Below are 144179 nucleotides of genomic sequence, written 5' to 3'. Positions count from 1 at the left end.
ACAACACTGCAAACTTGAGCATATACACACATCAAAAAAAGTGTTGCAGCACCCCAGTTCCCAGAACTTCTGAAGATAGACATTGACTGTGGATGTTGTATCACAGACACAGTCCCTTTGACTGTTCAGAGATGTTACTATACCCTCCAAAGGATGTAAACAAACATGCATGAGCAGCACCTATTTGACGGAGTGGGTCCGACAGCTGATCAATTCCAGTCATTCCACCAGGTAGGAGGTACGCGGGTTATGTTATTTATAGTACAACCAAACCTAGACGGCCAATACCGCGGTTCGATCGCATCCGCATTATTACTTTGTGCCAGGAAGGGCTCTCGACAAGGGAAGTGTCCAGGTATCTCAGAGTGAACCAAAGCGATATTGTTTGGACATGGAGACAGGAAATATCAATGACATGCGTCGCTCCGGCCGCCCAGAGGCTACTACTGCAGTGGACGACCGCTACCTACGATTTATGGCTCGGAGGAACCCTGAAAGTAACGCTACCATGTTGAATAATGCTTTTCTTGCAGCCACAGGACGTTGTGTTACCACTAAAACTATGCACAATAGGCTGCATGATGCGCAAATTCACTCCCGACATCCATGGCGAGGTCCATCTTTGGAACCACGACACCACGCAGTGTGGTACAAATGGGCCCAACATGCTGAATGGACCGTTCAGGATTGGCATCACGTTCTCTTCAGTGATGAGTGCCGCATATGTCTTCAACCAGACAATCGTCGGAGACATATTTGGAGCCAACCTGGTCAGTCTGAACGCCTTATACATACTGTCACAGCGAATGCAGCAAGATGGAAGTTCCCTGCTGTTTTAGGGTGGCATTATGTGGGGCCGAAGTACGCCGCTGGTGGTCATGGGAGCTGTACGTTGCGTGAATGCCATCTTCAGACAGATAGTGCAACTACATCGACAGCATACTAGTGTGAAATTCGTCTTCATGGACGACAATTCGCATCCCCATCGTGCACATGTTGTGAATGATTGGCTTTAGGGTAACGACATGGCTCGGCAAGAGTGGCCAGCATATTCTCCAGACATGAACCTTATTAAACATGCCTGGGATAAATTTAAAAGGGCTGTTTATGGACAACGTGACACACCAACCACTGTGAGGGATCTACGCTGAACTGCTGTTGAGGAGTGGGACAATCTGGGCCAACAGTGTACTGATGTGTACAGCAATCTGGATCACCACCTCTGAATGTCTCGCTGTATGGTGGTACAACATGCAATGTGTGGTTTTTATGGGCAATAGAAAGAGCGGAAATGATGTTTATGTTGATCTCTATTCCAATTTTCTGTATAGTTTCCGGAACTCTCGGATCCGAGGTGACGCAAAACGTTTTTTAATGTGTATACAATGAAGCGCCAAAGAAACTGGTATAGGCTTGCATATTCAAAAACAGAGATATGTAAACAGTGAGAATACGGCGCTGCGGTCAGCAACGCCTATATAAGACAATAAGTGTCTGCTCAGTTGCTGCTACAATGGCTGGTTATCAAGATTTAAGTGAGTTAGAATGTGGCGTTATAGTCGACGCACAAGCGATGGGGCACAGCATCTCCTAGGTAGCGATGAAGTGGGGAATTTCCCGTACGACCATTCCACGAGTGCACCGTAAATTCCAGGAATCCGATAATACATCAAATCTCTGAAATCGCCGTGGCCGGAAAAAGATTCTGCAAGAACGGGACTAAGAGAATAGTTCAACGTGACAAAAGTGCAATCCTTCCGCAAGTTGCTGCAGATTTTAATGCTGCGACATCAACAAGTGTCAGTGTGCGAACCATTCGATGGAACATAATCGATATGGGCTTTCGGAGCCGAAGACCCACTCGTGTACCCTTGTTGATTGCACGACACAGAACGTTATGCCTCGCCTGGGCCCGTCAAAACCGACATTGGACTGTTGATGATTGGAAAGTTTTTGCCTGGCCGACGAGCCTTGTTTCAAATTGTATGGAGCGGACGGATGTGTACTGTTATGGAGGCAACATCATGAATCCATGGATTCTGCATGTCAGCAGGGTGCTGTTCAAGGTGGTAGAGCCTCTATAACGGCTTGGGGCGAGTGCAGTTGGAGTAATACGATACTCCTGATACGTCTATACACGATTCTGCCAGGTGATATGTAAGTAAGCATCCTGACCACTGTAACGCACCGACCGACGGGACTCAAGATCTAAACCAAAACGACAAGGGATCGTACTTTACCAATGTCGCGATTCCGCTGATGTATGGTTTCCTGTCATGCGAAATTGCTTGAGCGAACCAATCGACCACCACAGCAAGAATTAGGTAGAGTTTTTGTATGTTATGACTGTGGATCAAAATGGTTCAAATGGCTCTGAGCACTATGGGACTTAACTTCTGAGGTCATCAGTCCCCTACAACTTAGAAGTTCTGAAGTAAATGCAAGAATCATATTCTGACTTCTTTAGGTTCATTTTATGTAATGTCACATCTAATTTCATATTCCAAACGCGTGACGCCTGTTTTAGACAATAAATTGCCTTCTTCAGCTTGCAAACCTTCATCTCTTGCCCCTTCTTCACGTAGCCTTCGGGTTGACAAATGTAAACTTCTTCATCAAGATCACCATATAGGAATACAGTTCGAAGATCCATATGTTCAAAGATAAGATCAAATTCAGCTGATAAAGCTAACAGGATGCGAAGTGAAGAATGACGAACAACAGGCGAGTACGTTTCATCAAAGTCTATTGGAAACAACCTTTCGCTACGAAACGAGCCTTATAACGTTCAATTTCACCATTTGATGTTTCTTTCACCTTGAACACCCATTTCGAATTAATTACCTTCCTGCCTGATGGTAAATCAGTTGAAATCCATGTTTCATTTTCAAGTAAAGATTTATATTCATTGCTTCTTCATACGAATTTGGTTCAGAAATAAAAGTAAGACAAGCAAAATCATCATTAAAATATTTAGAATTTGGTTTTCTTTCACGTGATGATTTTCTAATTTATGGTTTTATTTCTGGCTGCGCAACTTCCTTGTGACTATGTACGTCGCTATTTACTGTTTTCTCAGTGTCACTTTGAGCTAATTCAAGATGAACTGCATATTTTTCAACTTGAGCAGGTTGTGTCAGTTCAGTTGCCTCTTCAATGATGTTAGGTGCTGGCGCTAGTTGACGACTGTCTATACGATTATCGTCTATTGGGTTACTGTTTGGAATACTGTTTTCACAAGTGCACTTTGAGTTTTCGATGAATTGCACATCACGGGCTTTCCCAATTGTCTTTGGTGAATTTGGATCAATCAGACGATATGCTTTAGAATCTTCGCAATATCCAACAAAGATAAGTTCCTTAGATTTGTCTTCTAATTTCGTCCTTTTTTCTTTTGGTATATGTGCAAATGCTCAACATCCAAAGATTCGTAAATGACTCAGATTTATCCGACGACCACTCCATAATTCCTCAGGAGTGACATTCTTTTTGTTGGAGATCGATTCTTCAAATAAATTGCTGTGTTTACAGCTTCAGCCCAAAATTGTCTACTTAGATCTGCATCTGTTAACAGTGATCTTGCTTTTTTAATGATTGTCCGATTTAAGCGTTATGCAACAACATTCTGCTCTAGCGTGTAAGGAGTTGTTTTGTGTTGAATTCCATCCATCTTTAAAAATAACTTCATGCGCCGATTGACGAACTCTTTTCCATTGTCTGTTCGAAGTATTTTGATTTTTCGGCCAGCTTCATTTTCTACTCGTGCTTTGAATTTGATGAATGTGTCACAGACTTCTGTTGTTGATTTTAGCATACAACCAAAAGATTTTTTTGACAGATCATCTGTAAAGGTGAGAAGATATCGTGATCCACCCCACGAAGCCATGCTCATTGGTCCACAAATATCAGAATGCACAGTGTCAAGTAGATTTTTTGCTCTTCTACTTGATGTTTTAGGAAAAGGTTGTCGAGACTGTTTACCTTTTATGCATGGGAAAAACAGATCTAAATTAACGTTCGTCCAGTTCAGTCCAGTTCAGTCCATCAGCCATTTTTTTTAAAATAAATGCATGCTTGCATGATTCAAATGTCCCAATCTTCGATGCCACAATTCATAACTGTCAATTTCTACAACATTTGCGTAATGATGCACTTCATCTAATCGATACATACCGTTTATTTGAGTTGCAGTTGCTACTGGTGTTCCAGAAACAATTATATCACTTTTATAGTATACACCACACTCCACATTGTCAAACAATACACACAATCCGCATCTTGTCATCTGACTAACCGACAGTAGGTTGTAAACAAGGCTTGGAACATACGCAACATCATTAGCAGTTATCACTTTATTTTTGTCGTCACAAGTAACTCGAAGATGAACATCGCCTTCTCCAATAGCCTGAAGATTGCAGTTATCTGTTACTGTCACTTTAGCAGCTGCAGTCAATTGGCAACTGTTAAATGAGTCTCTTTAATTCGTCATGTGTCGTGAACACCTGGAATCCACATACCAGCCATCACTATGATGCCAAGATGCAGTTAGAGCCATTAACACAGTTTGGTTTTCAGTTCTCACTGCATTCTCAGAATTCGAAAATTTGTTTGGTTTCTTCTTTGTTGTACACTCATTCACCTTGTGACCAGGTTTGTGACATTTATAACGCTTAAAATGCTTGATATTTCGCACACCACGTTGGATATTCGACTTCTGGTGTTTACTGTCCTGCTTACTAGCTGCCAGCGCCGAATCTATGGTCTCATTTGAGGATGCAAACTGACGTTTTTTCGATTCTAGAATTAATAGCTGACTTACTAAATCACTAGTAATCTTAACACCCGAATTCTCAATTGCCATAATCAAGGGTTGGAAATCTGGTGGAAGTCCACTTAGCATAATTGCAGCTACGAAATCATCGTCCATTTTCTTACCTATGCTTAGAATTTGTTGAACAAGTGACATAATTTTCGGCAAATATGCCTCCATATTTTTCTCAGAAGCCAATTTTACATTCATTAAGCATTCTAACAGCCCAATATAACTATATAAACTCTTATCTTCAAATGCAGACTGTAAATTTTGCAATGCCTCTTTAGCAGCCGTTGCTCCACGAAGTTTTGGATACACTGATGAATTTACAGATAAACATAATTTCGATAATGCTTTCTGTACATTCTTCTCATCTTCGTCAGTGCCAGCAATTGCGTCCCATAGTCCCTCATGTTTCAGGTACATTTCCATCGTGAATTTCCAGTCGTTGTAGTTTGTCATACTAGTCAACTTTTCAAAATTAAACAGTGATTGTCTACCCAAAGCCATCTTGAATACGTTCATATAGTTAAACAAATAAATCTTGAAAATTTCTCTGCAAAATGAAATACGATTGCAACACGTTGAACACACGCGAAAATTATGTAAACTTGATTTATTAGTTTATTTCTTTGGTACGGAAATTTCACTAATATCTCCTGGGCCGATAACCTATTACATATTGACTCTAATTAGTCTTCTGTGAGATTACAAAGTTGACCTTTTAATCAAATACGCAATGCACCATATTGACAGGAACACATATTTTTAGAGACCATTTATTCAGCAATATACATAACGAAGATCAAGGAGAAAACATAAACTACCGTACATATAACACATGTAAAATATGAATGTTCCCTACAGAAACATTCAAGTGACAATGACAGTCATTATCAACCAGCAATGACGAGACTAGCAGAATACAACGACAACACACGTTATCTCCCTATCGCCCAAAACAAGACAAAAAATTATTACAATACGATACCTGTTTATATTATGTCAAGATAAAACGTCAATCCAGCTTGCAATTGTCCTCACATGCAACGAATTCCTTCCAATGCAGAACAATCTCTCTGGAACGGCCTAGTAATCTTTTAATAACTTTTAACATACATTTCAAATATGAAGTGAGTGCAAAGACCGATTCATATTATACTCGTATTTGGACAACATTTATACTGTGATAACGCTTCTTTTTGTGTAGTCTAATGTTTAACGTTGCTATGTAAATAATGATACTTAATGTATTCCACAGATGAACAACTACACCTTTGTGAGTATGACTGCTGACTTTTTCTTAACAACTTCAAATAACTTCAATTCTGATTTTCACTCACGTAGAACTTACATTACATAAATGTAATCTTGTTAGTTTTTATTAGTATCGGGCTCTTATGTAATTTTCTGTACCAAAGCTCTTACTTTAATTACACTGAAATGAAAACTACCTAATACCAACTTCGGATTATGTTATGCAAGAATCTTACATCTTTGCTTTCCTCATTTCTAGTGATTCAGCTTTACGTAACAATACTGTTTTCAGAGATTATTCATCACTCAATTTCGTCCAAAAAAGATTCCCTTGCACTTTGAAACGAAATATCCTTCAAACACGTCACTTTTAGGGTGACACATAAACTTGCAACTACAACACAATGAATTACACGCAACAACATGTAAAGGTTTCTTTTGATCCCAGAAAACTTGTCTTTATTTGGGAAAGGTATCTCAATACAAGTTCAAATCTTTTAAGTGATCAAGTGCCACCAAAAACTACACACACCCCACAGAAATAGAAATTCAAGAACAAACAAAAATATAAACTAAAAACCTATGCGCCATAATGATGATGTCGCAATGCAGGATAAATTATTAAACGAACCTAGTAAAGGCAAAAGTAACAATCTAGAACAGATACAGGCTGTAAAACGCAGATATTCCAGTCGACGCATACATTGATTGATAATGGCACGACCACTAGTGTTGTGAGTATGGAACTGTAGAAGGCACTATGTAAGACAAATAAAATACAAACTTGTCCAGTACAAAGCTGTCGCTTCTCTGAAGCTACTGGGGCACAGGCGCAAATAGTTAAATTCCAGGTACTGGTCGACCTTCAATTTAGGGAAGGAGCGATCAAGTGTACTTTCCTAGTAATAAAAGGTTTATCAGAAGCTTGTATCCTGGATTGTTGTGATTTCCTGAGGAGCAGGAAGGCAAATATAGACCTTTCCACGGGGGCAATTAGTTTAATGTATGGTGGAAGGAGAATTTTACTGGAGCTGGCCACAATGAACGAAATACATAGCAAGTACTGCCAGAACATTCAAATCGAATGCCTTAGATTAAAGATTTTACAAGTTCACTGTGAAGGAATACTATTATCCTGAAAAGGGAATAGAGAACACTATGGAAATGCAGGAAATGGCTTACAACAAGGTTAAGGAATCGAGTTATCTGAACAATAGACAGAAACATGAGCTTACTCGTATGCTGTCAAATCATTTGAATGTTTTCTCTGATAAAGATGGAGTTATAAAGGGTTATGAATATAACATAGAGATGTTGCCCCATGAAACTTCTGACACGCCACATATTCTGTACTGTTGTATAGACGTCAAACTGTATATAAAATGATTCATAATGACAATGTAGATATAACATTTTCTTTCAGTTTTCGATGTATTTTTCATGTAAATAATAGTGTAGAAGTGTTATCCATGGTATATTTTTCTGTATTTAGGATGTAGAAAGTGGCATCCAGGTGAGTTTACTTGACTAAAGAACAAATATTACTTGCTTTCCTAAGATGCATAGGAAAGGCACTACACTGAACTGTGTATTGAAAGAACACAAGTTCATAAGTCTGAAGTAGAATAGCGACTATCAAGTGTTATCAGTTTTTAATGAGAACATTTGATTTAATTCCATACTGTAATCTAAAGGTAAGAATAATGTTTTATTGGAAATTTCAGCTTGTGAAATATTTATTAGACATGTAAGTTCAGTTTTCTTAAATATACAATATGCATTTATTTGGTAATATTTCAAACACTAGAGTAAAAAGAAAGATGACCATGAGTAAAACCCATGTTAGAGGGAAACACTATGGGTCAACAGCAAGGCAGATTTCGATGAAACAATTTTAGAATTAATCGAGCAGTGATAAGTCATGCCATTTTACCACATGACTTTGCTAGGTTTTTGGGTCCATAGCTAAACTTAGATTTGGCTTGAGAAACGTGTATTAGACACTGTGTAACACAGGAAAATGCATGCCAGTCCTGAAAAAATATACAAATATAGGCAATTTATTGAGTATAATATGGTAAAGCCATTATTATTGTAAAATCAGACCAGAGCCTGAGTAAAAGTCCTGATAATCTATTGGTCAGACAAACGTGACATGGGTGATGGAACATAAGCAATGAATTGTGTAAGTCACAAATTGTAACACCAGCCTCTAAACGAAAAGACAGATAATGTAAGCAACTGAATCTGTGATTACCTTGTTCTGTGTAGAAAATTTGTGGAGTCACAGAGACAATAAAAATCGTGACTAGAACTATATGGAGCTGTGTTATTCGCAATCTATAGTATGAGAAAATGTTAAATGAGAGATCAATGTACCATGTACACACTTTGGCGGGCATCCTTAAAGACTCTCCCCCATGAACCATGGACCTTGCCATTGGTGGGGAGGCTTGAACCACAGTGGAGGGGAATCTGTTGACAAGCCATGTAATTAGTGAAGTGCAGTGGCAGGAGGAACAACACTTCTGCTCAGGTGAATACAGGGCTATAAATACAAAATCAAATCGGGGAAATGCAGGAGTAGGTTGAATAATGAATAAAAATGTAAGAGCACAGGTAAGCTACTTCGAACAGTATAGTGAACACATGATTGTGGCCAAGACAGACACAAAGCCCACACCTACCACAGTAGTGCAAGTCTGTATGGCAGCTATCAGCACAGGTGATGAAGAGATTGATAAAATGTATGATGAGATAAAAGAAATTATTCAGATAGTGAAGGGAAACGAAAATTGAATAGTCCTAGGGGACTGGAATGTAATAGTAGGGAAAGGAAGAGAAGGAAAATAAGAACGTGAATATGGACTGGGGGTAAGGAATGAGAGAGGAAACCGCCAGGTAGAATTTTGCACAGAGCACAACTTTATCACAGCTAACACTTGGTTTAAGAATCATAAAAGAATGTTGTATACACAGAACAGGCCTGGAGACACTGGAAGATTTCAGGTAGATTATATAATGGTAAGACAGAAATTTAGGAACCATGTTTTAAACTGTAGCACATTTCCAGAGGCATATGTAGACTCTGACCACAAATTATTGGTAATGAACTGTAGACTAAAACTGAAGAAACTGCAAAAAGATAGGAATTTAAGGAGATGGAACCTAGATAAACTGAAAGAACCAAAGGTTGTAGAGAGTTTCAGAGAGAGAATTAGGGAACGATTGACAAATACAGGGGAAAGAAATACAGTAGAAGAAGAATGGGTAGCTTTGAGAGATGAAATAGTGAAGGCTACAGAGGATCAAGTAGGTGAAAGGAGGTCTTGTAGAAATCCTTGGGTAGCAGAAGAGATATTAAATCTAACAGATGAAAGGAGAAAATATAAAAATGCAGTAAATGAAGCAGGAAAAAAGAAATACAAACGTCTTAAAAATGAGATTGACAGGAAGTGCAAAATGGCTAAGCAAGGATGGCTACAGGACAAATGTAAGGAGGTACAGGGAGATACCACCAGGGTTAAGATAGATGGCGCCTACAGAAAAATTAAAGAGACCTTTGGAGAAAAGAGAACTACCTGTTTAAATATCAAAAGCTCAGATGCAAAACCAGTCCGAAGTCGGGAAGAGAATTCAGAAGTGTGGTAGGAGTATGTAGAGAGTCTATCCTAGGGCGATGCACTTAAAGACAATATTATGGAAATGGAAGAGGACGTAGACGAAGATGAAATGGGAGATACGATTTTGTGTGATGAATTTGACAGAGCGCTGAAAGACGTCAGTAAAAAATAGGTCCTGGGAATAGACAACATTCCATTAGAGCTACCGATAGCCTTGAGAGAGCCAGCTATGATAAAATTCTACCATCTGGCGAGTAAGATGTATAAGACAGGCGAAATACCCTCAAACTTCTAGAAGAATATAATAATTCCAATCCCAAAGAAATCAGTTTCATAAGTCATGGCTGCAAAATACTAACATGCGTTCTATACAGGCGAATGAAAAAATTGGTAGAAGTCGATCTCGGGGAAGATCAGTTTGGATTCCATAGAAATGTTGGAACACACGATGCAATACTAACCCTACAACTTATCTTAGAAGATAGATTAAGGAAAGGCAAACCTACGTTTCTAGCATTTGTACACTTGGATGAAGTTTTTGACAATGTTAACTGGAATATTCTCTTTAAAATCCTGAAGGTGGCAGGGGGTAAAATACAGGGAGAAAAAGGCTATTTACAATTTTTTACAGAAACCAGATGGCAGTTATAAGAGTAGAAGGGCATGAAAGGGAAGTGGTGGTTGAGAAGGGAGTGAGACAGGATTGTAGCCTATCTCAGATGTTATTCAATCTGTATATTGAGTAAGCAGTAACGGAAACAAAAGTAAAATTTGGAGCAGGAATTAAAATCCATAGAGAAAAATAAATACTTTGATGCTTGCCAATGACATTTTACTTCTGTCAGAGGCAGCAAAGAACCTGGAAGAGCATCTGTATGGAATGGACAGTGTCTTGAAAGGAGGATATAAGATGAACATCAACAAAAGTAAAACGAGGATAATGGAATGTAGTCGAATTAAATCGGGTGATGCTGAGGGAATTAGATTAGGAAATGAGACACTTAAAATAGTAAAGGAGTTTTGCTATATGGGGAGCAAAATAACTGATGATGGTCGAAGTAGAGACGATATAAAATGGAGACTGGCAATGGCAAAGAAAGCGTTCCTGAAGAACAGAAATTTGTTAACATCGAGTATAGATTTAAGTGTCAGTAAGTCGTTTCTGAAAGTATTTGTATGGAGTGTAGCCATGTATGGAAGTGAAACATGGACAATAAATAGTTTAGAGAAGAAGATAATAGAAGCTTTCGAAATGTGGTGCTACAGAAGAATGTTGAAGATTAGGTGGGTAGATTACGTAACTAATGAGGAGGTATTAAATAGGATTGGGGAGAAGAGAAGTTTGTGGCACAACTTGACTAGAAGAAGGGATCGGTTGGTAGGACATGTCCTGAGGAATCAAGGGATCACAAATTTAGCATTGGAGGGCAGCGTGGAGGGTAAAAATCAAAGTCGAATGAAGTCAGGTGATGCTGAGGGGATTAGGTTAGGAAATGAGACACTTAAAGTAGTGGATGAGATTTGTTATTTAGGGAGAAAAATAACTAATGATGGTCGAAGGAGAGAGGATATAAAATGTAGACTGGCTATGGCAAGGAAAGCGTTTCTGAAGAAGAGAAATTTGTCAACATCGATGTATACATGTAAGTGTCTGTAAGTCTTTTCTGAAAATATTTCTATGGGGTTTAGCCATGTATGGAAGTGAAACATGGGTGATAATTAGTATATACAAGAAGAAATGTGGTGTTACAGAAGAATGCTCAAGATCAGATGCGTAGTTCACATGCATAATGAGGTACTGAATAAAATTGGAGAGAAGAGACAAATGTTGCACAACCTGACTAAAAGAACGGACCGGTCGATATGACACATTCTGTGGCATCAAGGGATCACCAATTTAGTATTGGAGGGTATCATGGAGGGTAAAAATAGTAGAGGTAGGCCAAGAGATGAGTACACTAAGCAGAATCAGAAGAATGTAGTTTGCAGTAGTTACTCAGAGATGAAGAACCTTGCACGGGATACAGTAGCATGGAGAGCTGCAGCAAACCAGCCTCAGGACTGAAGACCACAACAACAACAACTTATCGAACAGATGTTGTTAAGCGCACACATTTCGATGAATATGGGAAAACTGTGTAATTTCATCTCGTGTAAAATGTGCGAACAATATATTTAAAATAAACAGCGTCTCACGCGCGACAACAATGAACATTGCAGCAATCGGACACTTGGTCGACGAGTGACGTGCCGCGCTCGGAGTGATGTTCTTAGAACAGGTTATAAACAATGAATAGTAATCGTTCTAAGACACGACGAAGTGTAGAGCGTTTGACGACTTTAGGACGCATATATAGCGCGAAAAATTAAGAACATCATAAAAAGCGAGAAAAACAAGCATTTCTGCAGGACTGTGTGATTACCAGAATTACGCAGGTGGGGTGTAATGAACAGTTACAGAGCTGGCCCTGAAATATACAACAGCAGTGACTAATAATGTGTGCATATTTTCCCATTTCGAATTTCCATCTGTGTGTCATACAAATAATACTTCGTAATATAACTTGTTTCATGGTCACTCCTTGGCGTTGCGAGCGGTTTGGTGAGACGACAACGCAGGAAGCGACGCCGATGCAGCGATGGCGGCCGGTATCGCTTTTAAACGTCAACCAACGCCGTACCTGCAACGTCCCACGCACACGGGTGATGGTCAATGTCAACCCCTTCCAGCTGGCAACACCATCAACCAACAGCATCGTCAGTCAACCGCAGTCAAATGCAAACTTTTCAAATCAGGAATGCAATACCTGATAATATTTGGAACATGAATAAGAGACACAGATGAAAAATAGTCTGTTTCACTCCACCCAGGTTTTCTGCGGTTTCCCCCTGGGCCCACGTCCAAATGTAGAGCGATAAAAAGTAATTGTCCACAACTTCAATTAATAATAGACTATCCTTTCTAAAATAAAAATTGTTATATAAATATATGTACCAACGATGCTGAAATTTTGAAACCTTGTTGAACAATGTAAAGTGTATTGATGTGAACTCAATGCATCAGACAATCATAGAATTCTATGTTAAATATTGTGATGTGAACTGAAAACTTTAGTGAACGTGCTTCATCTGACGGAATGTGGAATGCCACTCCCAGACATTAGAACCTGTGACTATTGCATTCCAGGGAGCCTTTGATTAAGAGAACTATAAATTATTAAATATTTTTCCACAATATTAATCAATTATTTGTCAGATGTAAAAAAACTCTCCTGAAAGTCAAGGAATATTGCGATTATAAAGAAAACTATTATCTGTAACATAAGTATTATTATTATCTTTGTTCTTTTTGGTATCGGCGTGAAGCAAAAAGTGCCAGACTCTCTCTTGCTCTGTCTTATTCGGATTGGACTCCATTGTGCACAATCTCCACACTAAGGTGTGTACATGTTTTCTTATTTGACCAGTGAGCCACAATATATGTCTAAAGTATTGCTGTTGTTAATTTTAACTGTAACCTGCACCACATATTCCGTTTCCTTGTCCCATCATTTTTAAAAGAATTTCAGATGCGACGCGGGAAACAAGCTTAACATTGCTGGACGGAGACTATTTGCCGCCATTACGCAGCAATTTCAAATTATTGTAATTACTATACCGTTCTTTCCACAGGCGACGCTGGAGATCGGCGATATTACTACCTTCATTCATGATCTATAGGAAACTGACATTTTCAAAGCACTTAACGATTTATTCAGACGATTATTGTTAGGTGCAATAGGACTGAGACTTGGCCTGCACTAAGAAGAAATTAAATGACATTTAGATCCATACATATTGAAAATGGTCAAACACTTTTTTGTGTGTATGTAGCCTATAACGATTAACTGTTTTTGAGCTCGGTTTCATCTCAGTAACTTCAATAATTATACAGGATCCCACACTAAATTTTTGTGTCAGTGAAATCTAAGAATGATCCGTGCCTCCACATATCTTTGCAGTGAAACCAAACTCAAATTAAAGTAAATGAAATAATAAAACAACACATTCCAATCAGCAACACACTCATCAATAGGATATATATAAACATCAAAAAAAGTTTTGCGTCACCTCGGTTCCGAGAGTTCCGGAACTTGTACAGAAAATTGGAATAGAGAACAACATCAACATCATTTCCGCCCTTTTTATTGCTCATGAAAACCACACATTGCATGTTGTACCACCATACAGCGAGACCTTCAGAGGTGGTGGTCTAGACTGCTGTACACACCGGTACCTCTAATACCCACTAGCACGTCCTCTTGCATTGATGCATACCTGTATTCGTCTTGGCATACTATCCAGAAGTCCATCAAGGCACTGTTGGTCCAGAATGTCCCACTCCCCAACGGCGATTCGGGGGAGATCGTAGAGTGGTTGGTGGGTCACATCGTCCATAAACGGCCCTTTTAAATGTATCCCAGGCATGTTCGATAGGGTTCATGTCTGGAGAACTAGCTGGCCCCTCTAGTCGAGCGATGTCGTTACCCTGAAGGAAGTCAGTCACAAGATGTGCACGATGGAGGCGCGAATTTTCATCCACGAGGACGAACGCCTCGCCAATATGCTGCCAATATGATTGCACCATCGGTCAGAGGATGGCATTCACGTATAGTACAGCCGTTATGGCCCCTTCCATGACCATCAGCGGCGTACGTCGGCCCCATATAATGCCACCGCAAAACAGCAGGGAACCTCCTTCTTGCTGCACTTGCTGAACAGTGTGTTTAAGGCGTTCGGCCTTACCGGGTTGCCTCCAAACACGTCTCCCACGATTGTCTGGTTGAAGGTATATGCAACATTCATCAGTGAGGAGAACGTGATGCCAAACCTGAGTGGTCCATTCGACGCGCTGCATGGCGTCGTCGTTGCAAAGATGGACCTCGCCAAAGATGTCAGGAGTGAAGTTGCCCATCATGCAGCCTATTGCGTACAATTTGAGTCGTAACACGAGGTCCTGTGGCTGCACTAAAAGCACTATTCAACATGGTAGCTTTGCTGTCACGGTTCCTCCGAACCATAATCCTTAAGTAGCGGTCATCCACTGCAGTGTAGCCATTGGGCAAGCTGAACGAGGCATATTATCGACAGTTCCTCTCTCTATGTAGCTCTTCCGTGCCCAATCAACATGGCTCTGGTTCTATCGGAGACACCTGGACACATCCCATGTCGAGAACCCTTCCTGGCACCAAGTAACAATGCAGACGCAATAGAACAGCAGTATTGACTACTTAGGCTTGCTCGAACTGCAGAGAACACGAGCTGTGTACCTCCATCCTGGTGGAATGGCTGAAACTGATTGGCTGTCGGACCCCCTCCATCTAATAGTGCTTCTCATGCATGGTTGTTTACATCTGTGGTTGGATTTACTGACGTCTCGGAACAGTAAAATGGACTGTGTCTGTGATACAATGTCCACAGTCAACGTCTATCTTCAGGAGTTCTGGGAACCAGGGTGATGCAAAACTATTATATATATATATATATATATATATATATATATATATATATATATATATATATATACACACAGGGTGATTCAAAAATGCATGTAAATATTTTAAGGGTGTATTTGTGAGGTAAATATAAGACAAAAATGTCCTATACAATTTTTGCTGTACTTGGCTTATTACAGAGTTATGAACAAAACATGATAATACATTCAATACAACGAAAAGTATTTACTTCCCAGAGTTCACAGTTTAATTACAGTGCATTTGGACTAAAAACGCAAACTGGTAAATAAACGTGACGTAACAAACTGAAACAATTCCTCGCGAATACTATATTACTTTAGTTCCTGCTGATTGAACTAAATCGATGCAAAATAACTAAGGAAAATACGTGAAGAATTTACAGACTGTACTGTACTGTACTGTATTTGCACAAATCTTAATGCAAAGCATGTTCAAAATGCTGTCCCTGAACTTGCAGACAGACCCGTGCTCGTCGCCGCAATGATCTCTGCACATTACACAGTCCGTTCAACTCTCCACGAATAATTTCACAACCACCTTCAATTCTTTGTTGTAGCACTTCTGTGTTCGGTATTGCAGAAGAATGCACCAATGTCTTTAGTCGGCCCCATAAATAAAAGTCTAAAGGGTTCAGGTCAGGTGATCTGGCTGGCCAAGCAATTGGTCCTCCGCGACCTATCCATCGATGTGGATACGCATCATTGAGGTACGCCCTTACGTTGCGGCTGTAATGGGCAGGAGCACCATCGTGCATAAACCACAAGGTGGCTCGTGTTGCAAGAGGGACATCCTGTAACAATCCAGGCAATTCCCCCTCCAAAAATTCGCGGTAAGCGTGCCCAGTCAGCCTTGGAGGTAGAACACGAGGTCCGAGTAAGTCATTCCCCACAATACCACACCAAATGTTTATGGAGAATTGATGTTGATATCCACGCACAATCCTCGCGCCAGGATTCTCGACAGCCCACTGGTGCATATTATGCGAATTGATTAGACCCGCACGAGTAAACATGGCCTCATCTGTGAATAATATCCGCCGAATGAACATTGGATCATTCAAATGACGCTCTTGTAACCACTGGCAGAATTGCTGACGGCGAGGATAGTCTGCAGGTGTCAATTCGTGCACTTTGTGCAGGTGAAATGGATGCAACTGTTGTCTCCGAAGCAGCCGCCATACAGTAGATTGTGGAAGTCGTACAGCTGCACTAATTTGTCTCGTACTGATGGCTGGATCTTGGTCTACCAGGTCCAAAACATGTTCCTCGACGTTCATTGCATGTTCAAGTGGTCGACCTGAATGTGGCCCAGGACGAATGCCATACTCCCGCATACGTCTGTCCACAGATACAAACGTCTGATGACTTGGTAACCGTCGTCTTCGAAACAGCTCACTGTACCTTCGTCTTGCTGCAAGTGCGTTTCCATCTGCTGCACCATACACAAGGTGCATATCAGCATACTCACTGTTTGAGTACATCATGTGCACGAAACCTGTAGCCTTCCGACGATGAATGAACGACAGGAAGTACGTTTCCGTTACCAACAACATCAGCGCCATCTTCTGTACAGTAGGAGTAAACAGCAATTGCAAACACAAACAAACACTATTCATGCAGTTTCGAATCAACTGTTGGGAGATATGTATTACGTACCAGAATATGACATCCTGCTGCTTGCACTGACGCCGTTTTGATACGGACATGACTTTCGTATTTTAACGATAACTCTGGAATTAAACGTTTATGGAAAAACATTTATAGAACATTTTTGTCTTATATTTACCTCACAAATACACCCTTAAAATATTTACATGCATTTGTGAATCACCCTGTATATATATATATATATATATATATATATATATATATATATATATATATATATATATATAAGTAGCTATAAGTAGTAGTTATAAGTAGTTATATATATATAAGTAGTTAAATACACAGGCCTTTTCAACTTATCTCTCAGTTGACTGACTCTCCCCTCCTGCCCAACAAACATTCCTTTTGTATATAACATTGTTCACATTTTCACAGGAAAGGCCTCTGCTTGATACATTCTGTCAAAGAACATATGGCGCTGGGGACTCTCTGCTACAACTCTACTGACTTTAAAGCATCAATCACTGCATCTGAAACTCTGCACGAAGCCCAATGAGTACCTCAAACATAAATTACGAAATACAAGCAGAAAGTTAATCTAGTAATGCTGTTGTTGTTGTTGTCTTCAGTCCTGAGACTGGTTTGATGCAGCTCTCCATGCTACTCTATCCTGTGCAAGCTGCTTCATCTCCCAGTACCTACTGCAACCTACATCCTTTGAATCTGCTTAGTGTACTCATCTCTCGGTCTCCCTCTACGATTTTTACCCTCCACGCTGCCCTCCAATGCTAAATTTGTGATCCCTTGATGCCTCAAAACATGTCCTACCAACCGATCCCTTCTTCTAGTCAAGTTGTGCCACAAACTTCTCTTCTCCCCAATCCTATTCAATACCTCCTCATTAGTTACGTGCTCTATCCACCTTATCTTCAGTATTCTTCTGTAGCACCACATTTCGAAAGCTTCTATTCTCTTCTTGTCCAAACTAGTTATCGTCCATGTTTCACTTCCATATATGGCTACACTCCAAACAGATACTTTCAGAAACGACTTCCTGATACATAAATCTATATTCGATGTTAACAAATTTCTCTTCTTCAGAAACGCTTTCCTTGCCATTGCCAGTCTACATTTTATATCCTCTCTACTTCGACCATCATCAGTTATTTTACTTCCTAAATAGCAAAACTCCTTTACTACTTTAAGTGTCTCATTTCCTAATCTAATTCCCTCAGCATCACCCGACTTAATTTGACTACATTCCATTATCCTCGTTTTGCTTTTGTTAATGTTCATCTTATATCCTCCTTTCAAGACACTGTCCATTCCGTTCAACTGCTCTTCCAAGTCCTTTGCCGTCTCTGACAGAATTATAATGTCATCAGCGAATCTCAAAGTTTTTACTTCGTCTCCATGAATTTTAATACCTACTCCAAATTTTTCTTTTGTTTCCTTTACTGCTTGCTCAATATACAGATTGAATAACATTGGGGAGAGGCTACAACCCTGTCTCACTCCTTTCCCAACCACTGCTCCCCTTTCATGCCCCTCGACTCTTATGACTGCCATCTGGTTTCTGTACAAATTATAAATAGCCTTTCGCTCCCTGTATCTTACCCCTGCCACCTTTAGAATTTGAAAAAGAGTATTCCAGTCAACATTGTCAAAAGCTTTCTCTAAGTCTACAAATGCTAGAAACGTAGGTTTGCCTTTTCTTAATCTTTCTTCTAAGATAAGTCGTAAGGTCAGTATTGCCTCACGTGTTCCAACATTTCGACGGAATCCAAACTGATCCTCCCCGAGGTCTGTATCTACCAGTTTTTCCATTCGTCTGTAAAGAATTCGCGTAAGTATTTTGCAGCCGTGGCTTATTAAACTGATAGTTCGGTAATTTTCACATCTGTCAGCACCTGCTTTCTTTGGGATTGGAATTATTATATTCTTCTTGAAGTCTGAGGGTATTTCGCCTGTCTCATACATCTTGCTCACCAGCTGGTAGAGTTTTGTCAGGACTGGTTGTCCCAAGGCTGTCAGTAGTTCTAATGGAATGTTGTCTACTCCGGGGGCCTTGTTTCGACTCAGGTCTTTCAGTGCTCTGTCAAACTCTTCACGCAGTATCGTATCTCCCATTTCGTCTTCATCTACATCCTCTTCCATTTCCATAATATTGTCCTCAAGTACATCGCCCTTGTATAAACCTTCTACACTCCTGGAAATGGAAAAAAGAACACATTGACACCGGTGTGTCAGACACACCATACTTGCTCCGGACACTGCGAGAGGGCTGTACAAGCAATGATCACACGCACGGCACAACGGACACACCAGGAACCGCGGTGTTGGCCGTCGAATGGCGCTAGCTGCGCAGCATTTGTGCACCGCCGCCGTCAGTGTCAGCCAGTTTGCCGTGGCATACGGAGCTCCATCGCAGTCTTTAACACTGGTAGCATGCCGCGACAGCGTGGACGTGAACCGTATGTGCAGTTGACGGACTTTGAGCGAGGGCGTATAGTGGGCACGCGGGAGGCCGGGTGGACGTACCGCCGAATTGCTCAACACGTGGGGCGTGAGGTCTTCACAGTACATCGATGTTGTCGCCAGTGGTCGGCGGAAGGTGCACGTGCCCGTCGACCTGGGACCGGACCGCAGCGACGCACGGATGCACGCCAAGACCGTAGGATCCTACACAGTGCCGTAGGGGACCGCACCGCCACTTCCCAGCAAATTAGGGAGACTGTTGGTCCTGGGGTATCGGCGAGGACCATTCGCAACCGTCTCCCTGAAGCTGGGCTACGGTCCTGCACACCGTTAGGCCGTCTTCCGCTCACGCCCCAACATCGTGCAGCCCGCCTCCAGTGGTGTAGCGACAGGCGTGAATGGAGGGACGAATGGAGACGTGTCGTCTTCAGCGAAGAGAGTCGTTTCTGCCTTGGTGCCAATGATGGTCGTATGCGTGTTTGGCGCCGTGCAGGTGAGCGCCACAATTAGGACTGCATACAACCGAGGCACACAGGGCGAATACCCGGCATCATGGTGTGGGGAGCGATCTCCTACACTTGCCGTACACCTCTGGTGTTCGTCGAGGGGACACTGAATAGTGCACGGTACATCCAAACCGTCATCGAACCCATCGTTGTACCATTCCTAGACCGGCAAGGGAACTTGCTGTTCCAACAGGACAATGCACGTCCGCATGTATCCCGTGCCACCCAACGTGCTCTAGAAGGTGTAAGTCAACTACCCTGGCCAGCAAGATCTCCGGATCTGTCCCCCATTGAGCATGTTTGGGACTGGATGAAGCGTCGTCTCATGCGATCTGCACGTCCAGCACGAACGCTGGTCCAACTGAGGCGCCAGGTGGTAATGGCATGGCAAGCCGTTCCACAGGACTACATCCAGCATCTCTACGATCGTCTCCATGGGAAAATAGCAGTTTGCATTGCTGCGAAAGGTGGATACACACTGTACTAGTGCCGACATTGTGCATGCTCTGTTGCCTGTGTCTATGTGCCTGTGGTTCTGTCAGTGTGATCATGTGATGTATCTGACCCCAGGAATGTGTCAATAAAGTTTCCCCTTCCTGGGACAATGAATTCACGGTGTTCTTATTTCAATTTCCAGGAGTGTATATACTCCTTCCACCTTTCTGCCTTCCCTTCTTTGCTTAGAACTGGGCTGCCATCTGAGCTCTTGATATTCATACACGTGGTTCTCTTCTCTCCAAAGGTCTCTTTAATTTTCCTGTAGGCAGTATCTATCTTACCCCTAGTGAGATAAGCTTCTACATCCTTACATTTGTCCTCTAGCCATCCCTGTTTAGCCATTTTGCACTTCCTGTCGATCTCATTTTTGAGACGTTTGTATTCCTTTTTGCCTGCTTCATTTACTGCATTTTTATATTTTCTCCTTTCATCAATTTAATTCAATATTTCTTCTGTTACCCAAGGATTTCTAGCAGCCCTCGTCTTTGTACCTACTTTATCCTCTGCTGCCTTCACTACTACATCCCTCAGAGCTACCCATTCTTCTTCTACTGTATTTCTTTCCCCTATTCCTGTCAATTGTTCCCTTATGCTCTCCCTGAAACTCTGTACAACCTCTGGTTCTTTCAGTTTATCCAGGTCCCATCTCCTTAATTTCCCACATTTTTGCAGTTTCTTCAGTTTTAATCTACAGGTCATAACCAATAGATTGTGGTCAGAGTCCACATCTGCCCCTGGAAATGTCTTACAACTTAAAACCTGGTTCCTAAATCTCTGTCTTACCATTATATAATCTATCTGATACCTTTTAGTATCTCCAGGGTTCTTCCACGTATACAACCTTCTTTCATGATTCTTAAACCAAGTGTTAGCTATGATTAAGTTGTGCTCTGTGCAAAATTCTACTAGGCGGCTTCCTCTTTCATTTCTTAGCCCCAATCCATATTCACCTACTATGTTTCCTTCTCTCCCTTTTCCTACACTCGAATTCCAGTCACACATTACTATTAAATTTTCGTCTCCCTTCACTATCTGAATAATTTCTTTTATTTCATCGTACATTTCTTCAATTTCTTCATCATCTGCAGAGCTAGTTGGCATATAAACTTGTACTACTGTAGTAGGTGTGGGCTTCGTATCTATCTTGGCCACAATAATGCGTTCACTATGCTGTTTGTAGTAGCTTACCCGCATTCCTATTTTGCTATTCACTATTAAACCTACTCCTCCATTACCCCTATTTGATTTTGTGTTTATAACCCTGTAGTCACCTGACCAGAAGTCTTGTTCCTCCTGCCACCGAACTTCACTAATTCCCACTATATCTAACTTTAACCTATCCATTTCCCTTTTTAAATTTTCTAACCTACCTGCCCGATTAAGGGATCTGACATTCCACGCTCCGATCTGTAGAACGCCAGTTTTCTTTCTCCTGATAACGACATCCTCCTGAGTAGTCCCCGCCCGGAGATCCGAATGGGGGACTATTTTACCTCCGGAATATTTTACCCAAGAGGATGCCATCATCATTTAATCATACAGTAAAGCTGCATGTCCTCGGGAAAAATTACGGCTGTAGTTTCCCCTTGCTTTCAGCCGTTCGCAGTACCAGCACAGCAAGGCCGTTTTGGTTAATGTTGCAAGGCCAGATCAGTCAATCATCCAGACTGTTGCCCCTGCAACTAATGAAAGGGCTGCTGCCCCTCTTCAGGAACCACACGTTTGTCTGGCCTCTCAACAGATACCCCTCCGTTGTGGTTGCACCTACGGTACGGCCATCTGTATCGCTGAGGCACGCAAGCCTCCCCACCAACGGCAAGGTCCATGGTTCATGGGGGAGGCTAGTAATGCTACATAAATAAATAAAACTCTAAACCTTATTTAATGGTAATTTGTGTTACTTCAGACTTAGGATATAGAATGTTTGCTCATTCATATTTAATGCAAAGAGTACAAAAATTTTAAATTGGAGAAGACATTAATGGGAATCTTCCCATACTAAAACTCTGGAATTTCTGTACCCTCACACGATGTGACAGAAGCAGCTTGTGTGTAAGACCCATAAATCAAATTGTCTACCAGTGGCAAAAGGAGTGCCTCAGGCCACAGTACTCAGATCATTTTTATTTATTACATATGAATGATGTTCCCACATTGTCGCCTGGTGAGATAGTACTCTATGAACTGATACCATACTAATTACACACAGTAACAGCCTGAAGAAACTATAGTTCATGTAGCAATAGCATCAGACATAGGCACAGCATGGTTTAAGGGAAATGCACTCCAGATATATATTACAAAAACTAAAGACATATTTAAGAATTTTTAACATGTTGCAGCCCTGTCAGCAGCTGTGATAAATTAATACGTCAAAAATCCGCCTCAGCTGCGAAAAGTTACTGCTCTTTACCCAGATTTCAGCTAGCGTAATCCAGCCTTCTTCAGATGAATAAAATAAACTAATAAATGTCAGAATAAGGCACAGACAAACATAAAAAGCTGAAGTACCGTGGTACCACATCAAGCTACGTTACTTAACTTGACGTGGTACCACGGTACTTCAGCTTTTTATGTTTGACTGTGCTTTATTCTGGCGTGTATTAGTTTATTTTATGCATCTGAAGAAGGCTAGATTACTGTAGCTGAAACCTGGGTAAAGACCAGTAACTTTTCGCAACTGAAGCGGATCTTTTACGTATTAAAGACATATTGTTCAGTTTAAATATACTGCAACAGTACAATAAAACATTAACACTATTTGATTTTCGTAGCAACTGAAGAATTTCATGTACTTATACAGACAAACTATCCAACAGACTCTCTTATGTACTAACTTACTACATATACTGAGAGGCTGTTGCAGGAAAACGCTCTAATTATATGCATGCTTTGCCTTCTTCCATTCGAATTTCACTTACGGAATTCTGATGTGTTGAAATTACTGAGGGGCAAAAATAATATTTCAGTGGCAGAAAAAGATGTTTAGATGTGGGTGTGCACCACTAGAATCTTGTAGAAATTACTTTAAGGAACGAAATATTATGACAGTACCATATTTATGTATGTGTATTTTCCTTCTCTACACTACAGAAAATATAAGTCAGCATAACATCCGCATGATACAAGAAATGCACATGTAATTGGCATGCCATAATCAGAATAACAAAGATCCACCACTGTTATAAATATCTTGGCATCATATTTTTCAACCAGATCAAAAAAAAGTACCCATACAAGATGTGTGTTTATAAATTCAAAAATATGATGCACCTACACAGATGTGATCCTTTTGCGAAAATTTCCTGTCTACACGATATTACATTTCAACTAATTAGGCATTTGCCCACTAGCAAGTAACTTCTGCAAGCACTTGCTGGGGTTTTTACATTAAAAAGAAAACTTGAGCAAGTTTAATTTTACATGTCGCATTGTTATGTTAATTTCAGGGACTTGCTGCAGGTAGTTGCGGAAGTATTTCAACTAGAGTTCTGTGGTGAGATAATCAAGTGGATATTTATGGTGGTGTTGTTAAAAACAAAGCAACCACCATCAATGATCCATCATCATTATCGAAGAATACTTATTACAAAAAAATTAAAGAAACAAAGAAAAGTTTGGGTGTAGAAATTGGTATATAGGTGTACATATTTAAGTTATCAACACTCAGTAATGATTGAAATACGTCAGAGGACTTCACTCAGATTAAAAACTTTCTGACAATGTCATACATTAATTTCGTACATTTTTTGTCTATTGTACAATCAAATTTTCGAAAATAGTTCCCTGCCGCCGTTGGATAAGCAGCTGCTTCAGCAAGTCGTGTACTCCTAGCTCACTCATTTGTTACATAGTTTAATTCTTAATTTCTTTGCGTGTTTTTGGGTACTTGCATTGTTTAATTCATATATTTCGGGCGTATTATAGTATTTGAGAGTTGTAGCATCGCATATTAGTACCTGAATAGTGTAAATTCGCGTAGTCACCTGTCTTCTGTTTTTGTTTTGAATGGCCAGTGTCGGTTGGTCACAGCCAGTGTGTTCCCTGCCGCCGTTGGATAAGCAGCTGCAGCAGCAAGTCGTATACCCCTAGCTTACTTATTTGTTACATAGTTTAATTCTTAATTTCTTTGCGTGTTTTTGCGTACTTGCATTGTTTAATTCATATATTTCGGGCGTATTATAGTATTTGAGAGTAGTAGCATAGCGCTTTAGTGTTTACTTGGTAGATTCTTACTTAAATTGCGTGTGAGTTTCGTATAGGAGGTGTAATTTCGAGTTTTAGTTACTGTAATCGTAAATTCAGGCAGATTGTAGCGCAGTCGTTAGGCATTTGTACAGGTTAGTTGATACATTCTTTGCGTGTTTCACTTGCGTTTTCTAGACACGGACTCGTGTTTCAGTAACTGTTGTACAACATCGATTGGAATAGACAGGGACTGTGATTGTTGTGTTCAGATGAGGGCTGAGTTGGCATCCCTTCGCTCACAGCTGCAAGCGACACTGACTTCGGTCACACAGCTTGAGGCTGTTGCTAATGGGCACCACTGTGGGGAGCCGGACTCGGTTATCACGGGGATGTCAACCTCGTCCCGTCTGTCCCCAGATCGGTCTGCCGCTGTGGTTGCCCCGGTTGCTGCCCGCAGTGGGACTGAACCCTCGCCTGTGGTTGATTGGAAGGTCGTTCCAAGGCATGGCAGGCAGCGAAAGACGTCCCCGGAGGCTGATCAGAAAGCCTCCCCGGTGCGTCTGACAAAGAGGTTTCAGGCACTGTCTCTGGCTGAGCCAGATGCAGCTGCCTGCCCTGTTTCAGAGGATCATTCTCACCCTTCAAGGTCCGGGCAATCGCAGAGGGTGGGCTTATTGGTAGATGGGAGCTCCAATGTTAGGTGCGTAATGGGGCCCCTTAGGGATATGGAGGCTAAGGAGGGGAAGAAATCCAGTGTGCACTCCGTGTGCATTCCAGGAGGAGTCATTCCTGATGTGGAAAGGGTCCTTCTGGATGCCATGAAGAGCACAGGGTGCAGCCAGCTGCAGGTGGTGACACATGTCGGCACTAATGACTTGTGTCGCTTTGGATCTGAGGAAATTCTCTCTGGATTCCAGCGGCTATGTGATTTGGTGAAGGCTGCCGGTCTTGCTTACGAGATGAAGGCAGAGCTCACCATCTGCAGCATCGTCGACAGAACCGACTGCGGACCTTTGGTGCAGAGCCAGGTGGAGGGTCTGAATCAGAGGCTCAGACGGTTTTGCGACCGTGTTGGCTGCAGATTCCTTGACTTGCGCCATAGGGTGGTGGGGTTTCAGGTTCCGCTGAATAGGTCAGGAGTTCACTACACTCAGCTGGCGGCTACACGGGTAGAGGAGGCTGTGTGGCGTGGACTGGGAGGTTTTTTAGGTTAGAAGGCCTCGGGAAAGTATGGGGTGGGCTACAATGTCAAAGGGTGTATGGCATATACAGGACGTGCTTGGATCAAGGAACAGTCGGAATTATAGTTGTAAATTGTTGTAGTTGTGCTGGAAAAGTCCCTGAGCTTCAAGCGCTAATAGAAAGCACAGAAGCTGATATCGTTATAGGTACAGAAAGCTGGCTAAAGCCTGAAATAAGTTCTGCAGAAATTTTTACGAAGTCTCAGACGGTGTTCAGGAAAGATAGCTTAGGCAGAATTGGTGGTGGAGTGTTTGTGTCAGTCAGTAGTGGTTTATCTTGTAGTGAAGTCGAAGTAGATACTCCATGCGAATTGGTATGGGTGGAGGTTATACTTAACAGCCGAACTAACTTAATAATTGGCTCCTTCTACCGACCCCCAGACTCCAATGATACAATTGCGGAACAGTTCAGAGAAAGTTTGAGTCTCGTAGTAAATAAATACCCCATTCATACGGTTATAGTTGGTGGAGACTTCAACCATCCCTCTATATGTTGGCAAATATACTTGTTCAGAACCGGTGGTAGGCAGAAAACATCTTCCGAGATTGTCCTAAATGCTTTCTCCGAAAATTATTTCGAGCAGTTAGTCCACGAACCCACGCTAATTGTAAATGGTTGCGAAAACACACTTGACCTCTTAGCCACAAACAATCCAGAGCTGATAGAGAGCATCATGACTGATACAGGAATTAGTGATCACAAGGGCGTTGTAGCTAGGTTCAATACCGTTTCTTCCAAATCCATCAGAAACAAACGCAAAATAATTTTATTTAAAAAAGCGGATAAATTGTCACTAGAAGCCTTCCTAAAAGACAATCTCCATTCCTTCCGAACTGACTATGCAAATGTAGACGAGATGTGGCTCAAATTCAAAGATATAGTAGCAACAGCAATTGAGAGATTCATACCACATAAATTGGTAATAGATGGAACGGATCCCCCGTGGTACACAAAACAGGTCCGAACGCTGTTGCAGAGGCAACGGTAAAAGCATGCGAATTTCAGAAGAACGCGAAATCACGAAGATTGGCTAAAATTTACAGACGCGCGAAATTTGGCACGGACTTCGATGCGAAATGCCTTTAATAGGTTCCACAACGAAACATTGTCTCGAAATGTGGTAGAAAATCCGAAGAAATTCTGGTCGTATGTATAGTACACAAGCGGCAAGACGCAGTCAATACCTTCGCTGTGCAGTGCCGATGGTACTGTTACCGACGACTGCGCCGCTAAAGCGGAGTTATTGAATGCAGTTTTCAGAAATTCCTTCACCAGGGAAGACGAATGGAATATTCCAGAATTTGAAACACGAACATCTGCTAGCATGAGTTTCTTAGAAGTAGATACCTTAGGGGTTGCGAAGCAACTCAAATCTCTTGATATGGGCAAGTCTTCAGGTCCAGATTGTATACCGATTAGGTTCCTTTCAGATTACGCTGATACAATAGCTCCCTTCATAGCAATCATATACAACCGCTCGCTCACCGATAGATCTGTACCTACAGATTGGAAAATTGCGCAGGTCGCACCAGTGTTTAAGAAGAGTAGTAGGAGTAATCCATCTAAGTACAGACCTATATCATTGACGTCGGTTTGCAGTAGGATTTTGGAGCATATACTGTATTCAAACATTATGAATAAGCTCGAAGGGAACGATCTATTGATACGTAATCAGCATGGCTTCAGAAAACATCGCTCTTGTGCAACGCAGCTAGTTCTTTATTCGCACGAAATAATGGCATCTATCGACAGGGGATCTCAAGTTGATTCCATATTTCTAAATTTCCGGAAAGCTTTTGACACCGTTCCTCACAAGCGACTTCTAATCAAGCTGCGGGCCTATGGGGTATCGTCTCAGTTGTGCAAATGGATTCGTGATTTCCTGTCAGGAAGGTCGCAGTTCATAGTAATAGACGGCAAATAATCGAGTAAAACTGAAGTGATATCAGGTGTTCCCCAGGGAAGTGTCCTGGGACCTCTGCTGTTCCTGATCTATATAAATGACCTAGGTGACAATCTGAGCAGTTCTCTTAGGTTGTTCGCAGATGATGCTGTAACTTACCGCCTAGTAAGGTCATCCGAAGACCAGTGTCAGTTGCAAAGCGATTTAGAAAAGATTACTGTATGGTGTGGCAGGTGGCAGTTGACGCTAAATAACGAAAAGTGTGAGGTGATCCACATGAGTTCCAAAAGAAATCCGTTGGAATTCGATTACTCGATAAATAGTACAATTCTCAAGGCTGTCAATTCAACTAAGTACCTGGGTGTTAAAATTACATAGATAATATTGTGGAGAAGGCGAGCCAAAGGTTCAGAGCTCGAACAGAAAGTTTAGGTGTTCGTTTTTCCCGCGCGTTGTTAGGGACTGGAATAGTAGAGAGATAGTATGATTGTGGTTCGATGAACCCTCTGCCAAGCACTTAAATGTGAATTGCAGAGTAGTCATGTAGATGTAGATGTAGTATAGAAATGTGTGAGAAGTTAAACCATGAGGAGATGGGCTTTTAATTACTCTTGGATATTTGCAAACACCTATTCTTACTTTTATCACAAATGGAATTCCTTTGTTATTTATGCTGACATCGGCAAATATTTAGAGACATCATTACTCAATTCTACTCCCCCTTCCAGAGAAACAAAGTTATATGTAAATTAAGTTTGCTCTTAGAATGAGATTTTCACTCTGCAGTGGAGTGTGCACTGATATGGAACTTCTTAGCAGATTAAAACTGTGTGGCGGACCGAATCTCAAAATCGGGATCTTTGCCTTTCGTGGGCAAGTGCTTTACCAGCTAAGCTCCCCAAGCTTGGTGACCAGTTATATATGTTTAGCGGTCCCAGTGGTACATTTGTTTTGGCTCATCTGTCTTTTGGCCATTCTCCTTTTCGACACTGTCATTTTAGTATTGGTGCTGAACACATAAAACTGATAAGTCCGAACAAAAACTTCCGGCAACTGTCAAGTTCGGCAAGTACTTACAGCAAGATACATGGATCAGTTTCCATTATCTTTCGGGAGCTACTTCTATAAGTTGACGATACTTGCGGAAGTTCACTCCCTTCTATCCTTTGCACGTCGATACAATTTGCAGAAGTACCTTCATCAAGCGAAATGCAGAAGTTTATTTGCTTGTGGACATACGCCCTAAAGGCTAGTTTACACGGCGACGCTAGTTTACAGGCAACTGCGCAACCGGCCACTGCGCATGTGCACCGCACGTTTGCGCTACTCGTTGGTGAAACTATACACTTTCGGCGTGTTCCAACTTTGGCGACACTAGCTGCAATGTTGCATGAGTTTTGAGGTTATGTGTGTCGTGGACTGTAGACAAACTGAAATATGAAGTGGGGAACAGAGAATAATATTCGCTTTTTCGATATCTATGCTTTGCATAGGTGTTTGTGGGATTTCAGTGATGCTGATTACGAAAGTAAGCAACATATTGCTGCCGCTGAGACAGTCCTGTGCCATCATAACAGAGATGTGATTCTTGAGTTTCTCCCGGCGTATTTGATAGTCAAAATATCCACGGGTGTACTGCCGTACTAAGTGTCCAACGGGCACAATATTTCGCCGGTCATACATGTCGCCATCATCAGGTGAACTGACGGATTGAGTTCCTGTGAACGTGCCGGTACGGAGATCCGTACGCTATGGCTGCTCAGGGGGAACTGGGTTCGGTCGCGGTAGCGGCAGATTTAAATACCCTCCGCCCGCGGCGTACTCCCTCCGACGTCCGCGCCCCGCGCCACGGTCGCGCGGTGGAACAGATTGCGCCGGAATCTGAGATGACGTCGGTGTGATGGCTCTGTCCGCCGTGGTCACCACAACTATACGTTTGCTCGATTTACTCTTGATAAACCCAGTCGCTGGTTCCCAAGCCTTTATTGAGTTAGGAGCACATATACAACTGAATTAAGAAAAATACAAGCAAGTGTAATTCTAGCTGTGGCAATGCCCTCGGCTACGAGACTAAAATCCCATTGTTCGAGTTGGCCAACTCTTTGTTAAGGAATATTGTTGACAGGAGGGAAGGCTATACAAATCCAAGAAGCTGCATTCTTTATTCAGTATTCATCTATTTAAAATGTGCTCCCCATTAATATATGTTAGAATTTTGAAATATTGCCACTGCACACATCTGTCTTCAAGAGTGTAGTTTGCAAACCATTTTCTTCTTTATGCGGCCTCCTTCGAATAATTATTGTTGCTAATGTTAATAGTTATTATATTGGTGTTAACGAAATAGCGTCATCACCAACTAAAACCGTATCTTATAGCCTGCCAAGTGTTCTCGACTGTAATGCTCGTAATACGATTTATAATTTCAGTTCTAGTGACAGTGCGTCATGGATTACAGTACCTCTATTCCTTATCGCATAATTAACTCTATTTAGAAGAAACGCGTACAGTTCTCGTGACATTGTAAGATACTTAAAAGAACTTCTGGGATCTTCTGTTATAAATTATTTCAGCAAGGATGCTGAGCAACTGAACAGTCGTCTTTTCTTCATCCAGTCACGAATCGAAACACGTTTCTTATTTTTTTGTTATGCAACGATTCCAAGCAACAAACTGTAAGGTCATCACATCTCGTGCGACGTGCAGCTGCCAAAGCTTTCGTTTCAGACACGACCCAGGGACCCACAAAACGACGAAATGCAGTATACACCGGTTTCGCCGTGTCTACAGTCAAATATGAAACCATTTGCGTGGAACTCATTCGACGCAACGAGTCGCGCAACCCAATGTCGTCGTGTAAACTAGGCTACTTTATATACGTAGAGATTTGCGCAGCGATATCGTTGTGCATTAGTCTAGTCAGCGACTTCAACTGTTGATTGTACTGTTATAACTTTGTTCACCTGTTAAAGGTTACCAAAGATGTGTGTTAAGTAATGTTTATAGTAATTGTTTACAAGCACGGTAATTAATATTTGAACGCCTGTTGTAGTAGGTATGTATTAAGTAATGATTTTTTTTAAATATTTCAAAGCATCTAGTATTTTTTGTTTTCTTTAATATTACTGTTATGAAGGGCTGTATCGTTATTTGTTATGTTGACACTGATTTTTTTAATGCTTGTGTACAATATTTTAAGTTTGAGCGCGATTTCAGATTTTTATATGGCTAAGCGTAATATTGTCTTTCTCTAAAGAAACGAACAAAGTTACTTTGGGCTAATGCCACAAAAAAGGAAAATGTTACAATTAGCGGATCTAAAAGAAATTAAAAAATAGTGACCCTACGTTAAAAATAAATAAAGTGTGAGCACTTCATTTTGAACTGTTGTAATATGTGTACTTAGTGAGGAAAGGCGGTTTGTGTATGTGTCGCTATCTGCAATGTACAAGGATGGACATCATGTTTACTGTACATTGCTACTCATAGAAGTTATCTTGACACTTTCAAAACTAAAATCTAAAATGCTTTTGTATTAATAAAGGTACGAGATTAAAACAGTATTAAAACATTATATATATTTTGAATGCCCTCCGGTTATCTTCAGCTGTGCAGCATACACAATGTTTGTCAATCTTAACAATATATAAAACCTTCCGACTTCAGATCTCTTATTGTTCCATATCGTAGTGATGTGTGGTGTGTGGCATCACACAAGTGCAGACAGAAAGATAACATAACACCGACAGTATTTCTTTTTTGTCTATACCAAATTTTTTTAATGTGGCAAGCAGATCAGTAGCTTAGTTTGAGGTATAGGTTAGGTTTGATGGCAGCAGTTTGTTTTTGAATTGGTGTTGTCAACAAATATGAATAATGAATATTATATGTGCTAACGTATTGACCTGTAGTGTAGCTTGTGGTATAAGATTGGTTCAAAGGTGATTGTGAGTTGGTGAAGAGGTATCGAATTTTTCAGTTTAGTCCCTTTGAGTAGCTTGGTGGCCTAGTGCTTAAATGCCAGGCTACAGATACAAAGGTCTGGAATACGATCTCAGGTGAGTGAGCTGTTGCTTACCAATTCTTTCACCTTGGACAATATTTTTAACATGGAAAATGCCAAGCTGCTTTGTGGATCTGGGACCATGTTGAACTGCATGTCCCTCCTCTCAAGTCCCCCTACCAAGTTTTCTGAGGCAAAGGTCCATTATAGCCGTGGCACGTGACTCTATTACAATCATGAAAAAAAAGCTTATTTGGAGAAAGAGAATCTGCTGCACTGGTATTTGATTTTAGTAAGCTCCCTTTGACTGAATCATACATGAGGACCTTCTAATTAAATTAAAATCCCACAGAACTGGGAAACCTGTCCTGGCAACTCTCAAACTTATGTAGCCTAACACATCTCAAGTCATAGCCATACAAGGAGCACTCTAATGCGAAGAAAATTTGCAAGACGATGTGCCACAAGAATCCAGGAACTGAGTTCAAATAAATATATTCTACAGTTTGCAGAGAACACAATATTGTTCACGGGTGAGGAGAGTAATTTGTAGGCTGTGCTACCACCAGATGTTCTGCTCAGTGAGGCCAGTGGAAATAAGATGCAAAAATAAATGAAAATAGAATGCTGAAGACAATGTGGTATAATGATACTGGAGCACTGGGTAATGGTGGAGCTGTTAATCTTCCAGGCTCGTTCATCAACAGTAAATTAATCTGGAAATAATACACTATACTTAATGTTTGCAGAAAGCTTTCCAGCATCCTGTACCTTCTGAGGAAAGTGTGAATGTGTTGTTGTTACAGTAGAAAGGAATGGAGATCATTACTCATAGCAAAAACATGGTCCACTGTAAACCGGTACCCATTTGCTTAACTAAGAGATACGGCTCTACATACACCATCAGACATCAAATTCACTATCACAACACGCAGAGTAAGGATAGTCTAAACAGGACAAGATGTTGACTGACTAAGACAAAAGACAGTTTTCCAGTGGCAGGTGTGGAGCCCCTATGTTTGGAGCTCTGTTTAAAGCTAAAATGTTGAGTGACTGTAAAGAACATCCATTATACTCTATGGATAATTTCTTTTTTAGTTATAGAAAAATGGTTGCCCAGCTTGCAACTCAGTGCTACAAAACTAGCATCAACACTGGTTTGTACATTTGATATTATTATAGAGTTAATTTTATTGTTATGTTGTTATTGTAAACTAATGTACTCCAGCCACAGTCAGTCTTGTCCTGACTTACCAATGAGATATCATTGTTAATAAAGTTGTATTTATTTAAAAATGATAGTATTGGTTATTATGGCTTCAGTGACATGCAGTTACAGAATCCATTGGATCAAGGAAAACAAGCACTTCTGGCTTGATATACATGACTAGACAATAATTGAAATTATGTGATGACTTATATGTTTAGCTTCACAGTGTCTACATACCATTATTCATTCAATGACTAATGATGCAGTTCACTGAAATATACATTGTAAAACCTGTTTAATGCCCACTCTTAAAACTTCAAGTAATTTCAACATTTTTCTGAAAGCTTGTCAAGTGATAAAGTACAAATCCATTCTATACACGTAATTAACATCATCTCAAGTTTGTAGAAACACTTTGTGTGCTAAAAAAGGACAAATGTTAGTTCTTAGAAATAGAAAAGACATTCAAGAAAATAGTTAACTCTATGAAGGAGACTACCACCATGAAGCTGACTAACAGAATATTTGTCAATTCAATTATTGTAGTGATTAGTGCATAAAACATTCATGTTGTATCTGTTGTTGGCAAATCTTATTAAACTGGCAGCATGCAGAAATGTATGTGTAGTGGTGCAGTAGCCCAGGACTGCTGAGCAATGAATAAATGTTTTATGAGTCCACCTTTACACTGTTCTCTGCTGCTGCACTAGTTTGAGTGTGGGGAGCACAGTGATAAGTGCACAGTCTAGACAGTCTTTTTCCCATATGTGAAGCATTGTGGAGGTTTTTCAAACTGAAAGAAAAGGTAACTGGTAAGACAGCTTTAGGTGACACTGTTTGTTCTGTGGTGCAGGCATGCTTTCATACTGTGAGGAGGAGTAATCGTGTCACCACATAAGCAAATCACCTAAAGTAACACAACATGAATATAAAAGAGGAGGTTCGGTGCTGACACACACTGTACATAGCAGACAGGAGGATTTTTGATTTTCCGCTGTTCATATCAGATCAAGAAGTCCTGTGACCAGCATCTGTGGTGTATGTTGATTTTTCCCCATTGACTTGTGCATGTGTAAGTCTATGTATTTGTTCTCTGTCTTGAGTAATTATGTTTGAATCCAATATAACATTGTTTCTGTACTCAATCAGTTAGGCCGAGTAAAGTCAGCAGGTTTTGGTTTTGTGGTTAGCACTGCTGACTCTTAATAATGGGGCCCCAAGTTTCATTCCTGGCTGGACTGTGGATTTTCCCACTCCCCACTCAGGACTCTCTCTCTCTCTCTCTCTCTCTCTCTCTCTCTCTCTCTCTCTCTCTCTCTCTCTCTCTCTCTGTTTCCATATGTGGGTCGTCATGCTCATTTCATCCTCAGCCTCATACGTACATCATGATATAGGCATCTTAGTGTTCTATAGTTAAGGTTGCACTCCACTGTCACCCTTCCTGAGCATTTGCAGTGGTAGAAGCACACATTAGGCGCTGCCTGCTTCGTCATAAAATATGATTGTATTGACACTGAGAGTTGACTGGGTTGTCACACCTGTTGAGAGATAATTTAAGGTTTCCTTAGAACATGTGTGAGAACAGAAACCTAGTGTGGATAGCAGTGTGAAATTGACTTTGCCCTCATATTCAGTAAAAATGAGTATTCCAAGGCATGGTGTTTGGATAGCCTTTTCTGGGAGGGTTGTTAAGAGCTCTCAGAAAAGCTACAACAGTCGGAATTGGCTCATATTGATCAAATTTTCTTTGTGATATCACATTTTGACCCTTGACTGTCAGTTCTTTCTGTCATTGTGAAGCAGTATTGACCAAGCATTTGATTGTTTAACCATTGAGAGTAAGTGTAGTGGAATCAGGCAATTATTAGATAAGTTGTTTGTGCATATACTAAGCATACTGCCTAAAGGAAACAAAGTGACAATCCAGTAAACAAAATACTGATGACAGTGATGCTGTATTAATAATTCTACTCAGCATGCCAGGAACAGGAGCTTCTGACATGTAGTTCACACACTTCCAGGGCAGTTGTTATTTTATGCATTCAGCCTGCATGTGGCACCATACCATACTGGCCCATTTATTAGATCCAGTGGATATGCACAAAATGTTAATCGTAATATTTGGCACTGCACATCTTTTATGTAACATTTGAAACACAGATGCATAACCAGGCAGCCAACAGTCATTGCAAAAAGTGCAGTCCATTCATGATAAAGATAACTTACAAAAGCCTCATTCGGCCAATTCTTGGGTGTTGCTTTTCAGTCTTGCACCCTTTTCAGGTAGGACTGATAGAGTAAACAGAGAATATTCGAAGAAGAACAGTCACAAGTTAATTTAGTAAGGATGAGCGTATCACAGAAATGTACATCCAGAACCAGTTGCTGTGACTGAAAGAGAGGCATTGTACCTAACATTGTGCATTATTGTTAAAATTCCAAGAGTACATGTTTGTACAGGAGTCAGACAACATTCGGCGTCCTCGTGTATATATCTCACAAGATGAGCCTACAGGTAACATTAGGTTCAAGCTAATATGGATTGTTACCAATAGTCACTCGTCCTGTGCATCATTTATGACTGGAATACGAAAGGAGGGAAATGACTGTGGTAAACGAAGTACCATCCAACAAAAACTGTAATGTGGCTTGTGGAATATTGTTGTAGGTGTAAAACTTTTGTGGCTAAAATGTTTGATTTGCAGCATAAACACCTCATTATTGTGGTGCCAGCTCATAGTCCAGTCTTTACCACTGCTACTTAGTAATTTCATTAGGTCTGCTGAAGTTCTAACACTACTGTGCAGTGACTGGAGAGAGGAACCACCAGTGAATTTGGAATTTCAGTCAAAGTACACTCATCTCTGAGACAGCAAAACACAAAATTCTCTGTACATGTAAGGAATCACCCTGTGTAGGAAATTATCTGGATGATGAAAATGTTGATAGTTGCTCAAACTTTGATTATTTATTTGAAAATCGAGACTTGATTAATGAACATTTGGAAGTAAGTACTGAAGCGTCGTAGATAATGTTTGTGATTGAAGAAAGTTGCAGGGCATAGTGAGAGCATCAACACTCGAACTTGCTCATGAGGATTTAATGAGTAGTGTGGTTAAGATAAATAGCTGTGGGGGTATAGTGAAATAACAAGTTGTAGTGACCATATATTTTGCAAACACATGTCTGTACATCTTTGATTTTGATGAAGTACAGTTTGGAAAAACCAGGAATAGCAATAAGACAAAGTAAAGAAACTAGCGAAAACCTGAATGTTTCTACAAGTAGTAAGATATTATTGCCTCTCTTCCGCCACAATCCCCATCTTAATTGCCTGCTCCTTGCATAGGCTTTAATTTTTGGTTACACTTCCTTATTTCTTTATGCAGACTTCTTTTATAGTACCAGTACCCTCACTTCTTTCATTTCATTCATAACAACAGTAAGAGGGCTCATTGAAACTTTCTGTTAATCATCTCCAATGTATTCTGTTACAAATTAAGTTGTGGCCTACAGTAGTTTCATTTAAAAATATAATACACGTATAGATTTTTTTTTTTTTTATTTACTTGTACATATTGTGTTGTCTGTAGCTACCATGGGAAAACATAAAGACAGAAAAGATGAGAAGAGAAAAGAGAAGCATTCTTCAGACTATGATCGAGATAGGCATAGTCATCGCAAACACAAGAAAAAGAAATATAGTTCCAACTCAGACTCAGAAAGTGATGACATTGAGAAACAACGGCTAAAAGATATACGTGAAAGAGACGAATTTGCAGAACGTCTTAAGAAGAGAGACCAAGAGAAAACGCGCAATGTAGTACATAACACTGCAGCTGGTAAGTGGAAGAAATTATTTTAAATATATCTGTTTTGTCTTGCATGTTTTAATAATTAAAAAATTTTAAATTTTGTCTCCAAAAACAGAAAAGCGGGCTTATGAGGAGGCTGTGAAACGTTTAAAAATGGAAGCAGAAGACAAAGAGAGACTGATTCCCAAGCTGCGAGTGGAGTCAAGACGAAAATACTTAGAAAAACGAAAAGAAGACAAAGTAGCAGAGCTGGAAGCAGACATAATTGATGATGAATACCTTTTCCAGGAAGAAGAGTGTGTTTTATCTTTCTTTTTGCTTTTGCTATATCTTTAACAGTAGTTTGCCCTTACATTTAAACATATGGGAATGTAATTACATTAAATTTAACATGTAAGTAATATACCAACAAATTACTGTATTTGCTAATTGACAGAAGAAATCTTTATGGTGTGTACTACCTGTTTATTATTGTTATTCAACCTTTGTTTGGGACCGGCATATCGTCAAGGATCATACATTGGCACTAGTAGTATCCAAGTTGGCATCATTCCTGTTGCTTAACAATTACCTTGGCATATGGCCCGATAGGTGTCTTATCATATGCTGATGGTGTGGCCAAGGCATGTGTTTACTAGATATTGCAGAAGCTGCACAAGCATTCACTGTGAAGCAGTAGAACACTTCGATTCATTACAACTGGTCATCTGTTAAAGCTAGCATGAGCTGTTGCTTCTACTTTGCAACTCGTGGAACAGCAACAGCTGCTCCAGCAACAATAATTGCAGCAGCAGTTTGAACAACATACTGAATTGCTCCATCAGAAAATTTTGCTTTTCTCAAATTTCTTACATTTTCAGAGTTTACAACACGTACTCCTTTGAGATGAGACGTAGTGGTCCAGTTGACTCCAGATCTGGCGCTATGCCCTGCAGGCCTCAGTCTAAACAACCCTTCCTTGGACGATATTTTGAAAATTGTCCTTTCTTTTAAGACGATGCAGACAGTAAATCAACTCCTCATAGCTTGACCCCAAGTAGCAGCAGTCCAGCTGTGGCCTTAGGGGGTGGAATTCTCGTAAGCCTTTTTCCCGATAGTGGCATCATGATTCTTTGCTTTTGGATGTGTCAGTGGCCTTTGAATAGCTTGTCACACCACTTGGTGTAAGCAGAGGGATCTCCAGTTTTATCTGGCTGCTTTACATCATACCCACATGCAGACTGTCTGAATCACTGGGCACAGTGTAGAAAAATGAGGTTCAGGTCATCTCAGGCACGGTTCCTTTCCCGGAACTTGACGACATCTGTACTGCCTAAACGCCTCTTATTTGAACCAGACTGGATGTGCACAACAGATTTTCAGGTTCATATCTCCTTATGCCCCAGACACAGTGCCCCATTTCTGCCGGATGTGTCCTATTTCTGCTTCCTTATGGGTGGCAGTTAAGTGAGAACTCAATCACCACCACAAAGCCGGGCTAATTGAACCTGTTGAAACCGGCATGTGGGCCATAACCTTGGTGGCGGTCAAGAAACCCAGTGGCTCTCTCTGGCTGTGTGGAGATTTTAAACTAACAAACAAAGCCTAGGCACAGATAGAAACCTACCTCAAACCACGCACAGAGGACTTCCTTATAAATCTTGTTGGAGTGAATATTTTCTTTGGCTTATATAAATATGAGCTCTTGTGCTTTGGGATCTCTTCTGCTTTAGCAATTTTCCATTGATACCTCGAACAGTTAACCATGTTGATCCCCGCTTGTACTAACTGTCTCAGCAACTTAATTATCACAGGCACTAACCGTCAGGACCATCATTGCAACCTTCGTACCCTGTTTACTGTGTTGTGTGATGCAGGGCTCAAATGCTGCTTACACAAATGCCAGTTTTTTCATGGGCAAGTGGAATATCTTGGCCATTTACTCAACAAACAAGGTATTGAGCCCACTGACCACAATATTTCTGTCATGGATTCTGCCCCCAAAACTTGCAGGAGTTGCAGCTTTTTTGGAAAGATGAATTATTATGGCCAGTTCCTTCCACAAGTGGCTAAAATTATGCATCCAGTCTGTCATGGTCGCCATTTGTATTGTTGTGGGAAAAGGATCTGTAAATGATAAGGGAAATATTATTTAAACGGTTAAATGATTTTTTAAGGCTATTCTTGGATATATTATCAGATAAATGAGGGATTTTGGATTTCCAAACGGTCACTGTAGCTAATGAAGAAGACATTGAACAATAAGATTTCATTAAGAGTACATAGACATAAAAACTGAAAATGTTCTTATGTCCCATCTTCGAAAGATTTTTTATGCCTCTTCAGCTCTGCAGTAACATGTTGGTGTTTCCTTTCATTATTACTGATCCTCAGGATCTTCCAAACATTTATTATGATGTACTTTCATGGACTAATAAATAAATATTCAAACAATTTTTAAAAACTGTCCTAAATATATTTTCACACGCAAACTTTGCATAATACATTCACAAAGTGTGCGTACATCTTTTACACAAGCATTCATATACATCTTGTCTCTTTCAGATCTCAACACAGATGAGCAGATATTAATTAATTAGTGCATGCTGGATTGCTCATTAATAATCTTTTCTGGCCTTGACATTTTTTATCATTGTCACAGATGTTACCGTTATCTAGCGGCCAGAGAGCACATCTTTTAATCAACTTAAAAAATTACCTCCACACCTATAATACATTCTGGAATTCTGAAAGCAGTTGGGGTAAAATATAGGGAGCAAGAGGTCATATACAACTCATACAGAAGCCAGACTGCAGTTATAAGGGTTGAAGGACATGAAAGGGAAGCAGTAGTTGAGAAGGGAGTGAGACAATGTCATAACCTAGGCCTGATGTTATACAGTCTGTACATTGAGCTATCGGTAAAGGAAACCAAAGGAAAATTTGGAGAAGGAATTAAAGTTCAGGGGGAAAGGATGAAAATTTTAAGCTTTGTTGATGATATTGTAATTGTGTCAGACACAGCAAATTAATTGAAGGGTAGTTGAATGGGGGTTATAAGATGAGCATCACAAAAGTAAATCAAGGGTAGTGGAATGTAGTATAATTAAATCTGGCAATTCTGAGGAATTAGATTTGGAAATGAGACAATAAAAGTAGTAGATGAAGTTTGATACTGGGGGGAAGTGTTTGGGGTAAAAATTGTATAGGGAGATCAAGAGATGAATAGAATAAGCAGGTTCAAATGAATGAAGGCAGCAGAAGATATTCATAGGTGAAGAGGCTTGCACAGGATGGACTAAAGTGGAGAGCTGCAACAAACCAGCTGTTGGACTGAAGAAGAAGAAAACAACAACTACTACTACCATCACCACTACCACTAAACCACCACCACCATATTATTAGTAAATGCTGTTGAATACCCGAGAGGTGTATCAGGAAGTATGACATGCCTGCTTACTCACCCACACATACAGTGATTGAGGGTGTGAATTTTTTGTTTTGTTTTTGCGAGTAAAAATTCTAGTGAGAATTTTCTTAATTCCTGATTTTTCTTAGTTGCTATAGCAGCATTCATCCAATGACATTTTTGGACAAGCTCATACCAAAATGCGCCATGTTATCAACACCGATATTTTCTATTCACCTTGAAATTTTTCCTACTGTCGGGCATCTTTACTTACAAAAGAATTGACAAAAATTTTCCCTCTCATTAAACTCTTTACAAAAGAATTGCCAAAAATTTTCCCTCTCATTAAACTCTAAAGTTATCTTTTTTTCCATTTGGTCTTGTATTATGTAATAAACTTTTCTGTTGCACAGTGTGTTTATGTTATATTTGAACTGTAGTATTTTGCATACTTTCCATTGTGTGTCATAAGTAGTTATACTAGAAAGCTAATTGATAAGGAAAGAATTTGAACATTTCGTTTTTGGACTTAACATATACATTGCAGATGTTAATCTTTGTTTTTTGTGTATTCACTCAGGCTTACCGAAAGAGAAAGAAAGGAGAGAGATCATAAGAAAAAATTGCTTCAGCTTGCTAAAGAACATGAGAGAGCCAGAGAACTGGAAAAAGTTCAACGATATCACATGCCTGAGGACGCTCGAAAGGTAAATAAGATACAAGCTTGTTATCTAGAAATTTGTTAATTGCAGAGTTGTGATTTATCATAAATCAGTATTTATACACATGAAGATGGCACATTAACTCACTTATTGTATTTTCATCAGGACAGAAAGCCTTTAGGCATGTGAAATAAGTCAGGTGTAGAGATCATTTTGTATTATGTACTATGATGGCAGGTTCATCCTAAAGTACCAGGCTTACTTTGTTGCAATATATTCATTCACCCAACAAGCCATAGAGGACTGATTTTCTAGCAGTGAATGGCAGTTCCAACTTGGATGGATATTGAGAGGCCAGTTTTATCTGATTTATAGACATTTATTTGAAATTCACTAACACAGTTTGTCAGAAATTGAGTGCCAGGTCTGAAGAGCTCTTGTGAAGCTAAATTTGAGAACATCTGTTCATCACTTAGACATATTTGCAGGTATAGGCTGACTCCTTATTTCCTTCATACCTCTGTTAACAATGAAAAACAATTGAAATTGAGTTTTGTAGTGAGATGATCTACAAAGGATAATCATAATTTTTTAATTATCACATTGAAAAAATAAAGTTGTATAATTAATTCTTTAACAGTAGGGAAATTCCTGAATGGATCAATATATACAATAAGGGAAAGGCAACCACTCACCTATAGCAGATGAACATATGGAGCCCACTTCACACTAGCTTTCGAGCACCAGCACTTTTTCTAGCAAAAGTATGCACTTTCGCACACATACAGCCACACAGACACCCAACATACGCTATGGTGGCCACGGAAAGACTGATTATTGTTATTTCATTACTGAAAGTAGTTGGCTGAGCTGCTGAAGGTGGGGAGGGTAGGGGATAGAGAGAAAGAGGTATATCTTTGGACAGATGGCTCTTTGGCCGCACAAGAAGACAAAATGAGTACAGTGGGTGGAGGAAAAAGAGATGTAGTAGGAGGATGATGGAGGAAAAGAGAAAGAGGCAGAAAGGGAGTGGATAGAGAAGAGAGAGGAGTTGGAAAATTGGGGTGGTGGGGTGGGGAGTGTGTGTGTGTGTGTGTGTGTGTGTGTGTGTGTGTGTGTGAGAGAGAGAGAGAGAGAGAGAGAGAGAGAGAGAGAGAGAGAGAGAGAGAGACGGAATATGCCTTTTTGGAAAATGAGGTTAGGGGGAGGGAGTGGTGTTTGAAGACAGTACGCAATCCGAATGGAGGAGGAGTGATATGGACAGAACAGAGAAGGCATTGGGAATAGGTTAGCAGAGGTTTAGGCCAAGGAATTGTGAGAAAGCTGAAAGTGCAGGAGAGAGAATTCCCATTGCGTAGTTCAGAGAAACTTGTGCTGGAAGGGAGTATCCAGATGCCCCATGCAGCAAAGCAGCAGTGAAAGTCTTTTGTGTTGCATGTTCGGTTACTGGATGGTTGAGTTTGTGGTCTGTCACAGTTTGGCAGTGGCCATTCAAGTGAGTAGACAGTTGGTTACTAGTCATATGCACTTGGAATGCTGCACAGAAATTGCTGCACAGCTGATATATAACATGAGTGCCTTCACAGGTGACCCTTCTTTGTATTGGCTAGGAAATGCCTGTAGGTGGACTACCGTAATGGGTGGTGCATGTGGCGGATCTTGCATTTGGGACAACCACAAAAAAATGACCCATGCGGTGCAGGATTGGGAATAGTATTGGAATAGGGACAGACAGATATTCTGTAAGTTGTATGGGTGGCGGAACACTAATTTGGGGGACACACATAGGATTTTGGATAGGATATCCCTCATCTCAAGCACAATGAGTAGGATTCAAAACCCAGGTTGGTCACAGATAAATGTCTGCAGCCCTAGTGCACATTGCAATCCTCATGCCACATAATTATAGCACACTGTTAGAGATACCAAAGCAAAATAACATATATCATTGGTAAAATAAAGTATTTTGTGGTAATTCGTTTTTGAATGCAATCAAACTGTTGTAGCCATGTCAGACCATTTGCGATGACTTCTTTAGATGTCTGTATTTGCCTGAATGTAACACAACATTTTTGCTGCTACCGAAAACAAATTACCTCAAAATACTCCACTACATCAGTGGGTTGCACCATGTTGTTTTGGCTTCTCTAATGGCTTGCTGCTGCACTGTGGTGTGGAGAATTCAGTGAATACCAGGACAACAGACTTGTTCCTGCAACAAAAAAGTATTTATATAACATTGCGTTTTTGGCATTTTAATTGGAATTTTATGACTATCCATAATACCAACTCAGATAAAAGATTACTTGTTTCCATCACACTGTTGAGTGTTACTTCAGATCTTTTCCAAAACTGTAAAAAAGTTACTCGGCAATAACTTTGTCATATTCTCAAACTTTGAAGGATATTAGTTTTACAGAAAGATTTTGGATATTCAGCCATTTACTGGGCCAGTGTTATTTTTGTGATTAAAAAAATTATTGCACAGCCAGGTGATGCTGCTTGCTTATTTGCCACTGGCATTTACAGTATCAAGTGAAATGTCTTTATAGTGCTTTATGAAAGAGATACATTCTACTGTGTGGTTCCTACATGTTATTCCCATGTCCATTTTTAATGTTCCACCCATCCTATGGAAGTATTTCCACCGTCGTAGCCAGCTTTGCAGTTCACTAATGCTGTCAGTTATGGCTTGATTCATATACCACACTTCCTTTTCAGATCTTTCTATTGAATTATTTTCAGCGTGATATTTCATTCCATTCTGAATTAATCTGAACAATATTTCGTCTTTATAGCAGTCTGCTCAAAAAGTAATACTTATTCCAGTCAGAGACAGGCAGATATAGTACTCTCATGATTACATTCTGAATACAGCTTCTCATATGCTGCATTTGTCTTCATCTGGTGTCAATATGTCAAAGATGGGATGATTTGCACAGTATGTTAAACGCAGTAGCTTGTGTTTGCATAATATAATGAAACAAAATTTATGGCTGTTCACATATAAACGTGCTTGTGACAGTGGTACAAGTATTTTTACTATTTTTTGTGTAATGATGTGTGTTTTAAGGTGTTATTATATAACCCAGACGATTACTGAATCAAACCAATGGTTTCTGTAACTTCGTAAACTATCATTATATAAAACTTCTAAAACACACACAAACGTAACATCCATTTTTATATGTGTCTCATTGATTCTCATTTATTCTCCCATTTTCTTTTATTCTTTATCATTGGAATCTGTAGCATGTGTTTCTACTGTATGTAATGTGTTGTAATTAGGTATAAGTACAACGCAACCTGTAGACTAAACACAACTTTATTCCACGGAAGCATGAACTACTTGAACACAGTCTTTAAGTAACATCATTCATCAGGAACCAATTACATACACTAAGAGCTGTAGCAATACACATAGAGAACTGGCACTGACCATAGCTCAGCTAGTCGTAAATAGCATGGGGTCTGATCTCTCTCTCTCTCTCTCTCTCTCTCTCTCACACACACACACACACACACACACACACACACAGGGGTCTGATATCTCTCTCTCTCTCTCTCTCTCTCTCTCTCTCTCTCTCACACACACACACACACACACACACACACACACACACACACACACACGTCCTAGGTACCCTCTGCAGGCAACACAGTACTTCTCTCTCATACACACACACACACACACACACACACACACACACACACAGGGGTCTGATATCTCTCTCTCTCTCTCTCTCACACACACGTCTTAGGTACCCTCTGCAGGCAACACAGTACTACTGCAGGCATGGACTTTTGAAAGTACCTGCATGTGTCACTGCATTCCTCCTCTCTTGGGGAGATCGTGGATTCTTGGGACATCCTTATTGTCCTCCTCATCTGTTGGGCTCTGGTTAAAGTGGCGTGCTGCAATGGGAGTATACAGTCTGAAGTGCTGCAGACGTGTGCACATTCTGTACCCACCTTCCTGCGTCGGATGAATCATATGAAAACACGGGCAGTGCTGTTCCCATGTTGATTTTGGGCTTGGCTCTGGTGATATTGCTTGCAATGCTCGTGATACAGGTATCAGTGGTTGCTCAGGAATGGCTGATGGAATCCCTGATGGTGGTGTGAGAAGCAATAGATGAGCTGCTGGTTTGGCCACTGAGGCATAATAGAGAACTGACAGCAGCATGTGATGTGGATGTGCTTGGAGGCGATGGCATGGCAGGTGGTGCTCAGCCATCCATGAGAAGGCAAATCTTATCATTCTGCCTCGAGCAGAGGCTGTCGTCCATGTTGATGTCTCAGAGACACCACCCCTGGCGTTTGGAAAAGACAGCTGGAATGTGTTTAGGGTGCTGTCTGAAACAGCGGACCCAGACAGCTACACCCAGCTGGAAAGGATGCGGCGGCGGCTCCATGGGTTGATGTTCAGGTGGAGGATGGAGGAGGTGTAGCAGTGTCCTCGACTGGTGCTCGTGGAGTAGCTCTGCTGGGCTCTTCTAGCCGAACGCTGTGAAACGGAGAGCAATCAAACTGAGGCAGCATGCCTTTTCATCTGGGATTTGAACATTTGCACTAGGTGTTCTGCCTCACCACTAGATTGTGCATGGAACGGCGGGGCAAGGATGTGATGGGTACCATGGGAATCATAAAATGCCACTAACTTTTGTGATGAATATTGTGGCCTATTACCAGACACTAACATCATGGGCAAGCCCTACAGTGAAAGAATTTTGGATAAAAGCTGCGACGATGGCAGTTAGAAAAGGGGCAAGGAGATAATGACACATGTGATTGCATGCTGTGAACAGGAGGCAACCAGCTGGGTAACATCACCATCCAAGCCAGGCCAAAACACATGTTGACAGGCCAATGTTTTTGTGCGTGATATACCCAATGAGTTGCATGTAATAAACAGAATACCCCCAAACGAAGTATTGAGGGGATCAGTACCCCAGGGGTTGCGTGATCTACGTCTGAAAGCAGAACACCATCCACAACAGAAAATCTATGGTGAAAGAAGTAATAATTATGGAGGGGGTGATACACACTTGAAGGTTCTGAATCCGGCTAAGCATGTTGTACTAATTTTATGACCTGCAAAATGGGATTTCAAGCTACAGCCTTTGCGATCCGTGTGCTGGTTTCAGCGACTTGCAACTCCTCAAACGACTGTGCATTAGCTGAAACCTCAGAGAGGTATGGATTTTCACACTGGTGGGCATGCTCTCGCACCTCATTCATCCAGAGCTAAATAAATGATAGCTTCTCACACAATCTGATCAGCGTACAGCTCTTTATGCGCATCGGATACAGAATGACAATGATGACTTAACCCATGGATCAGGTGCCCGTGCTAGATAGGATTGATGTGGTTGCTTCCTACAATGGTAAAACTCAACCCGAGATGCAATAAGATGGGTGCGCGTACAGTAGTATTTTGAAAGAAATTCACACATTTGGTCAAATGTTAAAGAAGATGGATCCCGCAAAGGGATGAGTTGACATGGGATTTGATGCATTCTTGATGATACCTTTGAAAGGAACAAGGCAAAACATAAAATAGTGTCAGTAATCCCAAAAGCTTGAAAGTGTGGTTGCAGACATTTCCCGTATGCGTCCCATTCCTCAATGGATTCGTTGTCTGTAGAAAAGGGAGGTGGATAAAACATGGAGCTTGCGGAGGGCAACACAGCAGGTGACACAGACAGAGGAGCATGCTGAGTAGACCAAACAGAAGCCAATGATGAAGTACCTGAGTCTGATTGTTCAGTGCCTATAATTGGTGGTGCAATGCCGTGGCAAATGATTCTTGAGTCATGTTGTAATTAGGTATCAGTACAACACAACCAGTAGACTGAACACAACTTTATTCCACAGAAGCAGTAACAACTTGAAAACAGTCTTTAACCAACATTCAGCATGAACCAATCACATACATAAATATCTGTAATAGTACACATAGAGAGCTGAGGCTGAGCTACACACACACACACACACACACACACACACACAGGCATATGCGTGTGCACGCACATGCATATGTCTGAGGCGCTGACAGCAGACAGCATAGCAGTGTGCAGTCTTTTGAAGGTATGTGCATGTCACTGCATAAAGTAACTTCGTGTCTTTTATATTATTGCATGAAACTTGTGGAACTTTCCAATTGTCCCATTTCTTTCTCTTCTTTCACCTCCACTTCCTCCTTGTTTCCCAGTCTCTTGACTTTTTCATACAATTGTTTTGTGTTCCAGGTTGCTGCTACTTTGGCAAAATAGCTTTGCAAAATGTTATGCTTTATTGTTTAATGGAATGACTTGACAGATTTGAAAAGTTATCAATTAATTAGTTTTTTGTTGTTTTTTTCAATTACAGTGCATTTATGCACAGGATTCTGAAACATGTATTACATAATAGCAGATTTTATTTACTGCAGTCCATAATTATGAAGAAACTGTTAAATTTATATAGCAGTGAAATTTTTGTTTCAGGATAAAACCCATGAGAAATATGAAGAAATCGATGAGAGAGAAAAAGTCCCCCATTATGAGCAGCGAAAGTGGGAGGAGGAGCAGATGTCATCTGCAGTTTTTAAATTTGGAGCTAGAGATGCTAAAGAAAGAAAATATAAAGAAGAACTGAAAGAATATGATTTAGTTTTAGATGATCAGATTGAATTTATTCAGGCACTTCAAATGCCTGGTGACAGACAGGTAATTTTTTTTTTAATCAATGAACTTTTATAGCTCTTGTGTGCTTGTGGTATAGCTGTATTGTCATGATCTGAATATTTACTAGTGTAATAAAACACACATTAGATAACTTTTTAATGACTTTGTTTTCTGAGAAAACATAAACTTTGTAAAAAATGATGTTAAGGGCCTCAGAACTAAAGAAATGTATGGTCTAGGAACAATGCACAATACTACTCTGTGACATGAATGTATACAGTGTGAACCAGAGCTAAACTGACAAAATTTGAGAGATTATGCAGCATATTTCTATGTATTTTAGTATGAGAGGCCTGTACTCTGGTGGCTCATTACAGAGTAATTACATATAGTTTGATTTCTTATGTCCTTGTGTTGGCATCATACAAAAATGTCTCCACAACAGTGCAAATATAGACAGTATGTGCTCCTTGTCTCATTTGGAAACAAACTTGTTCCATTCACTTCTGGTACTTGCTGATGACAATAGTAGCCTTACTTACACTTTACTCTTGGCCCTTAAGCTTGCATTCAGTAGCATTTTGTCCTATCTCGTGTTTGTTTTTCTGGTGGAGCTGGTTGTACACTAACAGTGATATGCAGCATTGTGGGGATGGGTTTATTGATGAAGAATCAGCTGATACACATCTCATGTGTGGACTCACTGACTGCAGTGGAAAAGTAGCACAGTGATGCTATACTCAGATGTTTGCGCAGCGATGGAATCCGCATCGTTTTAGTTTTGTGTCTGTGCATAGGAACCCATGCATAACTGGATGCTTTTGTGTTACTACATTTTGGTGATTGTGTATTACACACCTTTTTACTGTTGTGAAAGTCTTTCACAAAAACAAAAACAAATCAAACATAATTACATTATTACTCTGTAAAGAGCCATTGGAGACCGCAAATCCCTTACACCAAACTACTTAGAAAATATCCCTGAATTACCTCCGAAATTTCATTGGTGGAGTTCTGGTTCACCTTTTTTAATAGGAAAATAGTAAATTCACTCAAAAGTAAAAACTCACATGGAACTGATGGCATGCCCAACATATTACTAAAAGCTTGTTCCCAACAAAAATAGAGTTCTCAGACACATATGTAGTAGCTCACTGAAACAGGGCATTTTTCCAGATAGACTGAAATACGCTATTGTTAAACCATTGCACAAAAAAAGGGATAGATCTGATGCTAACAACTACCTCCCAATCTCACTTCTGACAGCTTTATCCAAAATTCTTGAAAAAGTAGCATTCATATTTGTAAAAGTGAAGTACTAACAAAATGTCAGTTTGGTTTTCAGAAAGGATTTTCAGGACAAAATGCTGTATATGCTTTCACTGATCAAATATTAAATGTGTTGAATAACCAAACGTCACCCATTGGGATATTTTGTGATCTCTCGTGGGCTTTTGATTGTGTGAATCATGAAATTCTTCTAGATAAGCTTAAGTATTGTAGTATGAGTGGGACAGTGCACAAATGGTTTAATTCATACTTAACTGGAAGAATGCAGAAGGTTGAAATTAACTGTACAAATAGTCTGCAAAAACCAGCAGAGTCCTCTAACTGGGCAGGTATCGAGAATAGTGTCCCACAGGGTTCAGTCTTGGGTCCCTTATTGTTCTTAATATATATTAACAACTTGCCACCCTGTATTCCTGAAGATGCAAAGCTAGTTCTTTTTGTTGATGATACAAGTATAGTAATTACAGCCAACTAGCAAGAATCAGCTGAGGAAATTGCTAATAATGTCTTTCAGAAAATTATTAAGTGGTTCTCTGCAAATGGACTCTCACTAAATTTTGAGAAAACATAGTTTATATAATTCTGTACAGTAAATGGCACATCACCATTGTTAAATAGAGACAGAAGTCTGTTGCTAAGGCAGAATACTCAAAATTTCTGGGTGTGTGCATTGATGAGAAATTGAATTGGAAGAAACACATCGATGATCTGCTAAAATTGTTAGGTTCAGCTACTTAGGCGATTATGGTTATTGCAAATTTTGATGAAAAACATATATTGGTAAATTAGCCTACTATGCTTATTTTCATTCACTGCTTTCGTATGACATCATATTTTGGGTCAATTCACCATTAAGAGAGAAAGTATTCATTGCACAAAAGTGTGTAATCAGAATAATAGCTGGAGCCCACCCAAGATCACCTTGCAGATGTGTATTTAAGGAACTTGGGATACTCACAGTACCTTCACAATACATATATTCACTTATGAAATTTGTCATTAATAACCCACCCCAATTCAAAAATAACAGCAAAGTGCATAGCTACAACACTAGAAGAAAGGATGATCTTCACTTTGGCACAGAAAAGGGTGAATTATGCTGCCACAAAAATCTTTGGTCATTTGCCAAATAGTATGAAAAGTCTGACAGATAGCCAACCAACATTTAAAATCAAATTAAAAGAATTTCTGAATGACAACTCCTTCTACTCAGTAGATGAATTCTTAGATATGAAGTAGTACCTGTAAAAAAAATTATTTTGTGTGAAGAAAACTTAAGTTAAAGCGAGACATTTCACATCATTATGAAATGTCATATTCATGATCTATGGAACAAGGATTAGTGTATGTATCTATTATCATAAGACCCATCTTCTTACTTGCTTGACTTAAGCTTCTTTCAGTGTTGGTACTGTCTGCACTGTGATGTGTATGTCAACTGCATATGCTAAAATCTGCATTGACTTGTAGGCAATTGGGCCCCTGGTCTGTAGGCCTGCTTCCCTGATCACCTTCATGAGTGCTACAGTAAATAATAAACATGCCAGTGCATCTCCTTGATGTAGCCCATTTGTTATTTCCAGGGGGTCTGAGTAATTTCCTCGAACTCGAATGCAGCTTTCTATGTCAGACATCATAATTTTAACCATTCTCAGGAGCTTGCCATGTATCCCCATCTCCTGTAAGGCATGAAACAACTGGTTTTTATTGATGCTGTCATATGCAGCCTTAAAGTCAATAAAGAGTTGATGTCTTCCAATTCTGTATTCAACAGTTTTCTCCAAAATTTGGCGCAGGTTGAAAATCTGGTCTATTGTTGACCTTTCTCGTCGATATCCACTTTGGTACATACCAATTTCTTTATCCACCTGTGGGAGTTTATTAGAGAACGCCTTGTAACCCAGGTTCAGGAGGGTGATTTCACAGTGATTTCTACACTCCATTCAGTCGCCCTTTTTATGTATGGGATATAATATCCCTTCATTCCATTCATCTAGTATCCTTTCTTCTTCCCACATTAGAGTGATAAGTTCAAACAGGGACTGCTCTATTGTTTCATAATCCACATTTTAGCAATTGTACAGGAATTCTTTCAATGCCAGGGGCCGTGTTATTCGTCAATTTCCTTAAAGCTTTTTTAACATCCTCCAACCCCAGGCCATCCAGTGGCTGTTCGCCATCCAATCCTTGCTCACAATCATTAGAGATATCCTCTGTTTGCTCTATCTCTTGATTCAGCAGGTCATTAAAGCATCTTCGCCATCTATCCTGAGTCTGTTTACTGTCACTTATTATGTTTCCTTCATCTTCTCTAATCAAGCTTGTTGTTGGAGCAAATTGTCTTCTAGCATTGTTCACTTTTACAAATAACTTCCTTGTTTCATTCTTCTTCTTGGACAATTCCATACATTCTATTTCAGACTTAGTCCATTCCCTTTTCTTTTGGCGATGTGTCATCTTTTTGACCCTCCTTTTCTCATGATAATCCTCCAACAAGCTTCTTGTGCAATTTGCTGTAATGTCTTTTAGTATGCAGTGTTCTTTTCTTCAGTCACACTCTTACACTCTTCATCAAACCATATGGGCCTTATTGATTTTCTCTCCATTCTTAGGGTTTCCTTAGCTGAAATGTCTAAAGCTCTTTTTATAGTTAGCCATTTTTGTTCTGTCATTACTGTCTTGCATTGTTCCTTGTTCTTGTTCTAGGGCCTGAGAAACTTTCTGACAGCATGATCCACAAGTTTCTGTTAATTGCAGTGCCGCAGTGCTTTCAGAAGTACACATATAAAGACTTTGATGATGTAAGGCTATTAAGGTTTTTATTGAAGGAAAATACAAGAACCTAGGAAAACTTCACCTTCTGATTATGAGGAAAATACTTTATGACTCAGTCACCATTCATGGACAATATTATATAACAATTGTAATTCTGGAAGACACATGAGTTATTTAGCAGTGCCAGTGCTAACATATTAGTGACCACATGTATGTTGTTGTTGTGGTCTTCAGTCCTGAGGCTGGTTTGATGCAGCACTCCATGCTAATCTATCCTGTGCAAGCTCCTTCATCTCCCAGTACCTACTGCAACCTACATCCTTCTGAATCTGCTTAGTGTATTCATCTCTTGGTCTCCCTCTACGATTTTTACCCTCCACGCTGCCCTCCAATGCTAAATTTGTGATCCCTTGATTCCTCAGGACATGTCCTACCAACTGATCCCTTCTTCTAGTCAAGTTGTGCCACAAACTTCTCTTCTCCCCAATCCTATTTAATTCCTCCTCATTAGTTATGTGATCTACCCACCTAATCTTCAACATTCTTCTGTAGCACCACATTTTGAAAGCTTCTATTCTCTTCTTATCCAAACTATTTATTGTCCATGTTTCACTCCCATACATGGCTACACTCCATACAAATACTTTCAGAAACGACTTCCTGACACTTAAATCTATACTCGATGTTAACAAAATTCTCTTCTTCAGGAACGCTTTATTTGCCATTGCCAGTCTCCATTTTATATCCTCTCTACTTCGACCATCATCAGTTATTTTGATCCCCAAATAGCAAAACTCCTTTACTACTTTAAGTGTCTCATTTCATAATCTAATTCCCTCAGCATCACTCGATTTAATTCGACTACATTACATTATCCTCGTTTTACTTTTGTTGATGTTCATCTTATATCCTCCTTTCAAGACACTGTCCATTCCGTTCAACTGCTCTTCCAAGTCCTTTGCTGTCCCTGACAGAATTACAATGTCATCGGCAAACCTCAAAGTTTTTATTTCTTTTCCCTGGATTTTAATACCTACTCCAAATTTTACTTTTGTTTCCTTTACTGCTTGCTCAATATACAGATTGAATAACATCGGGGAGAGGCTACAACCCTGTCTCACTCCCTTCCCAACCACTGCTTCACTTTCATGACCCTCGACTCTTATAACTGCCATCTGGTTTCTGTACAAATTGTAAATAGCCTTTCGCTCCCTGTATTTTACCCCTGCCGCCTTTAGAATTTGAAAGAGAGTATTCCAGTCACCATTATCAAAAGCTTTCTCTAAGTCTACAAATGTAAGAAACATAGGTTTGCCTTTCCTTAATCTTTCTTCTAAGATAAGTCGTAAGGTCAGTATTGCCTCACGTATTCCAACATTTCTACGGAATCCAAACTGATCTTCCCCAAGGTCGACTTCTACCAGTTTTTCCATTCGTCTGTAAATAATTCGCGTTAGTATTTTGCAGCTGTGTCTTATTAAACTGATAGTTCGGTAATTTTCACATCTGTCAACACCTGCTTTGTTTGGGATTGGAATTATTATATTCTTCTTGAAGTCTGAGGGTATTTCGCCTGTCTCGTACATCTTGCTCACCAGATGGTATAGTTTTGTCAGGACTGGCTCTCCCAAGGCCGTCAGTAGTTCTAATGGGATGTTGTCTACTCCGGGGGCCTTGTTTCGACTCAGGTCTTTCAGTGCTCTGTCAGATTCTTCACACAGTATGGTATCTCCCATTTCATCTTCATCTATATCCTCTTCCATTTCCATAATATTGTCATCAAGTACATCGCCCTTGTATAGACCCTCTATATACTCCTTACACCTTTCTGCTTTCCCTTCTTTGCTTAGAACTGGGTTTCCATCTGAGCTCTTGATATTCATACAAGTGGCTCTCTTTTCTCCAAAGGTCTCTTTAATTTTCCTGTAGGCAGTATCTATCTTACCCCTAGTGAGATGAGCCTCTACATCCTTACATTTGTCCTCTAGCCATGCGTGCTTAGCCATTTTGCACTTCCTATCGATCTCATTTTTGAGACGTTTGTATTCCATTTTGCCTGCTTCATTTACTGCATTTTTATATTTTCTCCTTTCATTGATTAAATTCAATATTTCTTCTGTTACCCAAGGATTTCTACTAGCCCTCGTCTTTTTACCTACTTGATCCTCTGCTGCCTTCACTGCCACATCCCTCAGAACTACCCATTCGTCTTCTACTGTATTCCCCCCCCCCCCCCCCCCCCCTTCCTGTCAATTGTTCCCTTATGCTGTCCCTGAAACTCTGTACAACCTCTGGTTTAGTCAGTTTATCCAGGTCCCATCTCCTTAAATTCCCACCTTTTTGCAATTTCTTCAGTTTTAATCTACAGTTCATAACCAATAGATTGTGGTCAGAGTCCACATCTGCCCCTGGAAATGTCCTACAATTTAAAACCTGGTTCCTAAATCTCCGTCTTACCATTATATAATCTATCTGATACCTTTTAGTATCTCCAGGATTCTTCCATGTATACAACCTTCTTTTATGATTCTTGAACCAAGTATTAGCTATGACTAAGTTATGCTCTGTGCAAAATTCTACCAGTCGGCTGTCTCTTTCATTTCTTAGCCCCAATTCATATTCACTTACTATGTTTCCTTCTCTCCCTTTTCCTCCTGTCGAATTCCAGCCACCCATGACTATTAATTTTAATCTCCCTTCACTACCTAAATAATTTCTTTTATCTCATCATACATTTCTTCATCATCTGCAGAGCTAGTTGGCATATAAACTTGTACTACTGTAGTTGGCATGGGCTTCGTGTCTATCTTGGCCACTATAATACGTTCACTATGCTGTTTGTAGTAGCTTACCCGCACTCCTATTTTTTTATTCATTATTAAACCTACTCCTGCATTACCCCTATTTGATTTTGTATTTATAACTCTGTATTCACCTGACCAGAAGTCTCGTTCCTCGTGCCACCGAACTTCACTAATTCCCACTATATCTAACTTTAACCTATCCATTTCCCTTTTTAAATTTTCCAGCCTACCTGCCCGATTAAGGGATATGATATTCCACGCTCCGATCCGTAGAATGCTAGTTTTCTTCTATACCACATGTATATTGTAGCAAAAATATATAGAGGCCCATGATTCTACACATATGGCTCATAGTCAGGGAGTCATCAAAGGTGCCAACAAAAGCATAATTGTTGGTGGACTAAAATCTGTTGTATAATTAGGCATACCTATTATCAGCATCAAACAATTAATGGAGGAAATGGAATGAAATAACCAAAGGCATGTTTTTGAATTTCATACATGCTTTCTGTGCCTTGATTTCCAAGATTTGCAAACTGCTGTTTTTATTCATGAGATTAGTACCTAGTGGAGCTTCAGCTGCCTACACTTTGTATGTATCTGCAAACAGTACAAGAACCAAATCAGATGTTTAAATGTGGTGGTTCCCATTAATTTGAGACTTGTAGTGCTCCTTATTAAATATGCCAATTGCAGTGACAAAACATTTCTCCACAGACAGGTCATGCACATGGTGTCATTTATTTTCAAGCTTCGCTGATTGGTGTTTTTATTTATGATTAGTACCTGACTTTGCCATACCTCCACTCTAAGGCGGTGTGTATGTGCCACTTGCAGTGACAAACATTTCTATACAGACAGATCATACATACAGTATCATAGAAGGACCAGATCATACATACAGTATCGTAGAAGGAGAATGGCTCAGGAATTGATCATTATTCACAAAATCTCAATACAAGGAGATCAAGTCTTCAACAGATTCTTACTCATATACTATGGCAGTTAAAAGTGAAACATTATTTACATACAATGGTGGTAAGAGAACACACATATAAAGCTTAAATTTGCAAGCTTTTGCAGCCAACGGCTTCTTTTGCTGGCGGGAGGGTTGAAGGGGAAGGAATAGGGTTGAAGATAAAGGACTGGTGAGGTATAGGAAATGAGGAGAGTTCAGAAGTCACTCAGAACCCCAGGTTAGGGGAGACTTATCACATGGGATGCCAAGGAAAGACTGATTGCTGTCCAGTAAGCCTCCACTAACCCAGGGATCTTCACAAGTTTTCCTAAGCCTCACCATTCCTTTCCCTTCATGCTTTCTTACGCTTCAACCTTTTTGTCAGAAGGAGGAGCCGCTAGTTCTGAAAGCTTGCAAATGTAAAAATCTTTATATTTGTGTTCTCCAGTCACTGCTCGGCAAGTAGATTTGTTGTCTAGTGAGTTACATTATATTTTCAGTATTTTCAAGAACTGATTATTTTTGTTGATATATTATTTTCATACTGCCACTCATATAATTGTGTGTATTTTCAAGCCTATGAATGCTTAAAATCCTTGGATGGAATGCGCTATTATGGAGATCTTACAGAGGAAGTTTGCTCCATATTATGCATACTGTTCATCCATGGATTCAGGTGGTTGAGGAGACATGGTTCAAGACTTACTCACAGATCAAATATTCCAGATATTACTTAATTTGAGAAGACTGGATTGTTGGAAAGACTAGCATGCTAAAGGTTGTAGGTATACGTCTCAAAGGTAGTTCATTTGTAACCAAGTCACTTTACTGCTCACTAAGACGTAGACACCTACAGCTTGGGGTTGCGAGGCAACACATTAGAATGGTGTGGCTGATCTTTAACTGAGACCAAAACCTAGTATTGTTAAAATTACCTTTATCCAGGATGGTACCTTAACCTTATTGAAGAAGCTTATTTGTTGACATCTCTTATTGTTATCGATCTCTTTCTCTCTTAATGTGACTGATAAGTTTTCAAAGAGCCCACGGAACTGGATCGTTATGTCATCCTGATCAATCATCTACTTATCTGCTCCATATACCAGTGCCAGGCAAGTGAAACTGTAACAAAGCTCTTTGGGAAGGTTATTCGTCAAGGGGAATAGAAGAAATTTACAGTACCCATTTTGCTGTATGTATGGCATATGATTGGTTCATAGACGTTAGAATGGTCTCGTACCTGCATAACTTGTCAAGTCCTTGGAGTCTCACAGTTCCATGTTTTGGTGGAATAATGAAAACTATTTTCAGGAATCATGAAAATTACATAGGCTACTTTGATTTTACAGTTAAGTGGTTCTTTCCATATTTATTAGCACTCTGAGTGATGGAACAACCAGGTCTGGTTTCACATTCATGTGTCTTATGTATCAGTGAAAGAATCAACTACTGTACAAATCTAGATGTTAACTGGTAGCTATTTTGACACACATTTTTGAGGATAGGTATCATATAACTGTTACATGAGCAGACTTTACATATGTATTGCTCATTTGCGTGTTCAACAGGGATTTTCAGGCAGATGTTATGCAGTTCATTGTCAGTCACTGATTGAAAATTTTGGCTGACGTCAACCATTTAAAGGCTGGTGTACGAAAAAATTGTTATTTCAGAAACTAAATAAGCATTTGATAAACTGCTTGTTTAGATTTTGCTTCTCAGAATGGACTATAAGTATTAACCATAAATTTATTTGTGAGATACATTGTGGTCTAGGAATTTCGAAAAGTTTATGAAACCATTTTTTGCATCCACATAGGGAATAAACTGTTTACAAGTGTCATATGAAAATTATGGTAGATTGTGCAGAAATCATAGTTAATGGTTACTCGATTAATGAAGTACACCATCTTGCACATAAAATATCAGGTCAGCAAAAGTATAATGGAAAATAACAGAATCTAACAAGTACAGAGGCAAAATCTGCTTTGGAAAGTGTAACTGCTTCTGAACTTCACTGTTAATAAACTTGAAAAGTTTATTGTTGTTGTAGTGGTATTAAGGCCAAAGACTTGAATGGTGCAGTTTTCCATGCTACTGTATCCTCTGCAAACCTCTTCATATCTGAGTAACTATTGCCATCTACATCCTTCTGAGTCTGTTCAGTGTATTCATCTATTAGTCTCCCTCTATCATTTTTCCCTCCACACTTCCCTCCAGTGCTAAATTCATGATCCCTTGATGCCTCAGAATGTGTCCTACCAACTGATACCTTCTTCTAGTCAAGTTGTGCTACAAATTCCTCTTCTCCCCAATTCTTGGTCATTAATTACGTAATCTTTCCATCTAATCTTCAGCATTCTACCATAGCACCACATTTCAAAAGCCTATATTCTCTTCTTGTCTAAACTATTTTTCGTCCATGTTTCACTTCCATACATGGCTACACTCCATACAAATACTTTCAGAAACGGTTTCCTGATATTAAAATCTATACTCGATGTTAATAATTTCTCATCTTCAGAAACGCATTCCTTGCCATTGCCAGTCTACATTTTATATCCTGTCTATTTCGATCATCATCAGTTTTTTTGCTGCCCAAATAGCAAAACCCATCTACTACTTTAGGTGTCTTGTTTCCTGATCCAGTCCCCTCAGCATCAACTGATTTAATTCAGCTACGTTCCATTATCCTCACTTTGCTTTTGTTGATGTTCATCTCACATCCTCCTTTCAAGACACTGCTCTTCCAGAATCTCTGACAGATTTAGAATGTCATCAGCAAAACCTCAAAGTTTTAATTTCTTCTCCCTGGATTTTTCTTTTGTTTTTCTTACTGCATGCTCAATATACAGTTTTGATAACATCAGGGATAGGCTGCAACTCTGTCGTACTCCCTTCTCAACCACTGCTTCCCTTCCGTGGTTCTCAACTGGTACAGTTACCATCCAGTTTCTGTAAAAATTGTAAATAGCTTTTTGCTCCCTGTATTTTACCCCTCCACCTTTAGAATTTGGAAGAAAGTATTGCAGTCAGTGTCATTGAATGGTGTCCCTGAGTCCAAAAATGCTATAAACATCGGTTTGCCTTTCCTAAACCTGTCTTCTAAGACAAGTCGTAAGGTCATTATTGCCTTTGTGCTCCTACATTTCTTTGGAATCCAAACTGATCTTCACTGAGTTCGGCTTACCAGTTTTTCTGTTCATCTGTAAAGAAAGTGTGTCTGTATTTTGCAACAGTGACTTATTAAACTGACAGTTCAGTAATTTTCTCACCTGCTTTCTGTGGAATTGCAATTATATTCTTCTTGAAGTCTGAGGGTATTTCACCTGTCTCATACATCACCCATCTCATCTCCGTCTGTCTCTTCTTCCATTTCCATAATATTGCCCTCAAATACATCGCCTAATATAGACACTCTGTATACTCCTGCCACGCTTCTGTATTCTCTTCCTGGCTTAGGATTGGTTTTCCATCTGAGCTCTTGATATTCATAGAGGTGGTTCTCTTTTATCCAAAGGCCTCTTTAATTATCCTGTAGGTGGCATCTATGTTACCCCTAGTGATACAGTATATGAGTCTACGTCCTTAAATTTGTTCCCCAGCCATTCCTGCATAGCCATTTTGCAGTTACAGTCAGTCTCACTTTTGAGACATCTGTCTTTCTTTTTGCCTCCTTCATTTACTGCATTTTTATATTTAAATTCAGTATCTCTTATGTTACCCAAGGATTGCTACTAGCCCTCGTCTTTTTTTGCCAGTCATTCCCTAATGCTCCCTCTGAAGCTCTCTACAACCTCTAGTTCTTTCAGTTTATCCAGATTCGATCTCCTTAAATTCCTACCTTTTTACAGTTTCTAAAGTTTTAATCTACAGTTCATAATCAATAAATTGTGGTCAGAGTCCACATCTGCTCCTGGAAATGTCTTACAATTTAAAACCTGGTTGCTAAATCTATGTCTTACTATTATATAATCAACCTGAAACCCGCAGGTGTCTCCAGGTCCCTTCCACACATACAACCTTCTTTCATGATTCTTAAACCAAGTGTCAGCTATGATTTAGTTATGCTCTGTGCAAAATTCTATCAGGCAGCTTCCTCTTTCATTCATTACACCTTCTCTTCCTTATAGGAGTATTGAATTCCAGTCCCTCATGGTGATTAAATTTTTGTCTCCCTTAACTGTGAATAATTTCTTTTATCTGACCATACATCTTTCAATCTATTCCTCATCTGAAGAGTTAGTCGGCATATAAACGTGTACTACTGTGTAGGCGTGAGCTTTGTGTGTATCTTGGCTAGAATAATGCGGTCACTATGTTGTTTGTAGTAGCTTATCCTCATTCCTATTTTCTTATTCATTATTAAACCTACTCCTGAATTACCCCTGTTTGGTTTTATGTTTATAATCCTGTATTCACCTGACCAGAAGTCTTGTTTCTCTTGCCACCATACTTCACTAATTCTCACTATATCTAACTTTAACCTATCAATTTCCCTTTTTAAATTTTCTCACCTACCTGCCCGAGTAATGGATCTGACATTCCATGCTCTGATCCATACGACACTAGTTTTGTTTTTCCTCATAATCATGTCCTGTTTAGCCCCTCCCGAAGATCCGAATGGGGGACTATTTTACCTCTGGAATATTTTAGCCAAAAGGATGCCATCATCATTTAACACTATAGTAAAGATGCATGCCCTTGGGACAAAATTACGACTGTAGTTTCCCCTTTTTTATAAGTTTCACAGAATTTGAACTATGTTATTGAAAAATGAAAATATCAGATTTTATACCGAGTGGTGTCACTAAGCCCCCAAATACATATTAGCTCGTATTATGTTTGCAGAGTTGTATAGTAATGAAAAGCTGAATTACCCATTTCTTTTGTTTGGCAATATTTTCATGAAAACTACGTGCCTTGGAAGAATCAGCATGTTAAAAATAATAACCTGATCAGTGAATCTAAATGAAATTCAGCATATACGACATTTTCAAATAATGATACGTATGTGACATGTAAATTAAATAAGTAACTGTATGTAGGTAGTGTAAAGATAAGAGGAAAAACATTGTCTTTATCAGGAGTTGGCATCATAACAGATGAACCAATTCCAGCATGCTATGTTTCAATGTGTTGGGGAGCACAGCCTTCAGAAACATTCCAAGGAAATTTACTCACTGCTCCTGCGCCAAACAGCCTATGACATGGTAGAGCCTGCAGTCTTCTTAGGCTGTTCTTTAAGATCAGCATTAAGATAATTTAGACACCCATCCACCGAAGAAATGTACCTAAAATGAAAACCTATTGGATTCAAGTTGAAGCAGTTGTTTAATGAACGTAAAAGTGGCACTTTTAATTCTTTTTGAGCCTCTCTGTTGCACATACATATGATAGAAATTCAAGAAGTTTAGAAACCAAAAATATGCTCACAGTGTCATAGGTTCTGTCACAGGCTGAATAGAAGACTTCATAGACGCAGTTGCCCCACCACCTCCTAACCCCTAAGCAAGTTTGTTTCATAGCAAAGGACCAGTGTCATTACAATGTGAGAGTCTCAAATTGACAACAGTTTTTCCATCAGAAGCATTACAACACCTGCACAAAAATCATTGTGCCCTTACTGAAGCTAGGGAAATAACTCCATCACACAGAGTCTTGCAGTAGTGATGGGACAACTGACTGGTTTTAATAGATGATTGGCCATTCGATTGTTTTTTGGTTGTGTTGGTTTCTTCAGTTGAACGAAAAAATCAAATGAAACTTGTCTGTGTGGCACATTAGCTATCTGAATTTTTTGATGTCTCTGGTCTTCATTGCTTGCACTTAATGTGAGACAACCAACTGACTGGCTGATGAATCCAAGCCTTTGGGGTTACTTCGTCTCTCAGTTTGAGTGATTTCACTTCCATATATTGTCAGCCTTTCTATGCCCTAACATTAACAGCTGGAGGCTGACGAGGATCGCATGGGATGGCAAATGTTTCTTCCCACCATTTTCAGTAAAATGTAATGCAAGCTCGTCAAAATTTGCCAACATTACATTCCTTTTTACATACCCTCAAAACCACTTTAATGCTCAACTCTGCACTCCCAGTGAAACATCAGCTTCATTAGTTACATGTTAATTGCATCTGGATCATCTTAATGCACAACAATATATTAATCAGTTTTAAGTGATAAAAGAAGGATTAGTCTACTCAGTATAAAATTAAATGCAAATTTTAATGCTTACTTATTTTAACTTTGCCATACATCCTGTCATGTCTTCATGTACCTCTGGGTGTAGGGCTGCCCTCTAGGTGTATGTATACACGGTCGTGCACCACTGCTTCATTTCAACTAATGAAAGTATTGCATACAGTCTGGTTTCACACAGAAGAATGTATCAATAGCTCAGTCAACTAAAACGCTGAAGAGTGGTCTCAGTTGAAAGAACAAATAAATATGTGATTCAACCAACAGAAGAACTACATACTGGTTTCACTTGAAAATAAAGAATGAATAAAACTCTGTTGACTTTATCTTTCAGTTCCTCCCAGACACTGATTTCATTTAAAAGAAATGAATGAATAATAATCCATCCAATACATAAAACTATAACTGATTCAGTCATTCATTTTTATTTTTACTTGTTTGGTCAGATAATTCAGCCAATACGTAAAACTGTAACCGAGTGAGTCTATTGTTGTCCAACAACCAATTGAATTGGTTGTTTACATGTAGTTGTCACCATCACTATCTTGTTGGTCAAATGGGCCAAGTCCATGTGTCAGCAAAATTCTGGAATGGTTTGTCGGAATGGTATCTGGAAGACAATTACTCTCTGCAAAGCACTCAGAGTGGTTTCAGAATATTAAGAAAAACCTAAATATTTCATGTGCCTCTTAACATTCCTTATTGCTAACATAATTGAATTCAATGCTTTACAACACAAGAATCATACATTATGAAACCAGCAGTATCAATAACCAAGTCAATATTTAAGAACCAGTTAATGATGGATCCTTTCTTACATCGTTGAAAGTATTTTGTTTATAAAGTTTTTGTAACTCATTCCTGGATCTTCCACAGCGATATGATAACTGTGGCATGGGGTTGGGAGTGGGATTGGTATGGAGATGGACTTAGGATGTTGTGTAGGTTGAGTAGGTGGTGGAACATCAGTTTTGGAGGTGTGGGAAGTATCTTTGGGTAGGATGTCCCACATTTCAGGGCAGATAACCAACCAACTCCTTGCCACAGGGATCATATCCTTGTGGAAGACCCAGAGACAAGACCTGTCCAATTCACCCACCCAGCAGTTCCTACTCCAGTCCAGTCACAGCCTTATCCTACCCCACCTGTGAAAGCAGCCCTGTCATATACCAGCTTTGCTGCAAACACTTCAAAGCTTTGTATGTCTTTGTGGCTACCAACTAGCTGTCCACCAAGATGAATGGTCACTGCCAAACTCGTGCCAAGAATGAAGTTGTCCACTTGGTGGTACAACATGCAGCTGAATGTAACATGCTCACAATTCAGGCCATTTGGATCCTTCTTTTCCTAAAATTCTCCCAATAAACCAAAGTCAACCATTTGACTTCCACCATCCTCAAATGCTGTTTCATTTCATACCTCTTTGCAATGCTATGCCCAGATATTTAAACAATGTGACTGTTTCAAGCAGGACACTACTAATGCTGTATCCAGACATATATGGGTTTGTTTTTCCTACTCATTTGCATTAACTTACATTTTTCTACGTTAAGAGCTAGCTGCCATTCATCACACAAACTAGAAATTTTCTTTAGGTCATCTCGTATCAACCTACAGTCACTTATCTGTGACAGCTTCCTGTACACCACATCATCATCAGTGAACAACCACAGATTGCTGCCCGTCCTGTTTGACAAATCATTTATGTATAGCAGCAGTCCTATCGTGCTTCCCTGGTCCACTCCTGACGTTACCTATGTCTCCAATGAACACTTGCCATCAAGGACAACATACTGGGTTCTGTTACTTAAGAAGTCTTCGAGCCATTCACATATTTGGGGACCTACTATGTATGCATATACCTTCATTAACAGTCTGCAGTGGGGTACCATGTTGAATACTTTTCGGAAATCTAGAAGTATGTAATCAGCCTGTAGCCCTTCATCCATAGTTCACAGTATATTATGTTAGAAAAGTTCACAGTATATAATGTGAGAAAAGAGCAAGCTGGGTTTCTCACAAGCAACACTCTTTAAAGCTATGGACGCGAGCTTTTCAGTCTGTAGGAAATTTATTGTATTCAAACTCAGAACATGTTCATGAATTCTGTAGCAAACCAATTTTAAGGATATAGGTCTGTAATTTTGTGGGTTTGTTTCTTTACCCATCTTATATACAGGAGTCACTTGCGCGTTTTTCCGGACTCTTGACACTTTGTTATGGTCGAGAGATTCGCGATAAATGCAGACTAAGTAATGAGCCAGTGACAAACAGCACTCTTTGTAAAACCAAATTGGGGTTACACCTGGACCTGGCAACTTATTTGTTTTCAACTCTTTCAGTTGTTCTTTACGCCAGGAATGCTTATTACTATGTCGTCAATCAGGGGACTGTGCGATGGTCAACTGATGGTACATTCATACGATTCTCCTGTGAGACGATTTCTTAAACGTGGAATTAAAAACTGCAACCTTCCTTTTGCTTTCTTCTACTACACACTAAACTGGTCAACAAGTGACTGAATAGAGGCATTAAGCCCGCTTAGCAATTTTATATAGAATCTCACTCTCCAGTAACCTACTCTCGCCACAGTTTCCATCCAATAATTCGGGAGGATGATGGTTCAAATCCCTGTCCCACTATCCAGACTTCAGTTTCCTGTGATTTCCCTAAATTCCTTCAGACAAATACCGGGATGGTTCTTTTGAAAGGGCATGGTCAATTTCCTTTCCCATCCTTTACACAATTCGAGCTTGGGCTACACCTCTAATGACCTTGATTTTGACGGGACATTAAACCCGAGCTCCCTTCCTTTCTTTCCACCCAAAATTTTCCCCTTCCGCTACCCTATCACCGCGCTCCCAACTTTCATACCCACATCGCCTTCAGTGTGTGGCATTCCCCATCAGCTCCGACACCCAAGCATCTCATGCCAGGATGTGCAGCTGCCACCCCTCCCTCCCATATTCCTAGCAAACAAATTGGCTTCCTCCCTGGCCTCCCACCCCAACCCCTCTTCTGCCTCCCCAACTCACTCTCCCTCTACCAGCCCCACCTGACACAAACTCCACTCAACCCTAGCCCACCTGCAGCACTGGCATTGTACATCCAGCCAGCATCACATAGTGGCACAGGCATGCGCACATACGAGTGTGTGTGTGTGTGTGTGTGTGTGTGTGTGTGTGTGTGTGTGTGCGCGTGTGTGTTTGTATTTGTACTCTAGCTTGAAAAAAGATTCGTCAATAAGCTAGCAAGTTTTCTTTGTTTTTTTTTTTTTGTGTGTGACTGTCAAGTTTTCTTTGTTTTTTGTGTGTGACTGTCAACACTTATACTTTTTGGTCAGTGGTCATAGTTCAAAGAAGATATAAAATATATACGCAGTAGTATTTTATTTACTAATTGTTCTTTTCTTGCTGAAAGGTGTAGTGCGACATCATGAATGCAATAATTTCATTTTGTGTTTACATTTTAGCTAATAAGCAAGTGTTCTATCGGATAGTATCCAGAAGGTTTTTACTTAGGTTTTTCCTTCCCTCAGGATGATAAACCAAAGATCACAGAAGCAGAAAGGAAAAGATTAACCATTAAGGAGACAAAAGAAAGTTTACCAGTATATACTTACAGGGAACAGCTACTACAAGCAGTGAAGGACCACCAGGTAAGAGAGAATGAAATTATATTGGGGTTTTTAAAATAGTGATTTTAAAGTGTTGTTACAGATTTTTTCTTCACATGGTAATACTGATAATGTTTATTTTGTAAATTTCCTTGTAATTTCAACTGTGTATTTTTCTGAAACTGTTTGAATGCTGAACAATTTAAGGTGCTTTAAATCAAAGAATGTGGGCAGTTAAACTTCTGCTACTTGAGCCAGCATAGATGGAAAACTATTTATGACATGGATACCAAACGTTATATGAATGTAGGAATGATGCTCAGACTGTGCATTGCAGGATTTGCTTTATTAGAGTGTTAGTTTTGTGACTTTCAATTTACGTGCCTGTACTGGTATGGTGACATAGGGTTGAAACACAAGCATCACTGTGCATTACAGTTGCAAGTAATCAATGTGGGTCTGGACAAGGTGAACAGGGCTTGATTCCTAAAGCTGTTTTATCAAAACAACAATAGTACTGCTGCTCTTCACAAGTATTGATGCATTAAAGGAATATGGAGAGGACCTCTTTCCACACCGGATTTGAAGAACATGATTCAGAAGTTGGAATTGACTGACGCTTCAGAAATTACTCCTGGGGGTGGTTGATGGACAATTGTGTTACAAATTGTTGAAGAAGAATTTGCTGTTGCTGTGGCTGAGAGTGCTGGACACAATGTGCGATCTTCAAGCAGAGCACAAGCTGTGTCATAGTAGCTGACCATTCCTTGGTCCTCCGCTTGAAAAGTGCTGTGAACACTTGTGAAATGGAATATCTAGTGTGATTCCAGGCTGTCGTGGATGCAGATGGTCACCACACTGAGCAACGTTTGTAACCTGGAATGTGAACATGGTACACAATTAACAAATATTACCCCTTCATGTGAAAATTAAAATGTGTTTCTTTCAATGGTTTATTTGTTATTTCTCTTCTTTGTGCCCTTACAAATGTTTCCACAAAGTTTAATTTTCCTACAATCACTCGTCTTTTGTGGGGCCCCTCTGAAGTAGTCAACATTTAATTAAAATCACCCTGTATGTAAATTAATCCTTGGAATGTGTGTGATGCATGATAATTCAACTTTCAGCCATCTACATATGCGCTTACAGTGCATCATAAAGTGTTCTTTCTTTTTATATATATAATATTCAGGAGACAATATTTATTCTTAAAAACTTCCAAATAGGTGTTGCGAGAAAGACTTCTGTAGACCATAGTATATTGCTAAATACTTTTGAACATTATAGAGTTGCTGAAAAGACATATAGCTGTTTTCTGTGTGATACAAACAGTAGGAAGGTTTCTCGTCACTCTCACTCAACAGAAAATGAGATTAGGCTACTCCAATGTGGGTATTGCACAGGTTACTAGTTTCCTGTTGTACATTAAAAGTACTTCTGATCATAGTATGTGATACTGAGTTGCTTTGTTTATGGCCATTAAGTCAATTTAAGTGTGTTAGAGGATATTCTATCAAGAACTTGAAGTTCGTGTGAACGCTACGGTACCTTACTAGGCACAGTCGTGTTGTTGGTAGTATGCTGTTGTCTTCTTCTAGCCTTTAAACTGACTCACCCAGGCAGTTATAGAAGGACCTATATTTTAACGTAGAATTCGGACTATGGTGCATCACAGCTTTTTTTCTTATTAACAAACTCTGAAATAAGTGAAATAAATAATAAAATATAAGTAAATATTCTAGGACTGACTGGAGAAGTATGGGACTATAAGTAACTGAAATGAATGGAAAAGTAGACGTTAGTGTGCTGCATGTATGAAAACAATGGTTTGGAGAGATAATAATATGGAACAAGAGTAAAAGAATGAGTTTTTTCTTTCACTCACTTTAGATAAAAAGAATTTAAAATTATTGTCAAAAACAAGAAACAGTACAGTGACACATGAAGGTACAAGCATTCTTCTGAGAAGACTTTTTTTTGCTTATGGATGCAGAAATACTCAACCATTTGGTGTAATTGAATGTGGTATCGCAGTGGTTCGGCATTGGACTTGCTTTCGCGAGGACAGCAGTCCCAATATCTACCAGGCCATCCAGCTTTAGATTTTCTATAGTTCCCTAAATAATCTATGATGACCCGAGGCTGAAATGTATAGTAAATTATCATATTTTCTGTCAACAAAATTATGGTGTATGGGTGTGTGTTTCAGCATAGTGAATTAGTTTATATTTGTTCCTATAAGAAGAGTTTTCTTTAAGAATTTGTATTTGCAAAAAGTATCAATGATGAACCCTGTTTCTCTTAATTTGCATTTAATCATTTAAAAAATAAAATATGAATGGTTGTTGAAGAATGAGTGATCTGTTTTATGGAAAATAATAAACTTCAATATATCTTATTAATGAAAGACTTCCAAAAAAACAGATTCTGATCATACAAGGAGAAACTGGCTCTGGGAAAACCACTCAGATACCTCAGTACTTGCATGAAGCTGGCTACACAGCAGACAAAAAGAAGATTGGTTGCACTCAGCCAAGAAGAGTGGCAGCAATGAGTGTAGCAGCAAGAGTAGCTGAAGAAATGGGAGTGAAGTTGGGAAATGAGGTAAACATTTTCTCTCTCTCTCTCTCTCTCTCTTAAAGGTTAAGCAGTTTTATTTCTTGGAGCAGAATTATCTGATTTAAATTTAGCAAACAACATATAATTATTCTGTCCTATTATTTTAACATTCACTATTGTCTGTGACTTTGCTGTTCACCTACGTGTTTTAGATATTGTGTGTAAATCATTCTGCGACACTCTACTCGTATATTGATTTCCACTTCTTTCTCTCCATATATACAGAGCGTTACAGGTATAAGTGCAGATATTTTTATATATGATACCTTAATATGTACACACGTCAGTGTGCTCATTGTTTTTTCTCTTTGTCAAACTGTCTCCTCACAAACACATCACAAACTTTATGACCTGTTGTTTTCTATGTGGACATAACTGCGCCACTGAGTGGAGTATGTCTGCCAGTATAGACTAACCATTTAGCATCCACAGGTGCTGTTGTAATCCTATACAGTGAGCATGCATAATTAGACAGCATGTGCCCTCAGCGGCTGGCCTAAAGAGGCTGCCTCACATCGGACATGTGCAAAACAGTTGTATATGAGTGTACTGGTCCCTTGGCCACTCTAATGTTTAGTCCCTTGGCCACTCTAGTGTTAAAGGGGCTTATGGATTAATTCAATGTCAGATTGTGTTTCTGTCGTGTTTGTACTGTTTAGTACATCATTCAGTGTATCAGTAATTTTGTGTGTGGGAAAGTGAATTAAAAGTTGGTTGGTTGGAATTCTGTTGCAGTGGTTGTGCAAAATTACGACATGTCTATAATTCAGTACCCAACTTGCTGCCCAGGGGAACATTAGCATTAATGGCTTGTTCTTACTGCATGCACTTGGAGATACTAACAACCTAAAAAAAATACTGCTCCTAGTATCTATAATTATTAGTATGTGAATGATGTAAATATTGATGTAATATTGTTCAATACACCATCCTTGGTCAGCAATAGAAATATCTGCAATTGTACCTCTCTCTCTCTCTCTCTCTCTCTCTCTCTCTCTCTCTCTCTCTCTCTGTTTTTGTGCATGCATTAGTGTGTGTGTGTTCAGTCAGTTAAAGATATGAGAATGGATCATTTACCAATTGTTTATAGTAAAATATGTTTTTCTTTTGAAATGATAATTCTTCTTGTATTGATATGCTAGCAATAACATTTATTTTAATGAGTGATTGATGATTACTACCATTTATTTGTGTGGTGTTGACTGTGCTTTTTTAAATTACTACATGCTCACCTGTTGAAGTGTGTTATTTGTTTTGTATCTTGCTCATACGCTCAGTTTATATTTAAATCTACACAACTCTTTATGTTTGTTTGTGTGTTAGTCTTCGATCTTTACTTTTGCATGTATGCACTGTTGTCCAAGTTTGTATGTTGTTCGTGTTGTACTCATCAAATATGGGGAGTCGAGGAAACCTGCTTCTCGGATCGCTAGACAACAATTCAAGCAAACGATATTAATAAATTTTTATTGCAAAAGTAAATGATTCAGTAGTTAACTTTGTGTTAAACAGATGTGTCGCAAGCAAAGGGCGACAGACATAACAAATTTCTTCAGTGTAGACAATGCTACATAGTAGAAGCAAAATGACTAGTGTTGATGCTATTCTTGAATTCACTGCTGTAGAACATGTAGAACTGCGAGAACTGGGCCATGGCCAGGCAATGCGTGTAGAGGGCGCTGCCATCACTTTGTCATCCTGGAGAGGGTTTGATCGGCGTGCAATTGGCTGCCATCATCTCATAGCCCTCTCTGCTCTAACGTTCCCGCCTGGCATGCCAATGCTTGACTTTACACCGGAACAGTTTATTATTAAGATTGTCTGCATTGTGTAATCAGGTCTTACATTTGTAACTGAAACTGTCTGTTGTATATTGTAAGGTGTAATACACTTATTATACCTGGCCATTTGTTTGATTAATTCCATGTCCTCTCTATATAATTTCTGTTGTTGAGTGCCATCCTATTGCCTCTGACATAGTGTAGTGTGCCTTAGATCAGAAAAATTTTGTTTCTAATAATGTTCTGATGTGGATTTTAATATTTTTCTGTGATTTTTGTTTTCAGTACACATTGAAAGAAATATCTCATTTTTACTTTTTATTTTCTTTGTTTTATGATAGCTCCCTTTACCAGACACAGGATATTGCCTACATTAATATGCTATAATCTTTCCAGAATAATTTGAAATTTCCTGCGGATTAAAATTGTGTGGTACACTCGGGCTCAAAGCCAGAAACTTTGCAAAGGCTCTGGGTTTGAGTCCAGGTTCTGCACAAGGTTTTTATCTATAAGGAAGTTTCATGCCAGTACGTTGTTTTTTAACATCTTTTGTGGCTGTCTCTTTAAATATAAAATTTTGTGTGTGATTTTTGTAGGTGTTAGATATTGTTTCTCATGCTTAACGAATGAAACAAAATATTCATAGCAAAATACACTCCTGGAAATGGAAAAAAGAACACATTGACACCGGTGTGTCAGACCCACCATACTTGCTCCGGACACTGCGAGAGGGCTGTACAAGCAATGATCACACGCACGGCACAACGGACACACCAGGAACCGCGGTGTTGGCCGTCGAATGGTGCTAGCTGTGCAGCATTTGTGCACCGCCGCCGTCAGTGTCAGCCAGTTTGCCGTGGCATACGGAGCTCCATCGCAGTTTTTAACACTGGTAGCATGCCGCGACAGCGTGGACGTGAACCGTATGTGCAGTTGACGGACTTTGAGCGAGGGCGTATTGTGGGCATGCGGGAGGCCGGGTGGACGTACCGCCGAATTGCTCAACACGTGGGGCGTGAGGTCTCTACAGTACATCAATGTTGTCGCCAGTGGTCGGCGGAAGGTGCACGTGCCCGTCGACCTGGGACCGGACCGCAGCGACGCACGGATGCACGCCAAGACCGTAGGATCCTATGCAGTGCCGTAGGGGACCGCACCGCCACTTCCCAGCAAATTAGGGACACTGTTGCTCCTGGGGTATCGGCGAGGACCATTCTCAACCGTCTCCATGAAGCTGGGCTACGGTCCCGCACATCGTTAGGCCGTCTTCCGCTCACGCCCCAACATCGTGCAGCCCGCCTCCAGTGGTGTCGCGACAGGCGTGAATGGAGGGACGAATGGAGACGTGCCGTCTTCAGCGATGAGAGTCGCTTCTGCCTTGGTGCCAATGATGGTTGTATGCATGTTTGGCGCCGTGCAAATGAGCGCCACAATCAGGACTGCATACAACCGAGGCACACAGGGCCAACACCCGGCATCATGGTGTGGGGAGCGATCTCCTACACTGGCCGTACACCTCTGGTGATCGTCGAGGGGACACTGAATAGTGCACGGTACATCCAAACCGTCATCGAACCCATCGTTCTACCATTCCTAGACCGGCAAGGGAACTTGCTGTTCCAACAGGACAATGCACGTCCGCATGTATCCCATGCCACCCAACGTGCTCTAGAAGGTGTAAGTCAACTACCCTGGCCAGCACGATCTCCGGATCTGTCCCCCATTGAGCATGTTTGGGACTGGATGAAGCGTCGTCTCACGCGGTCTGCACGTCCAGCACGAACGCTGGTGCAAATGAGGCGCCAGGTGGAAATGGCATGGGAAGCTGTTCCACAGGACTACATCCAGCTTCTCTAAGATCGTCTCCCTCCCTCCCTCCCTCGCTCCCTCCCTCCCTCCCTCCCTCCCTCCCTCCCTCCCTCTCTCCCTCCCTCCCTCCTTCCCTCCCTCCCTCCCTCCCTCCCTCCCTCCTGGTGTGGCTAACACTCAGGTAGTGCATCACACTTTGATTAGCCTGCTCTGTCACCTAATGTTAATTCCACAGAAAATGTCTGAGACTACTTGAAACAGGTTATGATATTAATCAGTCAACAATCCAGTTATTTGGCAGCCTTTTGAGATGTAATCATAACAGAGTCACTTTAGCTGGATGTGGCGTAGCTGAAGAAACTTGTGGGTTCTCTCCAGTATTGAATTGAGGTGATTATCAACGATAGAGACAGTGTTACATGGTATTAGCAAGATGCCTCCTCAGCATAACTAAATTTTTATCAGTTATGCTCATAAATCTGTCCAGAAAATGTATCAGCTGTTAAACAGTGTGTTAGTTTCACAGGTGACGTTACTTTTAATGCTGTTTGTTTTGCCAGTGGTGGAGCTGGAGTAAGTGACAGTGACAGTGAATTAGTGTGTGTCCTTGTAGTTTACCCACATAAATAATTACACTTAAATTATTATAGCAAATATAAGGAAACTAATGTCAGATAGTTTTCATGTACATCTTAATATTCTCGTGGCACCCAATCACTGCTATACAACACCCACATCCCAAATAGTACAGAGCATTTGGAATGTCCTGGCATTTCAACTTGAGTCCCAACCTGCTCTTATGTGGCTTGGATGTCAAATTGGCAGCAACACTGTTGAATGCGGTGCAGGTGTGTCCATAAGTTATGAGACAGGGTTGGTCATGGTCTGGTAAGTACGATACAGTGGCTCTGGATCAGTTGTGATGCGACACACTGGCAAGGCATCTAGGACAGTCAAGGGTAAAATACTCCCTGTCTGCTCCCTGGTTTGACACTTCCAATGGATACTTTCAAATGTGAGCCATAGGGTATCTGTGGAGTGATCCCCTATACTCAGCAATGGGAAAAGTTTAGTGTATGGTGGCTATCTATAATGGCAATCTTACTGAGTCCGAAAGCAGCATCACATACAAATAGCTGTGTAAGTCTTTGTGCCCAAATGCCTAATGGTCATCATGTGAGAAGTGGGGTGACAGTGGATAATGGTTCAGTGGTGCTGTAACTCTGCACAAACTGAAAATTCTGCCATTTCAGCTGGTGGTGCTGACACTAAATAATCCACTGGAATGCATAGAGGCTCACCATGTACCATTACAGCCATGGATGCACTGATATCAAGTTTATACACTGGGGACCACAGAGGACAATGGGAAGTGCCTCTGTACACTTTTCTTGGTGGTGCATTAACATATTCTATCATACTATTACTAACAGGATGTTAGCTGGTTATGAGGTGTCACCAAAAGCTGTGCTGGTTCCTGGAACAGAATTTATTCAAACTAGTGGCTTAGACTGGTTGTAACATGGAGAAGGCAGCCAAAATGTGCAATCCATATACACATAAACATTTTTACCATATTTTTCTCTGAGATATCAGTGATTGGGAATGCCTTCAGCCTGCCACCTCTATCCGTGGCTGTGAACTTGTTCAACGAAGAAAGAAGGATGATGAGGTCAATGTGACCTGAACGAATATAGCCAGTGCACCTTGGAAGTTACTAATGTCAGCATGTAAGTGATGACTCACTTTACTCTGTTGGCAAAGGACCACAGGAATATGCCCACACACATGCATCTTTCATTACGGAAGGCAACACAAAGTGTTCTGTAAGCAATTTGACTGTAGCATTGGCCACTAGATGAGATAGCCTTTGACAGCATCCATGGCTTGTCATGTGGAACTTCTGTGAAATATATGGGCGTGGTTTGTTTCAAGGGACATCATACCACAGTTTCAGCTTAAGAGATGGCTCAGGAATCTGGTTGAGATGTGACCTTGTAGACAAATTGTTCAACAAATATTGTCACTGTGGACCTGTGGCCTATTGTACAGCAAGCTCTCTGTAGTCTACAGTCTCCATCACATCACAAATACAATAAAAATTGCCAACCACTAAATTTTCAGCACCTTTTATGTGTCAAATGTCTGTCATCAAATGGCTTGTGAACTCAGCATGTGTAAAAATGTCTAGGTGACCATTTGTTGCTAATATTCTTGAACACCAAAGTAATGTGACAAATAAATAAAAACACCTACAGCCATCCTTATGATTTTATTATATTTTGTCGCTACCAGTTTCAACACTTCAGTGCGTCATCATCAGGCTGTTTTTGATGTGATACAGGCTAATATGATCCCCAAGCATAACACATCAGTTGCTAGCATTACTGGATACTCAGATAAGTAATGCTGGCAACTGATGTGTTATGCATGGGGAACATATCAACCTGTTTCGCATCATAAACAGTCTGAAGAAGACGCACTGAAGCATTGAAACTGTAGCGACAAAATAAAATAAAATCATAAAGACAGCTGTAGGTGTTTTTATTTATTTGTCACAATAGTAAATAGCTGTCATCCCAGAGACCTCCTGCTTAAAAGGACAGACATACAAAACCGAAGTAATGGGTTTGTGATATGTAAATATAGTCAGTGGTGAAGCTTCTATTTGAGGTCAGAAGTATCTGAATGGTCTCGTAAATTGCTAACAGCTCTCTATCGTATGCAATCTGCTTCTGTTGGACTGGGTGCAACTTTTTAGAGAAAAACTTTAGTGGCTGCCAGTGTTGGTCTACTTGTTTATGGAGTACTGCTCTGACTGCCAACTGACTTGCATCAACCACTATAGCCAGGCATACGTGAGATACCACCTGGAGGTTGCGGAACGCCTTGTCCTTTTGGAATCTCCACTTAACATGTCTGCTTCCAGTGATGTCACTGCCCACAAGTGCATCCACAAGTGGTGTGTGTAAAGCCATCTTTGCTAGGAGATGACAGTGATAGAAATTTACCATACCCAACAGTCATCTCAATTGCTGGTAATCTACTTGCTTTGGCAAAGATTGTAGCTTTGTAATCTTCTGCACCAATGATCAAATGCTATCAGTCGAAAAACTATGATCCAGGAAGGTGACTTGAGTCTTCCCTGTAATGCTTTTGTTTTCTTTTAATACTGCTCCATGGTCAAACACCCATTGGTCTAAATTACACTAATGTTCATGCACTTGCACACCAGACGAGAACACCAAGATCTCATCCGCGTAAGTGAAACAAAATGAAAGTACCTCATCCACATGACACTGCCATGCCCTAACAGAGTTTTTGAGGCAAAAAGACATGAATAAAAATTCAGGTAAACCAAAAGATGTGATCACTAGTCTTCCCAAATGTCACTTGTCACTACTTGTATGTTGTTACTTGCTTTTGCACAGTTGAGATTACTAAAAAACTATGTGCCAGCTAGCGCATATGTGAAGTCCTTTTGTTGGGGACCAGACACCGGTCTGGTATTGTTCTTCCATTTAACACCCTGTAATCAACACATGGCCTCCATAAGCCATCTTTCTCCTGGACAAGATATAGGGGCAGAGACCATGGGCTGTCAGTCAGGTGAATGATTCCAGTGTGCAGTATTTCCTTGCTAAATTGCTTTTGGCTCTGTTAAGCATTCAGGTGCAGTTCTGTGTGTACATAGTGGGTTGGATTGTCTGAGTGTTGTATGGATATCATGCACAGTATTGCACTTAATGCTATTGCAGTGAACCTGTATCTGCAAATCACTTGGTTGATTGCTTGCACAGTCGCAAGTCTTCTATGTTGTAATGCTGCAGTGTTTATTAGTGGTGCATACATTTTGATTCTCTGTGTACCCTGTGGGAGCTCTTCTGTTGGTCCTGAATTCAACTATTAGTGTCTTGCCATTGCTGTTGTGTGGGCATCTGTTCTGCCAGTGCTTCCACTGTGGTTCTTAAGCTTTGGATTTCATCTGAAAGGCTCAGTGGTGGTCATATCTTTTGCACATGATACTGTTGGTGTCATGGAATTGTTGATAGCCATAGCAAAGTCCTCTAGTACATGAGTTCAAATTGTATAATTTTTGTAACTATGAATTATATACTGAAAAATTGAAATAATTGGGACCATGATATACAGCCCATTTTTTGTTTCAGGTTGGATATAGTATCAGATTTGAAGATTGTACTTCAGAACGAACAATTATCAAGTACATGACAGATGGAACTCTGCACAGAGAATTCTTGTCTGAACCTGATCTTTTAAGTTACAGGTAGGATATTCAGTGTAAATATGATTTAGTTTCCACATCTTGATGAAGTTCAGATATTGGATCCACAGTTGAAGAACCTTGAAAATGGAGAACATTCTTTCCAGCAGCAGCTTGATATACTCATTTCTTAGAGAAGATGGTTCGGAAATATGTAACTTAATTTTCAAATACACATCATCATATGAGACATTACGTATGGCTAGGGACAAGAAAACGTAGCATCTATTTTTGGCAAAGTTTGCATCTATTTTTTCAAAAGTCACATTATTTTTGTAAAAATTTGTGCCTTTTATTTATTTATTTATTTATTTATTTATTTGTGAATGATTAGGCACGCATATTTAAAAGAGAAGACAAACAAAGCCTTAGTTCTTTGAAATTGACTGTTAAAAAGAATTGCTGATTGGCAATTTTGTGACTGGAATATTTACCTGTGCAAAAACTTCAACACGTTTTTTTTCTGAAGTGGGCTTTGCTTTTTCTTTTGGCTGTTTTTGAGCTTTCAAAAATAATTTTTCTGTTGAAAAGTAAGAACATTTTACCACCAGTGAACTGCATTTCTGATTTTAGTTGTTTCTATGCATTATTTGTCTTTTCATGCTCAATTCAAGGATTAAAAAATATGAAGACTGTTAATTTCAATCATTTGTGGGCATTCATAGCCGTGCAACCCATTAAAGCTGCAAATAGAACTGGCAAGGCAGTTACCATAGAAGTAGAACTGAAAGTGCAGTAAATCTATAACATTAGGGGAAGAATCTTGGCACAGTTGAGAAATGTCACAGATCCCCCCCCCCCCCCCCCCCCCTCAGCCACTTTAGCACTGAGTGTGGGCACTATAGGCTATAATGGCAGATGACCACGAATTTTAACAAATTAGAATTTTGACTACAGGATGGGAGATGAGCGGCACTTGGAAACAAGCCCCACCTCCCTTTTGCAGGGCAGCAACCCTTTCCAAAACTGACAAATTGACACAGGGATTGCCAATCTCTTCTGTTCTTGTAAGGGTTGTAATTAAAATCCACAATGGACCAGGATTAGTCACTTCACTTGTTTCAAAATGAGAAAAGAAAACAACGAGCAGCCTAATAGTAGTAACTGTTGTGACATGAAAACTGTGTTTCAGACTGGCAGATATACAAGTAACTTCATCTTTTGTGGGCAATTTTTTTTTTTTTTTTTTTTTTTACCATTGTGCCATCCAAGCATACCTGTAAGGCCACTTCTAGCCTTTAGTCTCTCTTCTATTTCATGAATTCCATATACTATGTACCTTATGGGTTGAAGATCCCTAATTCTGTGTAAGAGTAACAGTGACATATTTGGGTAATGAAACTTTAAGTCAGGCCATGAGACATGGCTATGATAGTAAGAGCATTGCACACAGAAAGGGCCAGATATGGCTCGAAACCACAGACAGGTTTCATTCAAAATAATTTTCAACGTAGTTGTGATGATGTACTGGCAGTCAAATGTTGAAATTGAACTAACTCAGTTTTTTTGTAAGCAGTGGTAGTCATATGTAACAGATTGATAGATGAGAAATAGATTATAATGAAAACAGGGTACAGTAAGTGGATGGACTTTCCAAATGACGTTTTCCATCTTTTTTGTGCAAGTGTGTTAACAGGCATTATGCTTCTAATCTGTTTGCATTATTTTTAATTCCATGGGTTGCAGTTTGATACTGCCACTGTATTATGTGCTACGCAGTGAGATTAGACATGTATTGTAGAAAAAGATAAGTCTCCATAAACAACAAATATGTATTTAGGTATTATGCATTCAAAATATATAATAAATTTGTGACTTAGCTACTGATTTAATCATCATTAATATTTATCATACAATATTATCTTTCTGTCTGTTTCAGTGTAATGATTATCGATGAAGCTCATGAGCGCACACTACACACAGATATATTGTTCGGACTTGTAAAGGATATAGCAAGATTTAGATCAGACCTAAAACTGCTTATCTCTAGTGCTACACTGGATGCACAAAAGTTTTCTGAATTTTTTGATGACGCTCCCATATTTAAAATACCAGGTATGGTAAAACTAGAGATAAATGATCATTATAGAACCAGCTTACTTTTGTTTGTGTTTGTATAGGCTCTTCCTTATATGGTGCAAGCACTGTATCCAGCATTGTGCAGGGACCGTTACTTCTGTAAACAGGTTTTGATTGCTGCATATGCTTCAGCCCATTTCTTGGACAGTGCGGCAGATGGTGTACCAGTTTTTGCCAAGAATAAAGTAGACAAGCGATGAGTGGCCTTGGAAAGAAGTGCAAGAAAATCTTTGTACCATTTAGCTTATCAGACTAGTGCATCACTAGCATCTGAGCATCAAAAACACCTCATAATAATACTGTCATAGACATGTTGGTGATGTGTGTTGTTGCACTGTCTGTGTGATGTAATGGTAGAAGTTTTTGTAAGTCTCACAAAAAAAGGATGCAGTGTATTATTCACAAACCTATCAAAGCTATGATGGGGTGGAAAAAGATCGGTCCAATAATTTTTGTTGTTCTAATTGCATACCACACTCCTGTTTTCACACAATGATAAGGCTTTTGATGAGGATTTTCAGAATTCTATTGTTCTGGATTTTTGCATTCCCTGATAAATGCAGGTGTGCTTCATCGGAAATGAGGGCATCATCCACTGACTGTGATATCCAATTGCAGTACTGACGTTGAGCAGTAGTATGTTAATTGGTCAGTTGATGCACTGCTGTTACTTTGTAAGGTTTCAGTTTGGGTTTGTGCATGTATAGCCCAAAGAGCAGGCCTTTTTGGCACACCAGTGTGAAAGTGCTGAATGACACAGTGGTCATTTACATGTTTCCTTGGAACTAACTTAAAAAAAAAAAAAAAAAAAAAAAAAGCCAAGGGGGTTGCGCAACCTAGCTTTCATTGACTTTGAACATAATATCTTTGTATCCTAATTCTTATGGTTTCTTATATTATTGTTACCTTTTCTCTCTTACACATAATCTTTTGAACACCATCAGATTCAATACTTATGATGTACCAGATTAAACTCTTTTAATACTGGATTAAAGTCTTTAAATGCCAATGCCCAATTTAAATGGCTCAGCTTCAAATGAATACATATAACATCTTCTACTTCTACATCTACATCCATACTCCGCAAGCCACCTGACGGTGTGTGGCGGAGTGTACTTTGAGTACCTCTATTGGGTCTCCCTTCTATTCCAGTCTCATATTGTTCGTGGAAAGAAAGATTGTTGGTATGCCTATGTGTGGGCTCTAATCTCTCTGATTTTATCCTCAAGGTCTCTTCACGAGATATTCGTAGGAGGGAGCAATATACTGCTTGACTCCTCGGTGAAGGTATGTTCTCGAAATTTCAACAAAAGCCCGTACCGAGCTACTGAGCATCTCTGCTGAGAGTCTTCCACTGGAGTTTATCTATCATCTGCGTAACGCTTTCGCGATTGCTAAATGATCCTGTAACGAAGCGTGCTGCTCTCCGTTGGACTTCTCTATCTCTTCTATCAACCCTATCTGGTATGGATCCCACACTGATGAGCAATATTCAAGCAGTGGGTGAACAAGTGTACTGTAACCTACTTCCTTTGTTTTCGGATTGCATTTCCTTAGGATTCTTCCAATGAATCTCAGTCTGGCATCTGCTTTACCGACGATCAACTTTATATGATCATTCCATTTTAAATCACTCCTAATGCCTACTCCCAGGTAATTTATGGAATTAACTGCTTCCAGTTGCTGACCTGTTATATTGTAGCTAAATGATAAGGTATCTATCTTTCTATGTATTCGCAGCATATTACACTTGTCTACATTGAGATTCAGTTGCCATTCCCTGCATGATGCGTCAATTCGCTGCAGATCCTCCTGCATTTCAGTACAATTTTCCATTGTTACAACCTCTTGATATACTACAGCATCACCCACAAAAACCTTCAGTGAACTTCCATTGTTATCCACAAGATCATTTATGTATATCGTGAATAGCAACGGTCCTATGACACTCCCCTGCGGCACACCTGAAATTACTCTTACTTCGGAAGACTTATCTCCATTGAGAATGACATGCTGCATTCTGTTATCTGGGAACTCTTCAATCCAATCACACAATTGGTCTGATAGTCCATATGCTCTTACTTCGTTCATTAAACGAGCATGGGGAACTGTGTCAAACGCCTTGCGGAAGTCAAGAAACACGGCATCTACCTGTGAACCCGTTTGTATGGCCCTCTGAGTCTCGTGGACGAATAGCGCAAGCTGGGTTTCACATGACCGTCTTTTTTGAAACCCATGCTGATTCCTACAGAGTAGATTTCTAGTCTCCAGAAAAGTCATTATACTCGAATGTAATACGTATTCCAAAATTCTACAACTGATTGATGTTAGAGAAGTAGGTCTATAGTTCTGAACATCTGTTCGACATCCCTTCTTGAAAACGGGGATGACCTGTGCCCTTTTCCAATCCTTTGGAATGCTATGCTCTTCGAGAGACCTACGGTACACCGCTGCAAGAAGGGGGGCAAGTTCCTTCGTGTACTCTGTGTTAAATCAAACTGGTATCCCATCAGGTCCAGCGGCCTTTCCTCTTTTGAGTGATTTTAATTGATTTTCTATCCCTTTGTCATCTATTTCGATATCTACCATTTTGTCATCTGTGTGACAATATAGAGAAGGAACTACAGTGTAGGCTTCCTCTGTGAAACAGCTTTGGGAAAGAGACATTTAGTATTTCGGCCTTTAGCCTGTCATCCTCTGTTTCAGTACCATTTTGGTCACAGTGTGTCTGGACATTTTGTTTTGACATAAGACCACAATTTCTTAGGTTTTTCTGCCAAGTCAGTACATAGAACTTTACTTTCGAATTCATTGAACACCTCTCGCATAGCCCTCTTCACACTGCATTTGTACGATGGTTTTGAACTTTGTCCACTGATCCTCAACACTATCTGTTCTTGAGACAAAACTTTTGTGTTGAGCCGTCAAGTAGTCTGAAATCTGCTTTTTGTCACTTTTGCTAAACAGAAAAATCTTCCTACCTTTTTTAATATTTCTATTTACAGTTGAAATCATCAATGCAGTAACTGCTTTAGGATCACTGATTCCCTGTTCTGTGTTAACTGTTTCAAATAGTTCAGGTCTGTTTGTCACCAGAAGGTCTAATATGTTATTGCCATGAGTCAGTTCTCTGTTTAACTACTCAAGGTAGTTTTCAGATAATGCACTTAAAAAAATTTCACTGGATTCTTTGTCCCTGCCACCCATTATAAATATTTGAGTCTCCCAGACTATATCTGGCAAATTAAAATCTCCACCCAGAACTATAACATGGTCAGGAAATTTACTTATAATATTTTCCAAATATTCCTTCAGGTGCTCTGCCACAACAGCTGCTGAGCCAGGGGGCCTATAGAGATATCCAATTACCATGTTTGAGCCTGCTTTAACTGTGACCTTCACCCAAATTATTTTACATTTCGGGTCACCGTCAATTTCCTTAGATACTATTGCACTTTTTATTGCTATAAACACACCTCCCCCTTCACTGTCCAACCTGTCTCTGTGCTATACGTTCCAATCCATAAGCAGTGTATATTAAAATTTCTAAGTCTCTGTACGACAGTGTACATTAAATACATTGCCAGGGCATGCACAACTTTTGCAGTTATTGAGGATGATGTGGTGCTCTATTGTCCTCTTTGCTCTTACCTTATGCTGTCTTTGTTATCTAGTTGTTAAGTCCAATTTATGGATTACAGTAAATTTGATTCAAATCAATATCTAAAAAGCAAGCATCAAGAGGACACTATGACTGTAAAAATAATGTCAAAAGAGGGTAAGAGCAAGATAGAAGACTAATAAGAAGTGTTACCTGTGTGGTAGAGAATGATGGGTATGACTAAAATGCTATTTAGAGAAATTATGAAATTAAAAAAGTAAACATGCAGTGGCCTCCCAATTAGCATGCATAGATTCACAGATTGCTTAGGCTTGAACATACCAATGGGAGCAAAGTAGAATATTGTAACAATATGTCCAGGTGTGGTATCACTTAAGTTATGAAAATATGAAAAGGATAGAGTGCTACTCACAACATGGAGGAGGCATCGAGTAGCAGACAGGCATTTTGAAAAAAGACTGCTAAATATTGTTAGCTACAGGATTAAGTCAACATTGTCAGAAGCTTTCTCTAATATTCCCCAAAGGTCTCTTTAATTTTCCTGTAGGCGGTCTCTATCTTACCCCTAGTGAGATAAGCCTCTACATCCTTACATTTGCACTCTAGCCATGCGTGCTTAGCCATTTTGCACTTCCTGTCGATCTCATTTTTGAGACGTTTGTATTCCTTTTTGCCTGCTTCACTTACTGCATTTTTGTATTTTCTCCTTTCATCAATTAAATTCAATATTTCTTCAGTTACCCAAGGATTTCTACTAGTCCTCGTCTTTTTACCTACTTTAAGCTGCATGCCCTTGGGAAAAATTAGCAAGGCCGTGGTTATTGTTACAAGGCCAGAAATTCTAAAGGTGGCAGGGGTAAAATACAGGGAGCGAAAGGCTATTTACAAATTGTACAGAAACCAGATGGCAGTTATAAGAGTCGAGGGGCATGAAAGGGAAGCAGTGGTTGGGAAGGGAGTGAGCCAGGGTGGTAGCCTATCCCCAATGTTATCCAATCTGTATATTGAGCAAGCAGTAAAGGAAACAAAAGAAAAGCTTGGAGTAGGTATTAAAATCCAGGGAGAAGAAAGAAAAACTTTGAGGTTCGCAGATTACAGTGTAATTCTGTCAGAGACAGCAAAGGGCTTGGAAGAGCAGTTGAATGGAATGGACAGTGTCTTGAAAGGAGGATATAAGATGAACATCAACAAAAGCAAAACGAGGATAATGGAATGTAGTCGAATTAAGTCGGGTGTAGCTGAGGGAATTAGATTAGGAAATGAGACACTTAAAGTAGTAAAGGAGTTTTGCTATTTGGGGAGCAAAATAACTGATGATGGTCGAAGTAGAGAGGATATAAAATGTAGACGGGCAATGGCAAGGAAAGCGTTTCTGAAGAAGAGAAATTTGTTAACATCGAGCATAGATTTAAGTGTCAGGAAGTAGTTTCTGAAAGTATTTGTATGGAGTGTAGCCATGTATGGAAGTGAAACATGGACAATAAATAGTTTGGACAAGAAGAGAATAGAAGCTTTCGAAATGTGGTGCTACAGAAGAATACTGAAGATTAGTTCGGTAGATCACATAACTAATGAGGAAGTATTGAATAGGATTGGGGAGAAGAGAAGTTTGTGGCACAACTTGAGCAGAAGAAGGGATCGGTTGGTAGGACATGTTCTGAGACATCAAGGGATCACCAATTTCGTATTGGAGGGCAGCGTGGAGGGTAAAAATCGTAGAGGGAGACCAAGAGATGAATACACAGATTCAGAAGGATGTAGGTTGCAGTAGGTACTGGGAGATGAAGAAGCTTTCACAGGATAGAGTATTAGGGAGACCTGCATCAAACCAGTCTCAGGACTGAAGACCACAACAACAACAACAACAACAACAGGATTAAGTACTTTATCAGACAGAGGCAATACAAAACGTACACACATTCACACATGAATAACTCGCACCCATATAGCCACTGTCATTGCCAGGCACTAAGGTCCAACTGTAACTGTGTCTGAAGTGAGCAGCATTCTTTTCTGGGGTTGATTATAGGGATATGGAAGAAACATTGGGCAGGGAGGAGAAGAAATAGCAGGAAAGAGTGGGTGAAAATACTAATACAGCCTTTAGGAGTGTGTAACAAAGTGGTGGGAACAGGGTAGTGGGTTGCTAGGTGCAGTACCAGGAGGTTGTGCGAAGGGGACATTAGAGAAGTAGAGACCGGGAAGGAGATAGGCAAATGGAGGACAGGTGTCATGGGAACAGAGGATATGTTTGCAGAGAGGATTCCCACTTGCACAATTAAGTAAAGCCTGTGTTGGTGGGAAGAATCCAAATGACATAGGATGTGGAGCAGCCTTTGAAGTCAAGTACATCTTGTTGGGGATGGTCCAAATGTTTCTTGGGCACAGTTTAGCTGGGTGTATGCTCCCTGGAAAATCCAGGAAAAACCTGGGAATTTTTTAGAATCCTGTTTTTTTTATTGTATTAGTTTTCAGTTAACTTTTTTAAAAAATTTTGACTGTTAAGAACTGATACTCCAACAAAGAATTTTACTTCAGCCTGCTACTGCAGAATAATACTGCAGCAATATAAAACTTAAGTTGAAAGAAAATGCACAATTTACAACAACAAAACACAAAGCACACACAAGTGTCTGCTGGCAGCAAAATGTGTCAAAGGCTTTAGCATGAAGACTATGCAACACTTCATAACAAAAAGCTTTTGATGTTGTCAATGGGTTCATGCACATGTGCAGAGCTGAAAAGTTGCTTATGGACAACACTTTCTCCCACTTCTTGTTACAAACTGTGTGGCTGTTAGCTGTATAAACAGTTGCAGCAAGCAGCCAGGTGCTACCCACATTTTTTTTTTCTGGTGCAGCTAAGCTGCCTGATTTGTGGATGTACAGAGTAGTGAGTGTTGTAGTAGCGATTGGTTTCCATGTGACCTGTGTTTACAGTTCGTGATTTTGCTGTTCTCTCATCGTTTGCAGCTCCCACGTCAAATGAAAACGCCACAGATTTCTGTGGCTGGGACTGTCAAGTGAATTAAAATACATTCACATAATTACGAAAGGCTACAATTGGTTACTAGTTTCAGTTTTCTGATTTTATTTTGTTTCTATGTTATTGACAATCAAGCATTAATAATCTTGCAGAACAATGAAGTTATTTTTGTTGGTTTGCCACACAAATTCAACTTTTATTAACATTTCCTGCAGTAGCAGTCAATTTATTTGAAATGATGTGTTTCATTCCACACTGTTGGCTGGTTTCAACTATTCACTGGATTTTCTGTGCACGTTTTCACCTTATGGCACATATGGCATTATGCCATAGTAAGGAACCAAACATGAGATAAAATGATGCTGGTACTCCAAGAAAACTGGCTTTCCGAAAACTTTTTTGTTGTTGTTTGCATATTCATCCTGGATGGGCATTTGTGTGTACAGACAGCTTGTTAGTGCAGGGATCACCAACAGGTAGATCTGTGGTACATTACATGGTGGCATTGTATGCCAATTAAATCATGGGCCGTCCAGAGGAATCCTTCCTAATGACCCAGAATCCCAAAACTCTCACCTTGTTCAGGTTCACTGATGATGTCTTCATAAACTGGAGTGAGGGTGAGGACACCCAATTATCCAGACCTCAATACTTTCTCCCCCTTTCACTTAGCGTCTTACTCCTCAGCTCAACAAGTTACCTTCCTTGTGTTGACCCCCATCTCAAGGATGTTTTCATTAGTATTATTGTCTACATCAGACTTACCAGCCACCAACAGTACTTCCAATTCTAGAAACAGACCTCTTGTGCCTTGTCTCCCCAGTCACCTACCACCCCACATCACCCAGTGTCCAGCCCCCAAAAAAGCGACACTCTTTGAGGTTTGCCTCGTAACTGCAACTGTAATGGGGAATCAAGGCTGTAATACAACAGTATGCAAATGATAGATTGCTACTCACCACACAGAGAAAGCACTGAGTGGTAAACAGGCACTTAGAAGAAAGTGCTGCTAGATATTATTAGCTATCAAATTAATCTTTCATCAGATGCCCACGACAGAGCAACTGAATCCTATTCTCTTCCCCACTATTATCCCAACTCGTCCCACAGAAGTTTTCTGCTACCCAGCCGACTTATGCATTATCCTTGGCTGTCCCTGTTCCACCCATGGTCCCAGCCCCCTTGTCCTGTGACTCACACCTGATAGACCAGATGCTAGACCTGTCTTATACATCCTCCCAACAGCACCAACTGCAGTCCTGCCAGTGGCATCTCCTAACCCGTCAATCCATCTGTGACAGCAGCCATATGATCTACCACCTTACCTGCAACCACTACACTGCATTCAGTGTAATCATGGTTGCTAATAAGCAGTTTGTATACATGAATCTCAACCTCCAAACTGTGGTCCAGGGACAGATGGACCACCCAGTTGCTGAATGTGCTGCCAGCGTCATGTATTGGACTTAACAATTGCTTCACAGTGTGTACCACCTTGATTCTTTCCTCCAATACCAGCTTTTCGGAATTGCACAGGTGGAAACTTACCCTCCAGCGTATCCTTTGTTCCCTTAAGCTTCCGGGTGTCAGCTTTTACAAGTCCCCTTCCTTCTCCTTCCTATCCCCATCCATCCTCCCATTCCAATCCTACACACACCTTCTGTCCAGCCAGCATCCCTGCGTAGTTCCATATTCCTACCCTGCTATTTGTTTCGCTGCCTGCCCCACCTCGCTTCTGTTCATGTACTACCCAACACAGCAAAGAATGTTTCCGATCTCAGATGCAGTTACAGTTGCGCCTCACAACCATTATCTACACCACAGAATAATCTTGTGCTGATTGAAATCATAAGTCACAAATAATAAGTCACAAACCTTTTCATCTTTTTGTCGGGATTCATTCCCTTGGCATTCACTTGTAGTGTGGCAGCTGTGGATGTGAAGGTGTCTGAAACATTACTACGTCCCATTCATCAGTCAAAAATTCCATTAGCTTCATGATACAGCTTTCAGAAATCTTTTCTCTTCATGCGTAAATAGTCCATTGTCGAATTGTATCTCGTCAGGAAGCCCACATAGAATTTTTGGTGCCAGCACGTGGCTGTAATCATCCACATTTTCCCCTAAGGCTCATAAGGCTTATATGCATTTGTTACATGTGATATACACAGCAATCAAAATGTCTGTTGATGCATGTGACATTGTTTTCATAGCTTCAAGATAATCAAATTCAGTTATACGGTTTTGGCTCCATAGCATAAAACAAAGATTCGTTTCATTTCCTCATATGAATTGGCAGTGATTGGAATTTTTTCAGTGAGGTTCTTTGGCTCATCACCCAAGCACTTGTGGAGGAACACATTCTGTCCATAGCAGAAATTGAAGGACTGCTGTCTGTAGAAGACTAAACTGTTCTGAAAATTGAGACCACTTCTGTATTTCTCCTGAAAATAGCTCTAATATGATGGCTGGAATTTGACTGTGTGTTTCATGAGGCATAGGAGCTGTTGTTGTAGCTGAAGCATCCATAAGTCTCAGGTTTTCAACCAAACAAGGAAAAATGTAGGGTGGAATAACAACAGTATTATGAAAAAGATAGATTACTACTCACCACGTAGAGGAGGTTTTGAGTCTTTTAGACAGATACAATGAAAAGTCTGCTAAACATTTAAGCTCTTGGACAAAAAGTATTTATTTGGAACCAACAAACACACATACATTTACACAAGCACAATTCACATACATGCATGGCCACTGTCTCCGTGCATTATGGTACAACTGTGGTGGGGAGGGAGAGTGATAGTGGGGGTGGGGGAGAAGATGATGTGCTGTCTTGAGACTGTGCAGGGACTTGGTGGGGACAGGATAGGGCTGCTCAAATGGCCATTGTCTCTGCCCACTGTAGCATGACTGCATTGGTGAGGGAGAGCAGTAGTGGGAGGGGGAAGATGTTGTCCTGTCTTGATACTGTGCAGTGACTTCATGGCCACAGGATAGGGCTGCTAAGTGCAGAGTTGGGAGGCTTTGCTCGAGGGATGGAGGGGGGGGGGGGGGGGGTTGGCAGGTGGTGAAGGGAGAGGGAAGATTACAAGAGATACGGAAAGGGAAAGGACTGTAGATGCGTTGGCAGAATAGAAGGTATGCGTTCCGCTGGATTTGGGGAAGGGAAGGTGATAAGTAGGAGGAGGACAGGGACTAGTGAAGGTTGAGACCAGAGGGATTACAGCAATGAAGAATATGTTGTGGGGAGAGTTAGGAATGTTAGGAGTGGTGATTATTGCTGGAACTTTCGGTTTTCAGTTATATCAGTTTTTCTTTCAATGCCAGTTCAACCTGACTGGTAAAACCTCACAAAATAACCGGTTTCTTAAATAACCAATTTTTTGTTTTTCATTTCTAATATTTCCTGTAATAAATGTAGAACCTGAACAAAGACTGAAAAAATTGATTTCCACATTTTCAAGGTACACAGAACAAAAATATCAAATTAAATAGATAAGTAAAAGGAAACTTAGTGTGTCCATCATTCAGTGTTTTTCTCAAAAATGATAATTGGTTGAATTCTACAAGACGTCACTAGTATCTTCATATTGTGATAATTTTCTGAAAAACTACAAAAAAATGTTCTAATTGTAGATCATAGCTATTTGGGCACTACAAATAGTTGGTACTGAAGGGTGAAAACTGGTCTAGCGGTTCTAGGCGCGCAGTCCGAAACCCCGCGACTGCTACGGTCGCATGTGTGATGTCCTTAGGTTAGTTAGGTTTAAGTAGTTCTAAGTTCTAGGGGACTGATGACCACAGATGTTGAGTTCCATAGTGCTCAGAACCATTTGAACCATTTTGAGGTTAAAGAACACTACTTTCCATGTTAATTTGTCTGTTTTCAATTACTACAACCAGATAAAGGCATATTATAGAGATGGGCACCAGATCAGCTACTTTCCATTTTTATTGTAAACTATGAGTGAATTGTTAAGTTTTAAGTTTTCTCCTTATACGATGTCGCAAGCGTGTATATGGCTCCCCCAATTCTTATTAATTTAAAGCAAGTGGAACATTGTATTTCACTTTTACAGCATTTTATAAAGTACTTTCAGACTAAGACAGTGCCATTCAGTAATACAATCGATATAATAATAATAATAATAATAATAATAATTATTATTATTATTATTATTATTATTATTATAAGATTGGTGGCTTTCCTGATTGATTTTAAGTTATAGAAAAAATATGTGCATAAAAGAAAATACAGGAAGCTCTCGTTTATCCATTTTAATGTAAACTCGAGACTGTACAGATAAGCAAAGAACTTGGATAATACAAAATACAGTGTGTACATAAAGTCTGGGAACACTTTCAGTTATTTATTGCACAAGATCTAAACATTGTACAGATGTCATACATATTGCATTTTGAAGAGAAACTCTGAAAGATTTTTTTACAAACATTCAATATGCAAACCATGAGTAAACTGGCAGATGTCAGTATGGTAATTGAATTCTTGTCATACCTGTCCCAGCATGCCATCGTCAACTCTGTATTCTCTCCTGGAGCTCTGCTACATCACGTAGTAGAGGCAGTATATACACCAGATCTTAAATGTGTCCCCACAGAAAAAAGTCACACGGAGTGAGATCTGGTGATCAGGGAGCCCATTTCATGAAACAGCTGTCCCTTTCTGTAGCATGGCCGATCCATTGAAGCGGCAGCTCCGTGTTCAGGTACCCACGAACTTCACGATGAATATGGGGTGGAACCCCAACCTGCTGAAAAAAGATGAACGGAGAGTCCAATTGCATTTGAGGCATCAGCCATTGCTGCATCTTGTCCAATTAGGAATATCCAGTGACAGTGCTCTTGGCAAAGAAGAATGGCATGTACAGTTGTTGATGTGGGGAAAAAAAAAAAACCAACATTTACCTTTGGGGAATCATACTCAAATTCAATGCATTGTTGTGGATGCTTTGTACCTCAGATTCGACAAATATGCCTGTCCACTTTTTAGTCGAACTCCTACAGACAGAAAGCTCACTCTGCACCTGAACTCATCATGTATGCGACTAGCACTGACTATCGGCAAATTACCAAACTGTGCTGTGACAGTATACATGAAAAGTGACATATGTATGATATCTGTACAATGTTTGGTTCTTGTGAAATAAATAATTGAAAGTGTTCCTGAACTTTATGTACTGACTGTATAAATTTTTAAGCATAAACTGAAAATACACACACACACACACACACACACACACACACACAAGCTAAAGTCCCACCAGTGTGGGATCCGCACCAGATAGGGTTGAGAGAAGAGATAGAGAAGATCTAACGGAGAGCAGCGCACTTTGTTGCAGGATCATTTAGTAATCGCGAAAGCATTACGGAGATGATAGATAAACTCCAGTGGAAGACTCTGCAGGAGAGACGCTCAGTAGGATGGTATGGGCTTTTGTTGAAGTTTCAACAACATACCTTCACCGAAGAGTCGAGCAGTACATTGCTCCCTCCTACGTATATCTCGCGAAGAGACCATGAGGATAAAATTAGAGAGATTAGAGCCTGCACAGAGGCATACCGACAATCTTTCTTTCGGCGAATTATATGAGACTGGAATAGAAGAGAGAACCGATAGAGGTACTCAGAGTACCCTCCGTCACACACCCTCAGGTGGCTTGCGGAGTATGGATGTAGATGTAGAAAGCCGCTTTGTGTTACTTATGCATTACTCACCAGAAACTGACAATTTATTTAAGTAATCACATTTAAAAACACACTGTAATAGGCATCTCTTCATTTTTGGAATCTGTACACTGGTATAGTTCAAACAAGTTTTGCCCTGCACATTATAATAATAAATCAAAGCGTTTCAGTGCCTCAGTATGCATGATAATGTACTTCTAGGTCACATCTCTTCCTCTTCTGGACACACATTGTTCACTATATCTGTGTCACTTAGCTGCTCAAATTCAACTGCATAGTTATCACTATTTAATCACATGTGGATGTTTTCATCATACACAGCTTCGCAACCAGAAATTTGTATTTTAAATGAAAATATCCATTCTAATCTGACAGTTTAGGTTCTCTTCCCACCTCCCATCAAACATTACATCGATAATATTCAAGCTGTTTAATCCACACCTTGTTCATCGGGAGCTTGCTGTGTTGTGTTTTTGATAATTACCCTTTTTTCAGGTTTATGCTAGTTATACATTTATTGTTTTTACAGGAAGGCGATTTCCAGTGGACATATACTATACGAAAGCTCCAGAGGCAGACTATATAGATGCATGTGTTGTATCGATACTGCAGATACATGCTACACAACCACTTGGAGATATCTTGGTTTTTTTAACAGGGCAAGATGAAATTGAAACTTGTCAGGAACTGCTTCAAGAGAGAACAAGGAGGCTAGGTTCCAAAATAAAGGAACTGATTATATTACCTGTATATGCTAATCTGCCTAGTGATATGCAGGCAAAAATATTTCAACCGACACCACCAGGTGCTCGCAAGGTATGTATAGCATGTTTTTTTGCTAATGTAACTGTTGAACATTAGTCTTTATGGTTCTAAGCCCTCAAGTTTTATATGGTTTTTATTTATGTTATATGTCACTATCTTATCCAGAAGTCAGACTGTCTGTGCAAACTATACATGGTATATCAGAAATACTTCTACAAAGTAGGGTTGGGTTTCTTGCACCAAAACAAGAAAACATTTCCGTGCAAAAGTATGACCAGAGACAACCATCATTTTTGTGTTATTAATGAAAGTTTACATTCAATTATGAAACAAAATTGCTGCCCAATACTTATTCACGGGAGGCAAAATTTTTAGTATTGCTGATAGACACATGTAAAAGTACATGAAGCCCTATTAACTTTCAGAACTATTAGTTCCATCTTCTGAGGGGAAAGAGAGATAGATTAGAGAAGGTTAAAAAGGAAGAGCAGATCACTTTCATCCAGGAAGAGAGTTACTAAGCTGTTATAAGGTTGGAGACAGACAGAGATGATTTAGGACAGAGGGTGGGGGATCAGAAAGAGTAGGAGGTCAATCATAAGACATTGGTGAACACTATCTCACCTTCAGTCCTAAGATGATAAAGGCAGAGTGAGAAGTAAAGCTAAATTAAGAGGAAGAGGAATAAAATGAGTATGGTATGCAGTGAAGAAAACAAGAATTTGGAATGCAGAGTGGAGAAGGAAGATTAAAAGTAAAATATCTATAAAGAAGATATTAAATAAGACATAATAAATGAAAAATATAATGATAAGAAAGTGGGGAGTGGGATCGTGTTATTAATGGAAGTTAAGTCCAAGGTCTTAATCCAAACTCGTCCCTACTTCAAATGGTCCGTTCTCGTCCTGGTGTGAATGATCAGGGGCTGTTAGTTTGAAAAGCTATTATTGTGTTGTACTAGTAAACCCTGGTTTCTTTACAGAATTGAATGATCATGTACAAAACGGTTTCAGAATTTTGATTAAATGTTTGATGTTAAACATGTATGCAAGAAAAAGTTTAAAAAAGGTTGGAAATTATGTTTAAAGTGTGTTGGAAGGCACTAAGTGCTCTCATTATCAAACACTGGATGAGTGTAGGCTGGGTGATTTGTGCTATATTTTAAGTAGAAGCTAATTTTTCATGCATCTAAAACTTTATGACATCAATCTTGTGAACTGTGTTTCATAAAATGATATAATTTTGCAGGTACATTCAGTGATATATGTGTATACTGTCTACAAAATGTGAAAGTGTTTGTAGTAAAGAAATAATAAATTAAAATATGTAGCCTGATGCTAAAGTCACATGAATAACGAAAATTTAGCAAGCGATAAGCTTTTTTCCTTTAATCCTTTTTTTTTGGGGGGGGCGCAATGAGAAAAAGTTTCCATAAAGGTTGGGAACTACGCGTATAGTTTGTTGGAAGTCACTAAGTGCACTCATTCTCAGATACTGGATGAATACACGCTAGGTATGTGTGTGCCATGAGTTCTGCTGCCATAAGACATATATTCAGTTTCTAATTTGTCTTACCTTGTTAAACCTATAACATAACATTATACCTCTTAAGGAGGATAGGCTGTCAAACGGGCTGTCTTGGAGAAGGAGAGATGCCACAGGACATTTTAATTTCCACTTTCTATACTTTTACGGATAAATTTATAAAACTTTGTCAGCATGACCAGGAAGGATTCAGAATTCACAATCATAGCAGTGGAAGTTCAAAAAAAAATTACATTTTTTTTAACATTTGAAATTTCATCATTTTTTCACTTCTGTTGGCTGCGTTTGTTGCTATAGGTACACGTTTCTTCATAAGTAAGAGAGATTCTTTGAAGAATTTTGCACAGCATACAAACCATACTTACAGGTGTATGAAACTCTAGAAATTATTTAATTTATGAAAAAATGAATGTACTATTACATTTTAAACTTCATGCTTCGAAAAAACTCAAATTTTATACTGAATTATTTCAATTTTTACCACAGTTATTAAGACATTTGGAAAATTCTAGTTTCATACAGCTGTTAGTATGGTTTGTATGCTGTGCAAAATTCATCGAAGAATCTCCCTTACTTATGAAGAAAAGTGTACTTATAGCAACATATGCAGCCAATGGTAAGTGAACAAAAGGTGAAATACAAATGTAAAAAAAAATTATTTTCTTATATTTTTGAGCTTCCACCACTATAAGGGTAAATCCTGAATCCTCTCTGGTCTTCCTGACAAAGTTTTATGAATTTATTTTTAAAAGTATAAACAGTGGAAATTGAAAATTCCTGTGGTGTCTGTCCTGCTCCAAGTCGTCCCATTTGATGTCCTACCCCCCTTAAGAATTAATTACGACAGCATTTTAAATTTTTGAATTCTGTCAATAATTATATGAAATACAGAAAATCTAATTTTTGTTGCCCTCTAGAAGCCATTTGGTAGGTAACCTGCAACTGTGACTGGGTTACTATGCCACAGGTTAGTCACTTACAAGGGTGCCCCTATGATAGTTTGAGTTTTTCTTTTTTTTGGGGGGGGGGTGGTATTGTAGACCTGAGGCTATGGAGTACTTTTAATATTTTGGAAGACAAAGGGTGCCTTGTGAGTAGCTATAAAAAACATTCCTGTTCTGACCCTGTTAAAAACCTGCATATTATTGACTTTTAAATTATTTTCTCGAAAGGAGAGCACCTGATAACATTATATTGTTTCCATATGGGACCTGTTTCCCCTGAGGATGGGTGCCCTTGGTCACTTAGTTATGTAGATACTTTTATTTTATTTCTGTCTATTGGCATTACTAAATATTTTGCCTCCTGAAGTTAAGTACATTCCATCCCATAATTTGATTGTTAATTAAGTTTATATTGTCACACCCAACATCATATTTTTCCAGGTAGTAAGTCATATTTGTGCTAGATATTGTTGAAACTACCCTAGGAATTCCAAAATTATGCATACATGCCACAGCTTTCCAACCTCGATCGTTACTAATAAAATAGTTCTGACAAACATTTATTTTTGTACATATAGAGTGTAACAATTATCTTTTATTTTCAGGTTGTGTTAGCAACAAACATTGCAGAAACTTCTCTAACTATTGACAATATTATTTATGTTATTGATCCTGGATTTTGTAAGCAAAACAATTTTAATTCAAGAACTGGGATGGAATCATTGATCATTGTCCCAATATCAAAGGTAAACATACACTACCATAACTTTATCTGTATATTCAAGTTTATGATGTGCTTGGGCTATAATTTGACTTAGGAAGTACAACTCCCAAATGCGGGTATTTTAAAGTAGTAAGTGCAAATTTTATGTACTTGTGCATTAGTTTATCTTAAAAATACTTTACTTGCACAAGTAATTTACTTTGACAATCTTTCCCCTTTTCAAGAAAATTTAACAACCTAGATTGCATTCAGTACTATTTATTCTTGATGATTGGTTTCAATAGTTAAGACTGTCATCTTCTAATCTTCAAAAACTTGTTGTATGTCCTTTTTTGTTATGACTGTGTCAGACATGCCATGTTGACATTATAGTGAGTAGCATATAGCAGATTCCATAGAGGTTTGTTAAAAATAAAAACAGATTTATCACAAATGAAAACAATACAGTTAAAAAGCACCTTGTGTAACAAGGGATGTCTACACATGTAACATTCCACTGATGTTTGTTGGATGTTGAATTGCATAACAGTGCACATTTGCACACTTCTTTATGTTTACATGATGATTTAAATATGTTGTGTATCCTTATTCTCTTAAGAACACAGTTCAACTGACTGCCAGTGCCTACTACAATCAGCTACAGGACACCAGACTTTCTCAAACCAAGTTTATCTTTTACTGAACCTAGAAGAGCTCTGAGAACTTAATATTTCTTCAGTAATCTTACTCTTTTCAAAGAAACACTCAACATATGGCAAGGTTACCATTCCTCCATGCTCTTCACTTTCTTCCGGCTCCAATTTTCCTCATAATCTCAGATTGTCTTTAATAAGAGACAGAACTTTTTCCTTCAAAAGCAGCCACTGGAAGGCAAATTTCATTCTAACTGTAATTTTCTAATGTTCATATAGTTGTTGTTGTTGTTGTTGTTGTGGTCTTCAGTCCCGAGACTGGTTTGATGCAGCTCTACATGCTAATCTATCCTGTGCAAGCTTCTTCATCTCCCAGTACCTACTGCAACCTACATCCTTCTGAATCTGCTTAGTTTATTCATATCTTGGTCTCCCTCTACGATTTTTACCCTCCACGCTGCCCTCCAATACTAAATTGGTTATTCCTTGATGCCTCAGAACATGTCCTACCAACCGATCCCTTCTTCTGGTCAAGTTGTGCCTCAAACTTCTCTTCTCCCCAATCCTATTCAATACTTCCTCATTAGTTATGTAATCTACCCATCTGATCTTCAGCATTCTTCTGTAGCACCACATTTCGAAAGCTCTCTTGTCTAAACTATTTATCGTCCATGTTTCACTTCCATACATGGCTACACTCCATACAAATACTTTCAGAAAAGACTTCCTGACACTTAAATCTATACTCGATGTTAACAAATTTCTCTTCTTCAGAAACGCTTTCCTTGCCATTGCCAGTCTACATTTTATATCCTCTCTACTTCGACCATCATCAGTTATTTTGCTCCCCAAATAGCAAAACTCCTTTACTACTTTAAGTGTCTCATTTCCTAATTTAATTCCCTCAGCATCACCCAACTTAATTCGACAACATTCCATTATCCTCGTTTTGCTTTTGTTGATGTTAATCTTATATACTCCTCTCAAGACACTGCCCATCCATTCGACTGCTCTTCCAAGTCCCTTGCTGTCTCTGACAGAATTACAATGTCATCGGTGAACCTCAAAGTTTTTATTTCTTCTCCATGGATTTTAATACCTACTCCGAATTTTTCTTTTGTTTCCTTTACTGCTTGCTCAATATACAGATTGAATAACATCGGGGAGAGGTTACAACCCTGTCTCACTCCCTCCCAACCACTGCTTCCCTTTCATGCCCCTCGACTCTTATAACTGCCATCTCGTTTCTGTACAAATTGTAAATAGCCTTTCGCTCCCTGTATTTTAACCCTGCCACCTTTAGAATTTGAAAGAGAGTATTCCAGTGAACATTGTCAAAAGCTTTCTCTAAGTCTATAAATGCTAGAAATGTAGGTTTGCCTTTCCTTAATCTTTCTTCTAAGATAAGTCGTAAGGTCAGTATTGCCTCACGTGTTCCAGTATTTTTACGGAATCCAAACTGATCTTCCCCGAGGACGGCTTCTACCAGTTTTTCCATTCGTCTGTAAAGAATTTGTGTTAGTATTTTGCAGCTATGCCTTATTAAACTGATTGTTCGGTAATTTTCACATCTGTCAACACCTGCTTTCTTTGGGATTGGAATGATATAAAAAAAAATAAGAAAAAGGTTTTCATGTGTGTGCTGTTTGTATTATTTGCAATAAACAGTAGATCATGTTTAAATGATTTTTTCTCAAAGGACATGCCCCAATTTCTAACTAAACCACCCACATGTAAAAGCAGTTCTGATTTTTTATAGAACTGAGTAAAGGAGACCAATCATCAAATAGTAGAAGTGTTTTATCAACAACTCGGTGCTTCTACTGTTCGGTTTGTGGTGTCCTTTATTCCTAAACTATTTACATTCTACCACAACTTTCCTTACTATATTTACATTCTGATTTTTGCCATCCAGCTCTTAGTATTTGGAATATCTTGAAAAATATCTTGCTATGAGGGTTTCAGTCTTAACGAAACACACAATTTGGAACTGTTGGGTGGAAACTGGATACAATTTACTGTCATTTCTCAGCTGCTGCTACAAACTAGGATGTAATCTTATCCTAATCCAGACTAATTTGAGATGGCTCTGTGAATTGCATGTTAGACAATATTTTGTTGATAAAATGAATCAAAATTGCTTCTTATTTTTTTATTTATCACCATTTAAAAAACCATGTCAGCTGTCCTTTTTTCCCTGATTCCCAGCTGACCTCAAAAGAAAAAAAATACCTGATGCAGTGCCTCATAGGAGGGACACTTAATATGTAAAACAGTTGTCATATGAGAAAAATTCAACAATAAAATAAATACTTGCAGTTTAGTTGATAAAATTTTATACACAATTTAATCATTGCAGTGTTCTTTATTTTTAAAATGATGAATCTGTAGAAAGATGTTATTTTGTACTCCCCTCTTCCTCCCACCCCCCTTTTCTCTCTCTCTCTCTCTCTCTCTCTCTCTCTCTCACACACACACACACACACACACACACACACACACTCACACTCACACATATACAATATTCATTGATCAGTTTGTATAGGAAACTTAACATCTACAGTCTATTTTTTATGAACAGATTGTAATTCTCCCAAATGTGTGTAAAGCACTGAGTAAGGAATGATTAATAATATCTCATTACATTGATTTCCTTCACCACTGTTGTCATATGAAGGGAAACTTCAACAACATTTTCATTATTGAAATGACTAAACATATTCTGTTGTATTTCTTTATAACCCTGTTTTGTGGAAATGTAATGTTAGAAAATTATTACTCGTTACTTCTAGATAATTATTTCATAATTGTGTTTTTTATCAGTATTTCTGAAAAACTGTGTTTGTTATGTTAGTGAAGCATATATTTATGTTGTGTTGAAACATTACAATCTCAGTACAGTTTCTAATAATTAAAGGAGGGTTAGTTGGTTTATTTTTCAGGCATCAGCTAATCAACGTGCAGGCCGTGCTGGCCGTGTGGCAGCTGGCAAGTGTTTCCGACTATATACAGCATGGGCATACAAACATGAGCTGGAAGACAATACAATCCCTGAGATACAAAGGATCAACCTGGGGAATGCAGTCCTGACTCTGAAGGCTTTAGGCATTAATGACCTGTTGCATTTTGATTTCCTTGATCCACCACCTCATGAGACTTTGGTAAGCACAGTGCTTAACTATTATGCTGTATGCTTAGAAGACGAGTGAGAGCATATTAGAAATTATTGTAATTATTATTCATTAAGGTGATTAACTGAGGAAAAAAACAAAACAAAAAAGAGGTGTAGAAAGAAAAAATCTAGGAGTGGTGCAGCTCAAATTGGATTAGCCTATTTTTGAAATCAATCCCATGAAATTTATAAACTAAGTACATTAAATATGTAGTATTGTAACAGCTTTGTTTTTCTTTATGTCACCCAGTTTACATTACAATATTTGACAGTGAGAAGACAAGTGTCTCTGTGCCATCCATTTGAACAGCAATATTTGGAGCATTTGACTGACACACAGATTAAAAAAATTGGTTATATATCTAGCTTGTGTTGCTTTTTAATATTTCCTTCATTACTTTCATCATATGAAAGAAAACTGTGAAAGGGTGAGAGGATGTGGTGAAGGGTAGCAAAAGTCGGTCTGAGCTTAGAACTTGTAGTGATGTAAGATGGAGGAAAGGAGTTGGAACAACATTCACTGCATTATTGCATATTTTCATCTTTCTTGATTCAATGTTTGGAATGACTTTTTTGCTGCCCTCTGACAGGTGTATGTCTTATCTCCCTTCTCCCCAGTTTCATTGTGGCTGATGAAGGAACTACTTTATGATTCGGGAAGAGATGCAGTTCTGTTTTAGATTTGTTTGTCTCCCTGACTTGCTTCAGTTGCTCCTGTTCGATTGCTAGTAAATAGGTACTACTACTCTCTCTTTTATCTTTTATTAATATTTATTTTATACTCCCATTTTAGTTTATTACTGTTTCAAGTTTATATGCCAACTAGCTCTGCAGATGATGAAGAAATTGAAGAAATGTATGCTGAGATAAAAGAAATTATTCAGGTAGTGAAGGGAGGCGAAAATTTAATAGTCATGGGTAACTGGAATTCGACAGTAGGAAAAGGGAGAGAAGGAAACATAGTAGGTGAATATGGATTGGGGCTAAGAAATGAAAGAGGAAGAAGTCTGTTAGAATTTTGCACAGAGCATAACTTAACCATTGCTAACACTTGGTTCAAGAATCATAAAAGAATGTTGTATACATGGAAGAATCCTGGAGATACTAAAAGGTATCAGATAGATTATATAATGGTAAGACAGAGATTTAGGAACCAGGTTTTAAATTGTAAGACATTTCGATGGGCAGATGTGGACTCTGACCACAATCTATTGGTTATGAACTGTAGATTAAAACTGAAGAAATTGCAAAAAGGTGGGAATTTAAGGAGATGGGACCTGGATAAACTGACTAAATCAGAGGTTGTATAGAGTTTCAGGGACAGCATAAGGGAACAATTGACAGGAATGGGGGGGAGAAATACAGTAGAAGACGAATGGGTAGCTCTGAGGGATGAAGTAGTGAAGGCAGCAGAGGATCAAGTAGGTAAAATGACGAGGGCTAGTAGAAATCCTTGGATAACAGAAGAAATATTGAATTTACTTGACGAAAGGAGAAAATATAAAAATGCAGTAAATGAAGCAGGCAAAAAGGCATACAAACGTCTCAAAAATGAGATCAACAGGAAGTGCAAAATGGCTAAGCAGGCATGGCTAGAGGACAAATGTAAGGATGTAGAGCCTTATCTCACTAGGGGTAAGATAGATACAGCCTACAGGAAAATTAAAGAGACCTTTGGAGAAAAGAGAGCAACTTGTATGAATATCAAGTGCTCAGATGGAAACCCAGTTCTAAGCAAAGAGGGGAAAGCAGAAAGGTGGAAGGAATATATAGAGGGTCTATACAAGGGCGACGTATTTGAGGACAATATTATGGAAATGGAAGAGGATGTAGATGAAGATGAAATGGGAGATATGATACTGCGTGAAGAGTTTGACAGAGCACTGAAAGACCTGAGTCAAAACAAGGCCCCAGGAGTAGACAACATCCCATTAGAACTACTGACGGCCTTGGGAGAGCCAGTCATGACAAAACTCTACCATCTGGTGAGCAAGATGTACGAGACAGGCGAAATACCCACAGACTTCAAGAAGAATATAATAATTCCAATCCCAAAGAAAGCAGGTGTTGACAGATGTGAAAATTACCGAACTATCAGTTTAATAAGTCACAGCTGCAAAATACTAACGCGAATTATTTAGAGACGAATGGAAAAACTGGTAGAAGCCGACCTCAGGGAAGATCAGTTTGGATTCTGTAGAAATGTTGGAACACGTGAGACAATACTGACCTTACGAATTATCTTAGAAGAAAGATTAAGGAAAGGCAAACCTACGTTTCTAGCATTTGTAGACTTAGAGAAAGCTTTTGACAATGTTGACTGGAATACTCTCTTTCAAATTCTAAAGGTGGCAGGGTTAAAATACAGGGAGCGAAAGGCTATTTACAAATTGTACAGAAACGAGATGGCAGTTATAAGAGTCGAGGGGCATGAAAGGGAAGCAATCTGTATATTGAGCAAGCAGTAAAGGAAACAAAAGAAAAGCTTGGAGTAGGTATTAAAATCCAGGGAGAAGAAAGAAAAACTTTGAGGTTCGCAGATTACAGTGTAATTCTGTCAGAGACAGCAAAGGACTTGGAAGAGCAGTTGAACGGAATGGACAGTGTCTTGAAAGGAGGATATAAGATGAACATCAACAAAAGCAAAACGAGGATAATGGAATGTAGTCGAATTAAGTCGGGTGATGCTGAGGGAATTAGATTAGGAAATGAGACACTTAAAGTAGTAAAGGAGTTTTGCTATTTGGGGAGCAAAATAACTGATGATGGTCGAAGTAGAGAGGATATAAAATGTAGACGGGCAATGGCAAGGAAAGGGTTCCTGAAGAAGAGAAATTTGTTAACATCGAGTATAGATTTAAGTGTCAGGAAGTCATTTCTGAAAGTATTTGTATGGAGTGTAGCCATGTATGGAAGTGAAACATGGACAATAAATAGTTTAGACAAGAAGAGAATAGAAGCTTTCGAAATGTGGTGCTACAGAAGAATGTTGAAGATTAGGTGGGTAGATCATGTAACTAATGAGGAGGTATTGAATAGGATTGAGGAGAAGAGAAGTTTGTGGCACAACTTGACTAGAAGAAGGGATCGGTTGGTAGGACATATTCTGAGGCGTCAAAACCGTAGAGGGAGACCAAGAGATTAATACACTAAGCATATTCAGAAGGATGTAGGTTGCAGTAGGTACTGGGAGATGAAGGAGCTTGCACAGGATAGATTAGCATGGAGAACTACATCAAAGCAGTCTCAGGACTGAAGACCACAACAACAACAACAACAACAACAACAACAACAACATCGTTTCAAGTGTCAAACATTCATTTTTGGATCATTAACATTGAATTTGAATACTTAACTTAATCTGGTAATGCATGAAGTAATACTGCCATTTGTTTCAGTTCTCTGTCATAGTTTGCTCATAGGTCAGAGATTATGGGTGGTAATTACTCTTTTTTTGAAGGAAGTAAGTATAAGCTAAGCTCTAAAGGAAAAAAAATCATGTTCTCACTAGTACTTGTCAGTAGTTAGCAAAGAAGAAAATAAAATGAAACTACTAAGTAATTTATTATCAGTAATAATTTGGTATGTGCTGATAAGTCATTTTGTGAAGTCATACTATTGCTGGGATAAGTGAAATCACATAGAAGAAGACTTTATATCTTTGTAGTCAGAACAGAAATAAGTGATATTTTTGACATGTATATTTTAAAGGCTTTACTTTGTTTCTCTTATTCCTCCCCTATGCTCTGTCAAGGAGTATGGGACTTCATCATCATCATCATCATCGTGTATAGGTGTTAGAATCAGCATTCGTAAGAATTTTGATAATGTTGTCTTCTAATGACTGGATTTCAGTTCATATCTTCAGTGACTGATCTGTTGTATCAAATTGTAGAAATAAATTAAGATCTGTTTACACCATGTTGTTTTATGCACAGATGTATCTTACAGATTTCTTATTGACCTTCACTTTATGCTACATGCAAATGACACTGAAAGGCTGCAGAGGAGTCACAAACAAGAATACATAGTTTAGATTTACTTTTATTTATGTATATTTCACTTAAGATAAAAATGAGACATGAAATGTGTTCCTGCAAATTAAAACATTACAAGAAATGCATGGAAGAAGTACCAAGATGTGATTGTTTCTGTGTAAACGTCATGTAACTTTAACCATATTATTCATAGTGATGTTCTGAAACATGTTCTAGGTGTTGGCATTGGAGCAGCTCTATGCATTGGGAGCTTTAAATCATCATGGGGAACTTACAAAACTTGGGCGAAGAATGGCAGAATTTCCAGTTGATCCTATGATGGCCAAAATGATTCTCGCTTCAGAAAAGTAAGTGAGAATGCATGCTCTACTACTTATTTGAAAACTAATAACACAGTGTAAATTCTGTATTCAAGATTTAGCGAATAGGTATTTCTGAAATATTTGGCTTCTTGTGCGACCCACAGCAAATAAACAGTAGCAAAATTTGTAATTTATAGAGCAAAGACTTCATGTTCGGGACAAAAAAAGAAAACCAAAAAATATTGTATGGATGTCTACACAGATGACAGGTGCAACAGAATAATGAATCATTTGGATTCCCTTAACAGAAACATTCAAAAATTTTAATAATTAATAATGACTTATTTAATTGATTTTTTTTCTGAATTATGGGATCAACTCTTCTAGAGTCTGTGGTAGTGTTGATAGATAAATGTTGTCCGTAATGAAACCTCCAGAAAAAAAAATCACAGTATGCCTAATCTGGTGACTGTGGAGGCCAGCTGAGAAGTGCTAAGTTGCTCTGTTTGACGACCAATCCAATGGCTTGGCAGACTTTCACTCAGATATTCATGTACTTTGGGACTCCAGAGAGAGAGAGTGCCCTGTCATGTTGAAAAATGAAGTTTTCCTTGTTCTGCTTCAGAAACAACCTGTTTCCTAAAATAGCAAGATACTGCTGACTTTTAACCATTTTTCCATCAACAAAGAAAATACCATAAGCAGATGAGTGGGATATCACACAAAACACATTGACTCTGGGTGAATGTAATACATGTTCTGTGCTTGGGGGTTCTATAGGTTCCAGATTTGAACATTGTATTTGTTTGCTTTTCCAGTAAGGTGAAAAATCAGTTTCGTAATGAACATGATGCATTGGGCAAAAGTTTTATCACTGTCAGTCACACTCTGAAGCTCATCAGGAAATGCCACTCATTTGCATTTGTCGTAATAACATAGAGCCTGTAACAGTTGTAACTTTGAATGGCTTCATAACTAACTGATGCCTCAGAATGTGACAAATAATTGTTGTAGGCCGTTGCAACCGCTGACTGGCACGATGAGTTGATTTTGTAGGACTGTGTTGGAAAGCAGTTTAAATTCATGCAACATTTTTGTTGGAAACATAAGGACAGCCAGGACTCTTTCCTTTATATACATTCCTTTGTCTACAAACTGTTGGTAAAATATATTCTATTCATTTGGATGATCAGACCTCAACCTGAAATGTCCTCGCACTGGAATCACAGAATTACACATTGTAAACTTGAGAGCACAAAATTATTTCTGTTGCGGAGAGGCAATTTTGGAACATGTGGAGGTAACCATCCAAATAGAAGACAATCAACATCTAGCAACAATGAATATAGACTAGACAATGTATTCGTTCTTCCAATAACCAAGCTGTGGTGCAGCAATCAATAGTTTTGCCAACATAATTAAGACAGCTTATTCAGATGCCTAAAATGGGACCCTACTCTGTCATGCAGCAGAAAAACAGTGGAACTCCTGGAGAATTCTCATCTACCAGAGTATGTCATCAAAAGTTTAGAGCACAAGTTCCCAGACTTAGGTTGTATGGATTACCTCAAGTCCATACGGAAGGTATTCATTGAGGTCATGGCCACTGTGAACATCACATCAAAAGCTCACAGATGTTCATTGAGAAAATTAAACAAATTAGAGTTGGCCCAAAAGATGTTTTAGTCAGCCTGGATGTGGTTTCACTATTTACAAAATTTCATGTGGAGGACACATTGAAACTGTTGGAAGAACGTTTTCCTCCTCAAATGATAAAGTTGCTGCGACATGTTATTAAGACCACCTGCATCTTGTACAGCAGTAAATTTTATGACATGATGGATGGAATGGCTGTGGGTTGCCTCCAGCAATTACTTTTTTTTTTGGGAATGTGCATTAAATCCGGCTCCCATTTGACCATCTTCACTTTATCATTAGATTGACGACATGCTTATGATCTTGTGACACGATGTAAAAGCTCTTGAACATTTCCAGGGACATGTGAACAGCTTGCACCTAAACATCCAGTTCACCATTGAGACGGAGAAAGAGGAAAAACTACAGTTTTTAGATGTTCTGGAACAACGAAAGTCAGCTCAACGTCTCGGCCACTCAGTGTACAGCAAGCCAACACACACTGATTTTTATCTTAGTGCCCAGAGTTTTCACTATCCAGTCCAGAAGAGAGCAACTTTAAATATGCTGGTACACAGAGGAAAAACTGTTTCTGACAAGGACCTCTTGGGTTTCGAAATTAATCATCTGAAGTATGTATTCTGAAAGAACAGCGGTCAATCACGTGATATCAAGTCAGTGTTCTCCAAGAAAAGGAAACGTGTAAATGTTGAACATTCACTTGATGAAGCACTGATTTCACAGTTTGAATAAGCAGGGGCCACAATGGGAATGAATTTTGCACAATAATGAACATTGCCCAAGAACAATTGTAGTTGTTTGCAGTGCTGAGGAACTGTTAAGTTATTGATTGTGTCCAAATAATCCTTTGTGGGCATGAGCTCTTGCTTACTTGATATATGTCTGAGGCAGTTTACCCTTGGCTCAAAGAAACTACATTTGTTGATGACAGTGCAGACCGTGGAATTGAAGGTGCTCAAATATTGCAGGAGTGGTAATGACTCGAAATGGTTATTTGTTACAACAAAATACGCTGAATGGAATATTAATCGGTAAAAACTGTTTCGTCTGACAATCTACAGGCAGCTAAAGGCAATTGAAAACAGACATCACAAGGATCTATTTTGAAAAAATAATCCCTCCGTCCTCCTTTCACTCAATTTTTCCAACAATTCCTCTAGCTTCCGAATGGGATACACATCTAAATCTTGAGCTTTAATGAAAGATATAAAGTCACCATCCATTTGGCTACGTAACTATTACTGTTGGCATTGCCCATAGGCTAGATGATACTGGGGATATTACTTCCATACAATGAAATCTAAGTAGCTCTGCTTTAACTTGATTGCACATGCTCTACAAAACTTAGACATTGGTGATTGCTTTAAAGATACATGGGCACAACTTAATGTAGGTTCAAAACTTATATTGCACACACCCTGTATCAAGCTCTTTGAATGGAATTGTGGTTCAAACTAGGTTCTTTTGGTCTGAATTTAGAAACTAAAAAGCATAATATGGTCGAATCCAAAAATATTAATTGTCATGCAAGAGTTTACTACCAGTAGGATTATTTCCCAAGCTGTATGTTTACTTAGCTTGGTCTACAAGCTGACCCATGACGCAATTGATGGTTCATTGTACCTCACCACTGCACACTGAATGTACTGCAGCTGTGGTGATCTGGTATGCCTGTATGTGTCCAGATTAATCACAGACACGGCTGCACCTGTATCTGACTGGAATTTTGCTATCACTCCATTAACATCCAGCTGCAGCATGAAATTCTGCAGCCAGTCTGCTGCTGCTGGTGTCACTGCCAAGGCAGATGCGTGCTACATGCCCAGTTTGCGACTTGCAAAACAGGTGACATTATGGGACAGCAGTGATGTCATCGGCCACAATTTGGACATGATTAGGTTGGACCAACTTTTCTGGGAAACTTCGACAGCACGCTGTTTGAGGTAGCTCAGTGGTTAGTACACTAGTCAAGCGTTCAGGATGGTTGTTGAAATCTTCGTGCCACCATACTGATTCAGCCTTTTGTGATTTCCGTACATCATTTATGGAAATGTTGGGATGGTTCCTTTAAAAAGGGAATAGCCAATTTCCTCCCTCACCCTTCCCTAATCAGAGCTTGTGCTCTGTCTCTAATGACCCCATTGTTGATTGAACAATAAGCTCCAATCTTTTTTCCCTCCTTCTTTGACAGCAACATGGAGCAGACTTTTGTATGAACTTATGCTCATTTTGGAATACGCCAACTGCAAACAAAGTTTTTCTCTTGATGTGGGTATACTAGTGATGAGGACAGTGGACAGCCAACTACTGTTGTAGCTACTGAATGACATCTTGCTAAAATACTGGCACCTGGCAAACCAGATGACGACTTTAATTGGTTGTCATCAGTTGACTGGTGAATGCTACTACTACTGTTACCACTAGTACTATAATTAAGAATGAATTATCATGAAACATAGTTTGTGCTGATACCGATACTTTGTGAGCTTTGGCAATTTTCAGCACATTGTTCAGGGTTGGATCAGATGACTAAATCCTTTGCATTAATTTTGCCATCAGGAGCTAACATCACAGAAAAAATCACATTTGTGTGGTATGCTTTGCAAATCAGGAGTCTATTTTGCATATGTTTGCTTATGTTGCTTAATATGTTGATTAAATTTGAACCTAATTGTGCGTTTGATGACCTTAATATTCAGTCAGTAGAAAAGCTGAAACTGCTAGGAGCCAAGAGTGGGCACAGTTTTTGCACCACTTAGTACACTTTATTACTAGAAGACAGACAGAGTGCATACTGACTTTCTGTTCTACTTGGCACTAGTAGAATATAGTTTACGATCATTTGCACAGGTGCTATTGCAGAGACCAGTGAAACAAATAGGCAGTTCCATGGTCGATTACAACGGAGTTCACAAAGTGAATGGCAAGAAGCAAAGTCCAGTGTGTAGCAAAGGTAATTATAAGTGTGTGCAAAAAGTCCAGGAAGCGATACAAATCACAAAATTTAAAATAGCGAGGTCAATCACTTTGCTATCAATAGAGTTTATTGAAGGCTTCAGAGAATAGTGAGAATTATTGGTCAAATGAGGGACTGTGGTATTTATAAACACTGTCACATCAGTAGATGGACCTATGTGTCATTCTTGTGGTGGCAGTGGCAGTGCTGGTGGCGCACTCTGCTGGAGCAAGCTGCAGGTACGTTATGAAGCGTATCTCTGACCTTTCTCCGTATTTATATTTGGACTGGGTGGGGAATAGGAATCACTGGCAGATACTAAATTTAATCATCTGGAGGCAGCTTGATGGAGGAGTCATCCAGGGATTAGGGGTTCTGAGCACGTTTTTGTCCTTCAGATGGTGAAACTTTCCATAAATATGGAAGAATCAGCAATTGCCAAAGGCATGAGGATTTAGAAGACAATGGAAACCACTGCAGTAAAGACAAATAATGCGAGATCAAGACGGTATCCAGGTGGACCAGACTCTTCTCCTGATGTAGCCGAAACCTTTAGAGAAAACCTCAGTTCACTTGTATGTGATTTCCCCAATCATATGTCGTCATTGGCGGAGACTTTATTCATCCAACAATTAAGTGGGAAAATAAGTTTTGTTACTGGTGGGCATGATAGACATCCTTTGAAACATTACCAAATGCTTTCTCTGAAAGCTACCTAGAACAGATAGGTAGGAACCACACTTCTGGTGAAATGTATTGGATCTAATGGCAGCAAATAGGCATGACCTTTTTGAGGATGCCCACATTGCAACTGGTATCAGTGACCATGATGTGGTTGTGGCAACAATGATTATCAAAGTACAAAGGACAACTAAACTAAGCAGAAAATATATATCTTCAGTAAACTAGATAAAAAAATATGTAGTGTCATATCTCAAACAGTTACTTTATACTTTCAGCACAAGTCAGGAACATGTAGAGGAATTATGGCTTAAGTGTAAAAAATAGTTGACCGTACTCTAGATAGATATGCACGCAGTAGAACAGTCCATAATGGAAGCCACTGTAAAGAAACTTCTAAAGAAACAGAGATTACTGCATAATAGGTGTAAACCAAAGCATAGGGCTATAGATAGTGAAATTCTGAATGAAACGAGTTTGGCTGTGAAGAGAGCAATGTGTGGTGCCTTCAAGGACTACTGTAGCAGAATATTGTGAAATGATCTTTCTCAGAACACAGACATATTCTGGTTGTATGTAAAGACTGTTAATGGCACCAAAGTTATTGTCAAGTCCCTAGCAAATGAGATAGGAACTGAAGTTGAGGATAGCGAAACAAAAGCTGTAATGCTTAACTCCATTTTCTAATGTTCCTTTACAAAGGAAAACCCAGGAGAATTGATTGCCCCAATTTAATCCTTGTACCACTTAAAATATTAATGAATAAGTATTTGTGTCAGTGGTGTTGAGAAGCAGCTGAAATCATTAAAATGAATAACGCTTTGGGGCCTGATGGAATTCCTGTCAGTTTTTGTACTGAATTTATGTCTGAGTTAGTCCTTTTGTAACTATAATCTACTATGCATCCCCTGAAGAAAAAATCGTGCCCAGTTCTTGGAAAAAGGCACAGGTCTCACCCGTCTACAAGAAGGGTAGTGGAAGTGACCCATAAAACTATCGTCCAATATCCTTGACATCAGTTTGTTAAAGTATCTCACAATATATTTTTAGCCCAAACATATGAACATAATGACCTCCTCAATGTCAACTGGCAAAAATTCTGAAAACTTCGACATGTGAAACCCAACTTGTACTTTTCTCACATGACATACTGAAAGCTAACCAATATGAATTCCGAAAAAATAGATCATGTGAAAGCCACCTCACACTTTTCTCACGTGTCATACCAAAAGCTTTGGATCAAGGAGATCAGATAGACGCAGTATCTCTTGATTTCTGAAAAGAATTTGAATCAGTACCTCATCTATGCTTATAGACAAAAGTTTGATCATGGGATATCAAGTGAAATTTATGACTGGATTCAGGACCTTTTGGAAGGGGAGGGGGGGGGGGGGGGGTACAGCAAGTTATCTTGGATGGAGAGTTGTCATCAGATGTAGAAGTAACTTTGAGTGTATCCCAGGGAAGTGTGTTTAGATCCTTGCTCTTTATTTTGTATGTTAATGACCTTGCAGACAATGTTAATAGTAACGTCAGGCTTTTTGCAGATGATGCAGTTATCTGTAATGAAATACTATCTGAAAGAAGCTGCACAAATATTCAGTCAATGCTTGATAAGATTTCGAAGTAGTGCTGAGGTTGCAACTTGCTTTAAATTTCCAGAAATGTAAAATTTTGCACATCACAAAATGAAAAAAATGTAGTATCTTATGTCTATTATACCGATGAATGTCTGTTGTAATTGGTCAACTCATAACAAATACCTGGGTGTAACATCCTGTAGGAATATGAAATGGACTAATCACATAGGCTCAGTCATGAGTAAAGCAGGTAGTAGACTTCAGTTTATTGGTAGAATACTGGGGAAGTGCAGTGTACATAGGAGATTAATTAAAAATCACTCGTGTGAACCATTGTAGAATATTGCTCTAGTGTGTGGTACCTGTACTAAATAGGACTGAGAGGGGATATCGAACATATACAGAGAAGGGCGGGATGAGTGGTCACAGGTTTGTTTAATTTGTGGGAGAGTGTCACAGAGATACTGAAGAACTGAATTGGAAGACACTTGAAGATAGATGTAAACTATCCTGATGAAGTCTGTTAACAAAGTGAACCCTAATAACCACCGGTGCAGTGTTGTACATACCCTCTGCCATGCACCTCATGTTGGTTTACAGAAAATAGATGTAGATGTAAATGTATCCACAGGAAACGTGATAAGCAACCAAAAAAAGTGTCGTGATGATCTATCTATTCCCAGAAGACTTAGTTCCCCACTCTGATCTCCAGAAGCAGAATGCAGAGGTGACCATGTGGAAAAGATTGAAAAATCAATGAAAAGATTGCAGTTTACAAATCAAAGCATGTAGTATCAGAAGCCTTGGTGTATTAGGAAAACTAGTAAACCTGCAAAGAGAAATTGAAAGCCTGAATATAAATGTAGCGGGTGGTCAGTGAAGTGAAATGGGAAGAAGGTAAAGATTATATGGGAATGCAGGTTTGCACAGTGAATTTCATTGGTGAATTTTGGTCGTGAGCCAATTTATGGCATCATTTTGTTGCAGTGCTTCAATTATTATTTTACTCATTATCATCAGGGGAAGTCTTCACCTGAAGATGACCATTATGAAATTCAGCGAAACATTGAGACACCATGACACAGCTGTTAAGCCGAAGCAGTTTCATCAAACATAAAGATTTCTGTTAAGTTAAATTTAGGATAATATGAGGTATGTCCGCAAAGTAACGTGTGCAGATACAGAAGAAATATTTATTGTACAAAAATCTACAACTGTTAAACTACTTTTCTACATAGCTTCCTAAATTTTGTAGACACTTGTCTTAGGTTGGCACAAGTTTTTGTATGCCTTCTTCATAGAAGGTTGCCACCTGTGTATTCAACCATGTGGTAACATGTTCTTTCAGCTTGCCATCATCGTTGAAGTGTTGACCACCAAGGACAGATTTTAGGTGTAAGAAGAGATGAAAGTCACTAGGAGCAAGGTCTGGGTTGTACAGAGGATGATCAAACGCATCCCAGTGTAATTCCCGTAAGAGTTGTTTGGTCACATTTGCCATGTGAGATCGGGCATTATCATGGAAAAAAAACACCTTTTGACAGTAATCTTTGGCACTTGTTCTGTATTGTGCGGCACAATTTCTTAATGGTCTCTCAGTAACAATGTGCATTGATTGTTTGGCCTTGTGGTGTGAAATTAGTCAGCAAAGTGCCTTTTCCATCCCAGAAAACGGTGCACATGACTTTTTAGGTGTCAAGATTTGTTTAGGCTTAAACTTTGTTGGGGATGAAGTGTGCCTCCGTTCCATTGATTGCCGTTTTGTTACAGGGGTGCTGTGCAATACCCAAGTTTCATCCCCTGTGACTATCCAAGAAAGAAAACCATTGCCTTCTTGATTTTAGTGTGTCAGAAGCTGTAGTGCACTGCCCATCCATTGTTTTTTGTGCTGTTCAGTAAGAATTTTGGTACCCAACATTAGCAAAGTTTTTGAAACTTCAGTTTTTCAGTAGCACTTTCATGAATTAGTGATTGTGAGATTTGCAGGACTTCCCTAGCAAGGGCACTAAGTGTAAGCTTACGGTCGTGATTAATCTTCTCTTCAATTGTGTGAACCAGTTCATCAGTAACTACAGACAGGCGTCCACTTCGTTCTTCATCATGCACTTGATGACGTCCTTCATTGAACAGTCTAACCCATCTTCTGACCATTGACTCACTCATAGCATTTTGTCCATAAACCTCGCAGATTTGCTGATGAATTTCCTTTGGCTTAACTTTCTTTGCATTTAGAAAATGAATCACAGAGCTGATTTCACACATGGCGGCATTTTCAATTTGGCTGACATTATAAAGAAGTACTATAAAGCAGATGTCAGCAGCAGTGATCTGAAAATGGCGTACTTGTCTTCTCCTTGAGGCAGAGTAACTGTGGCTCATGCTTGGAACTGCAGTCATAGCACTACTGCGGATAGAAATAGAAACAAAACTTACTTTGTGGACTACCCTCGAATCAACAGCAAAGAAATTGTGGCTCACGGTAGAAATACTTCAGTGGAAGTGAAAAGGAAATGAAAAATATTGAACAGAAAGGAGAAATACAGGAGCATAAATCACTTGAGAATGAAATTAACAAGAAGTGCAAGGAAGCCTGGAAATCAATAGATGTGACATACATGTAGAGACAAACAAATGATTAGAATGTCAGAAAAAGTGGACAATTTATTCAAGAGGAAGAGCTTCACAAATCGATCAAATTAATAAAATGTTGGTCCAGTCCCAGCCCTTACGCAAGCAGTTATTTGATTTGGCATTGGTTGATAGCATTGTTGTGTGTCCTCCTGAGGGATATCAATCCAAAATATGTCAAATTTGCATGTTAGATTGTAAAAATCTCGAGCTGGTTGAAAACCCCTGCCCATAATCCTCCAAATGTTCTCAATTGGAGAGAGATCTGTTGACCTTGCTGGCCAAGGCAAGGTTTGGCAAGCAGGGGGACAAGCATTAGCAACTCTTGCCGTGTGTGGGCAGGCTTTATCTTGCTGAAATGTAAGCCCAGGATTGCTTTCCATGAAAATCAACAAAATGGGATGTAGAATATAGCTGATATACCACTGTGCTTTAAGGATGCCACAAACGACAATCAAAGGGGTCCTGCTATGAAATGATAAGGCTCCCCAGGCCATAACTCCTGGCTGTCTGGCCGTATGGCAGGTGATGCTCAGGTTGGTATCCCACCACTATCTAGGTGGTCACCAGAGCTCAGTTCGAAGTAAGACTTATGACTGAAGACAGTTCTACTCCAATCAGTTGAATCCTAGGTCCCAATGACCAGCAAAGTGTCTAGAGATCCCCCAGACAGCTGTAGGATACCAATGTTACTGTCGCCCGCCATATGACCCAACAACCAGGAGTGATGGTCTGGGACACCATTACAATTCATGACAGGAACCATTTGGTTGTCATACAAAGTGCCCTTACAGCACAGTGGTATCTTGATGATATTCTACACCCTGTTTTGCTGCTCTTCATAGCACACCATTCTGGGCTTATATTTCAGCAAGATAGTGCCAGCCCACACCTGGAGAGATTTTCTACTGTTTGTCTTCATAGTGGTGAGCTAGGTCTCTGAATCTCTCCCCAAATTGAGAACATTTTGAGCATTATGGGCAGGGCCATCCTACCAGTTCAGGATTTTTATGATCTAACAAGCCATTTCAACAGAATTTGGCACAATATCTGTAAGGAACACGTCCAACAACTGCATCAGTTAGTGGCAAGCTAAATAACTGCTTGCTTAAGGGCCAGAGATCGACCAACATGTTATTGACACCAACATGTTATTGACCCGCTTAATTTTTTAAGCTCTTTCTCTTGAATCCAATTTTTGTGAAATTGTAACCGTTTTTGTCCTTACATGTACATCACATCGAGTATAAATTTCGGAGAATGCAAAAGTAAAGGGCTCAACTTAAAAGTGTACAAAAGGAATTCCAGTGTTAAATACAGAGTAGGGAATAGGTAAGTAGGAAGAGTACATTTAGGGCCTCTATGAAATGGAGAAACTGTCTGTCTGTCAGTCAGTCAACTTGGTAAAAGAAGAAATGGTTGTTGATTTGGAGGATATAGGGCATTCAGTGTTAGAACAGACTTTATGGAACTTTTGAAGTTTTCTGATTAAAGAAGGCAGGAAAGATAGATAACGTTTCTGCAGAATTTCCAAAATTATTGAAGAAGGTGGCACCAATGTGATTATTCATGTTACTGTGTAGGAGCTATGAGAATGGAGGCAGTATTGGATGTATAGAATGATATCGTCCACACTATCCTGAAGCAAGCGCATGTAAATGTGAGAAATAGCACACAGAAAGCGTGGCAGTTCAAGTTGCTAATTATAATGGTATGCAGAAGAAGAGCAAAGAAAATTGAGGATCTGTTAGATGATGATCAGTTTTAACATTAGGGTAAGTATAGGTACTAGACAGGCAGTTCTGATGTTATGCTTGATAATAGAAGTAAAATTTAAGAAAAATCAAGACAATTTTGTAGGATTTGCCAACAATGAATAAATGTGTTTCTTGGTATTAAGTGGTACAAATGTTTGAAATCCTCAGAGAAATAGGTAAACAGTATAAGGAAAGACAGGTAACATACAGCATGCACAAGAACCTAGACGAAAAAAATCTTTTTCCTCTAAAATTCAACCAGTGTATCAAGAAGCAATTACGGAAATCATATGGGTAAAAGGATATCAATGATGAGATTCGAGATGATGTTGCTGTTCTCCATGATATGAGGAGGATTTACAGGACCCATTGAGTGGGTGAACTTTTACAGAACATAGAATATGGATTGAAAGTAAATAAAGAATTACAAAAATATTAAGGAGAAGCATAAATGATTTTACTGTCAAACTTAGCATCGAAATTGGGCACCTTCTTGTAGATGAAGTGAAGAAATTCTGCTCTTTTGGAATTAAATTAATCTGTGATTGAAAAAGCAAGGAGGATATAAGTGAATGTTACTATACTTTTGGTAAGGTCCCAACCCATTGTTACAAGTACAAAACTTTATGAGCAGAGAGCAGAACTATTATCCTGCACTCAGATTTTCAATAACAGTCCATGTATATCAGTCAGTTTCTCATACTCTGTGGAGCTTCATGGTAGCATTTTAATTTATATAAGTGTTTTGGTACTTGTACAGAATACTATTGGATCATACATTGAGGTACCCATGGCTTAGACAACGAAAATGTATGTAAAGCATTCACAGTCAAAGTCACAAGTCCCATCTACAGCTCTGCTTTACAGTGCACAGTTACTGTACTGCTACAATGCTATAACTAATATAATGATTTATCAGAACTCTCTCACTCCGGATTAAAAAAGTTTAAACCAAGTTACTTATGCATTATCTCTCAAAAAATATTACAGAGTTTGCAATCTCAAACACGTAAAGCTCTTATGCCAACCAAACAAATCTTTCACAGCATCATTTTTATAGTGCACATTGTAACTGATGGTATTTCATTTCCTGTTGAGAACTGCCATCAGGATTTCAGGCATTCATTATCTGCTGTAATGAGTTTTCACGTGTTCTAAAATGTTTTTAATTTTATACTCTTAAGCCTTCATTTGTGATCATTAAATTGTTGTAAATGTTTCTTTTTTATGTGTCGCTTGTAGTTTCTCAAATGACAGGCACTTAGTTGTATGTGATTTCTGTTCTTCTCATTTCTAGGTACAAATGCTCAGAAGAGATACTAACAATTGCTGCAATGCTCTCTGTGAATAGCGCAATCTTTTATCGGCCAAAGGACAAAATTATTCATGCAGACACAGCAAGAAAGAACTTTTTTGTACCTGGTGGAGACCACTTGACATTACTGAACATTTACAGCCAGTGGGCTGATACAGAGTTCTCAACACAGTGGTGTTATGAAAATTTTATTCAACATCGGTCATTGCGACGTGCACGAGACGTCAGGGAACAGTTGGCTGGCCTCATGCAGCGCGTTGAAATTGAACTCGTTTCAAACCCACAAGAAACTGTGAACATACGTAAAGTATGCAATCATTTTGTGTTATTCAAATTTTATATTACTTTTACTTCTGCCAGAAACTTTGGATAATTTGTAGGTAATAACATGGTCAGTGCGAACATTATAACCAATCACATAAGCTATATTGAACAACCATAGACTTGAAACTTGAAACTTCCTGGCAGATTAAAACTGTGTGCCGGACCGAGACTCGAACTCAGGACCTTTGCCTTTTGCGGGCAAGCGCTCTACCAACTGAGCTACCCAAGCACCACTCACGCCACATCCTCACAGCTTTACTTCTGCCAGTACCTCGCCTCCTACCTTCCAAACTTTACAGAAACTTTCCTGCAAACCTTGCAGAACTAGCACTCCAGAAAGAACCATAGACTTGCTAAAAGAACAGCAAATCACCACAGCTTGGATAGTAAAAGACATCAGTATGTGGCCCTCATGCAACATGGGTAGGCATGCAGTGGAGCAACTGTTAAACAGGCAATGTCATGGATATTGCATATCATACCATTATCATCAGTTTGATCTAACAGGAAGTGTTTACTCTGACCAGACAACAAATTTTCATTATAAGGTTATTTTGTCTAAAACTGACATGGTGAGACCGTGGCTGTATACAATTAATGTAGGTTGATTCTTACAAAGAAGAAAACAGCAACCAGCCACTATTAATACTGCTATTTATTTAAGTAAATAGTGCCGTAACCGGTTTCGAACTGAAAAGTTCATCTTCAGACGGCTGTTCACAATATTTATAAGACGCACTTTACATAATTATCAGTTTTTGATATTTATGCTTCCACTACAGCGAAATACCACACACCAAGACTATTTCGCTGCAGTGGAAGCATAAATATCAAAAACTGATAATTATGTAAAGTGCGTCTTATAAATATTGTGAACAGCCGTCTGAAGATGAACTTTTCAGTTCGAAACCGGTTACGGCGCTATTTACTTAAATAAATAGCAGTATTAATAGTGGCTGGTTGCTGTTTTCTTCTTTGTAAGAATCAACCTACATTAATTTTCATTATTCCACAATGTTTTCATGTGGACTAAATCTGTAACTGATGATCTCATAGGTGTGTCATTTATGATAAACCACACATCTAGCAAGAATGATGTGCTCCAAACTACTCATGTCTTTCTCCATCGCCGTTTTCTGCTGTTGTGGCACAGACACCCACCTACACTGGTTTAATATTCTGATATGAGGATTTGGATGAAGTATAGTCAATCAGTACCTTGCAATTTTTTAATAATTTATCCACTGTAAAACCACTTTTCATAAATATTAGTTACAGGAATGCTATAAAACCCTACAAGCTTCACCATTTCTGTTCTAATGATGTGCAGCTGCTAGCCTGCTATGACCTACATTCTGTCCACTTCACTTACATTAGAAACTTTCACCGCATTCTTATGATCTGATGTTAACCAAATGATTTTTTTTAAATCACTGGTTCCTGTGTGAAGCCATTGACATTGTATTTATGCCCTCCTTACGATGTAGAAATGCACATAAAACATAATGGGGTTGATGTAATATTCCACATGACTAGTTCATTGCAACAATTCTTTGGAAGCTCAACTGCAGAAATCTGAAGAAAAGAATGACAAACATGCTGCAGAATTTATGGTGAGAAGTACTTTTATATGGGAAAGATTTCAGTATACAAGTTTCAGCTTGGGTTTCATTTTAAAATGGTCTTGTAGGAGAATGAAGCTGTGCCAGTCTCATGAGAGTAATGCAAAGTAAAAATCGTAAGCAACCCATTGCAGAAATGCAGTACTAAATGTCACAGCTCTATTGAAGAAAGGAAAAAGTAATTATTAATTGGCACACTGAAAAAGAAGTATTTTTATACTTATGAGACAACTTAAAAGGAAAGAACCTAAGGCAAACTGAATTAAAGAGGGGCAACGGGAGGCATTCAGTAGTTTTCAAAAACAGAAAAAGTTAAGAAAAATGCTTCGAATCCTGTTTCTGTCAGCAGATTTTAGGAGCATAGTACAAAGAGTGTGTCTTTTTGTCAAGTTGCTACATGCTCATTTGGACAAACCTTTATTACTCCTGTTTCATCATGTACAACATTTTGCTGTGTAAGGGGTAGTCATAAAATTTCAGTTATCGTCCTAGAAAATGAAGTTAAGCATTTTTTTTATTTATTTTCATATCTACAGCTGTGGTTCACATGAAAATCCTCATGCCACAGTACCATTGCATCTACATCAATACCTACATAAATGTTCCACAAGCCACCACCTGGTGCAAGGCAGAGACTAACTGGTACCACTACTAGTCGTTTCCTTTCCTGTTCCATTTGCAAATGAAAAATGACTGTTTTTATATCTCATCCGAGCCGTAATTTCTCTTATCTTTGTGGTCTTTACATGAAATGCGCTTTGGCTGCAATATAATCGTACTGCAGTCATCTTCAAATGCCAGTTGTCTAAATTTTCTCAATAGCGTTCTGGAAAAAGACTGTCATCATCCCTCCAGAAATTTCCCTGTAATACTCACTTGTTTATTGAACCTACTCATAAACAATGTGCACCCTGCCTCTGAATTAGTTTGACACTTTCCTTTAATTTGATCTGGTAAGTGTCCCAAACACTCAAGCAGTAGTCAAGAATGGGTTGCACTTATGTTTTATATGTGCTCAGCTTTACAAATGAACCACACTTTCATAAAATTCTTGTAATAAACTGAAGTAAACCATTCACCTTCCCTTCGCCAGTCCATAGGTGCTCATACCATTTCATATTGCTTTGCAGCATTATACCAAGATATTACATCGGCACGATTGTGTCAACCAGCACATTACTAATTCAGTATTCGAACAGTATGGGATTGTTTTTTGTACTCATCTGAATTAACTTAAATTTTTATACATGTAGAGCTAGCTGCCATACATGGCACCAACTAGAAATTTTGTCTAAGTCATCTTGCATCCTTATACAGTCACTCAACTACGACTCCCTTGCGTGCACCATGACATATCATCATACAGCCCAAGATTGCTGCTTACCCTATCTATCAAATCATTTATGTATGGGGAGAACAAGAGCAGTTGTATCACACTTCCCTGGTATATATATAGCAAAACTCATTTTCTTTGTTTAGTATCTTATTTCCTAATTTAATTCCCTCGAATACCCTTATTCAATTCAGTATTATTCCAGTACTGTTATTTTTTTAAATATTTATCTTATAATCTCTTTTTGGAACATTATGCGTTCTGTTCAGCTGCTCTTCCAAGTCCCTTGCTGTCACTGACATAATTACGATGTCATTGACAACCCTCAATAGTTTTATTTCTTCTCCCTGAATTTTAATTCTCTTTCCAAATTTCTCCTTGGTTTCCTTTTCTGTATGCTCAGTGTACAGATGATATAATGTTGCGGATAGACTACAACCCTGTCTTACTCTCTTTTCAATTACTGTATCACTTTCATGTTTTTTGACTCTTATAACTACAGTTTGGTTTCCATAGGAATTGTAGATAGTCTTTCATTCTCCATATTTTATCCTTGCTGCCTTCAGAATTTCAAAGAGTGTACTCCAGTCACCATTGGCAAAAGCTTTCTCTGAATCTACAAATGCTATAGATGTAGCTTTGCCTTTCTTCAATCTGTTTTCTAAGATGAGTCACAGGGTCAGTGTTGACTTGTACGTTCCTTCATTTCTCTGTTACACAAACTGATCATTCTTAAGATTATCTTCAACTATCTTTTCCATTCTTTTGTAAATAATTTGTGTCTGTCTTTTGTAAGCATAACTTATTAAACTGATGGTTTGGTAATATTCACACAAGAGAGCACCTAGATTCTTTGTACCTGGAATTATTACAGTATTCTGGAAGTCTGAGGGTTCTTAGTCTGTTTCATGTATCTTGCACACCAAGTTCAATAGTTTTGTCAAGAGTGGCTGTCATGAGCATCTCAATAAATCCGAGTGAACATTTTAACTCCAGATGTCTTAGTTAAGTTTTTCAGTGCTGCGGATGGTTCTTCTCACGCTATCATATTTCCCATCTCATTTTGACCTAGTTTCTCCTCTCTTTCTCTTCTATTGCCTTCACGTTTAATTTATTTGTGGATACGCTCTATACAGTGCTTCCACCTTTCACTCTTACCATTTTTACTTACAACAGTAATCCCATAGTTATCTAATTCATAGGTAACAAATAACAGAAGGAGTGAATGTTACCACTAATCAAATGGTTGAGGAACTGTGCTGTCAACAGGGAGTCATTTTTCAGAGCTAACGTATAAAAATGCAGATGCATACACTCAGCTATGTCCTCCCGACCACGTTATCGAGGCACTGTGTTTTCAGTCCTACTTATGTGCCTGTAGACTGCACAAGGCTTCAGCCATAGAGTGCTGGGTTTTCTGTATTCTTTCTTTTATTTATTTACATTCCACTCTGGACTTGCTAGTATAATGTTAGTTGGCAGATGAGCAAGTTATAGTTCAATTAGTTAAATGCATTTGTTAAATCACAGATAATGCCTGCAGCTGTACCCCTCCATTCCATGTTGTTTTTATTGTTGTTGTCATCCTCAGTCCAGAGATGAGTTTTATGCAGTTCTCCACAGTACTCTATACTGTGTAAATCTCTTCCTCATTGAACAACCTTGAGACGTACATAGGGACATCAGAAAGCAAGTTAACGTATTGTCCCACTCTAAGACCATCATGTAACAAGAATGGCACATTGTCAGAGGAGAGTACACATTCCAGGTTTCCTGCAGAAACAGTCCTACTGCGGTACAGGTAACAGGTGCATTGCAGTGTACAACTGAAAAGGCACAAAAACTGGAAATATACTCCAAAGTTGAAGTTTACAGGACAGAATGATTCTTGTGGGCAAAATGCCTAACTTGCACACAGGTTCAACATGAATTTCTGGTGCAACATGGCTCAAATGCAGTTTCGCTTCCAGATATAGTTGAATGGTGCTATGCCAACAGTTTGACCAAGGCCAAATAGACGTCAGTGATGCTAATGGGGAAGTCCAGATCTTGCGCCATGTGATTCTCATCTTTTCGGCAACCTCAAGGAACATTTGGAATGAAGTAAGCTTTCCAATAGTGAGAATGGTTCCATAGCCAAGGAATGGATTTCTGTGTTAAAGGAATTGAGCTATTGGCAGAATGCTCCATTTGTTGTGCACAGATATTCGGTGACTATGATGAAAAATGGTGTCATGTATCTGTGTCTCTTTGAAGTATAGGGTAGCATTCAATAAAAGTTGCTTGGTCTGACATAATTATGTGTAACTTAATTTTTAAAGCCCCCTCACATATGCACTTGGACCATTTTTTGTATTCATTCCATGGTTTCCCTCTACAATTTTTACCCACCAAAAATGGCCTGCATAATCAAACTGATAATTCCTTAATGCCTTTGGATGTATACCATCAACCAATCTCTTCTTTTTTCCTCATTTTGTTTCAATATCCCCCTTATCAATCTACCCACTTAATCTTTAGCATTTTTCTCTTCTTATGTGAACTGCTGATCATCCAAGATTCTCTTTATTTTACTTTTGGTTGGTGTTCATCTTATATTTTGTTCAACTACTCTTTCAAGTCTTCTGACAGAATTATTATATGTCTAGCAAATCTAAGAGTTTTTAATTTTTGTTCTCCCTGAACTTTAATACCGTTTCCGAATTTCTCTTTACTTACCTTCATAACTTTCTCAATGCACAAACTGAATAACACCTGAGGTCAGGCTACAATCCTATCTTGCTCCCATGTCAACTATGGCTTCCCTTTCATGTAGTCTGGTTCCCATACAATTTGTAAATAATCTTTTGCTCCCTATATTTTATTCCTGCTTTCTCCAGAATTTTCGAGGAATATATTCCAGTCATCATTATCAGAAGCTTTCTTTAAATATAAAGGCTGTAAATATATGTTTGCTTTTCTACAACATATCTTCTAACATGAGGCACAGGGCCCATATTGCCTCATGTGTTCCTACATTTCTCTTGAACCCAAACTGATCATCAACCTGTAGAAGTTTTCCTTTCTTCTCTACTTACCTAAGATTGGCCTCTAGAAGTTTACCACTCTTCTGTAAATAATACGTGTCAGTCTTTTATTTCTAAAACTGGTAATATAACAGCATTCACACCTTTCAGCACCTGCCGTGTTTGGAGATGAAATATTGCACTCCTCTTGAAGTCTGAGGGTGCTTCACCTGTCTTTCACACCAGGCGGAATAGTTTTGTCATGGCTGGCTCCCCCGAAGGACCTCAGTAATTCTACAGGAATGTTGTTTACTCCACAGGTCTTGTTTGATTTAGGTCTTCTCACACTATTGTAGCTCCCAGCTCATTTTCATCTACTTTCTCTTCCTTTTTTAGAATACTGCCTTGGAGTTCACTTCCCATTTATAGCCATTCTATATATGATTTCTGTCTTTCAGCTTTCCCTTCTATGCTTAGTACTGACTCACCGTCAGAGCTCATGATATTCATACAGCTGCTTCACTTTTCTCCAAAGGCCTCTTTAATCTTTTCATAGGTAGAAGTTGTCTGTGTCCTCTTTTGTCAACTTCATTTGCTGCTTTCATCACTCAGAGTCAGTATCTCATGAGTTATCCAATGATTTCTATTGGGCTTTGTATTTTTGTTATTTGATCCTCTGCTACCTTCACTATTTCATCTCTCAAGGCTGTCCATTTGTGTTCTTTACCTTTGTTCCAGTCAGTCATTGCCTAATACTCCCTTTGAAACTCACAACAACCACTGGATCTTTCAACTTATCCAAGTCTCATTTCAGTAATTTGTTAGTGAGTGAGGTTGGTACTGATACTGAAATCATTGGTGGAGACTTTAATCATTCAACAATTGGGGAAATTATAGTTTAGTTAGTGGTAGGCATGATAAGATGTTCTGTGAAACGGTACTAAATGCCTTCTCTGAAAACTACCTAGGACAGATAGTTAGGAACCGTGCTCCTGGTGAAATATATTGGATCTAATGGCAACAAATAGACCTATCCCCTTTGTGGATGTCTACATTGTAACTGGTATCAGTGACCGTGACGTGGTTGTGGCAACAATGGCTCCCAAAGTATAAAGTGCAACTAAAACAAGTGGAAGATATCTTCAGTAAGTGTCATATCTCCATGAGGAACTTGAAACTGTCAGCACAGGACAGGAGCATGTAGAGTTACAGCTCAAGTATAAAAGAATAGTTGACCATGCACTGGTTAGATATGTACCCTGTAGAACATTCCATAATGTGGGGGAACCTTCATGGTATACAGTAACTGTAAAGAAACTTCTAAAGAAACAGAGATTACTGCAGAATAGGTGTAAAACAAAGCATAAGGGTATAGATAGTGGAATGCTGAATGAAATGTATTTGGCTGTTAAGAGAGCAATGCATGATGCCTTCAATGACTACTATAGTAGAAAATTGTCAAGTGATCATTTACAGAAGCCAAAGAAATTCTGGGCATATGTGAATGCACCAAAGTTGGTGTCCAGCCCCTGGCAAATGAGACAGAAGCTGAAATTGATGATAGCAAGGCAAAAGCTGAAATGCTTAACTCCTTTTTCAAATGTTCCTTTACAAAGAAAAACTCAAGAGAATTGCACAGTTTAATCCTCAGACCACTGAAAAGATGAATGAAATAAGTATTATTGTCCAATTCACAAATGATGGTGGTTCGCGCATGTCAAGGCACAGACAAGTAATGCATTAAGTGAGAGTTACGGTATGCACATGTGCATGCCTTCTGCTTGAAGAAAGCATATAGCCTGCAAATTATGTCTCTCACTTTCTTATACAACATTTATCACATACAACCATAATCAGCGAGGACAACTCACAACACATGCAATAAAAATTCACTAAACAACTTGTAGCATTCCAGAACGGAGTGCTGAGAACACTACTGAACGCTCATTGGCTGTCGGAGACTGTGTGAGATAGGTGCGCAAAACAAGCTTAAACTCGACCACCACCATTCATGACTCCAACTATAGTAACAGTGGTTTTGAGAAACAGATGAAATAGTTAAAATTGAACCGAGCTTCACGGCATGATGGATCCCCTATCAGATTTTGTACTGAATTAGCCTCACTTTTTACTATAATCTATCATAGATCCCTTAAACAAAAAACTGTGCCCAGTTCTTGGAAAAAGACACAGGTCACACCCATCTACAAGAAGGGTAGTAGAAGTGATGTACAAAAGTACTATCCAACATTCTTGACATTGATTTATTGTAGAATCTTAGAGCATGTTCTGAGCTCAAACATAATGAGGTATCTTGAACAGAATGATGTGCTCAATACCAACCTGTTTAGATTTTCGAAAACATTGACCATGTGAAACGCAACTCGCACTTTTCTCGCATGAAATACTGAAAGTTTTGGATCAAGGCAGTCAGATAATGTGGTATTTCTTGACTTCTGAAAAGCATTTGAATCAGTACTACACCTATGCTTATTGTCAAAAGTATGATTATACGGGGTATCAAGTGAAATTTGTGACTGGATTGAGGACTTTCTGATAGGGAGGACACAGCACATTATCCTGGATGGTGAGTCATCATCAGATGTACAAGTAACTTTGGGTGTGCCCCAGGGAAGTGTGTCGGGACCCTTGCTGTTCATGTTGTATATCAATGACCTTCCAGACAATATTCATACTAAAATCAGGCTTTTTGCCTACTGTCTGAAAGAAGCTGCATAAATATTCAGTCAGACCTTGATAAGATTTCACAGTGATGCAGAGGTTGGCAACTTGCTCTAAATGTTTAGAAATGTAAAATTCTGCACTTCACAAAATGAAAAAAACGTGGTATCCTATGACTATAATAAAAATGAGTCACTGTTGGAACCGGCCACCTCATGCAGATACCTGGGTGTAACACTTCATAGGGATATGAAATGGAATGATCACATCGGTTCACTCGTGGGTAAAGCGGGTGGGAGACTTCGGTTTATTGGTAGAAAACTGGGGAAGTGCAATCAGTCTACAAAGGAGACAGCTTACGAATCACTTGTGTGACTGGTTCTAGAATATTTCTCAAGTGTGTGAAACCCATACCAGATAGGACTAACAGGGGATATTGAACGTGTACAGAGAATGGCAGCACGAATGGTCACAGATTTATTTAATCCATAAGATAGTAGTAGCGGTAACCTCATGTATAGATGTAGAAATAGTTAGCACACTGGACTCACATTCAGGAGAGCAGTGGTTCAAATCCACTTACACCCATCCAGATTTAGATTTTCTGTGGTTTCCCTAAATTGCTCCAGGCATCTAGATCTACACCTGCAAAGATACTTTGCCTGTCACCATATGGTGCGTGGCAGAGGGTACCACGTAGCACTACTTGTCATTGGCCTTTCTGTTCAATTCACAAATAGAGCAGGGGAAAAACAACTCTCTAATGTCTCCGTATGAGCTGTAATATCTTATCTTATCTTCGTGGTCCTTTCGTGCAATGTATGTTAGCAGTAGAGGAATCATTTGGCAGTTGGCTTCAATTGCTGGTTCTCTAAATTTTCTCAATAGTTCCTCAAAGAGAACATCACTTTACCTCCCTTTTGAGTTCCCGAAGCATCTCTATAACACTAACATGTTATTCCAACCTACCGGCAACAATCTAGCAGCCCGCCTCCCAAGTGATGGGATGGTTCATTAGAAAAAGACATGGCCAATATACGTCTCCATCCATGAAGCATTCCAAGCTGGTGATCTGCTTCTAATGAGTGCAATGTCATCAGGACATTAAACTTCAATCTTCCTTCCTTAATTTACTATCTTTCTGTAGTTCTTTCAGTTTTAAACTGCAGCTCATAGCCAATAAATTGTGTTTGGAGTTCACATGTGCCTCTGAAAATGTTTTTCAATTTAATATCTGATTTTGAAATCTCTGTCTGTCTCCAAGTATTTTCTTTCATGAGTATTAAATCAAGTATTGGCAATGATTAAATTATGCTCTGTGCAAAACTCTACCAGGTGGCTTCTTCTCTTTCATTCCTTTCCCTCAGTCCATGTTCTCCTACTATTTTCCCTTGCCTGCATTTTCCGACTGTCAAATTCCAGTTCCCCAACATAATTAAATTTATATCTCCCTTAACCATCTGAGTAACCTCTTTTTATCTTATCATACATTCTTTCAATCTCTTCGACATCTGTAGAGATAGTTGGTATATAAACTTGTGTGAATGTGGTGGGTATTAGTTATATGTCTGTCTCGACTATGATAATGTGTTTTGCTTTGCTGTTCATAATAGTGTACCCATATTCATATCTTCCTATTCATTATTATTCCTACTCCTGCGTTAACCTTAGCTGATTTTGTATTTATAATCCTGTACTCATCTGACCAGCAGTCTTGTTCTTCCTGCCACCACATTACACCAATCCAACTTCAGCTTATCCATTTCCCTTCAAAATTCTATAACCTATCTCAAAGATTAAAGGATCTAACATTCCACATTCCTTCACAGAGTGTGCCAGTTTCGTTTTTCTTGACAACATTGTCCCGAGAGACCCGAATGGGGGCTATGTTGTCTCCAGAACATTTTATGCAAGAGGACGTCTTTATCATTTAACCGTACAGTAGCTGCATGCCTTCATAGAAAAATAATAGCAGTAGTTTCCCCTTACTTTCTGCTGTTTACAGTACGTGCATAGTGAGGCCACGTTGGCTAATATTACATGGGAGATCAGTCAGTCATCTAGACTGTTTCTCCTGCAACTTCTGAAAAGGCTGTGCACCACTCTTCAGTAACCATAGGCTTGTCTGGCCTCTCCACAGACACCCTTCTGCTGTAATTTTACCTCTGGTATGACTATCTGTATTGTTGAAGCACACAAGCCATTGCAGCTGTTCCGAGGGCCATGGTTCACAGAGGTAGCCTCCATTCAGATACTTTGTTTATTTTTAGAGGAAGTTGTATCTATAGGCTCTTTCTTCTTTGGAATCCAAATTATTTACTTAGAACAATATATTTTGCATCTTAGATTGCAGCTGATTTTTTCCATCATTTTCGACAGGATTGGAAGACTAAAAGTAGGTTGATAGTTTCTTGTATCTTCGCTTGACCTTTTCTTGTACAGCTGTTTACCTAGTTGTACTTGAGCTCATAGTTTGCTACCCTGTTCAAAACTTTGCTTTTTATTAGAGTTAGTAAAGAAGCTACAGTGTCATATACTGCTTTTATAATTTAAATGTGTATCCTATCCCAGGCAGCAACTTTTTTGCTTTAATTATAATCTACTATAAAATCTTTCCCTGTTTTTAATGCACTGTCAAACTATAATGTCAAGATCAACATTCACAATGTTATGAAGAATTCGTTTAAACATTCATCAATTTGAGCTGTGTTCACAATAATGTTATCACCTAGTTTAATCATCTTACAATAATTTATTTATGTGTAACTGTTGCAAATCTACAGCCGTAGACCAGGTCTGCCTCTAATGGCGGTGTTTAATGTTTGAATATTCTGAATTAAGGTCAGTTATTCCTGGAATATTCTTAGATGCAAACCTTAAATTCCATTTAATGAGACAAAAAATACATTCTCTCTCTCAATGTATATCTCCAAGATTTCTGACCAAACTGGAGGTACAAACAGATAAATCTCCTGTGTTAACTTCAGCTTAACTTTAAGACACAGTAAAGTAATCCAGGTTGTGTATTTAGTTGAAGTTTTCTCTGTAAAATGAAGTTTGTAATCAAAAAATCATAAAAATTCTAATTCATTGCAACAATTTTGTAACATTTTCTTATGGCTGAATGTTTTTAGATAGTGTATTTATTACTGCATAGTCATATTGCTTGTAAAACTTTTTTTTTGTCAGTAATTACTAATGTACAATTCATCCTACAGGCAATTACAGCTGGATATTTCTATCACATTGCACGGCTTTCAAAAGGTGGTCAATACAAAACTGTTAAGCATCAGCAAACAGTTATGATTCATCCAAACAGTGCCTTATTTGAAGACCTGCCTCGCTGGGTGCTTTACCATGAATTGGTGTTCACTACTAAAGAATTTATGAGACAGGTTAGTATTTTACAGACACTGTCCAACACTACACCCAAGAACCTCAGGAATATTTATTATGTTAGAAACGCATCAATCAGCATGTTTACATAACAAATTTGTGCCTTTTGAAGGTGGAGTCAGAGTGAAATAAATATCATAATTGCCACAATTTTCTAATGTATCTATGTGATTACAGAGCTATTGTGTCAGTACAGTCACTTATAATAATGGAATGGAGAAATATTATTTCAACATTTCATAGAACTCATTAATATAAGAAATGTAATCAAAGTCTGTACTCTGCTGTGTATTGTGGTATGATGCGGCAGATTTACACCTATAGGACTGTATTCCTCATCTGTAAATCTTTGTATATGACAAATTAACTGCAAAGAAAAGCAAATTTTTTACAGTACTCTATACTTTCACTAATTAGCATTTCATTTTTCTGTGCTTGCACGAATAGAGTTTTATGGACATATTACAGTCAAAGCTTACAGGACAGAGAAAGTGAGGGATGGTAAGTAGATGGACATGTAGAGAGAGAGAGAGAGAGAGAGAGAGAGAGAGAGAGTTTCATATTGAAGCCATGACCGTTTTAGGTCTCCTTATTTGATTTGAAGTTTCCTAAAAATGAATGTGTTATTGCATTGCATACCTGCTTTCTCATCTCCACCTTCCTCAGATTCATTCACTTGATTTCACTGTTGTGAATACATTGACTACACATGGCCTACATCTTCGAAAGAGAGGAAGAGATGGGTTGGATAAACTTCTTGTAGCAAATGAACAAGAGGCCACCATTACACAAAGCAAGATCCCCTTGGTTGGTAGTGTTTTTTTTGGGTTAGAATAATGATTCAGACACACTTTTGTCAAAGAAGTCAAAACAACAGAAGAGCCCTAAAAATGCTTACGGGTAGACAGCAAAGGGCGGTTAGCTTATTTCATCAGAATATTTCAGGATTGGGTGATAATGTAGAACAGCTTCTTGTCTGTTGGAAAAATTTAGAGAGCTGTGAAAAGAGTAGACATCCTGTGCCTAGCTGATCTAGTATAACAGCAGGGGCTTAGTGAAGTTAAATATAAAAATCACACCCTAGCTTCTTGCTTTTGTAGAATTAATATGGTAACAGTGGGAGTTGTTCCATATATTAAGGGAGAACACAAATTCAAAAATGTTAAAATAAGTAGGTTTTTTTAAGTGAGTGGCATATAGAAGTGTGAGCTTGTGAAATAATACTGCAGGATAATTCACTTTTACTTGTAACTACAGTAGATCCCCACTGGGAAACTTGTAATGGTTATGAGGAATTTGGATTCCTTAAAACTATACGTCAGACAGCAGCAAGCAGTCTGATGATTTCAGTGTCAATTTTCTAAAAGATTCTGATACGAAAATTGATCTGGAAACCTTATCTGGATCATGAAATTTGATCTCAGTAATTAGATTTACAACACAGGTAAAGGCAATAGCTCTCTTTGATCATGATGCACAGTTAGTTAGGATAAATAAGATAATACCTTACAGTGTAGGCATTCCTCCATGGAAATTAGGTAGAATATAATGACTCTAGGAAGGTTATTTTTATGAACAGTTTAGACAAGGTTATCTGGGATGAAAAGTATAAGGAACCAAATGCAAACATAAAATTTAATCCATCTCACAAAAAATTCATTTCTTTGAAATTACTTAGAAGTGACATAAAAAAACCATGTAAGAAACTATGGATCACTGGAGTTAATTAAAGTATCCTGTGAAAGAAAAAGTTAATGGAACTTTTGGCAGGAACAAATAAAAGATCCTGCAGTAGTTGCATCCTGCAAAAACTGTTCAAAATTATTTCGAAAATTAAAGAGCTTGCACATTATGTCAGAAAAAGAGCAAACTTAAGTCTGCATGGAATGTAGTGAAGTTAAAGGAGGACAAGAGGCCATAGAATAAGAGAACATCACCATTGACATAAATTGAATCAGTCAAAAATGTAGCAGAAAATATAGAAATAGGCAAATCTCATAAAATTCAGTCAATTGGTTGCCTCGTGCACTTCACCTTCTGAAATTAAGAAAATTATATATTATCTCAAAAATAAGAACTCACCTGGATTTGATGGTATTTCCAACAGAGTACTAAAAGACTCGTTCCCATATAATAAGTGCTGTCTTTCCCGAAATAAGTACTGCATCACAAACCCAGGGCACTTTTACCGAGAGGTTGAAAACTGCCATTGTTAAACTCCTCCACAAGAAAGATGACACAAGAGATGACAATAACTACCAACTTATTTCACTACTCACAAAATTTTCCAGACTTCCTGAGAAGGTATGTTTTGAATAGCATCCCACCTGAGCTACAATAGTATCCTCAATAAATCATGTTTGGATTTTGGAAGAATTGCTTAACTGAGAAGACCATTTCCATATTCAATCACCAAATTTTACAAGCATCAAATAATAAAATAGTATCAGTTGTTATTTTCTGTAACATATAGAATGCATTTGACTGTGTAAATCATAATATTCTCCTAGATAAACTGAGGATACATGGAAATGATGGCGTAGTCAACCAATGAATAATGTTATATTTAACAAACACAATGCAGAAAGTTGTACTTAATAATTCAACCAATGTTGAGATTCTTCTGGTTGGGGAGAAATCACATTTGGGAATCCTCAATGCTCAGTCTATGCTCACTGTTGTTTCTCAAATGACCATCTAAAGCAGGGTGTATACGACCCGGAGATCTGGGAGAAACCCAATAATTTTTCATTGTTTTAATTTTCAGTTATTTTTTTGTAATTTTGACTGCTGAGAACTGATACTCTAACAAGTGATATTACTGTATCCCACCACTGCAAAATAATACTGCAGCAATAAAAAATGAATGAGAAAGAAATAAATATAAAATTTAAGTTGCAAAGGAAATGCGCCATATACAACAACAAAACACAGTGCTCATACAAGCAGACAAATTGCCTCCAATGAGTGTAACATCACAGCTGTTACATTAGATTCATTTTACCAGTTACGAGCGGGCTCATGTGCAGGCGCAGTTGACTCTCTTGTGAGTAGTACTTCTCCTACTTCTGGCTACAGAAATGTAGCTGTTGGCTGTGTAAGCAGTCACAGCAAGCTGCTAGATGCTACTGGGAGAAGTTTTACTGGCGCGCCCAAGCTGCCAGATTCATGCGTACCCAGCAGGCCCAGATCTGAGGAATGGGGTGGGGAGACAGCAAACTGAGGGAGGGGGGAGGGGGGGGAGGAGCACATTCATATTCTTGAGGAAAAAAACCTTGTTTCACAAAGTGCCTAGCATCCAGCGCACATTGGTCTATCAATTATTTATATGATTTTGAAACACATCCCTGTTGGCTTTTGAACATTTTTGAACACATTCTAAGTTGATTTCTGAATGAATCATAAGTTGATTTTTGAATGCGTGCTTAGTGAATGTGATGTCTCTGTCAGGGAATCCTTGTTGCATCTAGAAATAAACTTTCCTACAGACAAAAGGGGACGAGGCTATACAAGCTGAGCCGAATAAACCCAAACGGGTGAATACCAATTGCTGTTTGTTTATGTCGTTGATTGGGTGTGGATTATCAGCGTTCTAATAATTATTAGCAAAATCCATAGATATAAATTACCAGAGTGGAATTAAACGACTAACAGGAGTAACAGGTAAGAAAGATTACGTATTACTCGTATGTTCCCAGTGTATCCAAGAAAATGAAATTTTGACAGAAAATTTTTGACCAGATCGCTACACTAGTAGTGGCCAGTTGTGCTGTCCCTGGCTAGCAGCCACTGAAGTTCTATTCTAGAAGTAGCAAGGAAAACGCATTGTTCGAACATATAACAAAGCCTAACCGGAGAATAATCGTGGGATAATTAAACCAGTGATTCTGACAGGGTTAGTGAAGTTAACCGGCGAATAAGTTTTGGCAAGGTTAGGAAGAGTTACGGGATTAGTGATGACAAGATTGATTGTTAGAATGAGGAAGGAAAAGAAACGAGGACTCACACAAATTATGGAAGAATATGACAATTCCAAATTTATATAAAAAATTTGTACGACTACTTTTCGATCTCATGCTTGAGAAACCGGAGTGTATGAATGAAATGTGAAACTGTTTCCCAACATAAAGCCTTTTGCTTGTAGTAGGCCTAATAGGCATTTGATATTGGTACTTCATGAATTATAATCTGTCATGTTATAAAAATGACCATTTGTACCAAAACAGTCTCCTTTATTTGGTGTGTGTTTCAATTGCTGCAGTATTAGATTAGATTAGATTTAGCTTCATTCCAATTGATCCATAGTGAGGAGGTCCTCCAGGATGTAGAACATGACCTATTTTGTTTCATCTAGTAAACAGTGACAAAATAGATGTTATCAAATCGAGAAACCGCACCAGTCTTGGGTACTATTTATATGAACAGCTTTTTCCATGTTAAAACAACGACATGTCGATTTTTCATGTAGCGAAATGTTTGACGAACAATGATGAGTAATAGATTCTTTCACAGAAAGGAAAGCATGTCATGTAAAGCTGTAGCAAGGTTAAGAGGAAAAAATGCTGGGAGCTATGGATTGAAGAAATGTGTACTGTCTTGCTTGTCTCTCGTCTTTACTGGTTAATTTTATGTCAGACAAAACAGCAAGTTAATAGCTAATAGGCAATAAAGAGTGCAAATTTTCTTAAGAGTTCTTCTTCTCCTGATTGCAAATAATCCTATCCAGTATTAACTGCAGTCTTTTTAAAAGAAAAGAAGAAAAAAAAAAAAGAAAAAAAAAAAAAAGAGGGCAGGATGTCAAAATATAAAACCATCTGAACGGGAGCAGGAGAAGCACCGCAGGACATTCTAGTTTCCGCTGTCGTGGATATAGTTTGCTGCCATCCATTACAAAATATACATGTTTCAATTCCACAGAGCGAAATACAGTGACATGCGATAGAAGAAGCTGTGTGAAGAGGCATGGCACTTCACTTTGGCAGACTTAAGATCAAATAACATGTCTTAGACTTCCTCGAACACATATGTTTTATGTATCAGACTCCTCAGAAAGATGTGCACTACAAAATGAACTTATTTTTGAAAATTCAATTATTATTATTATTATTTATTTAACGTCCTAACTCGGATGCTTGAGGGAGGGGGAGGGCCACTATCTAGTATTGCACCGGTTTGGAAATATTGTAGACTTGGGGCTGATACACAAAGCAGTGTGGGTTAGAGTGGGGAAGTGGCTAGTCTCCACGTGATCCATTTTTACATTTAGTGATTTTGCTGTTTCCTATTTGTTTACTGCTCTCACCTCAAATGAAAACAAAAAGGATTTCTGTGGCTGGGAGCTATCAAGTGAATTAAAACACATTCACATAATTACGGAAGGCTACAGTATGTTATTAGTTTCAAATTTTCTTTTATTTTATTTCTAGCTTCCTGGCAGTCAGGCATTAATTGCCTTGCAGAACAACGAAGCTATTTTTGTTGGTTTGCTAAACAAATTTGGCTTTTATTTATCTTTCCTGTTGAGGCAGTCAGTGTGTTTGAAATGAAGTGTTTAATTCCACTCTTATGGCCAGTTTCAACTGTGTGCTGCATTTCAAGTGCATGTTTTTGTCTTCTAGCACATACGGCGTTATGCCATAACAAAGAACCAAACATGAGATAATACAGTACTGGTACTCCAAGAAAATTTACATCCTGGAAACCACACTGAAAAGCTTGATATCAGGTCGAGGCCTACTTAATTGGGAATTTGGACATACGAATGTGCCCTTTAAGTATGCGCTTTAGATATGCACATTTTAGTATGGGTCACGAAATTCCGATGCTCTTGGAGGATCCTCTTATGTCTTTAGAATGAAATTTTCACTCTACAGCGGAGTGTGCGGTGATATGAAACTACATGGCAGATTAAAACTGTGTGCAGGACCGAGACTCGAGTCTCGGTGCAGCACACAGTTTTAATCTGCCAGGAAGTCTCTTATGTCTTATTTCCTTTATAACATAATGAAAGATCTTTTAATGTTTTACATGTATGAACATACTGGCTTCCTACGTCGTCATAGCTGCACAGGCGCGGTGGCACCTGTTATCTGACGCTCTCTGGCAGCTGCTGAAATGAACGCATTTCTAACAGGTCGAGGGAAAATATTGCGAATGGTGGTTTGAAAAGCATTACCTTCAACGTAAATTTCCTTTTACGCAAGTTGAACCATGTGCGAGAATGTACGATGAATTTCTCAACTCACAGAGCGTTTGACTCTCATTTAAAAATCAACTCTTTGATGATGAGCCCTTTAGAAGAATTTTGGACCCAAAAAACGAGACAGTTATGTCAGTATTAAAAATTTTACTGGCACATTTGTGTGGTATATCTTAAAATGTAACACACGCAAAAAAAATCAACATGATCTGTGAAAGTTTAGCCTCTCTTGCAGCTTATTAACCTTAGAGGCCAATATTATATGTGAAAGCTTTGCTTTTCTTGTAGCAACACTATGCATGTTAATTTAAACCATTAACTTTTCCTGTTTGTGTGTTCGCACTACTTAATAGTGATGTTGCTATTGGCTGACTACAACATGTACCTTATGCTCTTTATATCCGCTGTCATCGGCTGGTGAGATCATGTGACATGAGCTATGGTGGTGTTACAAGAGCGCATCACAATCTCAGATTCAGTGCTTCAGAAAGTAATTCGAATTCATCCTTTTGTAATGCAAAAATATGCAGCATGCATGTTGCTGCAAATCAAAGGACTTTCCAAAATCTGTTTTTTCCCTGGCTTTCATTTTCTAACGTGCCAGGAAATTCTATGCCTATGTATAAAACCATAACCACCCAAAGGATTGATAAGTTTTGCAGTTCCAAGGGAAAATATACTGTCACTTAACATGGAAAAAATGCATTTTCTCCCGGGAGAAAGTTTATTTTTAACTGGGAAATCTGGGGAAAAAATCCAGGCATTTTTTTCCATGAACAAGCAAAATTAGTTCTTTTGCAGATGATACTAGTATTGTTATCAGTCGAAACATGTATACTGTGTTCTTAAAAGTATTATTGAGTGGTTTTCTGCAAATGGTCACCGTCTAAGTTTCAAAAAGACACAGTGTATTCAGGCATTCAGGTGCTGCACTAATGGTGAGGAAATAATGGCTAAGGTGGCAACTTAAAAAATCGAGCTGATAAAATAACTCACTTCAGCCACATTTGCACTTTTAATCATAGCAAATCTTGGGGAGAGTCAAATAAATAAGTTGGGTTATTTTGCCTATTTTCCTTCAAAAATGTCATATGGAACTATATTCTCAGACAATTCATTGTGAAGGAAGTAAGTCTTCATTGCTCAAAAATGTGCTGCAGCAATAATATGCGGTGCTCACTCACTATTATGTTGCAGACATCTGTTTAAAGAGTTAGGCATTTTCATTACTGCCTTGCAGTATATTTATTCTCTCATGAAGTTTGTTGTAAATAACTCATTGTAGTTCAAAAGGAACAATAATGTACATAATTATAATGAGAGAAGGAAAAACTTACATTCATTACTCGACAGTAAGGTTGTCTTTAGTACGAAAGGTGCAAGATGCAGCCATCAAAATTTTTGATCGCTTATCCAGTGATATAAAATGTCTGACAGGCAGCAAAGCAGGGGGGTGATTCTTCTGAAAAACCTTGAGAACCTGGAATTCTCAGTAAATTACAGGGAATTTCAGAAATTTCATAAAATCTCGGGGAATTCTATGTTTTTAACAAAGCATTGAAGTTTAATTTTATTGACTTTTATAAATGACAACTTTTAAATTATTTAATATTTAACAGTGTGTAAATTATATGCATATTATTCCATATGTGTATAAATTATCGATAAATAAGAATTATCCTGTTTTTGGAAAATGCGATATATAAGATTGAGTAGTCACCAAGCAATGTAAATAACTGCTCCTTGTGGAAACTCCTATTTCGTAGAATAACTTCTATTTTTGTAATGTGTAAAAGGTGATGGGTAGGAATTACCAACTTAACATAAAGAGAAAAAGAAGTTGCAAAGTGTCAGCATGTAGCCATATTTACAACATCAAACTAATCAACCAATGATTAGACATCGGTTTGCATTTTTCTGGATTGTTTCAATCAACATAGTTGCTTACCATGCATGTAGTTACCATTAACTTTTACAGGGCATACCAGTTCCTATAGCAATGAGTGTAGATGTAGATGTGTGTATAAGAAACACAGAGCCATTTTCAGGCAGAGTTGTTTCTTGAATAATTCCTTCCTGATATACTTATCACTTTGCTTTAAGAGTATTCACTTGAAAGTATCCATATCGTTACAAGTATTGCTGTTTCATACTCGTTATTTTACTTTTTCAGGTTACTGAAATTGAAAGTAAATGGTTATTGGAAGTAGCTCCACACTATTACAAACCACGTGAATTGGAAGACTCTACTAACAAAAAAATGCCAAAACAGATTGGCAAATCGAGAGCAGAACTGGGAGACCATTGAAGATATATCATCACTTATGTTGCACATTGTAACTAATAATTGTATTCCATTGAACTTCTGTTTTGTATTTGCATTGATGTCTTTAGGATATATTTGGAAAAAAAGGAAGAGTACAAATTATACTTTTGAATACTACATAATTTATAGGAAAATAAATGTTGTCTGTATTTTTACAATTCCATGTTTTTATATAGCCATGCAACAACTACTGAAAGTAGCAGTCATTTTTTATGGCACAGCACATTTCCCCAGAAAAGTTGTAAAGTCTGTGCTGGATTACATGTATTTACTTTGATCAGTAAACTCATTTGCACGTTGGCATCTTAGACTTCAAGGAATTGCCTTACACACATTGTGCTATCTGAATTCATGCTTTGCAAACCACTGAATTGCATGGTGGAGGATACTTCACATTGCCATTCGTGTGTGAAGTTAAGGAAGAACGACTTCTTTAATGTCTCTGTGAACTCTGTAATTAGTCTAATATTGACTACATGATCCAAACGGGGTAGAGCAGGGGACTGTAGTACATTCCTGGATTCCTCCCATAAGGTTCTTGAAGCTTTCTATGTAGCCCTTATTGAGATAGATCAAGCATGTGACAGTTCAGATTTCTTAACATTTATGTGACACTATCCTATTTGAAGTAAACTGCGGTACGCCTTAAACTGTAAATTTTAAAATCTTTATTAAGCTACTGGTTTCTGTATTACATTACATTGTCATCAGACCCCTGTATAAATAACGGTATAATCAAGTGTAACAGTCAACAATAATGAAGAGAACATTTATATGCTGAACGAACAGCAATTTGGGACAGGTAAGTATTGCCAATGGATCATATAATAGGTATACAGCAGAGTCCTGGTAATTTGAGAAAAACCCTGGATAATACAGAAATATCACTAAATTAATGGGTAAATCATGAATAAATGTTTAATGAGCACAGTGATGATTAAAAAAATAAATAAGACAACAACATAGTACATACCTGTGTTATATGTACACATATGGGCATACATTTCCAATTTGGAAAAATATAAGTTACATTTTAAAGAAATTATTCACAGTCCTTTGTTTTAAATTAGAACCTCATTTTTTAGCAGCAGTAACACACCGTCTTCTAAGAATCATGGTTTCAGTTAGAGTAACTTCTGCTTCCTGCTAGATATAATGTTGTGCCACATTTTCCATTGCAAAACCCCCAGTGTGAGTGATCAGTGGTTCAGTAATTACTCATCATCACTGTCTTCAGAGGATCCACTAACCATCTCAACAATTGCAAGACCAGTCCAGTATTTAGGTCTTTTATCGTAGCTTTTTATGGTTCCTTCACCTCCTATTGTTCATAGAAGCATCTGAAGCAAATGATGACACTGTCTTTTCTCGAAGCATTGTAAGATGTCTTGGTCCATAGGTTTTATTAAACTTGTCATGTTAGGGGTGAAGAACAGTGTGTGAATACCATCACATTGCAATTCTTCCTCATCAGGTTATGAACCAACGTTGTCAAGCTTTAAGGCTGCTTTGGAAGGTGAGTACTTTTTCTTTAGGTATCTTTCTGTCTGTCGAACAAAATAACCACTCCTTAAAAATACTTTTGTCCATCCAAGCAGATTTTTTGGTAAACATGTGTAACAGGCAGTGCAGAAGCATGATATTTTTTTAAAGCTCTAGGCTTGGCAGACTTCGCTATGCTTTAGTTTGTGGTCTCCACTTACATTGGATGCAGCAAGAACTGTTAACCTTTCCTCACTTTTTTATAGCCCAGGGCAGCCTTTTCAGTTGACATTATTGAGCATGTATGGAGGGAAGATGATTCTGTAGTTTGAACCCTTTATAACCCAAACCAACCAACCAGCACATCTTGGATGCCTTGCAACATCCTGTTCAGAAGAGATCTCCACCCCATTGTACTCTTTCAGATTTATGGACAGCCCTGCAGAATTCATCTGTCAATCCCCTCCAACACCACTTCAGACATTAGCAGAGTCCATGCCATGTTGTGTAGCAGCACTTCTGAGTGCTTGTGGGGGCCCTATGCGATATTAGGCAGGTATATCAGTTTCTTTGGCTCTTCAGTGCATAAAGAATAATGTGCACTTGCACCCTTCCTGTCTCTCACCTCGTGCACATAATTAGGATCACAGTAGAATTTAGATGAAAAAGTGATCTTCTTTGTTGTTATTATAAATGCCATAATTGTTGGAATATTGCAGGTATGTCAGAATATATTCGACATTTTGTCCCTTTTCTTTATTGTGAAGCAGCTCTCAATAACTGATTGTGAATCCAAGACAGAAGATCTCCTATGCCATGGTTAATTTCTAAACCTTTGGGTGCTGGAACACATCTCTTCAACTGCACAACTTTGATAAAAATTACAATGAGACATCTTTTCTTACAAAATACTGTACTGAGATTGAGGTTTGTGAGAGATAATTCTTATCATTAAAACAATAAAACCACAAGATTTAATATAAGTGACAGATGCTAGCAGTGTCACATTGCTCCCTACTTCCCTTCCATACATATCGGCAAAAGTCAGTGGTCTTTGTGACTATGATGTCATATTTTCAGCTGCTGTCAGCCACAACATTCAAACAGTTGCACTGTAGCTGTTCAGTGAATGTGTGTCCAGTACATAGGCATCTGCAATGGGTGAGGGGGCACTTGGAAACCACCCGCCCTCAGAATCAGGAGTACAGAGTTCTTATTCATTACAGACTTCTCATACACTTCTAGAAGTAATTCTCATGATTCCACGAAACCTCTCACTTAGCCAATTGTAGCACTATGTGACCAATCACAGTGAGATAAAGCAGTGGTGATTACCACCTTCTGTTTAGAAAGTGTAATGCAGTTACTCAATTTTGAAGCATGGGCTTCACTCATTTGTAAGTAGCTCTATTTCCCATAACAATGAGCACACCCCTGTTCATGTAAAAAAAACCACTCGTGTGCCATGCTGACTCCCTTTATTGCCTACTTTGAAGTATTGTTGTCAAGTTGGTTACAAGGCATTTCCCAACTGTTGTGAAATCAGAATTCCCTGTCAGAGTCTTCTTAATATAATCAAAAGTATTTAACTGAAGCGCTCCCTGGAGCATTTTTTAGTTTAACAGACTATCTATCACTTGTACCATGTGCACACTGCTATGCATTAAAATGTGTTCTCTGCATTACTATTTTCAAGGAAGATTAGTCAAAGGCTCTTTATGCCTGGTTATTTTTGTTTATAACCAGCAGTATTCTCACTTCTGATTATTTCCTGCTTCAGAATCAATTAACATTATCAGAATATGAATAAAAATACCTTGTCTAAATATTGTGCAGCTCTGTTTCCTAGCTTACTGATAATTTTGTTGAATACATCTCATATATAATCATAAAACAATATAATTTTAGATTGTCAACGTCAAAATGTTTCACATCCTTAATCATTTTGACAATGCAAAAGGGTTTATTTTGAAGGTGATTATGAGTCATGCTTACCTTTTAATTATTAAATTAATTTAATTATCAAATTAATTTAATTATCAAAGTAATTTAATTATCAGAGTAATCTATTTGTAACAAGTGTAAATATTGAGTGGATAACTATCAGTTCTCTGGAATATATTAAATTTTTTGTGTCAGCTGCGAAATTTAGTTCTTGTGGCATGACACATCTCAAAACTGATTGAGTAATTTATGTAAGACATGGCAATTTTAAAATCCTGCCTCCTGACCCCCCACATCACCACCACCACCACCACCACCACCACCCCTACCACACTGGAAAATTTCTGCAGATACCTACGGCCCAAAATTAATTGATGAAGCATTTAGCGATGAATGATAATGAAGATATCCCTAGCTCATTGGGGTTGTGTACAATTCCAACTCCTCAAAGAGTTATGGGGAAAAAAGCCACAATGTAACATAGGGCACAGATTTAGATGTTTAGTAAATGCTTTAAATGTCATTTTGCTTCTACTCATTGAGTTGTATTATAGGTGCATTAATCTAAGTTCATATTCATTACACACATCTGAATACAAACATTGCTATAAAACATCAACCATTATCACATTCACTGGTGCTGGCACAGCAGTTAATTACAGTTACGTTGCTATTTAATACATGTGTACTATTTCAAATCTCCAATGCCAAATAAATTGTTCCATTGAGTTAAAAAAAATTCCCTTGGGAGGTGCTGGAATACCATTCTGGTTGAAATTAAGCCCTGTTCCTATGGCTTCATTATAAGAAAATTTAATGTGTACATTCTCTTGATTTTCTTCATCTGTCTCCCTTCTGGAACAAATGGAGCCTTCAGGCGTCACAGTCAGTCATACTGAATTTCTCCAGTACTTTTTTCACACACTGTTCTTATAGTAGAAATGTTCCATAATCTGTCTTCCTTCATGAAACTCTTTTCAACCAGTTTTCATTTTAAAAAAAGCCATTTATTAATAAAAACACTCTCATGTGAAAATTTTTCTGTGCAGACAGATCAGACAACAATCTTAGTGAACAGGGATCTACAACAGAGCTGAATAATTCCTTGAAATCTATATCATTTTCTTGTTGACAATCTTTGACAACCAGCTTAGCCTTACATTGAACATCTTTGATTTTAGAGATCGATTTGCTGGTCAAGATCTCTCTCCATTTTGCCTCCACTGGACCACTGGATACACCAACTTTCATGTGTTCTGTTAAAGTGATTTCTTTTCTTCTTCTATTGCTTTTAACCAGTTTTTGTATGTGAACAAGTAATACATTATTCGAAGAAGAGAAATTTGTTAACATCGAGTATAGATTTAAGTGTCAGGAAGTCATTTCCGAAAGTATTTGTATGGAGTGTAGCCATGTATGGAAGTGGAACATGGACGATGACTAGTTTGGACAAGAAGAGAATAGAAGCTTTCGAAATGTGGTGCTACAGAAGAATGCTGAAGATTAGATGGGTAGATCACGTAACTAATGAGGAAGTATTGAATAGGATTGGGGAGAGGAGAAGTTTGTGGCACAACTTGACCAGAAGAAGGGATCGGTTGGTAGGACATGTTCTGAGTCATCAAGGGATCACCAATTTAGTATTAGAGGGCAGCGTGGAGGGTAAAAATCGTAGAGGGAGACCAAGAGATGACTACACTAAGCAGATTCAGAAGGATGTAGGTTGCAGTAGGTACTGGGAGATGAAGAAGCTTGCACAAGATAGGGGAGCATGGAGGGCTGCATCAAACCAGTCTCAGGACTGAAGACCACAACAACAACATGGGAGTTATGCTGTTTAATAATACTCCCATTTTAAATGTTTCTTCAGACTGGTTCTATCCGAAAAATTGTAATTCCTTCTTTCTTTATTGCATTCTCTTCCTCCTCAGTTTACTTCTTTTTTATTTTCTTGATCTTGAATTTCATTTACTTGATTGTTAGTGTCATTTGATACTTCACCAATAACAAGATTTTTCTGTTTAGTTTTTTTTTTTTGTCACTAGCTGTTCAAATTCAGCATCTGTCAACACAACAATAGTTCTTATTTCTTCATTGAACAGTGTACAGACATTTGAAGCATAACCAACAAAGAAGTATAAATTACTTCTTTAACCTACTTCCTCCAGGTGGCCTAGATTTTTGGAAAAAACTCTCGATTCAAAAGTTTGAGGTCTTGGTAGATCAAGTGTTTTCCCAGATCACTTTTCCACAGGTTTATAGTTAGGCTCCTATTGAATAAACAGGCCTATGTAGTTGTGAGCATTGCTTCTCCCCATAGCTGTTTCTCCAGTTTGCTATTGGAGATTACATCTCTTGCCTTGTTTATTATTGCCAGATTCAGTATCTCTGTTTTTCCATTCAGTTGAGGATGAAAAGGAAAACTGCAGTCTAGCACAACTCCTTTTCCTTCACACCAATTCTTAAATTTATGATTGATGTATTTACCATCTTTATCAGCTTTTTAACACTTTCAGATTGAACTGATTTTCACTTTCTAACCCACATTTTCGTTTGAATCTTGTAGGTTATGACCTATATCTTAATAGACAGATTACACAAAAATGAGTGCAATCATCTAACACTGTCAAGTGGTATCTGTATCCATCAAATTTTGGGTAATCTATCTCTCCATAGGTATCAAACAATGGAAAATCCAGGAAGGAATGTAACAATATTATGAACAGACAGTTGCTACCCACCATATAGCAGAGATGCTGAGTTGTAGATAGGCCCAGCCAAAAGACTGTTAGAAAGTGAGCTTTCTTCAGCCAACAAGGCCTTCATCGCGAATAGACCCCCCCCCCCCCCCCTCACACACACACACACACATGACCACAGTCTCTGGCTGCAGAGGCCACATTGCAAGCAGCAGCGCATAATGCGAGAAGCAACCAGGTGGTGGGGGTAAGGAGGAGGCTGGGGTGGGGAGGGGAAGGGATAGCATGGTAGAGGTGGAGGACAGTTAAGTACTGCTTCTGGATGCATCCAGGGACAAGGTGGAAAGATGGTAGGGTAGCTAGGGGGAGTTGGGAGGTTAGATGGAGAGTAGGGGGTAGCGGGAAAGGAGAGAAGTAAGCTCAATGAACCCTCTGCCAGGCACTTAAATGTGATTTGCGGAGTCTCCATGTTGATGTAGATATAGATATTGAATAATGGGCTGTGTAGTGCTAGAATGGAAACAGGAAGAGGCTAGATGGACAAGGACAATGATTAATGAAGGTTGAGGGCAGGAGAATTATGGGAACGTATGATATATTGCAGGAGAGTTCCCATCTGCAAAATTCAGAAAATCTGGTGTTGGTGGGAAGGATCCAGATGGCATAGTCTGTGAAGCAGTCACTGAAATGAAGAATGTTGTGTTGGGTAGTGTGCTCAGCAACGGGGAGGTCCAGCTGTTTCTTGGCCAGAGTTTGTCGATGGTCATTCATGTGGACAGACAGCTTGTTGGTTGTCATCCCCACATAGAAGGCAGCACAGTTGTTGCAACTTAGCTTGTAAACCACATGACTGGCTTCACAGGTAGCCCTCCCATTGATAGGATAGCTGATGCTTGTGACCGGACTGGGGTAGATGGTGGTGGGAGGATGCATATGACAGTCTTGCATTTTGTTCTATTACAGGGATGTGAACCAAGATGCAAGGGGTTGGGAGTGGAGGGTGTATAGGGATGGACAAAGATATTGTATAGATTTGGTGAGCCGTGGAATACCACTGCGGGATGGGTGGGAAGGATAGTGGATAAGAAATTCCTCATTTCAGGCCACAACAAGAGGTATTTGAAACCCAGATAGAGAATGTGATTAAGTTGCTCTAGTCATGGGTGGTACTGAGTCTTGAGGGGAATCCTCCCCTGTGACCCGACAGTGGGACTTCGGAGGTGGTGTGTGACTGGAGAGATGAGGTACAGGAGATCTGTTTTTGTACAAGTTTGGGAGGGTAATTATGGTCTATGAAGGCCTCAGTGAGACCCTCAGTATATTTCAAGAGGGACTGCTCATCACTGGAGATACAATGTCCATGGGTGGCTAGGCTGCACGGAAGGGATTTCTTCATATGGAATGGATGGCAGCTGTCGAAGTGGTGGTATTGCTGGTGGTTGGTAGGTTTAATATGCATGAAGGTACTGATGTAGCCATCTTTGAGGTGGAGGTCAACATTGAGGAAGGTGACATGTTGGGTTGAGTAGGACCAGGTGAAGTGAATGGCGGAGATGGTGTTGAGGATCTGGAGGAATGTGGATAGGGTGTCCTAACCCTTGATCCAGATTACGAAGATGTTGTCAGTGAATGTGAACAGATGAGGGGCTTGGGAATCTGGGTGATTAGGAAGGATTCCTCTAGGTGACCCATGAATAGGTTTGCTTAGGTTGGCACTGTGCAGGTGCCCGTAGCTATACCCTAGATTTGTTTGTGGGTAATGTCTTCAAAGGAGAAGTAGTTGCAGGTGAAGATATAGTTGGTCATGGTGACTAGGAAGGAGGTTCCAGGTTTGGAATGCATCATATGTTGGGAAGGGCAGTGTGCAATAGCAGTAAGGCCGTAGCATTACAGATTTTAGTGTAAAAGGAGGTGGCATTAATAGTGATGAGCTGGCACCATGTGGTAAAGGGACAGGATTTGTGGAGGAAATGGTTGGTGTCTTTTATACAGGAGGGTAGGTTGTGGGTAATAGGCTGAAGGTCTTGGTCCACAAGAACAGAGATTCTGTCAGTGGGAGCACAGTACCTGGTCATAATGGGGTGTCCTAAGTGGTTGGGTTTATTTACTTTAGGAAGCATGTAGAAGGTACATGTGCAGGGAGTGGTAAGGGAGAGGGAGGAGAATCCAGAGAGAGGTTCTGGGATGGGCCTAAGGATTTAGGAGAGACTGGAGAACCTGCTGGATTTCTGGAATGGGGTCACTGCAGCAGGGCTTGTATGTGGATAAATCTGAGAGCTGGCAGAGTCCTTCTGCTAGGTAATGCTTGCAGTTCAAAACAACAGTGGTGAAGACAGAGCAAGGTGGCGCAGTGGCTAGCACACTGGACTCGCGTTCGGGAGAACGACGGTTCAATCCCGCGTCCAGCCACCCTGATTTAGGTTTTCCGTGATTTCCCTAAATCACTTCAGGCAAATGCCAGGATGGTTCCTTTGAAAGGGCATGGCTGACTTCCTTCCTCATCTTTTCCTAATCCGATGCGACGGATGACCTCGCTATCTGGTCTCCTTCCCCAAACAATCCAATCCAACAGTGGTGAAGCCTTTGTCAGCAAGTAGGGTTATAGTGT

At 39.1% G+C, this 144179-nt stretch overlaps 1 protein-coding gene across 1 annotated transcript; it reads left to right on the top strand.

Annotated features, from left to right (window-relative positions):
- The first annotated feature begins 30286 nt into the window (after positions 1–30286).
- Positions 30287–135604, top strand: LOC126273162 (pre-mRNA-splicing factor ATP-dependent RNA helicase DHX16). Its single transcript, XM_049976631.1, has 16 exons — positions 30287–30686; positions 36438–36686; positions 36775–36955; positions 40628–40754; positions 47198–47419; positions 64944–65063; positions 67446–67625; positions 75400–75515; positions 77392–77567; positions 90434–90720; positions 93764–93904; positions 97457–97675; positions 101901–102031; positions 114542–114866; positions 126744–126920; positions 135294–135604. The coding sequence occupies exons 2-16, from the start codon at positions 36443–36445 to the stop codon at positions 135426–135428; spliced, it is 2781 nt and encodes a 926-aa protein (XP_049832588.1). The 5' UTR covers positions 30287–30686; positions 36438–36442; the 3' UTR covers positions 135429–135604.
- Positions 135605–144179: the final 8575 nt, after the last annotated feature.

Source organism: Schistocerca gregaria, chromosome 5 (assembly GCF_023897955.1).
Source record: "Schistocerca gregaria isolate iqSchGreg1 chromosome 5, iqSchGreg1.2, whole genome shotgun sequence".
In the NCBI taxonomy this organism is placed as follows: Eukaryota; Metazoa; Arthropoda; class Insecta; order Orthoptera; family Acrididae; genus Schistocerca; species Schistocerca gregaria.
Note: the sequence above shows the minus strand (reverse complement) of the source record. Positions and strands in the feature narration are given on the sequence as shown.

Excerpts from the sequence above, each read along its gene's own strand:
- LOC126273162 (XM_049976631.1), top strand. The coding sequence starts at position 36,443 with ATGGGAAAACATAAAGACAGAAAAGATGAGAAGAGAAAAGAGAAGCAT. Across the intron at positions 40,755-47,197 it reads TGCCTGAGGACGCTCGAAAG|GATAAAACCCATGAGAAATA; the intron begins GTAAATAAGATA and ends TTTTTGTTTCAG. Across the intron at positions 77,568-90,433 it reads TCCCATATTTAAAATACCAG|GAAGGCGATTTCCAGTGGAC; the intron begins GTATGGTAAAAC and ends TTGTTTTTACAG.